Source organism: Pseudopipra pipra, chromosome 14 (genome assembly GCF_036250125.1).
Source record: "Pseudopipra pipra isolate bDixPip1 chromosome 14, bDixPip1.hap1, whole genome shotgun sequence".
NCBI lineage: Eukaryota > Metazoa > Chordata > Aves > Passeriformes > Pipridae > Pseudopipra > Pseudopipra pipra.
The window spans coordinates 16254237-16379621 of NC_087562.1; the positions used below are offsets into that span (position 1 = coordinate 16254237).

The 125385-nt window shown below is 41.2% G+C and overlaps 6 protein-coding genes across 12 annotated transcripts; 4 read left to right on the forward strand and 2 right to left on the reverse strand.

Annotated features, from left to right (window-relative positions):
• The first annotated feature begins 9721 nt into the window (after positions 1 to 9721).
• On the forward strand, positions 9722 to 14650 carry PDCD5 (programmed cell death 5). Of its 2 annotated transcripts, none has more exons than XM_064671251.1 (6): positions 9722 to 9845; positions 11537 to 11577; positions 12446 to 12507; positions 12948 to 13039; positions 13285 to 13356; positions 13661 to 14650. In XM_064671251.1, exons 1-6 carry the CDS (start codon positions 9780 to 9782, stop codon positions 13706 to 13708), a joined length of 381 nt encoding a protein of 126 aa, XP_064527321.1. In that variant the 5' UTR covers positions 9722 to 9779; the 3' UTR covers positions 13709 to 14650. The 2 variants fall into 2 exon arrangements, with proteins under 2 accessions (XP_064527321.1, XP_064527322.1); XM_064671252.1 differs by lacking the exon at positions 9722 to 9845 and adding an exon at positions 10058 to 10099.
• Positions 14651 to 15178: 528 nt separating this feature from the next.
• ANKRD27 (ankyrin repeat domain 27) lies at positions 15179 to 68943 on the reverse strand. Of its 4 annotated transcripts, none has more exons than XM_064671246.1 (29): positions 68811 to 68943; positions 48177 to 48307; positions 47123 to 47233; positions 45955 to 46111; positions 44319 to 44473; positions 43941 to 44000; positions 43792 to 43845; positions 43640 to 43705; positions 43485 to 43561; positions 42995 to 43116; positions 42002 to 42080; positions 41159 to 41291; positions 36446 to 36538; positions 35507 to 35634; positions 34995 to 35077; positions 34154 to 34269; positions 33332 to 33424; positions 32758 to 32955; positions 32389 to 32448; positions 32155 to 32274; positions 28593 to 28637; positions 24950 to 25072; positions 23236 to 23433; positions 22034 to 22153; positions 21325 to 21486; positions 20351 to 20459; positions 19040 to 19121; positions 18450 to 18522; positions 15179 to 16831 (listed from the first exon to the last, which is right to left on the reverse strand). In XM_064671246.1, exons 2-29 carry the CDS (start codon positions 48276 to 48278, stop codon positions 16556 to 16558), a joined length of 3195 nt encoding a protein of 1064 aa, XP_064527316.1. In that variant the 5' UTR covers positions 48279 to 48307; positions 68811 to 68943; the 3' UTR covers positions 15179 to 16555. The 4 variants fall into 4 exon arrangements, with proteins under 4 accessions (XP_064527316.1, XP_064527314.1, XP_064527315.1 ...); XM_064671244.1 differs by lacking the exon at positions 68811 to 68943 and adding an exon at positions 58569 to 58664; XM_064671245.1 differs by lacking the exon at positions 68811 to 68943 and adding an exon at positions 57914 to 58031.
• On the forward strand, positions 58738 to 63014 carry RGS9BP (regulator of G protein signaling 9 binding protein). Its single transcript, XM_064671250.1, has one exon. The coding sequence runs from the start codon at positions 59156 to 59158 to the stop codon at positions 59867 to 59869; it is 714 nt and encodes a 237-aa protein (XP_064527320.1). The 5' UTR covers positions 58738 to 59155; the 3' UTR covers positions 59870 to 63014.
• Positions 68912 to 73912, forward strand: NUDT19 (nudix hydrolase 19). The gene is made up of 3 exons (XM_064671249.1): positions 68912 to 69643; positions 71452 to 71659; positions 72688 to 73912. Exons 1-3 carry the CDS (start codon positions 68972 to 68974, stop codon positions 72912 to 72914), a joined length of 1107 nt encoding a protein of 368 aa, XP_064527319.1. The 5' UTR covers positions 68912 to 68971; the 3' UTR covers positions 72915 to 73912.
• A 946-nt stretch (positions 73913 to 74858) lies between these two features.
• TDRD12 (tudor domain containing 12) lies at positions 74859 to 101172 on the forward strand. Of its 3 annotated transcripts, none has more exons than XM_064671241.1 (31): positions 74859 to 75145; positions 76493 to 76542; positions 78069 to 78227; positions 78501 to 78634; positions 80000 to 80119; positions 80852 to 80907; positions 82324 to 82409; positions 83335 to 83536; positions 84026 to 84102; positions 84261 to 84319; positions 85029 to 85107; positions 85846 to 85956; positions 86334 to 86519; positions 87158 to 87311; positions 88429 to 88556; positions 89278 to 89466; positions 90796 to 90924; positions 91302 to 91419; positions 92190 to 92323; positions 92416 to 92636; positions 92830 to 92929; positions 94464 to 94651; positions 94968 to 95178; positions 95719 to 95811; positions 96925 to 97094; positions 98541 to 98653; positions 99443 to 99497; positions 100024 to 100137; positions 100225 to 100378; positions 100472 to 100538; positions 100886 to 101172. In XM_064671241.1, the coding sequence occupies exons 1-31, from the start codon at positions 75013 to 75015 to the stop codon at positions 100969 to 100971; spliced, it is 3876 nt and encodes a 1291-aa protein (XP_064527311.1). In that variant the 5' UTR covers positions 74859 to 75012; the 3' UTR covers positions 100972 to 101172. The 3 variants fall into 3 exon arrangements, with proteins under 3 accessions (XP_064527311.1, XP_064527312.1, XP_064527313.1); XM_064671242.1 differs by having other exon boundaries at positions 85047 to 85107; XM_064671243.1 differs by lacking the exon at positions 74859 to 75145 and adding an exon at positions 75263 to 75322.
• A 12447-nt stretch (positions 101173 to 113619) lies between these two features.
• On the reverse strand, positions 113620 to 118196 carry CLEC3A (C-type lectin domain family 3 member A). The gene is made up of 3 exons (XM_064671254.1): positions 118000 to 118196; positions 116759 to 116839; positions 113620 to 114099 (listed from the first exon to the last, which is right to left on the reverse strand). The coding sequence occupies exons 1-3, from the start codon at positions 118112 to 118114 to the stop codon at positions 113708 to 113710; spliced, it is 588 nt and encodes a 195-aa protein (XP_064527324.1). The 5' UTR covers positions 118115 to 118196; the 3' UTR covers positions 113620 to 113707.
• Between the last annotated feature and the right edge of the window lie 7189 nt (positions 118197 to 125385).

Genomic DNA, 125385 nt, shown 5'->3' on the forward strand with positions numbered 1-125385 from the left:
GTCACAATTAATCAGCTCTCTAATGCCTCCCGATTTACGAAGGAAAAAAAATTCTAGGTGAAATGTAGCTTAGCTAGAGAATGTTTCTGGTTATATAAATAGCAAGAAACATAATCCAACATTTATTCAACTCTGTTGGATTTTCAACATAAGCAAAACTAAAAAAACAGTAAAGCTAAATTTCACCATTAAAGTTAACTGGCTACATAAATCAGCTCTGTTGCAGAAAAAGTTACTAGATTCTAGATTTGATACTAGATACTAGATTTGAAGTTCCTCTTCAAAACAAAACTGTGCTTTCAAGAATAAAGTCAAACACAGTATAAAATGGAATTAGTTATTTTTATGTAGTACACGAATAATTTAAGATTAGGAATAATTCTGAGATAAAAGAACGGCAAAAAAAATTTAAAAATACTCCATATTCATCACATTACTCAAATTTCATGAGACTGAATAATGTTTAGTTTTCTTATGAACCAAACAGTGCATCTTCCTTATTCACAGTCCCACCCAAGACTGTGAAAAAGTTCATAAACACAGTATTGTACCTTTCTGTAAGTCTTTTAGAGAATCTGGTTGCCTTTTTGGGGATGTGACAGTCCAGTATCAAGTAGGAAGACTATGGGAGACTCAGAATTAAAAGTCCAAGTGCTCCACTATTGCCAGTGGGGAGTGACCTTCTCTATTTCATCCTGCAAGTAATTAAGGAGATACCAATCATCAGCTTCACACATTAATATATTCTCTCCATTTATGCCTCATATTGAAATCCGTGTATAAAAGCAGCCTCCAATAAGGGATATCATCTTCAGGGCTTTTGTGGAGGCTTTTTTTTGGTCTGAAAACAGAAAACTTGTGACATCTGTGGATTGTGTACAGAACAAAGGGCAACAAAGATTGGAACGGAATGGGAAGAACTCATAACTTGGTCACAAAGATTTACATGGCTCCAAGAACTTTCCCAAGAGCTTCCTAACTAGTAGGATACTACGAAGAACCTACAACTAGTATTTGATCAAAATTTGATCAAACTATTTTGTGAGATCATTTTAATGAGTTCTGTTTTCTACATCCAGGAGGATTTCTCTCTGTAAAAAACTGTGAAAATATACCAGGAAAGGAACTACATTGTGAATGGTCTTTCACTTCTGCATCAAAAATTCAACAGATAATTAATTTAGAAACCAATGTGGTTCTAACAGATTTCAAAGATGAGCCTCATTCATAATTTCAAATGCAGAATTCAAACCTACATTTAAAAAAATGATGATTTAAATCAACATATAGACAGGAAACTGGGAGATTTCATAAAGATTTTTTAGGAAAAAAAATAGAGACTTTATACCATTGTTTGTTAAAAAAATAAAAGGATGGTGATTTTTATAGTTCACTGCCCTATGGTAATCATAGACAAATACTTGAGGCTCTGTAATCCTATTACCAACTCTGCAACTTAGTGGGAATCTAAATTGGTGCCCTGGATATTGTATAGTCAGACTCCTTCTGACTTCAGCCCATCTCCAGAAATCCTGACCACATGGCTTCAGGTTTTTCACTTCACGAGTTTATGGAGATCTAGAGAGTATAATAAACTTTACACATCATTTACTTCTTTTTCCTGACTGGAACAACACTCTCTGAGATTCCACCAGGGTTCTCTGAATGTCCCAGACCATTCTCCCACTTACAGCAACTTCCTCAATTTCTGTGCTCTAACTTTGGATTTGACAAGATGCACCAGTTCTTGTACTAATGTGCAAATTCTTGTACTAATCCAAGAATTCTTTTCTTGCTCCTGACTTGAATTACCTGTGTGCATCTCTTGAAGTTTCCCTTTTTTTGTTCTGTAAAAGCCAGGACTTACAACCCTCAGGGTCTCGTGCCCAGGCTGCACAGATCCCTGCAAGGCTGGAGTGCAGGTGAGCATCAATTCCAGAGATCTCACACGAGCACAGATATCTCCTGGTCACACACAGCACCAAGTACAAGCAACCTGCTGGTTACTGAGTTTCACCTGTGGGATCAGATGATGGCAAGGCCAAGACAAAATCATTATCTCTGCCAATACTGATGAATTCATATTTGGAAACTACAGAATTACAGTCTTTGTAACTCACTGATTTATACATTAATTTAAATTTATATATAAATGTAAATGATAAGTATTTGATGCAGAATTTGCAGCTTACAAATTAGAATGCTTTTAAAATATGAACAGGAAACATTCTGAGGAAAATCTTGCCTTAACCATATGGAACTGCACTGTCAATATTGAGGCAGGAGAGAACAGTGCAAGGCATTTTTCCTGGTTTACATATACCTTGTAGCTGAAGGGCAGGATGGCTTAGGGAAAAGTGGGACAATCAACTTTGCTTTTGATCAAAAGGCAGATATGCCTGAAGCAGTGAATGCTCTTGACTGCCACATACTTTCCAGGAGAAGAATGGGGCTGGAAGTCCCCTAGGATTTTTTACTATAAATAACTATAAATATATAACAATAACGGAATTAATCAACCCCTCTGGAGCAAGCTGCTGTGTATGTCATCTGGTGCACCTGACAGACATTACTCTCAAGCACTACTTTAAACTCTCAGGAAGGGCTCTACTCTGCTGCATATCTAGACAAAGGAAGCTCTTCCCACACTATTTACTCCCCACTCATGATTCTACAAGTGTCTTGGCTCACAGCTCTGCAGGATCCAGCCCAAAGCGACACAACAGCCCCCGTGTGATTTTAGATGGTTTGTACATTGTCACTTTTTATAACAACACTTGTAGCTCCACTTCCTCAAATGCAAGTACAAGTGATAATCCTTTCCTGTATAATTTTGCAAATTAAACCTAAATTATTCAAAAGTACAGCTGCTGTTGTCTAATCCTTGCTAGTTCTTTATGCAGCTTTCTCTATATAAGTCACAATTTTTTCTTGGAATCCAGCACTTGAATGAGTGCAAGAAATACCTTCTGTCATGCTAAAAGCAGAAACCTTCCTCCAAAAGGGGAAAACCAATGACATTTTCAATATCTTTCAGTATTTTATAACAATTACTTTCCAGTTTATTTCAGGCAGCTGGAAGACCCTTTCTGCTGTTAAGCACAGTGTGCTCTATACAAGTCCAAGGAGATGTAGAACAAATTATTTAAATACAATAATGTTCCTAAAAAGACATACTTATGCAGCCAGAAACACCTCCTACGTGACTTACAATCAAATTAAATGAGCTATACGTGCATATCAAAAAGTGAAACTGGGGGTGTGTTGAAATCATTCAACACTGTCATGATAAATTGTCACTCAATAACATTCTAATGGTATGCTCTGTTTTCCCTGGTTGATGCCTTCCCGCTTCCCAATTTAAATACATTATTAATAATGTCAATAAACAGTTAGAAAAATCTTTCCAGAAAAGCTTTTCATAAACATCCTAAGTTTCACATGATAAAGTTTTTCTATTTCCCAGAATTTTGATATATGTGATGACACAGAAAGAGTAATTTCCCTTTTTTTAAAAAATGACCTTTGCATATGACTTTATCCAACTCTGTAAGCATTCGTTTTTCTCAAAACTATCTACTTCCCTATAACTGCCTTAATAAAATGTCTGTGTGAGAAGCAGATTGCTGTTTTCACATTCAGTACCTAAACCACAACAAATGTATGTGCTCAACACTAAATCTTAGAGAACCTTCCTGAGAGTATTTTTCAGTTATTTGTATACATGAAAGAAACATAAAGAATCCATTCGTTCTTGCTTGTCTTTCCTATTTATAAGCATAATTCTCCAAAACTTCAATATCTTTTGTTTTGGTCATCACATTTCTCTGTGTTTCAGAATCCCAAACTATCTTCACCTCACCAGAACTAATCAGAAGAATTTACACTGTCAGAATTTGCAGATTTGGCAAAGAAAATGTAGCTGATTCCATCCTGCCCAGCTTCCAGCAGAAGCCAGGCAGGCTTCTGGTGAGGTGCTCAGCATCCAGCCCAAAGGGCTGCTGAGAAGCCTGATCTCCCAGATTCCACCGTTCTGGGAAGCACATCATTGGACTGCAGCCCTATGGCTTGGGATGTGAAGGCTTCCAGGGTCTGGAGCAGACAACTGCCACAAAATCAGGGAGCCCAAATCTGCCAGCCAGGAGATCTGAAAGCCACAGATGGACTGACCTAGATCCAGTGTAACACTCTTCCATAGAGACTTGCTGGAGTTGAGAGGGGTTTGCTCCTAGGTGGAAGGAACCAAATTTTTAAATATCACAAATCAGCACATTTAACAGAAAGGTACTTAAAACAGCCTTATACAGACAATCCTCTGAAGAGAAAATTTGTTTAAGTAACTACAAACATTGTGACAGTACCACACCCTGGTGTCTGTGCTCATTTGAGGTGTCTTGCACTGCACATCTCAATTAGCATGTGTCAGTCAGATCAGCAGTTATTATAAGAAATATTCTGGTTTAGTTGGTAATAAAGAATAGTATACTACCCACAAAGGCAGAAAGCCCCTTAAAATTTTAAAGTAATTAGCTCATCTTCATCTTTGAGAATTAAAGAAGCTCTTGAGTGATACAAATATTTTAATTTGTTTGACTTATGCTTCGAGCTCTTACATGTTAAAAATACTTTATCTTATTAATGCTGGAAATTTGGAAACCAAAGGTTATGGCTGCAATTAGGGCATATAGGAAACTTATAGAAGAGGATACAGAAAAGAGACAGTGGGTTAAAGTGAGTAACTTCAACATTTTTAATATGCATCTTCTATTGCATGGGCTCTTAATTAAATAAATAATTAGAACCAATAGTGTTCCATACCATTTAAAGTAGATTCTTTTCCACAGGCTACAGCAAAATTTAATAGTTGAAAAGCAAGAAATATTTCTCTTAACAATGAAAAAAAAAAATCTACTGCATCTCTTACACCAGTGTCATTTCCAAAAATAAGTAAAAAACCAGCAGTAGTTCATGTTTGTTACTAAAGCAAGCAGACACTCACTACACAGGAGAGAACTGCTGGGTTAGTGCATTTCATTTTTACACAGTAGTATCTTTTAATGGAGCCATGCTTCAAATTTATGAAGTTCAAATAATATGGAAGGGTTTATTTGAGGTTGTTTTGGGGTTTTTTAAAGCAAAAAATAATTCTGGTGGACAACAAGGGTAAACTTCCAGACCTAAGTTTAGCAACAGTTTTTAAACTCCTAATTTTTTTTTAAAGTGAGACTACCTGATTTAATTAAATAAAACAATACTACTGGCAACTGCAATATCTTTCCTTCTAACTTACAGAGATATTTATAAATTGCCTACTCCCCGTTATTCATGGTCCAGATATTTATTTGGAATCTGGGGAACATGTGTTTCAGGAGAAGCAACGTTCATATTCAGCTGCAGAGAGAGCTAAGAAAGGAGGACAATCCTGACCTTATCTTACAGAAAGTGCTTAACCTGCTCAGCTGGTCTTCACATGGGCACAAACACAAAACCCAAAAAGAGAACAAACAATCCCGTGTATAAGATTTTAGCCAAAAAAAACCCCCAAAGGCATTCATGCTCTAATTCTTGATAAAGCACAAGAAAAAACACTTAACACAGATGTTTAAAAAAATTAAGGCATGAAAGCACACATAGCAACAAAAATCCCATTAATGGCTTCAGCCAGGTTAAAGTAACTATTGACACTTCTGTAGCAGAGCAAATCCATGAGTGATGGCAATCTTAAAAAAGGAAATACATACATACATATATAAATGTATAAATATACATATATAAAAATATACACACACGCACACACAAATTTAATGGATTTTCCCATGAACTGAAAGCTACACATGAACTCAAGTACTTTGCAGGTGTTGGACTTAAGCTGTGATTAATTTCCTACTGAAATCTGTAAGATACTTATTATCAACTTCACAGCTTCAGTATCCCACTTTTTATAAATATATATATATATATATATAAATATATATAAAGGAACATCTGAGTGTGCTCCTCAGAGCTGATGGCACTACACAGATTATATTTTCTGTTTACCCTTTGAAATAAAATGTAATTAAAAAGCCTATCTATAAAATTGTAATGAATAATCTTTTCCTTGTTTTACTCCTGTCTTTTACAATCTAAGATCTCCTCCCACATCATCATTCCATTTCCAGATCTATTCTACTGTACTTTGATATCATTGCATACAAATCTTTGCAGACCCATGACCCAGCCTGGGCAGGGTTTCTTCAGGCTGTATTTATTCATTTAGTGCCCACTGCTGAGGCACCTGTTCAGAGTGTTGCATTGCAAACAATCCTCGTTAGCATTGGTATGTTTGTTACAGAAAAATTGAAATTAAAGCGGAAATTTTCTATGGCTTCAGTAAGCTTTGGAATAAACACAATATCATTGTGTAATAACTAATTAGATGCTTAAAATTCACTGTTAATTATTGAAGATTATATATTTGGGTTCTACTGCTGATGTAAATTTTTATTAATTTCTCTCATATCAAATACTGAATTCAGTTTTTTTCTTTAAATATTATTTTTTTTTAAATGTCCTAGTTTCTGCAAGGTGGAAAAATCTTGCAGTGCTTATTTTGAAAGCACTGCAATGTTTGCCAAATTTTTTTTAAAGGCCAAGAGCAAATTTTATGTGGCTAAATTGTACTAAAATTTTAATTTAGGCCAGAGATGACTAAGCAAGGATTTCATCAAGCAAGGATTTTGTCAAGCAAGGATTTTGTCAAGCAGGGATTTCCAGTGTATCTTCCAATCAGAAGCACTAAACATGGAGTTTGCAGAGTGTTGTCACAAGTGTAGGTACTTTGTTTTATTTGCAATTGCTTGAGGAAGGAGATGTTTTCTTCATTAGCTTATTCATGCATTGCCATTCTTCTGTTATGGCTGTAATATGGTGTCATTCCAAGGATGATTATAAGGTCAATGTGAGCATTACTGAGAGAGACACACCATTTATAGTGATTAAAACCTTGTGGAAGAAATCAGAAGCATTTCTTGAGCCCTCTAGTGTCTGAGATGGAGTCTCAAAGGGCTCAGGAAGGATCCTGCTTATTGACATTGATACCTTTGAGATTTTTACAGATCTTTTACAGTATTTTTCCTGTCACTCTACTGATCTACTAATGTATATATAGTGCATTATTCCTTGCAATTATCCCAGCTGATACTTAGCACCTTTCACAGCTGACATTCTTAAAAAATACAAAATATTACTTTAAAAAAATGGGGGGAAAAAAGACTTTTTAAAGCATCTCTTTTCTGGTTACCATTTTTCATCAATATAAATGATAGGCAGAATTCCGTGGATATATCAAATGTGTTTAAAACTTTCGGGAATCCACCATTTCTGCATCACATTTAAAGGTCCTGAATGCTATAAAGCAACTCTGCTGATACTGAAAAACCTGTCTGTCCTTCCATGCTTTCACATTGAGCCGCCCAGTTTGCAGAGGAAATGATATGTACCTCCAAGCTGAAAAAGAAACTAGCCAAAAATCATACACAGCCTAAAGCACTGTGCTGCATGACTCCAGATTCCTTTAATGAACTAAACTCTTCCTTCTTGCTTCCCGAACCTCACACTGTAATGGACAATAACTATGACAACACCTTCTCAATACATGAAAGCTCATCAGCTGCCAGCTCACTGCTAATAAACTCATCCAAAACACCTTATAAAGTCATCACCTCTAAGTGTGTGAGCAAACAATGTGCAATCAAAACTCACAACACAAATGTCTATAAAGCGAGATGAAGTATTAGGATTACTGCGGCTTTCTCTGAGCGAAGCCAAGCATATGGTGGTAAAATGGAGCATGAATTTACAGCAGCAGAGATGCACGATATAGATTAAAGCTTCATCTGTGAGAACATACTGCACGGAAAAAAACAAAACAAAACAAAACAAAAACCTTTTTGTGTTTTCTGGTTTATGGCACGACGAGCACCAAATGCTGTTGCGTGGACCGAGGGCTCCCTCTGCTGCCAGCGGGGAAGGGAAAATGAACTAAAACCAAACCCTGCCTCCAAAGCCACTAAAAACGCGCTCCCGAAGTAGATTTTCAATTTATCAAGGACTAAACAGGCTATGCGAATGGATGAAAAGTTTTCAGGTAGGAGGGACAGGCTCCTCTGATCCAATTAAAGCATGCAACGTGGAAAGAGCCAAAGAAAATTAGTTTTATCCAGCAATTCTGTCAAGCACTTGACACATTTTGTTACATTTTAAAACTAGACCAGAAATATTTGGTAATTTATCCTTACAGAAACCTGTGGTTTTAGGAAGTTGTGGATTATTCATCCTGGTAGAACAGGTTTCTGTGTTCAAGTTGTTGCTTTGGTTAAATTAAATCTCAAAGCACAAGTGAAAGACCTACAGCCTCTAATGAGAATATGTGAGTGACCAGCACTGAAAGCTGAAATTTGAGATGTCAAAGTTACTTATTTAACATGACTGCAGCTATTAAATGACTGTGACAACAATAGCTGCTTTGAGTTGCTATTAAGGTGACTTTGTACACAGCCTGATCAAGGCCAGTACCTTTGTCAGTTTTGTTTGGGTTTGGGGTTTTTGTGGGTTTGTTTTTTGTTGTTTTTACGGGGTTTTTTTGTTGGTTGGTTGGTTGGTTTTTTGTTTGTTTGTTTTGGTTTTTGTTGGGGGTGAGTTTTTTTGGTGGGGGTTTGTTTGGTTTTGTGGGTTTGTTTGGTTTTGTTTTCTTTTGGGTTTTTTTGCTTGGGTTTTTTGTTTTTATTTGATTCCAGGGACAGGGCCATGGCTGAGGGGCAGGATGTCTTTCAGTCCCTGTTGCTGACTGGGATGCAGTGGGTACAGCATAGTGGGGTGCTTTTGGGGAGTCACCGCCGAGCAGAGCTTGGGGAAGGACGAATCCATATTGCCCCTGTGGGATGCTTGGCCAAATCCTGCCCCTCTGCCTGGATTTTAGAGGCAATCAGAGGGCCTGTGGCAGACCCAGAGCCCAGAGCCACGAGTCCAAGGACAGCAGTGACGGTGTGGAGTCACTGGTACCAATGGACACAGCAAACCCTTGGTGTTCTGGGAGCCTGGGAGCAGCTCCCTGGGATCACACACACAATGGACACACCCTGTGTGTGAGCACACAGGGCACTCACGGGGCTGACCCCATCCCATTCCGACTCCCACACCCTGTGTGCTCACACACAGGGCACTCACGGGTTTGACCCCATCCCATTCCTACTCCCACACCCTGTGTGCTCACACACAGGGCACTCACAGGTCTGACCCCATCCCATTCCGACTCCCGACACCAGCAGCTCCCAAAAGAGGGGCAGCTCAGGAAAGACCAGGACCTGCTGGAGAGGGTCCAGCAGGGGCCACGGAGATGATTTGGGGTCTGGATAATCTCTCAGACAGGGAGAGACTGTGTTTAGTTTGGAGAAGAGAAGACAGAGAGGGGATCCCATCAACCCAATGTCCAAGGGGTGTCAGGGGAATCCCAGACTCTCAGCGGTGCCCAGTGACAGGACGAGGAGCGATGGCCATGAATGAAACCATAACGAGTTCCACCTCAACATGAGGAAGAACTTCTTTCCATGTAGGGTGGCAGAGCACTGGAACAGCCGCCCAGGGAGGGCGTGGAGACATCCCAAAGCCAGCGGGACCCGTCCCCGTGTCCCCTGCTCCGGGCGGCCCTGCCTGCACCATCGGCGCTCGATTGGCCGCGCCTGGCGCGGGCGCCGCGCTCGGCGGGGGATTGCTCGGGCCTGGGCGGGCCTGGCTCAGCAATGGCGGACGAGGAGCTGGAGGCGCTGAGGGCCCGGAGGATGGGAGAGATCAGAGCTGAGCACGGGGTGAGAGATGGGGGAGATCAGAGCTGAGCACGGGGTGAGAGATGGGGGAGATCAGAGCTGAGCACGGGGTGAGAGATGGGGGAGATCAGAGCTGGGCACGGCGTGAGAGATGGGGGAGATCAGAGCTGGGCACGGCGTGAGAGATCAGAGCTGGGCACGGGGCGAGAGATCAGAGCTGGGCACGGGGCGAGAGATGGGGGAGATCAGAGCTGAGCACGGGGCGAGAGATGGGGGAGATCAGAGCTGAGCACGGGGTGAGAGATGGGGGAGATCAGAGCTGGGCACGGGGCGAGAGATGGGCGAGATCAGAGCTGGGACCGGGTGAGGCACCGCCCGTGCCCCCGCCCGGGCCGCTCTCGGCGGGTGCGGCGAACGCCCCTGGGAGGCTGGAGGGGAGCGGGGACAGGAGAGGCCTCTGGTGAGTGAGGGGGCGCGGCCCGGCCGTACCGGGGGCCTTGGCTACGATCGGCACTGCCCGGGACCCGCGGTCACCTCCCCTCAGCAGCCTTCCTGCCCTGGAAGGTTCCGCACACGAGCGGTCCCTCCCCCGACCTTGCTCCACACCACTCACTACTCCATGGATTACCTTCCAGCCATCTCGGTTTTCAGAGCTGAAGAGTCACGGCATGGTTCAGGTTGGAAGGGGCCCCTGGGGATCACCCAGTCCAACCCCACTGCCCAGGCAGGGTCACCCGGGGCAGGGCACACAGGAACGCATCCAGGTGGGTTTGGAATGTCTCCAGAGAGGGACACTCCATGCCCTCCCTGGGCAGCTCTTCCAGTGCTCTGCCACCTTCAAGGCGAAGAAGTTTTTCCTCCTTTTGAGGTAGAACTTCTTGTGGTTTAGTTTATGTCCATTTCTCCTTGTCCTGTTGCTGGGCACCACTAGAAAGAGTCTGGCACCATCCTCTGACACCCCTGGGAGATCTTTGTATGGATTTATATGAACTGGCAGTTTTGTTGTCCCTGTGAAGGCTCTCCCAGACCTCTGAGCAGCCCTGTTCTCTTCCTGTACAGTTTCCCATCCTGCTTCCACCCTTTTAAGTGTTACCTGTAAAATCTGAGGTGCAGATTCTACATAAAATTCAGGTTTTTCCTCTTTGTTGCTTGCTTCTGAATAGTCATCACTAATAGTGACTTGGAAGTTTGTCCCCTTTTATTTTTCATATGTATTAGTATTTAATGCAGGACCAACTCTTGCAGAACCCCCCTCAATGACTTTTCATTGGCTCCAGGAGTTAGACTTGATGATCCTTGTGGGTCCCTTCCAACTCAGAATATTCCATGATTCTGTGATTCTCTGATCTCAGCTGGGATTGGGTTTTCTTTTGTTTTGATAAATACAAAGCGTTAAATTTAATTTCACTTAACTTACCTTAATGGGTTTATAATGCTTTTGTCAGTTTTCTGGGCTTTGGGGAAGTTTATTAACCTACACCTAAGGGGAAGGCAGTCTGTGGATAGATCCAGGAGCAGCACTCACCCCACTGTTGGCATCGCTGCGTTGTGAGGAAAGCAGAGGGTGGCATTTTTATTTGCTGGGGCAGCAGATTCCCATTTCCAGGATCTCATCCATGGCCAGGCGGGTTCAGGCAGGTTTATGTTCCATGGATGCTGCTGGAATATCTAAATGGACTGTCCTGTGTGAAATGTTCCTGGACTGTGGTATTTACTCCGCTCTCATTCCTTAGGAGCCTCCTGGTGATCCATCGCAACAGGAGGCAAAACAGAGGTACCAATGAGACTATTGAATTTTGGTCTTGCATCTAATAATATTTTTTAACCATTTACTCTGGGGGTTTTTGAGTATTTAATTTCTTTGGAAAACTCCCCCTCATTTGTTTTGTTGTTGGAAAAAACACCTTGGCTCTTCAAGGTTGGGAAGAGTTCGTGGTACAAACCTTGAAGGCTGGCACAGCTCCTCTCAAACTGCTGCTTTGTCCGAGTGACCACTTGGGGTTTGGCTCTGTTACTGCAGCAGGAACAGCCTTTCCTAGCTGGTTTGGTTTTTCTGGGATAGCTGTTGCAGTTAAAACTATGAAATAAAATGCTTTGTGTGGGAATAGTGTTTAGTATTTGTGCTCAGGGGAACACTGAAAACAAATGTTTAAAGAGCTGACTTGGCACACAGTCCAAGTTTGTATTGACTGAAATGCATAAACTACAATTGCAGATAGTCAAATATTGCAAATATATGAAGACTTAGTGAAAAATGCCAGATACATAATGAGGTTTGGGTTTGTCTTGCCATTGCAAGGACTATTCCTTGTGCCTGCTTTACCATACACTGCCTTGGGATGAATTCCACATGGAACTGAACACAGGATCCAAAGTGGGTAGTCTCTGAGATGTAATCATAAGCAGTAAGAAGGTGTAAGTATTAAATTCCATCTTGATTTCTTGGAAGACATTGCCAGCTGTGTAACTTCAATGTACATAGAAGTGCCCCTGAGGGGAAAAGCTGTAAAAGAAATCATGTAACTATAAGGTTTGAAGTGATCTTCCATGAATCAAAAGCGTTCTGTAGTTTGCTGTTCTGTACATGCTATTTTAGGTATTTGAAATCCCACTTTTAATGTGTGGTCCATTTTCCCTTACAGGGAAGCAGAGATAAGAAATACTATTTTAGCCCAAGTTCTTGATCAAGCAGCCCGTGCAAGATGTGAGTATCCAAGTAACTTTCTAATCAAAATTTCTCACCTAGTGGACTCCAGTGCTGCTCAAATCCAGCAGGTGCTTGTATGGAGGCCAGACTAGAAAAATACTGTTGTTGCTGAGAAGGTAAAACTTGCAGCAATATCAGTGATTGGAGGGGAGGGTTTAACTGACATCTGAATAATGTTAATCAATTATTTTTTTTTAATTAATAATAGGAATTTTAGGGAAAGTAAAAATTGGTTAATCTAATAATGAACAAATACTTTAAAGTAAGAAATGTAACTGCCTTGTGTCTGGCATAAGTGAAAATGCTTTTTTCAATTTATTCATAACCCTGGCATGGAGGAGACGATTTCAAAGAGACATTTGTCACTTTTTAGTTATTTGGTGAAGGTATTTGAGAATGTTTTAAACCCAAATGAGCAGAGCCTGTTTTTGTTGCAGTAAGCAATTTAGCACTTGTGAAACCAGACAAAGCAAAAGCAGTAGAGAATTATCTTATACAGATGGCAAGATTTGGACAGCTAGCTGGAAAGGTGAGTATCTTTTCCCAGTTCTTTCTCACATATATTCATTTTCAAACCCAATTCACTCTAAAAAGAAAAAAGGATGTTTCTCATAGCTGTAAATTAAATAACTGAAAAGGCAATTGAGAGCCTTTAAATATTATTATATAATTCCATCAAAAACCTTTCATAAGAAAGGAAATTGCGATTCATTGTTTTTTGATACTAAGCATTTCTCAGAATGTGTTTGTACAGCTGGTCTTTCACTCTCCTAGGTATCAGAACAAGGTTTGATAGAAATACTTGAAAAAGTGAGTCAGCAAACAGAAAAGAAAACAACAGTGAAGGTAAGCTCTCTTTCCTAAATATGATGTTGTTACAAACCAGCAGAAAAATAACAGATATTGGACCAGTTTGGTTCAGGGCAGAACTTGGTATTTCCACCTCTCAGCCCTGCACTGGTGAGTGCTGGGATGGAATCAGAGCAGGAACATCTGCAGCTGGGGTGTGACACTGGCAGCCCCACTGGGAGAGGAGGGATGGGGGATGTTCTGCTCCAGGTAGTGCACTGTCAATGCAGAGTGGGAAAGGCTCGTGCCAGCCTGGAATTACTGTGACCCCTCAATTTTCACCTTATCTGTTTCATTTTAGTTCAACAGAAGGAGAGTACTGGATTCTGATGAGGAGGACGATTATTGATACCACTGTAAGGCTGCCAAACAAACGCCTGGAGAAAGGCAACTTGCTGTTATCGGGCAGAACGCAAGACCTGAACATGTTTACGCTTCTTCACTTTTTTTTTTATTATTATTATTATTATAAAAGGCCAACAAATGAACTTGTAAAATAAATTTGAGAAGGGGGATTTTATAACTTACATTTTTGTAGTCTCAGAGTCCCGAGCAGTGCGAGGTTCCCCACGGCTTCATGAGCATGAATGTTTTGTTGCCCCTTTCTCAGTGTGTAAGCTCTGCTTTCAGCCACTGCACACACTTAACTTGCTGCTGGTGGAGATACCAAACATAGCAGGAGCCAAGTGAGAAGCTGGGAACAGCCACTCTCCAGGAGTTTAAAATCTTGCCTCCAAGTCCCTGAAGTGTTAGAAAGGAGATTTCCTGAGCCCCTGAAGGACCCCTGTCGAGCCATTCCATGGCTCTCAACTCCTTAGTAGAAATTTAAAAATAAAGTGAAGGCATCAAATAGTGTTTGGATCAGGGGACTCCATATCAGGCAGTCTGTGTAAAGAAATGGTAACAGCAAACAGCTGAACCACTGCTCCCTGAAGTTATTGGGCTATCTCCAAAAAAGCAAGTTAACTGTGTAACAGCACTGTTCAGACACTTGGTATCGTAGGTTCTTAAAACTACCTCCACTTTTATCAAATGGCTGGAGTGTTTCTTACTGGAAAAAAAAAAAAAAAAGACCATTTTCCTAAACTTTCTGCAACTCCTGCATGCATAAATTAAAACTGAACTTGTGCTACACTTTTATTCAAAAATATGGTTATGGAGGTTAGTAGGATAAATACTGTAATGTGTTGATAAACACTCTTCCACCACAGACCCCTTATCTGACATAACAGGATCATGTATGATTCCACCTGCAGTGTTTTTTGGAACAGAATAAAATTATTTCAAGTGAGCACTAGTGGGTGTTTTTCATCTTGTGCGAATGTGGTTAAAAAAGTATTAAGCAGTTGTTATTTTTGTTTCATTTGGACTAGATCTGGAATTTTTCTTGAATATCGAGGTTATTCTTACAGGTAAGGACAAGTGACTTACTCTGGGTCATCTGCAGTGTCACAAGGGGGAAGAAAACCTGGTTTGTCTCTTTCCTTTCGGGTCTTTTGGCTTGTAAGAGCTGAACATCCATCCTTTTTTTTTTTTTTTTAATGTGAATGTAGAGCTGGAAAAGGAGGTTATATGAAAATGTTCAATCTCACTAACAATTATATTTTGTACACCTGTGCCTTAAATCCAAAACCACACAACCTAATAATCTGTGAATGTGGGAGGGAAGAAAATCATATTGAACTGAAGAATAAATTCCAGGAGATCCTTTAATTTACAACTGGATACAAGGTGAAGTCTTCAAATGCCTAAAAAAACCAAGCAAGGAAATCTGCACAACAGATCAATGCTTGGACAAAAGGACTCAAAGAAAACAGCATTTTTCAAGAGTTATTTTACTAGTTTTTGCTTTCTATCATTTGGCACAAATCCAAGGCACATCAGAAAATCATATGAACTCATAAATTATTAGAAAAATAAACACATTACCATCAAATCCAAATGTCATTTGACATTTTAACTCTTAGATTAAAAAGTTATTTGAAAAACCCATCAGTCTGTCTCCCAGCTTTGTACTTTGCCAGGCAGGTTACTAATACCACAGTTAAAAGAAAATTATCCATACAAATAGTTTGGAAATAGAAATAAAAGGCAAGCTGGATGTGATGAGCCAAGAATAAAAAATCCTGCACTGTCAAACCTGGCTTGTGCTATTTACACATAACTGAACAGTGGAAAATGAAGCTGAAATCTAAGCAGCCACCTCGTAGTTCCCTGTGATCTTTCAGAGATCACCCCAGGGAATGGGGTGGGATTTGGCCTATTCCAACCAAAGCTCACTGATGAGAGAAGTACCTTTCATATGGGAATGTCACCTTTTTAAGAGCAGTCCGGAGCAGGCTCCTAAAGCAGTTCTGTCTGCAGATGTTGCCCAGGTTCAGAATCATGAACAGTGGTGCATTTTGGCATTACTTGCTTTAGAGGAAGGGAAAACCCAACTATTTTGTGTGTCCCTACACGCTTCTGCATTGTTTTTTATTAGGCTGTGAACAGCCAAGTCCAAAGTTCAGCTTTGTCAAGGGCTCTCTACTTTTTCCCCAGTATTTTGGCTCCTGTGTAGGAACTTGATGCTGCAGCTCTAATACAGGGGAGCATTGCCAAGGAATCAGCAAGGATTGCATCCCTTCACATCAATAATGCAGTGCTGCAGATGTTATGCACTATTGTCTGCCCAGCTACTGAACTATACAGAAATATATACTATAATGGTTTGTAACATTACAATAAAAATAGAGACATTTCAGTTATCTCTGGCAATAAATACCTTGTTATCCAATATATCTTTTTATATATATATATAAATATATTCTCAATGTAGTGATAAAAACTGAAAAATGCAAAAATTATTCAAAGACTTTTAAAACAAAGTGGGTGGCTGAAAAATACAATACAGGGTTTCATTTGGTTTACTGTTACATAGAATTTTTTAATAAGTGCTAAGTAGGATAGGAAAGTAATTCTGCTGTCTACATCTTGGTATGTCCCTGTTTGTGAGATCAGTAATGATCTGGCTGTTAGTTACCTCCACCATAAACAGGAGTCAGTCTTCAAAGTGCTAAAACATTCAGTTTGTGCTGCAGATCTGTCCTGTCCTCTGCTCTGAGCACAGGCCTGCGAGTGGCACTGACGTCTTTGACACACAGTGAAAGGTTAACAGAACTCACACCACCAAGTTCCTCAGCTTTTGGCATCAAATTCAGTGATCTGAAATGGAGTCCTCACAGCAGTCTTGTGACTGTGAAACACCCAGACTTGCAGGGCTGGATGGACCACTGTCACTGCCATCCTCTGCTGGAAGGGGCACGTTAACTGTGTGTCTCCGCTGCATTAACTTGCTCCTGGGAGGAACTTCCATCGTGTCATCGTGTTCCACAAACTCACCACTGCTTCCCGTGTCCACACCCTCAACTCTGCTCTGGGCCAGCGTTCCCACAGACTTTAATTTGGTTTTATCAAAGCTTTTAATAGCCATCTGTGAGGAGAGAGGAAGGGGATGTTAAGAGCATTACCTACTTTCTCCATTACAAAGAAGTAAAATGAATATGGTGTTATAATTATCACATCAATTGCATGGTATTCTTTATACTGAGAATGCAGCAAAGGATTAAAAATGGCAGACTTTGTAGGAGAGTAATTACACTTTGGCCATATATGAAAAAATAAGAAGAGGCCACATCAGTACCAGAACTGAAAACAGAACAGGCATTCCAAAACTTATTTTCACTGCGGTATCCCAACATCATCCTAACTCTTCTAAACACCTTTTGTAATGCAAGTCTCAAGGTACCTGAAATTAACAGCCCCTTCTTTTACTATTAAGAAACATGGAAGTAGCAATACAGACACAGTCAACCAGGCACTGCTGAAGGTAAAGGCAAAATTTCCCTGCTCCCAGTTGTTACTGGTGAGGGAAGAGACACCCACCCTTCCCCCTCCTCCCTTAATGCCTCTTTTTGGTCATTCCAACTATTGTATCTTCCATTTCCACACCTGCTCCTGATTTTTCCTTTACAGAGGGGGTGGCTCTCCTTGATTACTGGCACAACTGAGAGCTGTGTGGCTCGTGAATTCATTGTACAGCCACAGCTGTATGAACTCACCACAGCACATGGCTGAAGAGCCGTGTTTCATGGTCACATATTAGTTTTTTGACACCTGTGTAATGACATGACACACTGCATTCAGTGAGCCACAGTTATAAAATCTAAATCCCATGTTTAATTAAGTAGCGGAATATTATCATTAATACAAGAAGTAAAAAATATTACAGCTTTATAGCATTAATTTGGCGTTCTTGAGGCTCTCTGAAAATGTTCAATCTGCTAGGAGCTCTATGAAATAGAACAGTATCCCATTTTCTAGATGGACATAAGCAGCAGAGCCTGCATTTCCAAGGCTGTGTCAATCTAATGATGGGCAGCTGCTGGACTAACCTGGTCAAACCTGCTTTGTTTTGGACAGGTTAGTTTTTCTCTTGATTTAAGCGTGCTGACATGGTTCAGCAGAAGGTGCAACAAGAGCCAAAGGCAGTGTAAGGAGGAAGAGGGAGCACATGCTCTTGGGTGAAGGGCAGCATCCAGCAGTCAGGTTGGTGTGGGGTGCCACCACACCCTCCAGCAGAGATGGATCTATCACATATATTTGTGTCACAGCTGACAATGCAACATGCACTTTGCTGTCACCCTTGCAAGCAGTCTCCTCCTCTTACAAGCAGATTTATGCAAGCCCTGATTTTAATCTACTGAAAAATGTGTCTCCTGCCAAAAGCATCCCTGCTTGGCTACAGCTCCTACAACCTGCACAGTTTTTCAGTCCTAGGTTTTGCTGTAATGACACAGAAAACAAGAGATGAAGCCTGCAATAAGAGGCTTAGGAGGTTTAAAAGTAAGAATAAGGTGTTTAAGAGGTGTTATTGAAGAGCACCACTGAAGTTTGAACAACGATGAACCAGCAGCAATTTGCCAAACAGGTCAAGTGACTCAGCACCCATCACTAGTAAAGAAACTTTCCTCTTATATGTACCCACAGTAACAGAAAACAAACATCTTTGCTATATCATACAAATAATTCAAGCAAGTATTTCCACCTACCTGGTGCAGTAACTGATAGTCAAAATTAGGGACACTTTTATCTCTTGTTATTGTTCTCCGTAAATGTTTTTCTCTAAAGAAAATTTTAAAGAAATGAAAGAGATTAAATGTCTTTACATAAGCCTTTCATAAAAGCCTCTATCACAGAAGCTCCACAAGGTGGAACTCTCTCACCAGAGACAGGCTGCTCCCTTACACTACCTTCCCTGTATTTTACTACAGAATAAATATTAACATTAAAAAATATAATAGGCAAACCCCAACCAACGAGTGAACACTAACATTACATTTTTAAAGCTGTCTGGCTCTGAAACCCTTAAATGATGGTACACCAAGTATTAGTGCAAACCCAATTTTAAATACATTTTAAATACACTTGCAAGTGCTCCTTCAACTCCCAGTGAGCATTTCGTGCCCAGAACATCTGCCTGGGGATGTGAACGTGCAAGCCTTGGGGGATTAACATCCACTGTCACACCAGCATGTGATGTGTAACCATGACTGGCCCTCTCTGGGCTTTATTAGCAGCTGTATTTCTTGTTCATGTATGGGAAACAACAAACATACTCTGAGGAAGCTCCTCTGCTTACTTGTTAAATCTGTTAATTGATTGGACCAGTTGAAGTTGTCTGCTTATGGGATCATCGGCTTTCTCACAGGGCTTAGAATGCACTGGGGGTTTAAAAGAACAGGCAGCTAAAATTACAACTGAGTCACGCTTAGGAATTAAAAAAACACAGTTCTGAATGAAAAGTGGTCTCTTCTGACATTAGATTTTAAATTTTACAGTAAAACTGTAACAGTACTAACTTGAATCAGAGTGGCAGTTTGACTTTGGAAATTTTAAAGCATTTTAATTCACAGGAGTAAACATTCTTCATCAGATTAGCATGACTGGCCAAGCTTCTGCAGAGACTGTGAATTTTTACAAACCTGAATTAACACACAGATGCCAAACATATCTTCAATTGTTCTTTTAGAACTATTCTCATAATATTTGAAAGAACTATCTCAATTTTAGGCATCAGCACACTGTGATTAACTGTGGCTTTCCATTAACCAGACATTCACAATCTTTCCAAGGGTGGAATGCAAGAGTTATTTTGAAAACTCATGGCCGCTGAAATGGGCACTCCTGCTCCTCATCTTCCTAATTCCTGCTCTGCAGCCTCCCTGCCTGGCTCAGCACAAAACTTATGTCCCTTGCCCCAGGTTAGTGAACTCTACCAGCTTCAAAATGCACCTGAAACACTTGTGAGCCAGCACAAGGGGAGCAGTGGATAACCCAGATCAGAGGGTGAGAGGGGAGGAGGGATGGTAACCCCTCTCTCCCGTGGCCAGAAGGCACTGCAGCAGCTCAGCTGCACTGTCACTCTGTGCCACATGTCTCTGCACACTGACTGAGGCTGTGCCACATCCTGCCACTGCTCAAAGTCCTCTGCAAACTGTGCTGAAAGGTTCAGACAGTTCCCTCTCTAGCTCTTATTTCTGTCCCAAAATATGAGAGACAGCAATGAATGAAGAGTCACTCCCTGACCTGTTTCAGGGCAAATTAAATGACAAAGTCATTTAAACATGTTTTACTTTGCACTGAAATGCACAGTTAATACACGGTTAATTATATAATCTCAAATGTGGTGTGTTTTTTAACTTTAAATGCTTCTGTATGTGAAATTTGCACAGATACCCCAAAAAAGTGAAAACTAAGTTTGCAGCAATGTCATGAATATAACACTAAGTTTGCTGCAGTTACAGTATTCTAGGTGCTACCTATTATAAATACGCAAAATAATTGACAGTTCTTTAATCATATGTAAATCAATTACATTAAATATTTGATGTATTTGCATATGAATTCCTAAATCCCTTTTTATTCATACCAGTGGAAACATGACAGGTACCTTTTTTCCTTATCTTGACAGTAGCATGCTGCTCACTCTCCTTCTCTCCTTCTGCTGATGTGGGTACAGAGCTTGGTGCTGCTTCCAGCAACTTCATGATACTTGAGTTCTTCATTTTAAGAGTTTCCATATTTTTCACCATTATTAAAGAAAAACATCAGTACAATTTAGGATTTTAGTCTGTGTAGAGTGTGTCAATTAATTGCTGCCAAAATGAATGTAACACACATGAAAATATCTCATTATAAACATAAACCTGAAGTTGTATCATTTTGAGTAGGGGAAAAATCAGTGTTCCACCAGTTGCACTGTACCAGAGTGATGATTTAGTAGCCTTGACCTCTTATTTTAAACTATATAACTTATGGTTAAGCTAATTTCAGTTCAAACGGTAATACACATACTAAAATTGATTCAGTACAGAACTTAGTGGTCATTATGCTACATCTCAGGCTATTTAAGCATATAAAGAGAGGGACCATGCATCAAATCCCTTAAGGATGAAAAAATTCTGTATCATTTAATATTAGACAGAATGAGAATGTTATTGCTATTAATAAAGGGGAAGCTCACAGTTATCTATTGCAAGCTAAAAGGTATGAAAAGGTTTGAAGGGCAGGAGGTGGTGGGTGGAAAAAGGAAGATTGCTGGCAGTGCAACTGATCAGTGAAAGGTGTTCATTTGCCAGCATTTCTTCTGCTCTCTGCCATTACATAATTTAATGTCATTTTTATTTACATATGTGCTTTCAATCTTTCCAGACTCATCCTTTTTGCCTAGGATAACTTATTTTAGAAAGAGGTTTCCTATAATCATTTGTACGTTGTACAATAAACAGGCATCTGAAGTCTTTGTACCGCACGTGATTGTTCAATACAGAAGTCTGGCAAACATTGTCCTGGCAAACACTTCTATTTGCTGCCTTTCCCACGTTGTGCACGGGGAACTTTGGGAATGGAGGTGCCTGCACTCACGGGCTCAGCACAGTCTGCAGGGGTGCAGCTCCTGTCGTTCCTCAGGTGCGTCAGGGCCCCGTTCTGCAGGAGCAGATCCACCAGGGCCTCGTGCCTCCCCACCACGGCCTCGTGCAGGGCTGTGTTGCCCTTGGCATTGGAGAGGTTCACAGAGGCTCCACGCTGGATGGACAGCAAAAGGAAATCCCACTTATAAAGGCAGGGTAGCACGGACTGGAGATGGCACATTATTCTGTTTTCCTCTCCTTTCCCATGTAGGAACAAGGACAAGGCAGCAGAGTCCTCTGCAGTCACCATAAGCCATCTGATCATATTATTTCCTCCTCCCTCATAGCCACAATTTCCTGGATCAGCTCACTTCATTTTTGCATATATCTACTATATAGTCCAAGTTTAGGAGATACTTAAAACCCCCAAAACCACAATAAAAACTCCTATGGGATAGAATCATAAGCCAGAAAAACCAACACCTGCCACATAAAAGTTCCATAAAAACAGCTAACTGTACAATAGTAAGGTAATATTTATGTAATTAAAATCTGTGAAGGGAAGGCATTGAAAAGAGTGAGTTAACAAACCCTCTTTCTTTTTTCTCTGAGTAGTTTTGACAGAAAAAGGTCAAACTAAAAATACTGATCCCGAGTACTGGGTAAGCACAGATACCACATGAGAAATACCACTCTGAACATTCTGTTTTCAGTGATCTTACCTGTAACAACAGGGCAGTAGTCTCATAGTGGCCATTCAAGCATGCATAAATTAAAGGAGTATTTCCATATATATCCTTTTTGTTTTGTTTAGCATTGTAATCCATCAGACACTTTACCACCTATGGAAAGAAAAAACTTTTTAATTTAAGATACCAGCTAACCACAATCATGCAGTGAAAGCCCCCCCGTACTTTTTTAAACCATTTTTCTGGAAATCTAGATTGAGAAAGGGATGGAAGAAAAAAGGATGGAGAAAACAAGTGTCACATTTGCCAAAGAGATGACAACCACAAACAACTCTTCCTATCAGATTAATTTTAACACACACTTTTAAAAAAACCCAAAACTTAAGCAACTTCAAGAAAGGCCAAAAAATAAAACTCGAGTTATGTGGAAAATATACATAACCAATAACTAACCCAAAGATCAAAAACCAAACTACCACAGCAGCAGTACCCATCAGACTTCTCCCAACTCATAAGAACGCTTGGAAGGAGTTCTTTATGTTGTAAATATCCCATGAACTAACCTTCATTAACCTACAAGTGCAAGTTGTATTCTTGTTTTTTCTTGCTTCCCTAGTGCTTCTGTCTTCCCATCATCTTCACAGTTCTTTTTTCCTCCTGCAGTCCTCAGCTCCTTATTCTTATAACCCTAGTTTTCCACTTTTCTGCATCTTCCCATTTGCTTGTCTGCCCCTGCTTTTTCATGACTGTTATTCTTCCCCTCTCACTTACTCTTCTTCCTGTGTTAAAACCCTACCCTCAGTGAGGGACGAGGTTATCTGCTACCCTCAGAGCTCAAACTGGCTCATGAGTCGAAAACACAGCAAATATTTAATACTGTGGCTACTATGATACCAAGAGGTGCACATAACCTCCTTGAAGAGAAGGTACAGAGGAACATACACAGGAAGATTCAGCTGCACAAGGCATTTTTAAAGTGTTTGAAGTATGACAGTAGCTTTTGGCAGCACTTGCATTAAACCAGTATTTCAGATCATTTAGTAAGAAAAGGTGTCTACTGCAACAGTTTCAGCTGAAAGATCCCCTTTCCACCTGGAGATTTTAGACACTGAAAGAAAAAGCAGAATCCCGAACTAATTTTCTCTGTTACTGGTTTAGTCTTGTTGATAATTTCCCACAGCAGCTTTTTTGTTGGTGACTAAGCGTCAAACAGCTTTATCTAGAGGACGAGCTACCTGGAAGTGCCCTTTCTGGCAGGCCAGGTGAAGAGGAGCTGCGTGTTTTGCATTCTTGGCACTGACACTGGCCCCGTGTTTCAGCAGGAGCAAGACAAGCTCGGAGCGCCCGTGCAGCGCTGCCATGTGCAGCGGAGTAAAACCATCCTGGTTTGAAACGTTCACTCCCAGCCCATTGGCAGAGATCCTGGAAAATTTCTGTTGAGGAAAAGACACCACGAAACTATAAAAACAATCATGCTACTTTCTGTTAACCAAAGAGCAGCCAAATACCTGCTAAGCTTATACAAACCAGGGAGATGGATGTTACAAGAACTTCTGCTACAGAGCCTAACTTGAGGACTCCAGGAAAAGTCAGCAAACCAGAGCAGCTGGGTGGTATTTTTGAACAGAACAATGTTATTGTTCTCTCTTTTCTTCCAACATGATAACTTCATAGACAGAACCTCCAGGAAAAGTATTCATGATATTAAAAAGAGACTAAAGCAGCACAGGTTGAGAAGAAGTAAAACTCACAGGTTTTAATACAGCTGTTAGGATGCTCATACTGGATATTAGTTAGTTTTAATGAGTTACTTTCATTTATACAGACATTTATGCTATTCAAGACAGACACTACACACCTGTTTTACTGCTACATGGAGCTTGAGGTAATAAGGATAAAAACTAAAATTAATTTTATTCATCTGGAAGCAATACTGGCCCAGAGAGCAGATTCCCACAGGAAGTCAAGATAAGGAAACTATCTACAAGACAGCTTACACAGCAGTACAGAACACCTTCTTTCACTCCTCTCACAAACTGTGGGTGCCTGACATTACAGTGCTGGACAGTCATTCTGCCTGTCCTCAGTGTGCTTTTCAGTGTGTGCTGCCCAACACAGGGGGTTAAGATTAGTTAACAAGTTCCTTCTTCTCATTCAGCAGGCAAGTAAGTTGCACAGCAGATGCCATTCCTTCCCCTGTTAGCAATAAGATGAGCTTTATGGTCTCAAGCTCTGGCATCTTTAGCACATGATCTCTGTACTGAGGGCACATGGACACCCGTTACCAGAGACTAAAGCACAGTGGGAATGTGAAGCAAGTAATTGGTTTTCTATTTCCAAGAAACTGGGATCATTCCTTGTGTAAAAAAAAAAAGAAAAGACAAGAGTGTATTGTAAAGCCTGATTCTCTTCTACAGTCCATGATAAATAAGAGGGAAGGAAGTCTTTGCAACTGAAAACAAAGTCTTTGTAATTATATATAATCTCTGAAGAGGTTTTAGATGTAGCCTGTAGGAAAGATGTCATGCAATTAAAAAAAGACTTTATCAGCATTACATTGATTACAGGATTAGCAGGTATTCCTTGCTAAACTCATTACTAAGGTAAGTAGTGTGACAGTTAGCAATGTAAACTACAAAAACGAACTAGAGGCTTAGAAAAGTATTATTATTCAAAGTTGCCTACATATTCTAAAAGCAAACTGTTAAGCTTTCTCACTCCATTAGGTATTGAGCAAGTCTTTGAGTACTGTTCCTGTATCCAAAATTTTCAACAGTGCAATTGAAAAAAGGAACAATTTCATGACACCAGATGAACTGTGAAGATCTGTATAGTTCCTTTTTAAACAGAGATACAGAGGTGCTGGGCCATAGGAATGCTACTTCCCTGAAGCTAAAACTTACATTAAAAGAATATAAATTAATCTTTTTACTGAATGAATATTCCAACCTTTTGTGCTGGCCCACATTTGGAGCACTGGCATAATGGATGGCAGAATTCTGGTTTTGATGTACTGACTGCATCATCCTCATCTTCCAAGTCTTCTTCCACCCATTCCAAGAGATAACGTACCTGGCATAAAAAGCAAGTCCTTCTTTATAGAGTCCAAAGATTCCATGTCCTAATAAATCTGCATATGTAGAAAAGTAAGATTTCACAAACATACACTTGTGAATCTCTCAGGGAGATATACAGCCACCTCCTGGCATCAGCTGCCCACAGGCCAAATTAAATCAAATGTTACTGTTGACAAAGCAGTTAGAAAGTTCTCCAAGTACAGCAGTGAAGTGAATTATAAATGACTTCCTGCTGCCTAATCACAATTTTGGTGTTCACCCATTCTCAAACCCTCCAAATCCTTTTAGCTCAGATGATTTGTGCCATCTCATATCAACGTGAATTTTGTTTCATCTTTTGCTTTAAAGAACATAAGAAACAACAAGGATGATGACATTTAACTGACACCCAAAACTTTGCAGGGGCATTAACTTTTTCCTGTGAATTCCCAGGAGCTGGACACTTTTTCTTCCATGTACGATGCCTCATGTTTGAGGGAAAGGCCCTTCAGTGAAGACAGTCTCAGGACCCAGAGCATTCATGTCCAATTTGCAAACAGTGATGATTACTGCATGTTAATTTTACATTACATTTTAGGCAACAAAAAAAAGCTGTTTATGAAATACATTTTTACCTTGAAATGCATTCATCTACTGTTCACTAAAGACATCTCAGAATTAGCAGTGACTGTATTAAGTCTCTTTATTACACCACCCAGCAACGTTAAGCCTGACACCTACCCGGTGTATCATTCTGAGTTTGTAAGCTCGATGGGACAAATGTTTCAGGAACTCAAGACAGAAGTGGGAATTAAATTGGCCTCATAATGCAATGGATAGTCCATCAGCAGTCACTTTGCAAAGCTGCATGCCAAGGACTAACATCACGGGACAAGAAAGACCAGGGCACTCCTGTGTTTTGGTGAGATCTCCCAGAGCTCCTGCAGATCCTCTGGGAAGTTCCCAGACACAGCAAGTTACAGGATTACAGAGTGGGTGTGAAGCATGTCATCTTGTGAAGGGTTTTCCTTCTACTCTTTTTTTTTTTAGCAGCTTTTAAGAGAGCTGTGAAAAGATGTATCATTGCCTTGTTACGGTGAAGGAAGATTGGCCCTTTGCCTCCCCACTGAACAGCGGCAGCAAAATTGAGGAACCCCTTCCTGCTGGAACTGAGACAGAGGCATCTTTGCTGGAGCTGTGGGCTGGGCTTGGTGTCACAGACCTGGGCCAAGCCAAGAGCTCTACAGTTCATAGTCAAGAAGAGAATGGGGACAACAGAATTTCCTGCAGGTTCCTCCCACTCTATTTACTCTCACACTTGTCAGCAGGTTCTGCTCCAACACATTTAACAATCTATCCAATTAAACACATGCAGCTAGAACAAATCCTAGGAGAACCAGTAAGGGCCAAATACCTGATTCTGAATGACAACAAAATTGAGACAGAAAAAGGATCTGTTTCCACAGAGAATATTGTTTTCCCTGCAAATTCCATGTTGTCTTCTGGAGTAAAAAATAACCTCCTCTCAAGCTTGCCCGCTTATGGAAGGCCAGCTCAGTGAAGCTTTACTACTTCTAAAATAAATAGTGCTGTCACTTCACTTCCCCCTTTCCCTGCACACTGACCAAGACCCTCACAACCAACTTCCTCCTCCTCCTGTCACAGCTCAATACTGCTGCTCTCACCCTTCAATACCCAGCTCTCAACATACTGATACCAGCAGCTCACAAAAATCTGAACTTTGAACTCCCATGCACACCTCTGTATAACTACAGTGGAACAGCTCTTAGTTTGTTTAAAGGGTTTTTTTGCCAAAATATTAACTGTACTTTCAAGCAGACACACACTGAACCACCTCAGGAAGTTGTCCATAATCTCCATTTCCCAAGCAATTTGTCATCTGAAGCATCCTTTCCATTGCAGAGTAACACACTGCCTGGAACCCCCAGCTGAGCATTCCAGGGGCTCTGTGCCCTGTATGCCAGCCTTTGAGCTGCTCCACAACATTTATGTTAGACAAGATATTTGCCTTTTTTTTGTGGTGGATTTGCACATACCCCTTCCACTGGATATGCTGGGTAGAAGGAATTTCAGAAGAGCATTAAATCCAGTATCTACGCTGAGACAATGTCAATTCTTCCCTAATATCATTGACAGAAGTTTGAGCAATCTCTGCTCAGATACTTCCGACAGAACAGGCTCTGTAACCTCCCAGGTCTGTTCTACTGTTATCCCACCCTAATAATAAAAGGGGCTTTTTTATTTAAACCTAAGTATCTCTGTGGAAAGCTGAACAGTTCACGCATCACTACAGAGCCATGGTACACACCTGACCACCACATCAATCACTGAGAAGGAAGGACTGAAAATTCATGTTAAGCAGGATCAACCACTTCTGCACCACACTTCACTGACAGAGCCACAGGTCCCTGCCTACAGCAGGGGTTGGAACAGGATCATCTTTAAGGTCCCTTCCAACCCAAACCATTCTCCAATCCAAAGCATACTTGCTTTTCAAGTTTGCAGGCTCTATGGTGATGACAAAGGTTGTCTTCTGGCTTCCTGAACAATCAAATTGTAATAGTTTTTTTTAATCTTCCAGTTTCATAGCACTTCTTTTAATTCCTCCTCTTGCAAAGCTCAACTGGCTGTCACAGCAAAAACCTACAACACTTATGACCCTGCTGCTGGGTCTGTTCCTGCGGAGACAGACCTCCACAAACAAAATAAGAGCCCATTTCTCATTTACAGTCCCTATCCACCATTATTACAGGCAGTAAACATACCATAAAGAGTAGGTAATATTTAAAGCATTAGAGAACCTGGAAATTTATGAATCAAAAAGCATTTGTGGATCTAAAGGCACTGTATTACTGGAATGCTTCCTAAGTCAAACACAAACTGTAAATCCCCAACATTCAATATCCAGAACTGGCACAGAAACAAGCAACTGGGAATAACATTATCTATTGGATTTGCTGTCAAAATTAGGTTTACCTGAAAGCTCATCTTTCTGCCTTTTGTTTTGTTTGACTGCATATCCAGTCCAACACTGACCTCAGCACACATATCTCATTAGTGCCCTGCAGTGCCCCACACCCCCACCTACAATGGCATTTGACAGAGCACCTTGAGCACCTGCAAGCAGACAAATTGATCTTTCCCACAGTATTTCTTTTCAACATGACTGCCCTGAGTGTTGTTCTTCTCAAGTTCTTTACATCTCCTAGAGGTAACAATACATACATTTTTAAATGACAGGCTTGCACAAAGGAATGATTCAATTTAAAGTAATTTCTTTAGTGCATGAGGTCATGGAAATGTCAAAATAATGAGCCTTAAGGCACTGTAGGTAAAATAATTTGGGGACTTGGAATGAATTTTTTTTCTAGAAAATGAGCTGAATTTGTCAGTTGTTGCTGAAGGAAGGTATTACCCAAAGCATTCTTCACTTGATATTATATAAAAATAGCTTCCTCAATTGGAATGAGATAAATTGGAATTCAATAATATTCAACAGCCATGCTAAGACTCACCATTTCCAGATCTCCATCAGCAACTGCTCTCAGGAGTTTTTCCACCTATGTATGAAGAAAATAATTTATTTGTTTTGTTAGTATTGACATTAAGCAGTACACAGAAAATCCTGTGTCCTTTGCTAACCTCCTAAGCTCATGTAGTAGGATTACTGCTGGGCCATTTCATATTTATTGATAAAGTTTTAAAGGAAAAACCTTCTTCCTTTATGAAGCACAAAAGCTGTACAAGGCCTGTGGCCATTTGATGATCTCTGACTTGCTTAGTTAAAGATAAACAGTACTTATGTAAATTGAGGATATGTGACCCACACATAAACAAAGCCATGTAAGCTGATATATATTATTATGCTGCTTCAGCAGCAGCTGCCCCATACATTTCTGCAGTGAACCTAACATTAAAAACCCCTAGTCAAGACAAATTTCTACCCTAATAAACACTAATACTCTTTTGGACTCTTGCTGACCTACTATAAGCTACCAGAAGCACAAAGGATGGCAGGGTTTATTGTGCTATTTGAGCAACAACAGTTTAAGTTGAAAAAGATTCTTTCCAATTGTTCCCTTCACATGTGCAGATTGCTGGTTTATTCCTGTGCTAAAAACCAAACACGTACAAACCTAACTTGACTTGTAAGCATGAAATTTGTTTTCTTACTTAAAATCTGAAAAGATATAAACATCAAAGGCTGTGCATTAGCAAAAGCCAGGGCACCAACTCAGAGAGTTGTTGCAGGGGACCAGCATTACATCAGTTAAATATGTGTATGCTCAAGCCAGATAATGCCTGAGCAGAGCTGCTTGGGGAACATGCTCTCCTGCTCAGGAGCCCTGCAGAGACAGAAGAGACACATGAGGGAAGAAGAGATGGAAGTGCTCTGCAGTGCACTGATGCCATTCCCCTGAGCCCTTGGACTGCTTGTGAAAGCAGGACAAGGAGATGCACTTGTCTGGCCACTTCTCTGACTGCCTACTCCCACATGAAGGAGTGCAGATCTGACCTGATAGCAATGGGACAGGTGCCAGCAAGAGGGCAGGGAGAGTCCATTAGTCCTGGGTAGCTCACCCAGCCCCTGCAGATTGTTGAAGAATCATTTAATAAGCTTTGTGAAAGTCTGTTTCAGCATTATAGGAAATTATTCCAGCACTGTGCTCGAATCACCAAAGATGGTGCTGCGCAAACAAAGTTGTTTCAATATTAAGAAACACCTCAAGTGGAAAATGCCACGGAGTGACAGCTATAGTCACATTTCAACCTTTATCTAGAAATGACCACCTTGCTGAGTTTGACAGAGGTGTCTGGTAAGGCAAAAAAGGAAGAATGAGGCTGAAGTTTGTGTTTGACTGGTCTGATCTCAGACACAAACAGCTCAAAGATCAGAGGCTAGATGAAATTTCTCCATTTCATCTCCTTTTAGGAAAGCTGCAAGGTTTTATTTTATTACTATCTTTCTAATACAGGATGAAGGTCCTTGAAATCGTGCACCAGTCACTCAAGGCAGAATCTATGATTCTTTGATTTTCCTTTCCTACCTCTGAATGTCTAAATCTAAGCCAGTCATTTAAACTCCCCCTCTGGTACCTACAGAACAGAATGCAGTTGACAAAGAACACTTGACTGCAATTCAGGTCAAACTAAGCATGTCTGAGGTTAATTCCTCTCTGGAGGCATCAATTTCTTTCCACTGACTAAGGAGGGAAAATAGATGTCTGAAGTTAAGACAACCATCTTTCAGATATCTGAAGGTGGGTGAGCTGAATCCCAATCTAAAATGGACTATATATACTAGGGAGATCTGTGCCTCCCATAAATTTCCCCATAACATACAGGGTTATGGAGAATAAAGACTTTTCAGGAGTCAGTTTTATCACATACAAGATGCCAAACAGTAACTGCCAGTGACCCACAAGCTCTGATAATTTCTTTCCAGAAATAACAACTTCCTTACAGTTCTAAAAACTGCCTCAGGCCCCAGCAGTGGTACAACATCTGTTATGCAGCTTATAGATAATTTAATAAGAGTACTTGGGGTAAAATGTCTGCTACATGCATTTCCCCATCTTTCCAGTTTGTTTTCTCATTCCTCCATGGAACAGAAGTACCTTCCTTTAAATGTAAAAATAGATGAAACAAATCTACTACAATTCACTTGAATGCCCAGTTTTTCAGCTGCTGAACAAAAATTGTACAAGGACTTATTAGTTCCAACAGAGCAAGTCCCAGTTTACAGTCCTGGTTCTTTTACTCTCTCTTTTCTAAGTCATAAGCAAACCACCACGACTGGCTCATTTAAGTGAATAGTTTAATTCAGTATTGATAACAAAGGTCTAACTGGATTCCCTTAATCCCTGGTGTGAACCTTGAAATCTGGAAAACTGACCACATCAGCTTTCCATCACTTCCAGTGGCATTCCCTTCATGGAGCTCTCCCAGGATCAGGTTCCTGTCTCTTTGGGTACTAAGAATAAGAGCAGTGAGCCCACGTAAAACTTGGCAAACAGAAATGAGCTAAAGCTGGATTACAGGAGAAGGTCATTAACCCCAAGGACCTCAGGTGTAAGCTGCTTGTAATCTTTTTCCCTGGTTTGAACTACAGTCTTAGCTCTTGGGTGTCATAAATTTGTTCCTTCAAGGAAAAATAAATCTTCAGTCTACCTACTTAAAGTCATTGACTCTGTACAAACAGGGAGGTACATTCCTACACTGAGCCTCTCATAGAGCAACTGAAGTGGGAAGTAATATTGTCCAGTCAAAATTTACATCCTTGTGTTTCTTCAATGCTTTTAGCAAATGGAAGCTTTTGGCAAGAGAAGAGCCTTTTAATAGCAGGAAAGAAAGAATCTGAATGTAGAGGTGACATGAAGAGAAACAAACATACTAAGGAGGTCAATTTGGAAAAAATTGCATAGGAGGACTATGGAAAAAATAAAGAGAAGCAACAGAATGAGTGGTGATACGACTGTCTTAGGAGGGGATAAATGGGAAATATGGACCTGAGATCCCACATGAGAAGATTCAGAGGATGGCATCTTGGTTGGTGTGGACAGAGCAAAATCAGCAAACACATACATGCAAGATATTTAATATATAGTCTGTATTCTTCACTTGTTGCAAAATTGATTCCCACACCTATTTTGAAAGCTTGTCTTAACATTCCAGTTTGTTGTTTGCCAGCATGTCTGTACTAGTCTCTTTTCCCTGACAGATTTTGTAAGCTAACAATAGCATCTATTTCCTGGAAAGGACAGTCAGGTCCTTGGGGCACTGTACTTTTGTAAACCTGAACAAATTCTCCAATTACACAGTTAACTTCAGTAAATCTGAACAATTACTTCAAATATGCTTTCAATTTTTCCCCAGAAATAACCAACAGATCAGCTGATACCATACAAAAATAAGTGCTCAGGTACTGAGATGAGAAGCCCCTGAGGTCAGCAGCATGTAATTTTCCAAATGAGACAGAAGGCTATTCCTGAAAAAGCAGCTTAAAACTGTGGCAAAATATCACTCTTCTAGCTTCCTTCACTTTGCTTATTGTCAAAATTTACACCTCAGTCTTACCTCTTTATAACTATTTTTTACTTCTTCTTGCCTTATATCAGTTGATGCTGACGACAGGCTTGAGACAGATGATCCTCTGCTGAAAGTTTCTGTTGAGAGCTGAGGAGACCTAAGTGGTGACTTATGGTTGGAAAAAACAAACAAAATTCAAACAAACAAACAAAGTTACATATCAAATTACAGAGGTTAAGAACAGGCAAAAAAAAAAGTTTAGCAACTTGCTTTGGTTGTTACCTCAGAAGCACTTTGTCCTCTTTCAAACGTTAGATAGTTTAATTCCATCAGTGACAAAATCTGCATAAAAATATTAAAGCAAATCAGTGTAACTCCATTTGAAGAAGAATCCACTGACTGAAACACAAGTTAGGCGACAACCTAATATTAGTAACAGATTATGACTGAGCAGATTAAAAGTACCCATTTACAAGTTCATGTTCTATCCCACAGACTGTATTCCTGCTACTACAGTTAAAATGTGACCCTTCTTCTTCCAAGTGAAACACACATTTTCACTTTAATGGCAAAACCCTATCAGCAGGTGAGCATCTACACTCTGTGGCTTTGCATCAGGCAGGATTCAGGCTAGAAGATAAAGAGGAATACCTTGGAATTTAATGCACACTGTAGGGAAGTCTCCTTCATCCGGTTTTGAATTTCTGGATTTGCCCCATTCTGCAAAAGCACTTCTATGATCCCTTGATAGCCCCAGCGAGCAGCAATATGGAGAGGAGTGTCTCCCTTCTCATTGCCAATGTCTAGTTTGCAGGAATGCACATCATAGTAGACTAAAGCTTTGACACACTGGAAAGAAAAGGAAAGCTATCAATAAATTATGGTGGTGTCTCTCAATTCAGATAACATGTACTATTCTAAAAAGCTTTTTTTCATTGCTGCTCATATAATTCACTGCCTAAAGAGGAGGCTTAAATGGTTCAGTGTCATTAAATAAAGAGTTAAATAACTCAACTAAATTTGCACTGTATTATCTTTAATGTGAATTCATAATAAAAATTGCTATGAGCGACAAAATAAAGTCCTGATCTAGAGCATTAAATAGTTTAGCCTCCAAATCTTTTTATTTACTTTTGAAATATGTAAGTTTAGTGCAAATTTGCATCACAGTTTAATTCCATTCCATTAGAATGTCCATTTAGTTTGTTACCAAACAATTACTTACATCCTCATGACCGTAAGTGCAGGCTAAATGAAGTGGAGTATTTCCATTATTGTCCTGAACATCAGTACTTCCCTTATAGTGCAATAAGAGCAGCTTAAAAGGAAAACAGAAGTAGACATTTAAGTAACTAAAAAATTAATGGGCAAACAATTATGGCTCTGCAGATTCCTTCAGGGTTCTAGCATGATGAAGCACTTCATGAACCACTACGCCTCCTGTTTCAGACACCACCCTCTTGGCACTGCAGTACTGTTTGTGCCCCACCCTGAGAACCAAATAAAAGCCATTTCTTACATCTTCAGAGTTGCCATTGAAAAAAATGAATTTTCTACTGCAGCAAGCACTGCAATACATATACTATTATATTTTAAGAGCCTATGCAAGTGAAGACACAGCTTAATTTACACGATGCTAATTGAAGACTATCACATATGCAAAATTCAAGTAGACAATAATTACTGTAGTTGCACAGTCTATCCTAAACACAATGTGAAGTCATTTTGCTCATTCCAGTGACTGCAATGGTTCTTCTGTCTCAATCAAGAGCTCTCCATTTGTACCATGTATTGGACATTTGTATTAATAAAATGGATAAATTACCAGGCATGCACAGCTGTCAATTGCTTGGTTATTACCAATGGCTGAAAACCTTGCAGTATAAGAAAAAAATAAAATATCTTGCAAACTACAATGATAAAAGATCCTCAATTCTGACACTACACAGTTCTGGTAAAAGCTTCTCAGAAGACCTAAATGACAGTAACAGTAAAACAGCTCACTAAGAGCCATATATTTATTATTTAGTTAGGTGTTGGTGCTTACTGTAACATTTTGATATCCCTTCTGACAGGCCAGGTGAAGTGGAGTAGAACCGTGGTAATCTGTAGCATTGACAATGGCTCCTTTGGCTACCAGTAAATCCACTAGTGATGTTTGCCCTTGGAAAACAAGAAGACATTAAAAAAAAGTAAGTAAACTTTGCAAAAGAACATTGCTACTTTTCAAATTCAAGCAGGAACTATAAACAAAAATACCCTGCATTTCTGCATACTATGTTTCTATAGACTGTATATTCACTTCCCTGGTATTTTTTGTTGCAGATTACTCAAGGTCATAAAAAGAACATCTAGCTAAAAACAAGCTATATTTTTACCCTATCAGTAACAAAATATTTGGATTCAATATAATAACAATAGAGGATATTATTTATAAAAAAAACACCCACTAAGAAAATAATACATCTTTTAGTAAAAGATCAATGATATAACGAACTTTAAAATCCAGGCATTACAGATCTACAATGCATAGCCAGCTGCAGGAGAGAGAAAAGATTAATTTCTCAACCTGCCAGTTCTTTAAAAGAAGACTGGTTTCTGATTTCACATTTATACTTTTTTCAGAGCTGAAGAAAGCACTTCTGTGGTAACCACTACAGCAAAAGTAAACAGCCAGCAAATAAAAAATAAATTAGTCATAAGAAACTGAGCTTAGAAGAATATACAATAACTTCAGTCTGTGCCCAGATAACAGTTTCAGTAGAAAAGAAGGAAAAAAAACCAATTTAATGCAATATTCCAATTTTAATTGTAAAGTTGGAAAACATGCTGACATAAAGAAACATAAGGAATAGTGAATACTAGTGGGGAAAACTAACACCACTCACCACAAATAGCAGCTATGTGAAGTGGTGTGTATCCCCGGTCATCCCGGGAAAACGGAGTGATAATGGAGGGATCATTCAGTTTCCTGTAAAACACAATGGTTTGGAAGCAGCCCAGTTACCCACGTGGCAGTGGTGAGGAGAGAGAAAGAGAAAAATGGCCAAGGCCAACAAAAACTGATTCTGGAACCTTTTATCCTTTCACATGGACAAGTTATTCTATAGAGATCTTTACATTTCTTTAAGAGATGTGGTTTTGCCCAAGATGTGTAAGTTTGGTTCAAGAGATGAAACATCACATTTACCAAAGGGCACAGAGCCTCCATCACAGAAGTGGTGGGTTCCAAGGTATTCTGTAACATAATATTTCCTCTGCTATTTCAAACCACACAGGCACACTCTCTCTACTCCATCCTGAAGTGCTACCAAATTCCTCTTTAACCAAAAGCAGCTTACTTTCTGAAGTAAAGATAAAGGCTTTCACACAGCTATTTGTGGAGATGAAGAGTGCTCACCCAGAAACCAGCCTCTCGCATTTGTCACAGTAACAGAGCGGGTGGCACATTTTCTGCACAGTGTCCTTATCACTGTCACCTTGACTCAGCAATCGCTCCACTTCCTCCTGGTTACCTGAAGCAATATGCTACCAAAAAAAAAAACAGAAAAAAGAGAATGAGGAACCAATACAAAAGGCCTCCTTTTAAGGAAAAAAAACAAGAGTAATTTACTGAAGCACAAAATGAAAGGAACCCATTATAAAAGACGTATTCAAGCATCAGAAAGCAGAAATGAACAATGTCACAGCACAAAACCCCCTAATGGGCACTCAGTATTAAAAAGAATCTGTTCTTGGCTTACTTCACTTTCTATAAAAAATTAAAACAATTCCCATTGTTCTCTTTAGACTCAATCATGAAATTGAGCTCCCTCTGTGCAAAAACATTTCTATAAAATTACTAAGTCTCTAGCCATAAGCTGTGAACATATATAATTAGAATCCCTGCTTTGTGTCCTTGTAGAGGCAAAATTCTTTCAGAATGTCAGTATGAGATTAACATACAATAGGGAGTAGTTGTCAGGTGACCACATTTAAATTATTTCAGAAAACTCGTTCAATTTCAAGCACCAAAAGCTGTGACAGACAACCAGATACTAATATCACATCTGTGCATTAAATGGGCCAAACAATACCAGCAGCAGTAGCATTTCATCCTTATTTGCTTCCATATTTCGTGTAACATGCTGAAATCCCTAAGATTATATTAAGTTAGATTGTATTAAGTTTTGGCACAGAAATGTGCTAGACCTAAAAGACACTTTTAGCATCTACTAAAGCACATTTAGCAGCACTAATGTAATTAACACTTCATAACATTCCAGAAAATTGCAGAAAGGGAAGGATATAAACACGCAATACATAGGTACATATGTATTTTACCATAAAAGTTATTAACCTTAAACAAGCAGTCTATTGGTGTAGCAGACATCTGGGACAACAAGTTCATCCTTTGTCTTAAAAGCAGCTTGTCACACAGACTCTCAGACTCCTGAAAATAAAATATATAGATAATCTATTCATTTACAAGCATAAGTAAAGTATCTTAACAGTGGAATTAAGTTTTAAAAATATAAACACTCTATTTACCGTGCATGAATTATGAGACACAGTGAAGCTTAAATCAGTTTCACATTTAAGATTCTGAGACTCAAAAGACTGTGCACCTGCTGTTCAAAGAAATAGTAAAGAGATGTTCATCAGAATATTCCCTTATTGCAACTTGCTGTGAACTAATTGAACATTAACAAAATTATGGCTGTGCCACCCTAAAAAGAAAACTAGAAAAGACATATCACAGACAGCAAGAACTGTAAGAGCTGCAACACACCTTTCTCACCAGGAGAAGGTAAAACAACTTCATGTAAGAGATGACTACGGGTGGCTAGTAAAAAAGATGACTCAAAGACTTTGCTGAACTCTCTGCTAGCTGCTGAAAAAGATTGCACCAGGCAAAGCATTCTGCAGCAGATTCATTCATGCAGTGTTTCCTACTGGGCACTTCTTGAAAACTGGAGTTTGAGCCGAGCACACGTAGTGCAATTGCATTGGTACTTCTCATTTTCTGAGATATCTGAAGATAAACTCCTGGATGCACTAAAGAACATAAATGCCTCCCAAACCAGGTGAAAATTGAGTCAGATTTTGAAATGGGAACATTGAGCCTCCCATGAAATAAAACATCTACCTAAGGAAAATGTTTTCTAAGAACATAGATGGAAACACTTGCCCACAGTTGATTGTGATCAAGAGCTGCATATGGTTGGCAGTGAATATCATTTCTTTGGATGCTGTTTGGGTAATGACTATCTCTCTAGAAATGGAAAGACTTCAGCCTCCATAAACCATAAGACCACTGTCCTTAAAATACACCCCCATGTATGAGGTAAACTTGATGGTTTAGGACCTGGGCTATGGCTTCTGCAATTATGTCTATGAAGACCAGATATAAATGATTAAACCCAGTGTGACTCCAGTCTCAACATCAGTATGAAGTTTAAGAACCTCATGAACTGCAAATATACAAAAGAAGTTGAATACTAAAAATACAGAGTTCAGATTTTCTAGAAATTAAATCATTCCTGTTTCAAAATCAACACAGATGCTTCTCATAAAGCTGTCTAAAAACCCCCTAAACCGTATCATAAATAATGGCATTAAAAACATGTTTGTGAGGTCTAGAGATAAATGTTTGTATCTCTACTTCACAGGACATTGTATTTAGATACCCAAAGATGACACGTATTCACAAATCTTTTCAAATCTAAGTACTTTAGTTACAGATACCCAAACATATCTTTTCAGCATTAAAAGGCACGAACTACTATTTTCCTTGGATAAATTTTTCAGTGTGACCAGGAATAACTTCCCTAAGAAACATGCAATCAAAAGTTTAACTGATACAAGTTTCTGATGTCTAATCAGAATTTCTAGTGCGGATGCTCACAGACAGCTTTATACTTTGACTATTAAGAATCTAAGTAATCACCAGCAAGAACTACTGTAGTTTTAGTACAGTTCCTTCCACAGTGTATGTTTTCAAAGAGAGGTGACTCTTAAATAATTATTCCATTTGGGGAACACTTAAGACAGTAACCCTAATAAAGCAGTATTATATATTTATTACTTAAGTCAGAAAAAAAGAGGTCACCCGAGGTGATATGATCCCACATATCTTCAAAAGTGAAACACAGAATGACAAAAGAATCAGATATTGGTTGAAGCATTAGGCAAGTTTGGGCCTCTAAAGTCAAAAGTCACTTGTAACAGCCTTACTTGCAGCCCAGAATTATTTTTTTTTTAAAGAAAGTGCTTTTAGTGGGACTGTCAGGTATTTTAAGTGTATGTTGTCTAGAAAATACACATCCAAACATTAATGATCTTTTTTATTGAACACTACTCTCAGTGTAGAGAAATGAAATATTTGTACCTATGAAGGTGTACCTGTGTAATGATCTATCCAAAGTGATTTTCACAGATCTCAACTGCTGACCTGGTGGCAGAAACCAGGAAAGGAAGTCTCAAACACAAATTGAGGCTAATAAAGTGGTTGGAAGGGAGACAGAGTGGGGATAATTTCAAACAAAATGCTGCCTATCCCATCATGGCTGGCTCTAATTCCCTATTTTATACCGGACTTCAACACTTTGAATAGAGTCTTACTACACAATAGTTGGGCATAGGAATGTAACTAGCATCAAACACTCATTGACTGGAATTCTAATTTAACAATGTTGACAACTCCCAGAAAATAAAACTGATTTTTTTTGAGCTATCAGTTACAGGCTCCTCTCCTCCCCACAACCAAAATGTCTCACCACAACTTGCATGACCTTAGTGAAGGGATTTGGCAAGAATGTCCTAAGTGCAATCCACTTACTGATGCGAGGGTGATAATATGCCCATTATCCCACAGGGTACATTAGTTCCCTGCTGAGTTTTCTTTCTGTAGTGGCTTCATTAGGGATTGGACAGCAGCATCACTCAGCTGCCAGAAGTTCCATCTGAAGCCAGCTATAAAATTAAGCATAGCCACATAAAGAGCTGTAATGAAGCCCCAGGGCACAGCAATGCTCCTGCTCGCTTAAATCCCACAACCCCTTCCACCACAATCTGGAAAACCATGGGGCATCAACATGACAGCTGCTGCTGCTTTAAACAGAAAGTTCATCTCCTTTACCAGAGAATGAAGGAAATAACTCAAGTTCCTGAAGGGAGAGCAGTGCTTCTCCCTCTCCCCACTACCTTTTTTCCATTCCTGTCAGAGGGGTATTTACCACCTCATAGTGTACCACATTCTCCCTTCTCCTACACTGGAGAAAAGGGTGGTCTAGCTCTTTTATTTTCTGCTGCACTGAGGGCAAGCCATCACCCACTTCCTCATCCTCGAGGTTCTGCTGCTTTCCCCCTCATCTTGGGGTGCTGCCTTCAAGCCATGAAAGCAAAGCAGAAGGATTTCATGTTGCACACTCAGTGTACACACCCTGAAGTGAGAAAGTGCTCCAGGTCTGGAGCTGTTCCAGCTGAAGTATGGGCAGGAACACTCACTGCTTGCTCTTCTATTGGTGCAGACACTCATGTCCTCTTTCAGACTTCTCAAATACACAGTGCATCTTTCAAGGCAGGTGCCTCCCAAAGAAACAAATACAGCACCTTAGTGGCAGTGGCACTTAAGTTATAATCACAGGAGGGCAATCCCAGTATAAAAACCTGCTATGCTTAGCTACATAAGGAGGGATAGGATCAGGTATTTAGTAGGAAACAGTCTTTATTCTAGAAATTTAAGAGCAATATATTTTCTAGCTTGCTGGTAGTGTTGTGGAAGACAATTCTACCGTGGTTTCAGTTCTCCATTCAGGCCCTGGTATTTGTATACTGATTGCAGGAAGCAAAATTGTAGGGCAAGTTGTTTTTCTTTTAAACTAATGTTTTTATTTTTTTAAACACAATTCAATACAGCATTACAGACAAGAAATACCACCACAGTCTGTTTAAACAATATGAAAGTGTTGAGTTTGATTTTTTTTTTGAGTGTACAAAACAAACCTGCACAACAGGTTTGTGGAAAGACCCCAGACAAGAACAAACCCAAAAATAACAAGAGGCTAAAATGTTATTTTGAGTCCTGCTTTTTTAAGATTGTGCCCCAGGCTGTCCCACCCCAAGCCCTGCACACTGAGCCATTATTCTGGCCCCTGCAGTTAAGATTCCAGTGCTTTGCAGTTGGGCAGACTGAGACACATTCAATTCACGCTGGTTCCAAGTCCACCCCTTTTGATTTCCATATCAGATCAGGACGACCTAGTTTTACAACAGTAGAAAAATTTACAGGAATGGTAAGACTGGATTCCTTTACTAAATAAGCTACAAAGTTCTTAATCACAGAAGTTTCTAAAGTCACACCAATATCACCTTGACTGGCCTGCAGGGATTTGAACAGATTGACAGAAGGTCTAGCTGCCCAGTAGGAAATAACTCATGCATCCATAAACTTCCTGCCCCTGCTAGGTTAGAGATCCCAAGAGCCAAATTCAACCTTCAAATACCACCTTCTCATAGCCCTGCAGTCCCACTAATGTATCAACCTGGTGCAGCACAGGAACCTGCACTGCAAACACACTGAATTTTCAGAGCATGAAGATTTACTGAATAATTCTACATTACACTGCACTCTCCACTCTGTTAGCACAGTTAAGCTTTTTAAAATGACACGAGAATTTGTTTAAGCCATGCCTACTATCAAGTACTGCACTGCTTTCACACCCATGATGGAGTACAAACAGGAGGCACTGGACTTACTGAAGACTCAGCTGTAGAAAATAGTGTTGTCATTTTTCCCCTAATCACATTAAGATTCAAGACTTCACATTTACCTTCTTCCTCAAGGAGTATACAACAAGCAACAAGTATTGGTACAGGGTTAGGACTTCATTGTAATCATTAGATACTTTCAGCATTTGCTTCAGGTAGTCACCTCAACTCATTTCTTTAGCAAAAAAAAGGGAATTGTTATGTTAGCTATTTGTATCCTGTGTCTGGATTTACCCCTGCAGTGGTACTCAGTCCTACAAGATATCAGACAGACATTTGACAGGGTTTAACAGTGGCTTACTGCGGGTCTGTCAGACAGGTTGCCTTGTCGTATGTATTCTATTGCAGCCTCAACTGAGGTTAGACAGTATCCCAGCTCATCCTTCACTGAGCTGCAGAGCCTGAAGTTCTTGATGTAACTCAAGTTGGCCATCCTGAAATAGAAAGTTAAAGCCATGAACCACTAAATATAAGACACCAGCATGACATATTGCAACTTATCTTAGGCTGTTCCGAGCTTTGTAGGTTGATCAAAACTCTGCTATCTCAAATATTCAATGAAATGTTTTTAACTGGAGATAAGAAATATGAAGGACAAGATAAGAACAAGCACAGTGCACAGTGCTGGCTGCAAGTAAAATGCTGATCCCCAACGTACAGGACACAGCAACACTGAAATTCAGTTCAGGTATAAGTGGAAGGTTTAGGTAGACTTATACTGAAGATAAGGAGAGATAAGTACAATGGCATAGACCAGCAGGAAGCATTTACACATTCACATCTGGTTTCTCTATAAGAAATGTATCAAACATTAGAAGATGCATAAAGGCTTTGCAGCTCCCACCACTGATGAGAGAGAACCACTGAAGTCCATGCTGACATGTAGATTTGGTAGAGATGGCCCCTCCCATTGCAACTTTTTTCTAGGCTGGGAATCAAAACAAAGATGCATTCCTGACAGGTCCTTAATTTAGTCACACCTGTAACATATCTTTGCTCTTTGTCCTAGTAATAAATAGTTTTCTGCATTACTGGAAGTGTAAGAGGGCCTGTTGTAAGTTATTACTGCATACTCAGAAACATTTGCCCCTCCAGAAGCACTACATAAGATATGGAGTTCTGCACAGCCAAAGTAGTTACATACCAGTTTGGGATTTCTGTTTTTACAAGCAAATACAGCAAAACAGAGAGAAGATCATCTGCACACATGGTTTCCATGTTAACTAAAAAAGAAAAAAAAAAATTCACATCTGATGTTACTCATGTCATGGTTCAAAGCAAGAACAGAAACCCTAAATGGGAGTTCTACCTCCTAAAACTAAGGGCCAGCTCTACTAGTAGGGAATACATTAAGTAACCAAGGTAGCCTCCAGATGTTCTCAATCTCTCACTAAAATAACCTGACAGAAGCCAACACACAAATGCAGTTTGTACTGTACAAACTGCAATATTTGATTAGCATCTCTCTCTTCCTACACAGAAGGAAAATCGAGCTCTGGCTCTGAAATTCTTGAGGGCAAAGACTACACTCAAAGTTGATACAGTTTTCTACAACCTAGTAGACTTAGTGGAGAAAGCAAGAGATGAAATAAGGAAAGCATCAATTCACTGAGCTACTCTATTTGCTTAGTAGAAGTATCTTCTCTTTCCAAGCTAGAAAAAATTAATACCAGGTTAAGAGGTTCATGCTTTCCTATCACAGAATCATCTCTGCAATCCACAGTAGCACTTCCAAAGCAGCACATAGGTTTGTTTGTCCCCCAACAACACTGCATTTTGAAAAAGATGCATCTTAAGAGTATCAATTTCAAGATATCAAGGAGCATGAACCAACAGACAAAAACAATCTAGGAGCATTTAAAGGGAATCACCCCCAATTCTGCTGCATGAGGAAGTGTCCTGGCAGATGAAGCTTCCCACATGCCCCAGCTAATACATACATAAGCTAACCCAGGACCCCACCTTACCCCACAAGAACCAGTGCTGAAATGTCTACCCTGCCTCCATCGTGCTCGGTTTGGGGACCTCAGAGACCTCCAACTCAAGTGCTGTTCAAACAGTGGGTTATATACTGAAGTGTTTTGTGTGTGCTGGTTAAGAAAAAAAGTTGAAAATGATTGATTCACTAATTACTGACCTCTTTGGCTAGGAGACTGCATAATAATTTGTACAACTTTACGCAGACAAAGTAGCTTCTGTTGAGGAGAAGTACATTTGTTCAACTGACCCAGTTCCCGCTTTGCACGTGGTATATTAAAACTACAAAATAATTTGAAAGGAATGATTAGCATACACAGTTCATGTGCAGGATGTCCAAAGCCCAAGTTTTAACTTATTCAGAGCTGAACTGAAGCATGGTTTTAAAGTGTTTCCATTTCTACTCCAAGCACACCTCCATTTCTGTACCTTGCAGATGAAGAGGGAAGCATAAAACTATAAAAGCAAAGCAAACCACCACCAGTGCAACAGTTGCAAAGCTTTGTTTTTCTATCTCAAAGAAATGAAGATAAACTCACTAATGTCTGAAGGAAGACACTTTTTAGCTGACCTGATCCTATTTAAGATAGAATCTCATTGATTCCTCAAAGGAATCATTCCTCAAAGGAATCCACAATCATCTCTCTCACCTGAACTCAGGTTTCACTCCAATGTCTTTTTGCTGCAGGTCTTGAAGGCTCCTGGTGATTTTATTAAAAGCAGCATCCTATCAACAGAAAGGCAACAGTTTTTTTAAAATGCTTTAGATTCATGTACCCAGCATTTAGCAACCAAAGAAACTTACCTCACTTGCCTCAATAGTCCCCACGTATTTGAAGACTAGATCATAAATAGCATGGTGGATATACATCTGTAGAAAAAAACCCAGTACTTTAGGCATGAAAGGGAGAGTCAAAAATAGCTTGCTAATTATTTTCCTTCATTTCAGATTCTTACTTCAACTGCTTGTTTGATCAGATTCATCTGCTCTTCTTGCTTTGCAAGCATCTTCTGGAAAAGGAAAGCCACAAAAACAGCATGAGAAAGTCAGATAATCTATTGCTTAAGTACCACTGTACTATGTATTTAGGGGAGTAAGCATTTACCAAGTGCGAATCTCTCAAAAGATGCTGGAGACATTTGGTATAAAGTGCATTGACAGAATCCTGGGGGGAGAAAAGGTAAAAAAAAGCCATCAGATTCAGGTTAATGTGACTTGAAGGAACAAAGCTTAAATAAGCAAAGAAAGGAAGGCTTCTCTTCCTCAGAAGTGTGCATTATGTTAAGAGTTTTAGCAAGAATAATTACATTTATCAAAACATTAGGATGTGCTAATTCACATTTAAGAATTTCACTTTCTCCCTTCCCCCCCTTACTCAACTCTAGGCTACTCTGACAGAAAAGCTCAGAACACTCAGACAACAAGAGCAGTGAAACAAATTATATCTAGCAGCAAATTAGACATGGAGAAGGAAGATACTGACTATATAGTGGCGGAGGCTTTTCCTTTCATGTTCTTTAAATGTTCTGTAGAAAGATCCTATGTATTTATCAAATCTCTCACAGTGCCTTCCCAAGAACTCTCTAACATCTTCAATATTTTTAAGAGAATAGGAGTTTGAAGAAGCTGCAGATTCAGCTGAAATGAAAGTCAAGAATTAACACACAGGGTTAATATGTATGCATGAGAAAATACATTTTGTCCCTACACACACAGCCAGCTTATGTGGAATAAAACATTAATGCAGCTTATTGCACTTTTAACTTGAGGTATTGCTTTTAATTAAAATAATTTAATGCATCACATTTGAGAAGTCTCTCTTGCTTTTTAAGTCAAGTATTTATTTGGAATAGCTGAAACAGATTTCACTTTTTTTTTTCCACTGGGGTAATTTACTGCCACATGCACTCAGCTTATGAGTTGTGTAAGTCAAGCTTGAAAGTAGAAGAAAAGCACATTACAGCGTGGACTGAGTGCACATGCAGGAAGTCAGGGTGCTTTAAGTGAGCTGTAGAAATCCCATCTTGGATTTTTACATAACGTATTCTTTATTTAGACACGCTTTCTCTGAATGGGAGGGCAAAGTTGCTTCATGTAAACACTAAACTTAATCCACTTTCCTTCTGAATAAGACAACTGAATGCCTCACTTAGAATTCATATTGCTTTTCCAAAGTTTTTTTTCTAGGCGAATCTTTCATTTGCAATCAAAGCCAGCCAACTAATAAAAGGCTTAAATCATTCATTTCAAATTACTTTTGAAATTAGAAACTACTTCTTCTCTGAAAGGCTGCTATAAACTATATTAAGTAATGGATAAAAAAATGCCACAAGCATTTGATATATAGATTAATATTTATAGAATTTAAGACTATATGTATGCCAGCTATTTTTTTCAGAGCAACTTCCATACTTCCCTCTCAGTACTATTTTCACACTATCCCAGTATTATTTCACGTTGTCATCACTTGTTTCAAATATTATTTATTTAGGAAGACTTATGTTTTTATTTCAGAAAAAGCTGAAGCTTCTTAGCTTCTTAAGGAGCTTCTATTCCTCTTAATGAGTAAACACATAAAAGTTCACATGGAAATCCTGTTACATTCACAGCATTAACAGTAGTCTTGAAAATAATGTTCCAGCCTTAAAGGGCACTTTCAGTACAGGAAAGAAATTAAGACATTCAACCAGGAGAGCTGCTACACAACTATGCCAGTCAACCTCTACCCACTGACAAAGTGATCATGAAAGAGTTTACCCCTCCAGCTTTTTGTGCATCCACCTTTCATCTCAAGACACACGTCACATTTAAGACTACATCCCTGTTTTAAGGAGTCAGCACTAAACTGAGCACTGCTAAAAAAATCACGATGGATTAAGTACTCCACTGATGATTCTTAGTGCTGAGACTTGGGGAGAAATTCAACAGAAGTTTGCCTGGCAGCAACTTCATATTTCTCTCCAGCAGCACAGCAACATGTGCCCCAGGAAGTTAAGGAATGCTGAGGGCTTTCGACCAAGCCAACACTTTCCAGAATGAACAAATGTATTAAGCACATCAAACACATTAATTTGCTCACTGTGTAAAGGCAGCCACCAAGTTAACAGTTTGATACATACTTGAGCTTTCTGTTTTTTCCAGGGGATGAGCTATACACAATATACTAAAGCTTTCTTCCTTTTCATTGTAAAATGTTTCCTCAAAGAGAACAGGTACTGAGAGATGGTAATTAAAACCAGCTCCTAAAATGATGAGGTTTCCTTGTATGAAGATCTCCTGAAACAAAACAAAGACCAGATCAAGTGTGAAACTCTGCTAGAAGAAAGTTATTCTTTCGCTTCTGCACTGCATAGTTAAATTTCAAGGGAAGGAAGAGAAACTTGCAAGACAAGAAAGCCACAGATCAAAAAGATTTCACATTGTCATCTGTGTAGACACTGAAACCTCCTTCAGTCTACAATGGCTGGTTAAACCTTAGTTACAGGCACTGTCTTTACAAGTCTTCTACTAGAGGACATTTCAGAAGTTTCAGACAATCACCAAGATCTGACTATTTGCAGATTTTAGGGCACTTTTAGTAGAAGGGAAATTGAAAAAAAAACCAACTTAAAATTAGAACCTAAGCTCAGCTCAGAAAAACACCACTCGTCTATGTTTCTGACACTTAACTTTATCTTCCCAAGTAACTCCAGTGAGGACATCTGCAACAGGAAGATCTAGGTGACAGCCTGCAAACTACAGGTGCAAGTTCTCAGACTGTACTGCAAAATTACAAGTGAAAAAACTGGGATTCTAAGCAGTGTCAGCCTTTTTTGGCATGGCCTGCTGCTACAGCAGTCACTTTGTACTCCCTGAACTAAGACAGACTTCAAATACAATTCAATATCATCATAATTTTGTCTTAAGCCTTGGTGAACTTGCATCTGCATATAATACAGGCAGGCTACTACTTGCCTGAAAGCTGAAGAGACAGTTCTTAGCTAAGTGATAAAGGCACTTCTGCCACTCAACAAAACTCCTATGAGTAAAAAAACAGATAAATTGACAAATTTGCTTTGCCACAGTAAGGAAGTCAGAGGCTGTGTTACCATCTGAACAGGACATCTATTGTTGTGGGCATGCCAAAACACAGCTTTTTCTGGAAAGCAGTATAACCCCAAGAAAGCAGTATAACTCCTGGTTACCTCTCCTGTAACCATAAGTTCACACTATCAGTCATCAGCTGCAATGAATCACTTACTGGAGTGTCCCCAAGCTACAGTCAGACATCAAAAGGGAAATAAATACCTTTCCATTTAAGGTTTGAAAGTTTTCTTCTAGTGGCTTCAGAACATAAGATTCAAACTGGCAGGTAGAAAGACTGTTGCTTGAAAGGCTTCCTTTGCATGGAACTAGCACCTGAAAGAGTTAAATCATGCTTTAGAGAAATGCCAGGTATTGCCAGCTAAACAGCAATAGCTTTTGTCCTTTAGAGGCAAGCACTTAAATCTGGTTTATAAATATTTACTACTAAACATGTAGCCACTATAGGTGCTTTGGTTTAAACAAAAGGAAAGGCTATTGCTAAACACAGTCCAGTAATTACCCCAGGGTTTCATTTAGTGACTTATCTGAAAAAGGATGACATGCAACTGAAGAAACAATACTAAGAGAAGGAGATGAAATCTTCAGTTACTTGGCACCAGTCACACAAATGACTTAAAATTAAGCAGCTAATAAAAAAAGTTAAGTATGTTTTCAAACTAAAATGAAAATCCATCAGAAAGAAGAAAAAAATTTAAGATGAGAAGCATCTTGGATCTACACCAACAGATTGGCAGTTTGGGACTAATGCTTAATTAAAAAGCAACAAATTTTATCATCAGATAACAATAACCTCCACGTTTAATGGAATCTCCACACACTTAATCTGGAATGATTAATTGCAGAACACCCAGATTAGAAATCTCAAGGACTGGAGTTTTTATTCCAGCTCAGTTTAATAGCTCTATTTTGCTATGCAAAATGCTGTTAGAAATAAGTGACTGTCTGTCCACCAGGAACTCAAAAGGTCAATCCCATTTTCAGTTACAAGCATGTGAGAGAATATATAACTTCAGTTCATAGCAAAGAAAATAAATTTCCTGTAAAGTTTAGAAACAACACCAATTTTAACCTTTTACTACCTTAATATATCAAGAGGTCCATATCAATAAATAACAAGCAGAAAACTAAAAGTTGTTCTGCTTCACTTCCAAGTTTTGCAGGCTTGATCTTCACATGTTTCATAGCAGACATATGACTTAAACTCAAATACCTAGTATTTAATAATCAGCTTTTAAATTTACCTATTTATACTTACAATTCCATGGAGTTCTGCAACTTTGCTGCACAGATCAGGACGTCGCTTCTGAATGGCCAAATAAAAGGGATTTTTCAAGATATCTTCATCATACATAGCCATATGGACTTGAGATATTCCAAGGAGATTCTCTAAAATACATATGGAGAACGGCTGATGTATCACACACAATATATCTGTTAAAATACACTATTTGGGAATACCTAGGGGATAGTTTCATTCTCCTTCTCTGAAAGGACAAAGCAGTTTCAGGTTTTGATGTAAGCAGACAATGGCATACTAAGCTATAACTATGGTTACTCAGAAGTTATTCAGACATTACTTTTCATTAATATACATTTCCAATTCCACACTTATCCTCATAATGTTTCCTTAGGCCTTCCAGGTGTTGGAGGCTAACAATGAGTATAGAAGAGGAGGAGAGAAGTTAAGATCAGAATTATTACCACTTTGACATACAAGCTAACTTCTGCTGAAATCTAAAACAAGCCACGAGACAAATCAGCAGCTCATTTACAGCAGATTCTACTGCCCCAAAGGACATTGATGCTTTTGCATTATGCTCATGTAAGTCTTAAAACTCACCTGCATAAGGATTACTGACACACAACAATGAGACACCCAGATAGGGTAACACACACCCTTGTGTAAGGTAATCCTCAACTTTCCAGGGACAGTTACAGAGGTACACCAAGGAGATATGAAAACCCACGTCATAATTAAAAAGTCACCATGAAATTGATAATTTCTGGTCATCTCTATGCCTGGGGAAAAAGCCTCAATGACTTGTGGTCAGGTTGATGTACAACATTTGGCAAAATAGTGAGCAAAAAAGGGACTGGAGTCAGAAAACCCAATCTGTAAGCACTGGAAAAAGCTGTCACTTGGTGTGTCACAGTGCCCTGGAGAAAATGATCCCTAAGGCACTAGACTCTCAACTGATTGCTTCCTCAATTCTATTTGTCCACGACATTCTAGAATACAAGGATACAAAAAAACCTTACCAGGAGAATGGCTGGAATAACTGGAATAACTTCAGAGTTATTTTTTAAACAAGAATTGAGATTAACAGGCTTACAAATGCTTACAAGCTTGCTTTACATCTTTGCCCCTCATCCAGCTTCCCTTAGGAATCAACAACTTGCAGGATTTCCTCACACAGTTTCAGTTGCACATCCTGGAAAAGGGTGAGCTACAAACCTTAGTTTGAGCAAGCCACCCTTATACAATCAGTATCCCTCTGTTTCCTAACATGGAGAATTATACCTAGCACATTATTTACTCAATGTGAGCTCATTGTATGGCAGTTTAAGAGAGTGGAAAAACACACCCATTGATTTTAGATAGCCTTTGGGTTTCAGCCCTGCTGTTAACTGATCTACAGCCTGTTAACTGAGCTGGGCTCTGGTCCTCCTAATTAGGCACGAGAAGAGCTGCCTTGGAGAGCTAAACACAACCATGATCAGTTAGAGCTGAAAGCCATTTCCATTATAAAGTTATCACCACTGACTTACAGCTTGGACAACCTCAGTCTGAACAACTGAAGTTTGGCAGTGGCAGGTAAATGCCTCAAGCAGAGTTTTCCTGTGCAGTTCCAGACAAAATGGTCCATCCACTCTCAAAGCATACAATAAGACCAAGAGCTTCTATGAAAGAATACTTATTCAGAGCTCCCAAATCAGCATTCCTTGGAGCACAGCTCTGGAGTTTGCCAACATAATGGGGAAGAAGGTGTATGCTCACTGACACTTAAAAAAGACCAACCAAGTTCAGTAATTACAAGACCACAAATCTAGAAAAAGTACAGCTTCACACAAGTGCCAAGTGACCCAGCAATCTGCATTTGCAGCCCAGAAAGCCAACCAGGTCCTGGACTCATCCCACAGCGTGGGCAGCAGGGGAGGGGGGAATTCTGCTCCTCTACCCTGCTCAGGTGAGACTCCACCTGCAGAGCTGCCTCCAGCCCTGGGATCCCAGCACAGAAGGACATGGAGCTGCTGGAGTGAGTCCAGTGGAAGGTGTTCCTGCCCATGGCAGGGCGGTAGAATGAAGTGATCTTTCATGTCCCTTCTAACATCAATCACTCCATGATCTGTCCCACTACAGTGTCTGGGTAAACAGGATTACCACCAGTAATTCCACCACTGATGATGACTAGAAGCATTTCTTGGCAGGCAGCTGCAATCCAAGTTCAAGCTGGAGGATTCTCCCTCAGCCAGTGGCAGGGGAAGGAGAAAAGGCAACACAAGCCCAGGGGCAGGTCTGCTGCAGGAACATAGGTGTCTCATCACTGACCTTAATAAGCACACCTAGTTAGCCACAAAACACAACCTGCCTGCTGAACACCTGGATAGGGCACAATTCCAAGTGAGATCTTAAATGACTGTAGCTTACAGTCCAAACATGACTCAGACAATTCAGTATATATAAGTAAATACAATTTAGTACATATAAGTCAAGGACCAAGCACAGCTGTATGTACACACGTGGGCAGTCTGCAAAATAGTTTGCCACAGCAAGATGTATTTGGGAGTACCACATGCTTTTTTTGGATGCTCTGATGGCCTCATCACAAGAGATGAAGTGACTGGAGAAGAATCTGATGTGAGAAAGGCAAAAAGGCCCTGTAAGCAGAATCCAGTCCAGAAAGGCAGTGATGTTTATGCTGAAGCAACTGAGTGAAACAGGTAAGAATTTTTTTCCCCAGGTGTATTAAAACTTTCAGTGAAGGCAGAAATAGGACTTAACTAAAGAAAAACAGGCTCAGATTACAGATCAGGAACACCTTTGGAAAGAGAAGATAAGCACGTGGTTTAGATTGCTTGCAAAGGTATCAAGTCTCACATAGTAAATCTCTAAGAACGTGTTAGACAAACCTCTCCCAGAGGTGATAATGGACACAGTGAAGCCAGGAGGCTGGATTATATGGTCTCTCCAGGCAGTTTATAAATCAAGCTTTCATTAATAGAGTTGGCCCACTGAGGAAGCTTCATCTGCCTTTTGTTTGGTAAATTCATGTATCTGGTCAAGCAGCAGAAGATGAGGTTGGTGTGTTCTCCCAAGACAGTGACACAGAAGGTATTAAATCACAAACTGTGCTGGGGAAAAAAAAAAAGCACATTGACACAAGAAGGCAACCAAGCATGAGACTGCAGAGTAAAACTGCAGCGCACAAATGTCTCCAATTGCTACAACTACACTGCCACTTCTTCAGCTTAACACATCTTCAAGTCTGAAGAGTTCTTCTCATAAAAGGAGGGGAGGAGAACAACACATTCCACACATCCTCCTCATCTAGAAACCTGTACCTCACCATCAAAAACACCCAACTGATAAGCTCTGGCCAGAAAGAAATTGAAAAGAATGTTTCATTCCCCAGCAAAACAGGGGGAAGGGATTTAGGGGAGGAGGGAAGCTCCCACAGGTTTTCTACCTGAGCTTATGAAGGCTGTAGGACTGACCTAGCTCTTCAATCACTGCCTGCAACTTAAAAAAACCCCCCAAAACCAAAAACACAAGCAACTGGAGTACTTTAAGAATCACTGTTGACAGACTATCACAGGAAGAGCTTGAAATTATAATCTTCAATTCGTGGTGTGTGTTACACACCACAAATAACTAGTTTTAAAACACTTAGTTGGAGCCATAGAAATTCTTTCACTACAGAACTACTGGGTTGACAGGGTTGAATCACCCTGGAGAGCTCCAGCAAGAAGTGAAAACATACTCAAACACCGAATTCCAGCATTTCGGCTACTGTAATTCAACTAAGGTGCCATCAACATGCTGTACCTCAAGAAGGGAGCCAAAACTTTTAGTTCACATGGATATTTGTCACCCACCTCGAGCAGAGCAGATTGCAAACTCCAGGCTGGTCCCCACACAGCAGAAAACCCCCACCAGCCACGTTAGTACCGTTTTGAGAATCACAATTCTGAATTTCCTTCCCTTTTCTCTCTTCTTTACACCTGCAGCTGCTCAGTGCCCCATTAGTGGATACCTATCATACTTGATTAAAATGCAAGTATGAAGAACAGGTAGAATACTTATTACTTAAAACAGTTTAGTTACTATATTCACTTGGGTCTCCATCACCTACCCACAGCATTCTTCAGAGGGCCAGAAGCATGGATGTAGAAACCATTTACCATGTAAGTAATTAAAAAAACCAAAAGGCATTTAGTCTACAGATTCAAGAGAATACATTAAAGCTTCCCCAAAGCTCAGGCATTTTTGAGATTAAGTCAATTTCTTTCCACCTCAAAAGTTAAATGCATCTGAAAATACTGGCTAATGCATTGCTGTAATTATTGGAATGCATTAGAATCCTCCAGTGAGGGTTTGTTGGCAGAATACAACATCCAACTTCAACCTACTTTAACTTGGGGGTGACACAGACCTACTCTTCCCAGTTGCACCTTGGACAGCTTTAGATTTACTAACACTGAGAAAGCAGAAAATGAACAAAGCCTTATATACATTACTAGAACTGTTTAATGCTTAACAGAAAGCTTGTTAAAAACTGTCAAACTATACTCACTCTTAAGTTTACTAAATTCTATCATGCTGAGCTATAAAGCAATACTCAAGTACTAATGTTATATAAAAGGTTTAAATGGAATCATTAAGTGTGTGGCTTCATGCCTGTAAACACAGAAATAGCTCAAATTGCTGGAAGAACAGAAGCTGGCTGGATCAGACAATCTAATAAGTATTATGTTACAGCTTAAAAAACCCACAATCATAATCTTAAAACAGCCAAATCCTTTCTAGATCAAAAGCAGAGTGATAATTCTAATGACAGAACTATGGTACAAGGGATAGTTCAAGTGAAAAACATGAAATCTAAGCTTACCACTGTTTTCTCCAAAACACCACAAATTAAGCCTTATTACCTTTGGTACTGAAAACAGTGAACAGGAATTAACTCTGACAGTTCATTTTGTCATTAATGGTGTTTTCCTTTAGAGATCATCAAGTGAGGTACCTTTTCTAGACCTTGAAGGTTTCAGTTCCTTTTAAGAAGCACTTTGAAATTTAGACAAACAGCCACTAAAGCAGATGATGTCATTTTATTGGCATTGTTACTTGGCAGTTAAATCATGTCCACGTTCAAGTTATACAACTATTCACACTAGTTTTAGGCACATCATCTTCTGAACATCCTGCTATACCCCTACTAAAGACTTAACAAAACACACTGGAGAAAATGCCCTTCATAATGGAGTTAGGGATTGTGTATACAAACACTTCAATGCTGAACAGCATAATATTTTAATATTGCTACAGCAGAACAAAATAAAACAGCTACTAAAGTTAGCAAAAAGTATCAGCCTAGTTCAACAACCTGAAATGTCTCCAGGAGAGCAAGTTAGGATATAACACTGGAACGTGAACATCAAGTACCTCAGAGCCCTCTCCACACAAGCCCAGCTTTAAAGAAGCAGAATGCCATGTTCTCCAAAACCTTTAACACCAGATCCATTAGCATGGCATGTTCAAGAAGCATCAATTCACTCAATTTTACTTGCATGGCAATACTGAAGTTTCACATGACAGTATCAATTCGATCTTACCTTGAAAACTCTACAACAGGAACAACTAAGGCTTAGTAAACCAGTAACTAGAATATCATTTGCTGAAATGCTCAAAATAATGAGCAAATCAGAACAAGCAGCAACTTATTATTAGACTAGGAGACTTAGAGTAGCAGACATCTCTAACAGTTTTTATCATGCTAGCAAACTGCACAGCCCCACAGAAAAAAAAGAGGAAGCAGTTGTTCCCCAGTTGTAAGTTAAATTCTTTTTTTAACCAAAGTGCTTCCCCCACACACTTCAAGAGCACGACTTGTTCACAGGAACAACCAAAGCTAGGCAGATCTTAAAGTACTAAGCAAGTAAACAGTGAATTTTAAATAGTCTCAGACCAAATACAATCCTAGTTATTTCTGTAGCCACTGCTTTACCTGCACTATTAGTCCTCATTTACTCTGCTTCTGGGCAAAGGTTATAATATGAACTTGAGCCCTAAATCAGCATTCACATCAAAACAAAAACAAGTAAAAACAGAAAAAAAAAATCTGTTTCTGAGCACTTAAGAAACTTTACTCCCCTTCCTGAAGGACAAACACTGAGCATCCTATGAAAAACACCTCCATGACACATTCCAGTGCACCTTGCTCACCACGAGGGAGCAAAGAAGGAAACAAGCTATTCCTACCTCTTCTAGATTCAGGTTCAGCTTCTATTTGTTTCTGTGAAACTGAAGTATGTCAGAATAACACCTCTGAATTATCAAATTAGAGAGTGGTCAATTTGCATCAGTCAGCTCAAGGCTCACTAGCAACCAAACTAAGTTTTATGACCCCAGAACATCAGCCTGACAGTGATGGAACAGCATCTGGAAAGGAGAGGTCAGCAGCATTCCAGGAAGATGCTCATTCCTCTCAGCATCTCCCTTCCAGGCACACAGTTTTTGCACTGAAGAGCTGGTACAAGATATCTTGATTTTGGTTTTGCCTCCACCCAACACTCCCCAGGCCTTTTTAGCCCTAACACCTCTGGCCCTCCTATAACTGCTCCCACCCTGCTCAGACAGGCCTCCTCCAAACCCTGCAGCACCTGGGCAGCACCACGAGATGGGCTTGTACCAGTTCCTCCTGAAGCTTCTCATCACCAACCCCACCTTGTAAGCTTGAAGACTGAGCTCCCCCCTGAAAAGTAAGAAAGTTCACCCTTTGTATTTTAACAGTGCATTTATTTGCACCACAGTTTGATCTGGACACATTCTTACTTGCCCAAGACTTGAGGGCAGAGAAAATATTGGCTTGACTCTCCATGGTCACCTGTTCCTTTCCCCCAGAGGAAGGACATTTCAATATGTGGATCATCCTTCAACAGGCAAACCTCCCACTTCCAGTCACTCCCATATATTTGAGAGCATCTTACTTGTCATTAGCCAAGTATTAGGAACAAGCTGCATTATCCTCTTCACAACAGGATAGAGACTAGATTCCCAATTCTCAATTCTTGCAGGCTTAGAAATCCACTAGAGTAGCTGCCAAAAAACTTTCTTGGCTTACCAGTATTGAAGCTGCACTTAATTCTCAGGTGGGGAAGCCTGAACTACTCCCAACTAAGCCCTAGACCAAAGTGCATGTGGTGGTCAGTGAACCACAAACAGTTACAATGAACATTTAGAGGAAGAACATTAACAGAAAATACAAAGTTCCCAAAACAGTTTCTCAAACAAAGATGATTTCCCCAAATATTAGTGAGCTGTAAGGCCACCTCCTCAGGTTCACAGAGGTGCCAACACTGGTACTTCTTTGGAGGGGGAAGAAAAACAGTGGAGTTGAAACGCATGGATAAACAGAGATTTAATTAAGCCAAATATTTTCATTCTTTAGTTACTGAAGGAAAACAGTGGTATATTTCCCCAGGCTGTGAACAGGTCACAGAAAGTAATCTCTTGCCTAGTTACAAACCACCACCACTCACAGCAGCCTGCTATCAACTCCAACACTAGGGACAAGTCTGTAAGGACACCAAGTCTGCAGGGCCAGACCCAGCACAGAAATACAAAGGAGCTAAAGCCAGCAACCCCATAGCCATTCACCTCAGTTCCAATGGTCCTTAGACAGACAACTGGGCAGGAATTTAATTCCTTCCCTGCGCATCTCAATAGAAAAACCAAGTCCTTGCAGGCCAGCACTAAGTCTTACCTCATTGCTGCAAGAAACTTAAACATCAGATAATTACAAGAACAACTAATTATGAAATACACTGTAGAATTACACTAGATCTGTCCTTTAGGCAGCAGAGCAAGGGGCAGGAAGGCTGGAAAACAATTCAGCAGGTAAGTTCTAACTAGCAAAACAAATTACTTCAACCACCACTAGTGTTTTGATGCTACACAACGCACCATAAACAGCCTGAGCTAATTAAGAGCTTCCTGACAGTAAACATCAGGACAGAGATATCAGTCAACATTCTCCCATGATATAAATGAGGATTCTTGCTAAGGATGAAGTCCCAAGCCACTTGACCAGGAAAATGCTTAGCCAAAAGCAAATCAGAGAATAGTTATTTAAGGAAGTGCATAGTTTATCAGTCATCAGGGAGAGGGAGGGGGTTGATGTCGCATTTTATTTTCACTGTATTTCACCCTTATTTTCCTTCTTTGTGTCAGAGTGGCTTCAAGCTTTCCCAGGCCACAGCAGCCTACAGACAAAACTCAGTATAATGAGCTTATTCAAAAAGCAAGGCCCTCAGACAAGACTTACCAACCATGTAAACAAAATAAACTTGCATTTACCTAAGTTTCTACTCTATTGAAATGAAGACATAATACTTAATTAGTGATGCATCAAGAAACATCACAGAATATTTTGCAGACATTTTTACGGGTACTTCATGTGAAGAATATGTTCATTTATGTCTATTGCAAGAAAGCCTTGGTGCAGAACAAGGAAATACATTTCTCCTACTACTCATTATGCTGCTTCCTAAGTCAGTTCTAAAGATTTTCACACTCCATTCTAAAAGTTTTCTCAGGACGGTATTTTGGCTAGTCAGCATCTTGTCTGATAGCAGTATCAAGATTTGGATTTTCAGAATATCATAACTAACAAACTACAACTGAATTTTAAGGTTTGCCACAATCTAAACAAATCCTATAACTGCACACAGCTCAACTTAACTTAGAAGTAATGCAAATGACAGGCTCTTCTTCCACATGACACACTTAAAGATGTATTTAAGCATTACCTTACCTGCACCTGATACAGATTATAACTACTGCTACCTTCAAGTTTAAGTAGTCACATGCTTCTGAACCAATACTCCCTCCCTCCCCTTCCCAGACACTTTCAGAGAAGCAGCTTCGGGATTCTCACGTGCCACTTCAGTGCCATGTGGCAAACTTTAAACACAGCTACTACACACACACAAATATGCACAGTTTAGTCAGCAATAAGCTTAACACTTATGTCACACAGGACTCCAGATTCAAACCCAGAGCTAATCCTTTTTCCACCTGACAATGATTAAGCAATTATAAAACTTCACTTACAATCAGGTCAAAATCATCCCATGTTTCTTTATGCCTACAAGGAAACAGGCATGACTGATCTGCTTCTTCGAGGCTTCCAACATACAAATTGGTAGGGTGCTACTCAGTTTAGGCAGTAGCAATTAGGCAATCTACAGAAGTTAAAAGGTGGTTTCTTCCACAGGTAACAACCTGCAGCAGAAGCTACACAGGGCTTGGAACTAGGGCCAAAATTAAAGCAGGAGAAAATATTAAAAAAAAAAAAAAGTAAAATAAAAAAGTCAGTGGAGCCCAAGCTGCCATGATATAGAAGGAGGAATATAGTCTAGACAAGACTCTTCAGGTTGTGCTCGGCCACAGAAAGTCAGTCTGCCTGGACTCTGCTCCTAACATCCTAAATTATCTTGCTCATAACACACACACACTGCACTGCAAGGCTAGTGATAAGGGAAAAGATAAGGGAGAGGGTCAAGCTCCCCTCTGTGGGAGTATGGCTTCACAGCTTTGTCAGGCTACTAAAGCATCAGAAAACCACTGTGCTACCCATAAACACTGAGGTATGTGTAGTAGCTTCTCTTATGACAAGTCCACTCCAGCAGGTACATCGCATGCTAGAGACAACACAGTTTAGTTCACCAAGTGGCACTCAACACCATCAACTCCATTCCTGCAGACGCACATACAGGCACGGCCTAGCGCCCATCGCCGCTCCCCGAGCTGCACCGCAGCGCTGCCAAGGGCAGCAGCCGGAGCATCACTTCTGCCGCCGAGAACCGCTGCGTTTCCTGCGCTTTCTGATGCGCTTCACTTGAGCCGAGCGCGGGCGCCGCGGGGCGCACACCGGCCCTTCCCGCCCCGCTCACGGGGGGCGGCTCCGTCCGCAGCCGGGCCCCGGAGCTCCCGCGGGACACGGGGGGCCCGGCGGGACCGACCTGCCCTGCACAGCGCACACAGCCGGGCTTGGGGCTTAACACGGCAGCGCCCGACCCCGCCGCGGGAGCGGGGGGCACTGACCAGGGAGACACGCGTGTGTCCTCCCGCACGGCCCGACCCCGCCGGCGCTCCGGGCAAAGGCCGGGCCGGCACCGCCCCGCCCGCCGCGGTGCCCAGGCCGGGGCCGAGCGGCTCCCGGAGCGCAGCACGGCGGGCCAGGAGCGCTCCGATGGTCCCACCCCGGCGGGCGGGTCCCCGGAGCGGATCCCGCAGCCCCGCGCTCGCTGGGGGCAGCCCCGGGGCAGGAGCGCCGCTCGCACCGGCACCGCCGCCTCTCTCCGCCCCGGCCGCGCAGCCCCCGCCGCCCGCCTCCCCCCGCCGCCCCGCGCCCCGGCAGAGCCCTACCGGGGTCCAGGGCGGGCCCGGCGCGGCCGCACGAAGCCAATGGCCGGGCGGCGGCGGGAGGGAGCGAGCGAGGAGCCGGGAACGCCGCGGGGTCGCTGCCTGGGGAGGCGGAGCCTGCGAGGGCTTATAGGGCCGGGCCGGGCGCTCCCCGCCATGTGACCGCGGGGCGCCCAGCTGGGGCTAGTTAAGTGGCGGCGGCGGGGACCGCCAGCTGCTCGGCTGTCGCTCCCCGGAGCTTTGGCCTCCGCTTTTTTCAATTTTTATACATTTTTTTGTCTCCCGTCCCTCCCGTGCGCTTGGCACTTTTCAAAGAGCAGCGCCCCGCTCCAGCGCGGTGCGGGACGCGCGGCCCCGGGGGCGCTGCGGGGGCGATGCCGCCCGCCCGGCGGGGCTCCCCCCGGCCCGACCGCGCTCCCGCCGCCGCCACCGCCTGACCGGCCCGGGGAGAGGGCGCTGGATGCAGGAACGACCCGAAAGCACCGCTTGCCATGAGCGCTGGTAGCGCCCGGCTCGGGCAGCGCCCGCGGCCCGGCACAGGGTAGTCGGGCAGGCAGGCGGGCGGGGGCGGCTCCGGGCGCACCGCGACCATGGTGAAGGAGGAGTGCAAGGCGCTGCTGGACGCGCTCAACAAGGTGACCGCCTGCTACCGGCACATGGTGCTGACCATCGGCGGCACCTCGGACTCCCAGAACCTGCGGGAGGAGCTCAAGAAAACCCGGCAGAAAGCCCAGGAGCTGGCGGTGGCCAATAGGAACAAGCTGACCACGGTCCTGAAGGACAAAACCGTGAGTAAGGAAGATAAAGCCGAGTTCGAGAGGCTATGGGTGATTTTCTCCACGTGCCTAGAGATCCTGGAGATCGACATGAGGAGAGCCCTGGAGCTGGGCCACGAGTTCCCGCTAAACGTCCCCAAAAAGCACCTCATCCAGACGGGAATGAGCGGGGGAACCTCTGGCGTGGCCGCCAGAGCCATGAGCGTCCAGAACATGAAATACGAGGCCGAGCGCAACATAGACGTGATGGATTTGAAAGACCTCGAGAACGAAATCAACCAGGTAGGAGAGATGATGTACGAGATGGAAATGAAGGTCAATGTCCCCCAGTGGACAGTGGAGGCTAAGCAAGACCCGGGGGCTGAACTAAAATCCACCATCAGCGTGGGCGCTTCTTCTATTGGCATGATCTCTGTGGAGGAAAATAAATCCTTCTGCGATATCAGCAAGGTTCTAGCTGGGATTGTGTTCTCTGCTGTGCTCATTATCGCCATTGTCCTGGCAGTGTGTGTGGTTAAACTGTCTTAGGGTGGTGCGAGCTCTGACATGAGCGACCCCCTCCAGGTCTGCTTGGAGTGTTTCATGCCTCACCTTTAATTTCAAAATGTGTCACTTGGATGAGGTGAGAATTTAAACGGAGCACTTGAAAGAACAAGGCAGAACTTTTCACCTCTCAGTATCCTAAAATGCACGATTTGCTTCTTCATGCTTTTTGAAGAAAAGGGATGCAAATCAGCCTGCAGAGTAGGATGTCTTCATTTGCTGGACTTGTAACAGTTAACTGAAGTATCAGGGTATTATCACTACTGGCTGTAACAGGGATTTGTCTGCTATTAATAGATCACTATTCTCAGAAGCCTGTATTTTTTGTTGTTTCACTAGGCTCTGGTGTTTGCTGCTGGTCACTGTTTACAGTATTGGAGAGTAACACAAACTTGGAGGTTAACACGGGTGTTTTGTCTGACCAAGTGGATAGAATACTTTTTTTTCCCCCCATCAAATACACAAAATATTGTTTCAGTGGAAGAAAGGGGTAAGGATGAAAACCCCAATACAAGATTGTGACCAACCGCTGTTCTTGATAAGTGAATGGTTGGGGAGAAGGGAGAAAACAGAACAAGCAATGTTTGTTGATTTAGACTGGATTGTACAGAACCCAGTTGCATGAATTGGCACAGCCCATGTGAATGACTAATCGCTTTCCAAATCCAGAGAGAAAAACGGGAGAGCTGCGTGTTCAGAAAAATACTAGCAAGCCTTGTGGTTCTCATTCACATTTACCACAATTTTATCTTTCCCTGCAGAAAGGCTGATTCTTGCCACTGGTTCGAATTTTTCTTTCTGTGGCAGCAGTTTGCACTTTACAATTAATTAACTATGAAAACAGGAGAAATGAATGTACCCACAGCAGACAAAGTAACATTTAAAAATAGATTTTAGCAAACAAAAATCAGATTCACTTAAAGCAGACCTTTCCAACAGGATCCCCTCTCCTGTTGCAAGGCAGGGACTGATGCTGTATGGGTACTGTCACATTTCTGCAAGCTCCCACATTCTTTGCAGAATGTGTCTCTTTGCTAAAAATGTGTCTCACTTTCATATCTCATTCATGTCTGATTAATCATCTGGGAAACAGGAAGCCTCTAGGATCCATTTGACACCCTGCAATTTTGGGAAGTAAATGCAACAGCATAAAACTTCCCAGCACTTCCCTATAAAATTGTAAACGTTTAAATGTAAAGTTGGGGGGACAGACACTAACTTTGTAGAGAAGCTTCATAATGTTTTGTAGAAGGACTATGTGTTATGGTTATTTATTAGATAACTTATGGAAGTATCTTCTATTACTGTGAACACACACTATCCGTTCAGGAATGCTTGGTACATGCACTACAGTGCCATAGGTGTATGAGGCACTCCACAGCCAAATATAAAGATCCCATAATATTGGGGGTTTAATAAGTCATTCTTCGTTGTTTATTATGGACATATTATCAAAATAATAATCAGACATGCTTTGTGAAGTTACTAGACAACAGTCTTCATGCTTGTTAAATAAAACTGACAACACCTAATATTTTTAAGTTAAGAACGAAACATACTTTGAAAAACTGCAGCAAACAGTTTATTCTTTAAAACTTAGGACAACTGGATTTGGGAGAAAATAGTGTATTTGAATCTGGTCACTTGTAGGTGAGAAAAAAATAGTAAGCAGAGGCCTGAATTAAAAGCTATAGACTATCCTTACATTGAAGGATAATGTGAATTCTGCACACTTATCCACTCTAACTCCATTCTCTTGGGAATTCACAGTATTACAAGACAACTCCACATTCCTTTCTGTCGTGTTTCACTCATTCCATAGGATATGTTAATCTGTGTTCATAGAGATCCCTGACAGCTTTCTAACAAAGTCAAGTCTGTATTGGTGCTACAGCTCCAGCCTGCCTAGACAAGGTGTAATTCCTGCGTGTTCATTTAAATGAGATGATCTCCTTCACAATCACAGTGAGTAAACATATTTAAGGAAAATGCAGCAAAAGCTGCAAGGGAATGTACAGATTTGGATTGCCACCACTAGTCACTCTTTTACTTAGTTCACAGGAAGGTGGATAAGCAGTTGCACTCTATTCTGTGCTGCTTCAAAACTCCATGTACCTTGTGAAATCAGATCGTTTAACCACATGTTTTCAAAGCCCAAGTAATGCAAGTGTGGTTTCTGGTGGATAAATAAATGGTAACACTGACAGCATTCATTATCTTGTATCTCGGTATCTCCTACACACTTAACCATAGATAAACAGTTTATCCATGGTTAGTTGTGCAGAAGAATTTTTAAGAATAGGCAATGTCATCTTGTAAAGCAAGCCTCAGTGAGTTGATAAATTGGAAGTTTTCAGTCCATTGCATTTTTTCAATTTCAACTTTTTGCTACAGGACTCGAATTCATATAAGTGGTCTATAAATATATATCTTGCTTTATTATGAATAGGCACACAATTAGAACTTAAAGGACAGGCCTTGGAAAATGAATTTTCAAATCACAAGACAAAACACAGATGCAGATTTATTCATCATTAGTGTGTTCCTAAAAATCTCTATCATATTTAGGCTATCTGAATAGAATTCTAAGAGAAAATTGGCACTGCTGACATCGATAATGTTCCTGCCACTCATCTCCTACACTTGATACAAATGTTCGTTCCATGTGACAGAGTTCTGGCACAACAGTGCACAAACTCAAAACAAATGAAACCACCATTGCCCAAAAGTACTGAGGCTTCTTTTAAATTAAGAAATAGAGATGTAGATTTGCAGTCTTAATTTTTTCCTCCTACCGGAATGCAACAGAAAGGAGACTGAAAATGCTATTTTGTATTTGAAAAATGGGAATTGATACTTCAAAATACTCTATATTTATAAACAGCATGATGAAAAAGCACATACTCTCATGCTGATCAGTGAGAATGTAATTGTAGTACAAAAGAAGATGGTTAGTCCTTAACTTCAGTGTTGATCTACACACATTAAATTTGCTGTATACTGAAATCTTATTCCTGACTTGAATTCTACTGGTTTTGCCTGTGCATGGGTGGTATTTTCTACACTTTGAATAATGCAAACCTGTTACTGTCACTATTTATTTAAAAATAAAGTACCTCCTTATAACTTACTGGTTGGCTTGCAGCAGTAATTCAAACCAAACCAAACCGGTTGGACTGAGTCCAGAGGATCAGAGGGATCCCAAGATCAGAGGAATGGAGCAGCTCTGCTATGAGGAAAGCTGAGAGGATTGGGATTGTTCAGCCTGGAAAAGGGAAGGCTCCGGGGTGACCTAATTGTGGCTTTTCAGTGCCTGAAGGGAGCCTGCAAGGAAGATGGAGAGACACTATTGACAAAGGCCTGGAGTGAAAGGACAAGAGGGAATGGCTTCAAACTGACAGAGAGCAAGGTTAGACTGGATATTAGGAAAAAATTTTTCCCTGTGAAGGTGGTGAGGCCCTGGCACAGGTTGCCCAGAGAAGCTGTGGCTGCCCCATCCCTGGAAGTGTCCAAGGTCAGGTTGGATGGGGCTTAGAATCATAGAATCAACTGGGTTGGAAAAGACCTCCGAGATCATCACATCCAACCCTTGATCCAGCACCACCATGGTTACATGACCATGGCTTGGAGCAACCTGGGATAGTGGAAGGTGTCCCTGCCCATGGCAGGGGGTAGAATGAGATCTTTAAGGTCCCTTCCAACCCAAACTGTTCTGTGTTTCTATGAAAACCTGGAATATTAGAACAGCTTGTCAGTAAGCTCTTAGAAACTAAAGTTCCTATTTCAGCCACAGTAATAAAACAGTACTAAACCCTCTCATTAACAGTTTTCTTAACATAAACACACCCTTCTCAAGCTCATAAAGTTGAATATAGTGATGTAGCTTGATTTATACTGCAAGGGTGAAAAGTCAGGAAATCTCTGCCTTAGGAAACAGCTACAATAACATTCAGGCTAACAGATGACACTGCCTTCAGCTCTGCTTGCTCAGTGGTAAGTACAGAACCACTGGCTTGGACAACTGAAAACCAGGGAACATATTAGACCAGAACAACGGATTAAATTCTCCTGGTGTTAGGATCCAAATTGCCCCTTTCAGCCAGCAAAGCTGGCATTTACTTTAGCAAAAAATACACACAACCTAAGGAGCGTGAAATTTGGTCCTGCGGTATTGACAGCAACAACGATCAACAGTTGTGTCACACTATCAGAACTGAGTCTGTTAAATGCAAAAAACTGTAATTTCATTCCGGGATTTCCAGTCTATCACCATAAAAACTCTTTACATTGTTTTTCAGTTTACTAACCAAAGGAAGACAGAACCATAATTAAAGTGGTTCTCCTTATGTGGGAAACAATGTAACATCAAACTTCTGCACTATGAAAATAAAATTAGATTCACAATTCTTCACGTAAATATGACAGTATTTTTTACAGTAATGCAATTATTTAAAACTGGACTAAATGACTGATGTAATTATCTTTCAGATTAAAAATTAAACACGTGCTTATTGCTTATACTCCAAGAGGGCTGGTTATGGGCTTGCTTTTCCTTCTCTTGGAAGGTTTCTATTGTTTATGTCCACCTTCCAGAAATACCTTCTATTTAAGTGCTAATGGAACTCCTAGTCAACATATTTACCCTTCACAGATTTTCATTATGTAAAAAGTCATCCAGTAAGACCAGTGGATTACAGATCTCTAAGTGCTTTCTCTCAATACGATTATATAAGTCTTTTAATGCAGGAAGAGATCTGGACAAAATAGTAGTCTACACGTGAGCAGCATTCGCTATGGTAAATGTACAATAAAAGTGGGATTACAAAAGAATGTCTTTCACATAAAATTATCTGCATGTGTTTATGGAAGGACAAAAAAAAGGAAGGAGATGGATGTATGTAGTAAATATGTTAGCGAAGTTTGCTCTCTGTTAAATCCAACAGCACCCCAACGTTAAGCTACAGCTTCTCTACAAAAAGAGGGAGTCTCTTATGTCCAGTGGGACAAAGAATATAAAATATCCCTGAGTGGAACTGACCATCTATTCTTTGATTAACTCGGTACAGAGTAAGAGTAAAATTATTTTTATTTGATACACATTGATACCAATTTTACAAAAGACAAGCCTTTTTTTTCTCTCGGTTTCACACTACAAGGGACTTTTTTTCTGGAAAAAGGCAGTCCCACAAGGCTGGATTCCATCATCCATCCTGACAGCTTTCTGCTGGAATGCAGCTTCATTAGCTACCACTGATGGAACCTGTGGAAAGGTGAAAAGTCACATGGCATTTAACCAGCGTCAGGGCTCCTGTGGATCTCCTCAGCCAGCCAAGCACAAAGGGTTCATGCTGGAAGCAATGTGACTGAAAGCCACGTTGGCAAACACAAATTCCATCACAGCACCTCCGAAATTCTGCCACCCACAGAGGCCAGTGAGCAAATGCAACTGTTTATTGCTCTGTTCCAGCAATTTGTCAGAATATCTACTATGGCTTTTTCAAAGTGACAGAAATTGACTTTTTGAGCCACCACAGGGTCAGGTGGGTTTGTTTGTTTGTTTTCTTTGTTTGAGTTGTATGTTTTATTTACATTATATTGCCTGGCATTGTTTATCATGTACTTAATAATAACATCTCCACCAAATCAAACAAACAAACAAATCCTCTCAAAGCTAGTTCTAAGTCAACCGCACAGAAATGGAAGTCACAATCATAATATAAATATGGTCTGTCATTTTGATAATTTTTCCACTGTGCTTTAAATTAACACTGGAGTCTACACTCACTCAGGTCTGTCTCACACACATGTTCAATGAACATACACAGTTGAACCCATTGATGTGTCACAGCACTAAGGAATTACATAGCCAAAAACATGGCTTTAAAAATCATGGGGTTTTTTGTAAGAACAGTAAACATCAGATCTTACAGCCATCTATAACTGTCTTAGGGAAAGAAAAGTCAAATGCAATCTCTTTGTATGATCCAGAAGACTCTATACATAAACAGCATACACGGTGGGGGGAAAAAACAAGAAAGGGGGCAATGAGAAAAGACAAAAGAAAATATTTAACTATTTATACTGCATAAAGTGACTGAGGACTACCAGAGACACCAAACATGATACTCCCTTAGCAACTTAATCTAATATGCTAATTGCAGGTGTAACTTGAGTTATAAATACACATTTGAATTCGGGGTCCTAGAGGCAGTGCTCCAAATCATTCCTCATATAAGGCATCACTAGTCAGTCTGGCGAGAAATTATATTTGTGAAAACTATTCATGTAATTAAAAGCTGCAGAATTAGAACCATAATTTCTGTTTCCATAAGACACGTAATCCATTGTGCGTCTGTTGCAAATAGAACATTTCCAGTTGTTAATACTATCTGTAACCTAGTTTTCTCATCTGCTTTATTTGTTGGAATATAACTTTGTATGAAGGTAGCTGTATTTTTTATTTTCTTTGTAGTCAGTCTTTATAATGGTAGTATAATCATAAACCTGCATTTCCTAGATTTGACATTTATTCACAATTTGTACAGAAGTAACTGGAGTAGGGAAGAATGTCTGCCTTAACTTGCACTTGGCCATCTTTGAGCCCAAAGGACTGCTTCAGATGCTGAGCACAGTTCTGAACAATGCAGTAAGCACAGCACTGCAGCTCTGCTGACAGCCCTGGTGTTCTCTCTGTGTCTGAGGTTGCAAACAGCAGCCTACGTGCAGCCACACATTCCACTTCCACTCCCCTGCACGAATGCCTATGAAATCAGACCTGCTTGATTTAATACCAGTGGATACCAATAAAACCAGAGGAATGGGCCACCACATTCATCAGAAGGATGGAGCACCTCTCCTACAAGGAAAGGCTGAGAGAATTGGGATTGTTCAGCCTGGAGAAGAGAAGCTTTGGGGTGACCTAATTGCAGCCTTCCAGTGCCTGAAGGGAGCCTGCAAGGAAGATGGAGAGACACTATTGACAAAGGCCTGGAGTGAAAGGACAAGAGGGAATGGCTTCAAACAGACAGAGAGCAAGGTTAGATTGGATATTAGGAAGAAATTCTCAGCTGTGAGGGTGGGGAGGCCCTGGCACAGGTTGCCCAGAGAAGCTGTGGCTGCCCCATCCCTGGAAGTGTCCAAGGCCAGGTTGGAGGGGGCTTGGAGCAACCTGGGCTAGTGGAAGGTGTCCCTGTCCAGGGCAAGGGGGTGGAATGAGATGGTCTTTACGGTCCCTTCCAACCCAAACCATTCTATGATTCTATGACTTGTTTGCCAGGATATTCCTGCTTTGCATACTAGGACTTGTGAGACCTTAGACTGTCCTAGATAAGGAAAAAAAAAATCACAAAAAAACCATTCCACTTAGAAACTTAACATTGCTATTCTCTAGTACCAGATTTTCCTAGATATATTCCAGAGCTATCAGATATTGCATTTTTGCCATAGTAAGACAGTTTTGTGTATGTTCTGGTATTACAGCTGATTTGAAAGTGACACTGTTCATTACTGGTACATGACTACTTCCTACTTAAAATGCCTTTACGCTGAAATGATCAGACTTAATGGACCCTAAATCTTTTTGATCAGCCATCAAGCTCATTGGACATTAAATCTTGAAAACCCTCAGTAGTTTATTGATATTTCTCTAGTAAAGCAGCTTTTAGGCAAAGCACATCCATAACAAGATGTATACTTAACACAGTGAAATAGTTAACTACACTAGGAGTGAAAAAGGCAAACAAATACAAGGAGAACATCATGATTTTAGGTTCAAAATACCCTCTAGTAGGAAACAGGCACACTAGTGGGCCTTGTGATTCCATTGCTAAGACGGTAATCACAGATGAGCAATAAGGATTAAGTTAGTATGAAAAAGGGACACGCAAGTTACAAGATGTCATTGGTTTTGTCTGTATATTCAGTGATGAACACACGAAGGAGAGGGAGGGCAGGCTTGTATATTGTTGGGCCACATGTTTTAGCAACATCAGCAGACTGGCAGCAGGGTGAACTTATGGCCCAGATGTGTCTGGGTACACCTCGAGTTCAGTTCTGGGTTTGTCAACTGACATATTCCAGCATCCCACTGATTCAGTTCCAGTGACACACATCTCACAGGCATCAAGTACATGCTCACAGTCAAAATCAAATGGAGAAGTTGTCAGAAGCATGTACAGGTATGTGCGTATTTGCCAAACACAACCTGGCAAGAGAAGGATTATGGACAGGAGGAGGATTCTCCATGTTACATGCAAACACCATTCTTACATTTCTCAACCTGTGTCATCAGCTTTCTTCTGCTTAAACTCCTTACAAATTCAGAAAAAATGTTAAATTAACAAAAATAAAATATTTCCTAAAGGTTCAAAGGACTTTTTCCTGGCTTTGCTATCTTGCGTGAATAAATGTTTTTTTTTCAGGTAACAAGGTACTTAAAAACCTCAAAACAGAAGACCTCTGTATAATCGTTAACTAAAACTCTACACACTCCTCCCCCTTGAAGCCTACTAGAACACATTCAAACAACTTAGCGCATGCTACGTTTAATTACAGACCTAAAATGACTTTTGTTATCAGCATGGCTTGCTATGGAATTGAGATAAGGAGATTTCTGCGAGGCCAGCTGGCGGGTCAGCAGCGGTATTACGATTACAAATCCGAGTCCTTGGTTTCTGACCCGGGGCTGACTCCTGGGGCTGCAACTACAGCCCCTCCAGCGGTACTCGGGAAGGCTCTGGGCTCCGAGGAAGCTCAGCATTTACACGTCGTCGCGCTGTAAATACACTCAGGAAGCGGGAGATACCCCAAGCCGTATTTCCCAAGCGAACCCAAAGCCATCGATACCGCCTCGTTCCTCTCGGCCGTTCTGCCTTAAACCCCCTGCGTTTCCTTAAGCTTTCGCCCTCGGAGGACACACGCTACTTACCGGCTTAGGGCTGACGCGGGCTGGGGCATCCCGGCCGCCGGCCCGCCTCCTCCATCCCTCCCTCCGCGCGGTCCCGCCCCGCTCCCGCGGCTGCAGTGGCTCCTCCGGGAGCGCAGGCGGCGGTGCCGCCCGGCCGCCCCCGCGCCCTCGGCCCGGCCAAGATGAACCCGCGGCTGCGGCACTGGCGGGAGGCGGCCACGCTGCTGCTGGCGGCGGGCTCGCCGGGCCGCCCGCCGCGCTGCCCGCTCGGCCCCTTCGACTACGAGCTGCTGCTGCTGCGGCGGAGCTCCCGCAGCGGCTTCATGCCCGGCGCCCACGTGTTCCCGGGCGGGCTGGTGGAGGCGGCGGATTTCTCGGCCGAGTGGCTGGCGGTGCTGCCCGCCGCGCCGCGCTGCGGGATGGGCGCCGTGAAGCCGCCGCCGCCCGGCGCGGTCCGCGCCCCGCTGTTCGCCACCGACCGGGAGCGCCTGGGCTCGCCGCTGCCGGGGGAAGTCGCCTTCCGCATCTGCGCTCTCCGGGAGACCTTCGAGGAGGCGGGGATCCTGCTGCTGGTGCCGGGCCGCGGGCCGGCCCCGCCGCTGCCCGCCGAGCGCCTGCCGCCCGCCGCAGAGCTCGGGCGGTGGCGGCGCCGGGTGCAGGAGGACCCGTCCTGCTTCCTGCAGCTGTGCCGGCACCTGGGCTGCGCCCCCAACATCTGGGCGCTGCACGAGTGGAGCAACTGGCTGACGCCCGTGGGCCGCGGCCGCCGCTATGATACGGCGTTCTACCTGTGCTGCCTGGAGGAGCGGCCGCCCCACGCCTCGCAGGACGACCAGGAGGTGACGGCCGTGCTGGTAAGAGGGTCCCCCGCGCCGCGGGGATGGGGATGCCTGGGATGCTTGCACGGTCCGGATGCCTGGGATGCCGCACGGACCGGCCGGGCGGTAGTTCCGATGGGCACGGGCGCTCCTGCCCCCAGAATCACAGTCAGTTAAGGCTGGAAAAGATCTCTGAGATCGAGTCCAACCTTTGACCGAACGCCGCCGTGTCAACTAGATCTTGGCACTAAGTGCTACATCTGATCTTCCTGAACATCTCCAGGGACGGCGACTCCGCTGCTCCCTGGGCAGCTCATTCCAATGTTTAATCACCCTTTCTGTGAAGAAATTTTTCCTAATGGCCACTCCAAATTTCCCCTGCTGCAGCTTAAGACTCTTGTCCTATTGCTTCCAGTTCCCTGGGAGCAGAGCCCGCCCCCCACCTGGCTCCGCTCCCCCCTCCTGTCAGGGAGTTGCGGAGATCGAGGAGGTCCCCCCTGAGCTTCCTTTTCTCCAGGCTGAGCCCCCCCAGCTCCCTCAGGGCTCCTCACAGGACAGATCGAACAGTCCATCAAAGCCATCCTGATAACGCGCCCTTAAGACGTGAGGAAAGGGAAGGGAGGGGACCCTCTCCCCTGCACCCCTGGAGCTGCCACTGCCCCCTCACCAGAGGTGCAGCTGGAGCAGCTGCTGGGAGAGGGTGTTCTGTGAAGGTCGTTTTACCTGACGTGTTATGGCACAGGATCCGTGTCCTGTCACATCACTTTCACCTTGAATTACCGTCTCTTTCAAAGGCAGATGACAAGTATCACTTTTTACACGTTCATTCGTGCAGAGCAGGGAAGGGTTCTCACATGCCCTTAACACAGTATGCTGGGAGAGATCCATGGGGGATGTACAGGTATACTCCAGGGCTGCAAAAGATGCTAGTAATTTTAGTTTTCCAGAGTTAGTTGGAATATTTTAAGTAACATACAAACTTGCTGAAATAGTCTATTAAAAATTTTGAAGCTTTGGGGTTTTTTACCTTTTTTTTTTAAATTAAGTGAGCAAAAGTAACAAAATTTACAAAGAAACTTCTTTTATGGTCAGTTACATTGGGGTCCTTAAGTTTTTCTAGAATTCTGAAAAGTTCAATAGCAAGTTAGAAGTAGATGAGAAACCAGACAGTTCTGTAAAAGCTTACCTAACAATTTTGGTATCGCTGATGCTGCGATATGTAATTTTTTTAACAGATTTTCTACAGAAATTCAAAAGTACCTGAGATCTCATCTTCAAAAGAGTTCATGTTTGTTCTAATTTTGCTAATAACAGCATAAATGCACTGCAAATGCTTATGCACACATTTATATTACCAAATTCACCATGTGAGACGAAATCAAGATCACCAATAGTTTAAACATGCAGAATAAGCTTGAATAGCTGGGTGTTCACGCTCTGAAAACAATGCATGTAAGAAGCAGATGTTTACAGGTACTTTTAAATCTCAAAGCATCAGTAGCAGCCTCTGGTGGCGCTGAGTTTAATGTTTTCTGTTGGTTTCAGTAGACTTTTAGTCAGTTCCCTAAAACAAATGTTGGTTTCTAAACCTGGCATGTCTAGGTGTAAAAAAACCCCTTATTTTTATTGGAAAGAAAGGAGTAACTTTTATAGATGGCTTACGTTTTTCAATTTTCAAAATTTCTTTGTTGTTATTTTGGTATAGTTTATACACGGGGTTTTTTGTGTTCAGATGTTGCAAGCTCTTTTTCTGTAAAGGCTTCCTTGCTAATGATTTTTCAGGTTACTCAGACTTTCTATCTGCTGATGAAACTACTGTTTCAAGGCTTGTTTTCATCTTACAGTGGTCGTCACCTCCAGAAGCCATTGAACGCTTTAAGTCTCAAGAAATATGGTTTCCTCCGCCGCAGTTCTATGAATTTTGTAGGCTCTGCAACTTCTCTTCCCTCAGTGAGTTACACAAGTTCAGCTCTGAGCGAGCTCTGGAGGGCTGTGAGCACTGGATGCCGGTGATGCTGACTGCTTCCGATGGCTCCATCCAGCTGCTGCCAGGTAAGGGAACACCTGGAGGTTCCCTTAAATATACAGCATCTCAAGCCACATGACATAAACCATCTGTAAGGAAAATACTCTTTTAAGTTGCGTTTGTACCGCGTGGTTCCTTGTTTGCTCCAGTTCTGACAGTGGCTGCTGTCAGAGACGAGCCAGGGGGTCACAGACAGCACACTTGTTTCTTACTTATAATGTCATCATCTCACCATTGTCATAATGTTTATTTATGAAGAAACTCGAGCATTTTGGCTTTTTTTAATCTGAAGGATGTATTTAGAACTCCTCCTGTTTAGTCCTTTTCAGTGGGAATTCTCATTTACTTCAGTTATCCGTTTGTCTTTGTAAGGACAAGGGACTCGAGCACAGCTGCATTATCAGTCCTCACAACTGCAGTGACAGGGCACTGCACTAAAACAAGACATTAAGTCGCCTTCCTCCTGCCCTCTCTCCTACTTAAGTCTCTCTCATTTCATAATCATGTACAAGCAGCGTTAAGAAAAGCTGCACATACTTTTTATTATTTTCTGCTTTTTCTGATTGCTTTTCATTAGGCTTTCTCTTTTTTTTTTGTCACAATAGACCTCTAGGATTTCTGTATTTGGGGTCTATTAGGAGTCTTGCACAAAAGTAGTTTGCCTTGATATGGCAAAACACTGTTTTCATCAACAAAACAAAGCTTCTGTTCTTAGTACACTTGAAAAAGCATTTGTCCTGTTCTCCACCTGTTATATAAACTCCTATCTCCCCAGGCTGCAATTATAGCATATTAACACTATCAGGAGCTCTGGAACATTTAAGTCAACACCTCAAATGTGCACTGCAGTTTCACTGATAGATGCTTCTGGAAATTTATGGCTCTATTTTTAAATCCAAAGATGTTTAGAGGCAATTTACTTTTGCATTGCAAAATACATTTCCAGTGAGTTTCATGTCCTGATAAATATTAAAAATTGCAGTGTCACTCAGTGAAAAAGCTGAAAAATAAAGTTGGCCATCTATAACTAAAACTTTTTTTTTTCCACCCCCAGGAGATGAGTTATATCCAGAAGATCCAGATTATACAGGAGAAAAAAAAACAATTATGTCAACAGATAAGAAGATTGAAGAGCTCATGAAAGAGGGCAGTATATTTCACAGGATAGTAATAAAAACCATCCACAATTATGCTGTCTATGTTAATATTCAAGCAAAATATAAGCATATCAATCCACTGATGATAAACTGTGATAGTTCAGATTACAACAGCAAATTGTAGTATGTGTTTGGTTTAAATCTAGAACAATACATATTCAGTGTGGTTTTGGTGCTTTCTGACTGTTGCCAAGTAGTCAGGAAAACATTTCTCTGTCCTGCCAAAGCATTTTGTCTGTGTGTGTGTTTGTGTTGTCTGATTTATGTGTACCTAATTCTCTGAGTCTTTGAAACAGCTGTGCCACTGATAAGTCACAAAGGTCCTTTTCTCACTGAAAATTTTAAGTATATATTTTGTTCAGAACAAGCATGTTTTGAGTTGAAGAATTCTTTTACTATGCTTCCCAAAGTTACCTATTAGATAAGTGCAATGTGTGTCTACAAATGAATGAAATCTCTCATTCCATATTTGTTGACATCTCCCAGTCTAGTCTCTCTTTCATTTTTGGGAAAAGCAGTGTGTGTATGTATATAGAGAGAGATTTATTAGCTAAAATACAATTTTTAAAAGAATATTATAAAGTCCATTTTTATATTTGATACACCTAAATTCTTTTTACTAGTGGTAATTATACAAAACTTTACAATTTCCAAAGGTAGAGATAATTTAAACAAAGTCCTCTATCAGATCAAGTGCATTATTTTTATTGTTATATTTTTTTATCTTCAAGTTGCTAGCAATTTAAAAAAATAGAAACATTTAATTTTTTAGCTCCAAAAAGATACCCACAACTTAAGGGAATAATGTTCCTCCTTGGAAACACTCACTTCCATATTCCAGCATCCCACATTTTGCTTCTTAACTACTTTACTAAATATATTTGAGATTTAAGAACTTCAGAGGAAAGACTGCTGCTTAATTTTTTGGTTTGGATTTTTGATTTGTTGGATTTATCTTTTTTTCATGCAATAAGTGGAGTCAGTGGAGCAGTGATGCAAATTCTTTATCTGGAAGAAGAATGAGTGATGACTTGAGATTAGTCAATAAAGTTGTTCAGAAAGCTTTGTTCCAGCTTTTTGTTCTGTGTTTCAATTAAAACTTGCTGCAACATCTTCATTAAATCGGTTTGTAGTATTCATTTGGACTGGAAAAAAAAGTGTGTCTTCTGTCTCAGAACATGCCCAGATTGTTGTTCATTTTGCAGACCTCGTTGAGGTTTGTAAACCTCTGCTGAACACGGAGCATGGGAAGCAGAGCACTGTGTATAATGTACATTATGCAGTACAGTATCTCCTTCCAAATATTCTGGCCAGGTGGGATATTCCCTGTTCTCCAGTCACTGCCATGACTGTTCGAATACAGTGGGGAGGGAGTGCTTTAGCACCCAGGCTTGCCATTTCCCTCAGAATCCTGGGATGCATCTCATCACGTTCCAAGGACTTGTCTATATTCAGGTTTCTCAGAAGGTTTTGAACTTGGTCTTCTCCAACTAGGGAAGGTACTTTTTTCACCCCCCCTGAGGTTCTGGGACTTGAGAGATGTGGGAAGAGTGACTGCCAGCAGAAACTGAGGGGAAAAAAAAATTGTCAAATGTCAAAGAAACCCTGTGAGCCTTTTCCATGTGGGTTCCACTGGATCTCCTGTCTGATGGATTGGGGGTGAGGGGTGTACATTTGCTTAAGTCCTCCTTTTGTAATCAACACACCTCTAGGAGCTATTACTATTATTATTCACATCCCTTGCCACATTCAGCTCCAGCTGTGCCTTAGCTCTCCTGATCCCACTCCTAAACACCCAAGCACCATCCCTATATTCTCCCTTATGGATACATATTCCTGCTTCCAGTGCTACAGCTGGTCTTTTTTTTTTCTTCTTTTTTTTCCTGTTGTCCCCGCATTAGTTAAAAGAACTACCAGCATTTTCAAAGAATTACCATTATCTCACAAGTGTCTCCGCTACAAAGGAGACTTTAAGTCTCAAATAATTCCCAAACTCTAAAAATTTATTAATTTCCCACAGGTTCCAGTAGAACTTTCTTTTTCAAGTTGTTTGCCATCAAAAGGATTTCGTTTTCCAATTTGTATACATCGAAAAGCCAAAAGCTGGACTTCCACCTGCTCTGTGGGGTGGAGCTGCGAGCGTTCCTGCAGCATCTCGAGCGTGTCCTGTCTCACTTCCGTCAAGTGCCATTTTCCCCTCCAAAGCCTTTAAGGAGCCGGGAATGCGCCATTTGGGAGCTCAGAGCCCGCCCCCGCGCGGGGGTGGCTCTGGAGGCGGGAGGCTCCGGAGGGAAGAGGTTTCTGGAAGGTTCCCGTGGAAGGTTCCTTTGGAGCGCCGGGAGCGCCGGCAGGGCGGTGCGTGCGAGCCTGGGCACTGAGGCTCAGCGGGATCGTTCCCGCGGGGAAAACCACGGAACTGTGGCAGGATAGGGTGGAAAGGGGGGGTCGGGGCGGGGGGTCGACGGAATAAAGAGGAAAAGCTCGGGTTTTAGCAGTCACATGTTCCCCTGCTCCTCGTGTTAGTGCCTCCCGGTGAGCGGTGTTCAGACGGAGCAGAGGGATAGCGGGTGGTTCGTGTTTTCCAGGAGGGTCTGCGAGCACCGGGGTTGCCGGAGAGGCTCTTTCTGCCTCTCGGGGGGTGGTGGGGAGTTAAGTGGTTCTTGCATTTTTACAGGGTAACTTGCTGTCCGCGGTGGGTGGGGGGTCGAGTAAATAGTTGTGTTCTTGCTCAGTTCCTAACAAAGCGGGAATGTTGCTGGGAGTGTGTTGGGAGCGCTCGCCTTTTCTGTGTGTGTGCTTCGTCCCCGCTGCTTTGTTGGGCCGTTTTCTGTGCTTGCACGAATCCACCTGAGACATTAGCTGAGGTTATTTATGCCCCTCTCATTTTATTGCTGGAAAAAAAAAGGGGGTCTATTTTAAATGTCTTAGGGCAGCACAGTGTATCTCACTGTTGGAGTGTGTGATAGCGCAGTGCTAAGACACCTCTGTGGGACTCAGGAGCTTGCCTTGTGTCGAATGACCTTAAGTAAAGCCTCCCAAAGAGTTTGGGCTGTTCCATTGTCATGTTAAACTGGGAATAATTAGTGCTCAGTCTTAGCAGAGCCTGTTGCTCGCTGTGACCGCGGGGCAGCTGTGTTGCTGCTTGCTTAGTGTGACTTGTTCAGCAATAGCTTTGGAAGGCCGATGTCTTGATTTTCCTTCTTGAAACATTTTATTAGGTACTTATTTCCAGGGGGAATTAGGTCGTAAGGTAGGCACTGCGGGGATGATACCACAGTATGTTGGTCTGTGCCAAAACGAAATGCAAGTTACTTCAGTCTGCAGGTAGTTTAATTATTCCGTTGTAATCCCTAGGTTTGGGACTCCTCTTTTGTGTTAGGCTGTGGGTTGTTTTTTTTTTTTTAAAACACGTACATATTTCCCTCTGGTGTCCATTTGGTCATGTAAGTAGCTTGTAGCAGCCCTATGTCTGTTGGCCTTTGAATGGAAGAGATGGCAAATCTTAATTATACTTTAGCATACTACCTCATTAAGAAGGCTGGTTGAACCCTTTGAAATATGTTAACAAGTTGCCTAGATTAATACTCCTGACATAGGTAGTAAAAATCCATAGGTGCTTTTAGGTGTCTCCTCTTTAGATACACTTCCAAACAAATGGTGGCTCTAAAAACTGTTAATCAGATGTTTGCCGTTCTTTTACAGAAGTGATGAATGTGCCACACGGGAAAAACGTGGATGTTGTGGTATTAAAGGTATGTTGGTGTTTTTAAAGTGTGGAGGACTGATGTTTATTTCCATGTGACTTTATGGAAGTGAGATTTACAAACAAGGTGCTTGTGTATGTCCATTCACCCGTACTCCTTGTATGTATGGGGTCAAATATGGGTTATAAACGTTTTGTCATTTGTTTTAGGTTTTGTTTTCTTATTTTCCTCACAAAATAACTGTGTGCATATCATTTACCACCATGCCATGATCTACCCTGTGCTTTTCATGATTTCTGAGCTGTGATCTCTCTCCCTAAACAGGGAGCTCAACATATCCCTGACAGTGCCTCCAAGTGTTCCCAAACACCTACGTTGTCTCTACACAGAAATTGTACTTCTCAAAACAGAGGATAAACTTAAGGGAATAATGTTCCTCCTTGGAAACACTCACTTCCATATTCCAGCATGGGTTTCCCACACTGTTATTCTTCAGGCCTTGGTATTCCCAGCTGCAAGGTCACTTGAGCAAACCTACCATCCTCCTCACCATTCTTCCACTTTTTAACCTTTCTTTCCAAAAAAAGGAATGCAGCTAAAATCTAAGATAGTTGTGCAACACAGTCTTAAATAGTATGTAGTGTAGTCTAGATTATACTGAATTTCACAGGAGGTTGTGGAAAACACAGAATACAGTCAGGACAGCTGACCCCAGGGATATTTCCTGCCACAGGATGTCGTGCTCAGCAATAAAAGCTGCAGGGAAGGAGGAGGAAAGGGGGATGTCTGTGGTCATCAAATTTGCCTTTCCAAGTCAGCACTGTGAGTGATGAAGCCCTGTTTTCCTGGAAATGGCCAAGCAACTGATTGCCCATGGGAAACAGTGAACACAGCCCTTATTTTGCTTTTCTTGTACGTGCAGCTCTTGCTTTGCCTTGTCAGCTGTTACTATATCAACCTGTGAGTTTTTCACTTTTATCCTCTTAATTGGCTGCCCATCCTGCCACAGGGATGTGAGTGAGGGAGCAGCTGTGTGGGGTTTTGTTGTCTGCTGAGATTAACCCACAACAACTGTGGACCCAGATCAGCTGGAACACTGGACTATGAGGGTTTACAGAGGCTGGGCAGGAAGCTGTCACCCCATTTTAAAGAAACTGGCCATCATGCAGACTCTGAGTACGAAAAAGTACCCACTGGTGGGGTTTATCACATATTTTGAGGTTTTTATATGAACTCTTGAAGACTTCATAAGGAAGTAAAAAGCTTTGTCTTTGCACTTTGCCCAGTGTTTGGTTTAACCAGCTTTTAGAAAGTGCTGCTCTCTTGCAGACTTCATGTGGCATTTGTTGCAGTGCTAAAGAAACTTGGAAGCTGAGAATTAATCTCATGAACTAACAGTGTGAAAGATGGTTTGTTTGGTAACATTCTGTATGCTCAGTATCAGTCACCATGATTTTGAAGATGCCTCACAAGAGATGAAGTTTTGTTCATACATTTGCTGCTCAGATGTTCTTAAAAGCACCTTATCATTTTAGCAGGAGTTAATAGTACTTGTTCTCTACCCCTTGCCCCAGATTGAAGATCCAAGTTGCTTTTGGCTTGCTGTGAAAGAATGTGTGCCAGGCCAAATCTATGAAGTGGCATACAGCAACCTGAATGCTCAAATGACTGAGTTCTATGACAAACATAAAGATGTGAAGAAATTAAAACCAGAGGCGATAGAAAGCGGCCAGGTAAAGTCATTGCTGTATCGTGCACGTAGAAATAGTCTGTTCTTTGCATTGGTTTGAGGTGAAGTGACAGATGCTTGCTTTTTTGGGGATAATGGGATCTCTGTGGGTTTTGTGTTCTCATTCTCATCTGTAAGCTTCATAATTGGACACGCTGCAATGCTTGCATTTTACGAAGAAAATGTAGGGCTGTGTAATAAATGTTCTTGCCTCTGAAAGACCTTTGAGTGTAATTCAGGCCGTTTGCAGGAATCTGTTGTCCTCTTTCTTCCTCAGGTTTATGTGGTTTTCAGTGAGGAGCTCAACTGCTGGTGCAGGGCAGTCTTTCAGTCAGCCCAGGTTGCGGTTCATGACCAGCTCAGATGTTTCCTTGTGGATTATGCCAGATACAGTTTGGTTGAATCAGACAAGTATGTGTCAGAGTTTTTTATCCCTGTAAGATACTTGTTAGTTAATGGATACAGATGCTATTAACACTTACTCAGGTTCAGGGTGACAAGGCTTTGAATTGAGGTGTGGGTTGGGTCCACAGAAGCTGCTAGCCGGGTGATAGGCTCTTGCAAGTGTGGGTGCAAACCAGTCCTTATTTTGTGAACTTTTAAAGATGCTTTCCATCTTAGGCTTTGTTTTTTTAAAGATTCAAAATAGAAATAATGTCAGTTTGTTATGGCTGAAATGTAAGACTGCTGGTTAACACTATTTATATATTCTTTCCTCCCTTAGTAAGTGGGTCTATACTAAAAAAAAATTTAAAGTTATGGTCAGTGAAAATCAGTTACAAACCATATATGGAAGCAGGGGTTCACTTTCTATAACAGCTTTTGACATCTGAACAGAAATCTGTGGGGGTTTTCCCACTGCAGTTTACTGATTGTTTACTGAGAGTTTCCACAGGTTCCAGGTTTTTGACAAAGCCATTAGGAAACCTTCTATTCCTAAAATCTTGAAAAATCTGTTCTAGAGAAAGCTATTCCAGCTCTTAGTTTTAAAGTTTAGAGTACAAGAAACTTAAACAAATTGGTTTTCGTAGTAGTCCACAGAATTAAAGCTTATATAAAATACTTAAAAATAATTCTTAAGTTAAATAGTGTTTTTAAATTGACTGTTGCTGAGTTGGGAAACAACATGACAATGCCCCAAGTTTAAAATACATTCAGTTAGAAATAAATGTGTAATTTACTGCTTTTTTCATAACACACTAAAAGATTAACAAAAGTGATAAATACATGCACCTTAAAAGCTTGCTGCATGCAATGTCTTGCTGATTATTAAAAATCTCCAACCAAACCGAGTGTAAAGGGTAAGATTAACTCCCTGGTGATACATTTGTAAAGAATAAATGCTTTTTTAGGAAAATGAGTACAAATGCAAATTTGTGTGTGTATTAAATTTTCTTGTTAAGCATACCTGGTTTCTCGCACAGAATTAAAATCTGCAAACTGGAATATGCGGTGCCAGGTGGTGTATGTGGTAGTGGGAGGGTTAAAAAGGAAGATATTTATAAGATAAATATCAAGAAGACTTGAAACTGCAGTGACAAAAGATCAGAAAGATTCCAAGTAAATAGGATGTGCGTTCCTATCCAAAATAAATCCCTTCCCCAGTCCTGATGGCGCTTCTCTTAGGGAAGACAGGGGTTCCAGGGTGGGAGCCAAATTCCTGGAAGAACTGTGTTGTCAGATACAGGGTAACGGGAAGATGTGTCTGAGACCAGTGACTTCTGGAGAACAAAATCTGCCCTGTAAAGTGAGGTAATTTCCCCTTCTGTTTTTCAGCATTCGAGTTCCAGTGGGAGTATTTTCAAAGCTCCCATACAGAGCAAAGAAGTGTAGCCTGTATTGCACGAAGCCAGTGACGTTGCATCTTGACTTCTGTGAAAACACTGCAAAATTAGGGTAAGTAGAGTTTAATAAATACATTCTATTCATACATTTTTAAGGAAAGGTTTCTAGGAGGAGTTTTTAGTGCAGAATTTTTTTTAGGAAGGATTACATTTCAAGAAGAACACAGGAAATCAGACTTGGAAAACTCTCTACAACTCCCTGACAAGAGGGTGGAGCCAGGTGGGGGTCGGGCTCTGCTTTTGAGTAACAAGCGATAGGACAAGAGGAAATGGCCTCAGGTTGCACCAGTGAAGGTTTAGCTTGGGTTTAGGAAAAACTTCAGCACTGAAAGGATTGTTAAATGTTGGATGGGACTGCCCAGGGCAGTGTCAAATTCACCATCCCTGGAGGGATTTCAAAGATGTGTAGATGTGGTACCTGAGGACATAAGTTAGTGCTGGACTTGGCAGTACTGAGTTAATGGTTGGACTCAATGATCTTGGTGTTTTTTACCAATCTAAATGATTCTGTGATTCCATTATATTTTATGTTGGATGTAGGCCATCTTACCTGGACCAAGCAATATCCTGTAATTTTGCTCAGTTCCTTTTATTGGTGAGCTGAAACAATATTACCAAGACTGAAGTAATGTTCTAAGTAGTAAGATTCTGCTTATGTGTAGTTGGTGCACTTTGTAAATTTGGCATGACTTAAAATAATTTCTTTACAAGCACAGAGTTCTTTCTGAAATGACCATTTTCATGTTTGGTGATGTGGGACAACTTGTTGTGTTTATTTTCCTAGACCAGCCAGAAGATGGGATGCTGCTGCTGTCCAGTATTTTCAAGACCTTCTCGAAGGTAAAAAATGCTTCTATTTTGGGGGAAAAAAAGTGTTAGAGAAATATAGTACTTGTGTATAGACACAAGTTTATTATACTTATGTATACTTGATTATATTTAAGAATGTTGTATGTTAAACATAAAGAGAAAGGAGCTGCATAAGTTTTTTTGTATAGACTAAGGCACAGATGTTTGTGGAACTGCATTTTGAGTACTGTGGGCTTCCAGGCTGCATAAATTTTAGTGGTTGACTAGATGGTATCTGGCCCTCTGGCAGGCTAAATAAGGGGGCATTCATGTAATGTTTGCTTTGGACATTGGAGCCTTTCTGTGTATTTAGTGTGAGTCTCTGAATCAGCATCACATGTGGTGGTTTGTACAGAGGTGGCAACACCTGGCTTAGGAGTTCACCCATTCCATTGTTTTTTGGCAAGGATGTAAACACCAGCTCAGGAGAGGAATATCTTTGTAACAGTTGTTAACAAATAGATTGAGCTCCACATATTGTTATCCAGTTTGTTCTTGTCCATTGCCATGTTTGGTGTTGCAGTTGGCTGTCCTGTTTTTTTTTTTCATATCAAGCTTTCCCTTCTGATATGAGACAGCTTTTGGTCTTAGTAAAAAAGCAGCTGTTTCCTGGGGCTTTGTGCTGGCTTACTTGCTTCTACCTGAAAAATTGCCTCCCTCCTTACTTACCAATATACCAAACTCCACACAGAAGGTATTTGGGAAGGAGGGGATGAGTTATGAAAGCAAGAAAAGGTCTTTAGGCTGATAATTTCACACACCGAGGCATAGCACTTCTTGCTATTTCCTTCCCCTCCCCCTTTACACACATCAAAATATCACTGTGCAAAGTAAAGGTTAGTAGGGAGCAATAACAAAATAGATATTCCTAGACTTCCCATAAGTAGTAATCCATACTTGTTTCAGTTGCTAGTCCATCATTAGTGTAGGTGCAACTGCTTCAGGATTTGGGAATGGACTTTTATCGTCTGTGTTTGCTTGAATGAAATGCTTAACAAAGCTGTACAGATGTGCACAGACAGCTTCTTTCACAAAAAGTAAATGTCACTGTTGGAAAGCACACACTGGTGCTCCAGATTGTCAGAGTCTAAAAGATCAACCAAGACTTTAGTGTAGAACTAAGAGCAGTTTGTCTCAAGAGGTCATTAATCTGTTGCAGCTCTCAATCCTCATTCAAAGAGTAAGGGCAACTTCCTTTTTGGAACTTTTTAAAGTTTTTATTGTTAACTTTCTTGTTTATTTCACATAAAGCAAACATTATTAGGTTTGTTTTAGCTTCTCTGCAGGAATAAGTTACACATTGAATTGTGATTTCTGGTTTTATCTGTCTTGGACAGTACAAATAAAGATAGTTTGATTAAGGGTTTAATCTTTTTTTCTTGTTCTTGTGTTCACTACTACATTTAGAGGCTACTGAGGTTAAAGCCAAGGTGCAGGCACTAGAAGATGATGTGTTTGAGGTCTTCCTTTTCGTGACTGTAAAAGATGAAAAAGTAAGATGCTTTTATATATTCAAACCTATTGATGCACTTTGCTATTAGTTTAAGACTGAAAAGCACGACTTGTGGGTTTTGCAGTTTCTATCAGATACAGTAGATGCTAAATCATCAACTTATTAGAGGTTTATTATAGTTCTGTTTGATGTAGACTTCTGGAGAAATTCCAAGAGGCAGAAATTGCATTTTCCTGTATGTGAACCGTTTTTTGGAAGTTACTGACAAGTGAAATCCAGCCAGTACTTCAAGTGGACAACTGTGTGAATTATTTGGTGCACGTCTTGTGATGTCACCTTTTTGTGGTATCATATTTGAAGATGTTTCAGTAGGGCAGCTGTGTAATATTCTAAAAATACCTGGAAGTTCATGCTTTTGTATACAACTGAGTCCTCAAGGATTTGGAAAAACAAACCCCAATCTAGTTCCACTTGCTAAAATGTGCAACTTGTGCCAAATCTCTGCTGCAGCTACTGCCAGACTTAAGCAGCTGTATGGTAGATACAGGAAGTTGTAGCTTGATATTACTTTATTTCTGCTAGATTTTGATGTGTGCTAAGTCCAACAGAAATAAACCAGCTAGACTGAATTAGGGAGTTCTTTTAGATTTGAAGGGCTCATAGAAAAAGTTAATTCAGTACAGAATTTTGGCCAGAAGCATGAAACTCACAACTAATTAACACCCATTGAAAAAACATACAGGAAGATAGGACTGACTTTCCTTTTCTGGAGTTAATATTCTTTAGAAAGCATTCACTGGTATTGCTTGTGTCTGGGGTTCTGGTTGGTTGGTTGGTTTGAGTTGTTTTATAATTTATAAAATCACTGCTGTTATTTAAAGCTTCAGATAAATTCTAATCAAGTATGTAGGGGTGTAGCTTATTGCTTGCTGACAGTGATCAGTAAAGAGTTTGTTGTTTTACAGATATGTGTTAATGATGATCTGGTCGCAAAGTACTTTGCTCGTTATGAGGAACCTAAAGGGAATGCAGAGAGTCCTGCAGGTGATTCAGACATCAGAGCATCACTAAATGCTGAGTGGGTTCCAGTGGAGTTTGTGGGTCCTACATTTGTTCCTAGGCCAAAACTGCCGTTTGGGGAGAAGATATCACCACATCCTGAAACAGGTGGGAACTGTGTGTGGGGAAGCAATACAGCCATGAACCTTGTGCCTCAGTCTGAGTCCCTTTTTGTGCTGTATAGGCAAAGGGAGGCTGAGATGATCACACAAGTGCTTGTTGATATGGTAGTAGCATTAGGTGTTACTGATACTACTTGTGGCATTGATCAGTGATGCATTACTGGGTTGTTTGGAATTTGGGGGGATTTATTTGAGCTGAGTTACTTCTGAAAGGAATGTTTACAATGACTTGTGTCATTGTGATTCATGCCTTTCTTTATAAAAGTATGGAACCTTCCATCCCCTCCCCTTCTTCACTCAGTTCACCTGTGTAGTTATCTTCACATAAAGACAACTATTTGTTGTTTTTGCCATTAGGAAATGATACAAGCAACTAAACAAGTCGGTGGCAACCCACTGTAAATAAAAATACTGGCTTTTTATGTGTTCAGATAATCAAAAATGTGCATCTGCATTTTTTACTCTACCTTTCTAGGTCTTGCTGGTTTTACTTCTGCTCTTGAAGAGACATCCCAAAGGTCAAGCAGAGCTGTAAATGAAAATACTGTGCCCGTAAGTATTACATTTTGTATTAAATCGTGAAATACAAACTAAATTAAACATACGTGGGTCGGATTAGGAAGACCGTAGTCATCCAGTATAACACGGATCTGTATTTTAAATGTTGCTTTTGGACAGTATTTTAGTGTTCAAATGTGTTTCCTTGCTAGATGGGCAAAGCAACTCGAGGTTTGCCTTTGAAGGAAAGTAAAGCACTTCAAATGGACAGGTATGGTGCAGCATGTTAAATATTTTAAGTGATTATGTAATCAGATAATTGGGAGCTGTAGTCTGTTTCCAGTTACTGCTCTTAGGCAGCTAAAGGGCGGGGGTGTAAGGGAAGGTGCATACACATCTTGTGGGGAAGGAGGGAGTTTGAGGCTGCTGATGGTTACCCAGACTACAAGAAAAATAGCAGTTCTTTCTAATCAGTAGCTTAACAACAAGGATATGATGGGGAAGTATTTTTCTGCACACTGAATGTGTTAACTTGCTTTATTTTGTTCTTAGTGTGAGTTATAAAGTTTTAAAACTTAATGAAATATGACTATGAACTTACTTGTGCAATACTTTTAATGTGCTGTATGTCAGTTGATGCATATGTGATAAGCCCCAGGAGTGTTTTCTATCTCAGTTTCTAACTGATGTAAAGATCAGTTGTTTCATGTTTTGAAACTTTTAAGAAACCTTTTTCCTGCAGTCCAGTTTATTTTTCTTCTAAAGTCAAGGAACCTACCGATTATCTTTGTTCAAAGTTCTGTAGGATTATTTTCACTTTTTTTTTTTTCAAAGGGGTGATTTTTGATTTCTTCCATGTTCAAGGGTTTTTCTCATTGGCGTAGATAATACATCAGAAATACTTTGTGTTGCTTCGTGACATTTTGGAAATGGTGGTATTTATAAATGACGTTTTGCTTTTGCATTTATGTTGGATTTAGTGCTCGTGTGTTTCTCAGGCTTCCGCAGTTGTTAAGTTCCAATTCCCTTCAGACACACAGGGGTGAAAATGGCCAGCAGGTATTTCAAGCATCATCTTTCATTTAACTTCTCTTGTGCAGATGTTTTGGTTTTGGTAGTGTTGGGTGGAGGGGTGGGAGGGGTGCTGCAGGGGTGGGAGGAGGTCAGGGGCTGGTGGCAGCTGCGTTGGTAACAAAACCCAGGGCAGGCCAAAGCTGAGCCAGCCAGCCAGGCTGGGGACCCTCTGTGAATGAAGGACAGGGCAAAAAAAACACAGGGGAGGGAACAAGAGAAGAGAAAGATGAGAAACAGAGGTAATGCCAAGGTCAGAGGAGTAGGGGGAGCTCCATGCAGGTGATCCTGAAGGGACTGCAGTCTGTAGAGGACCCACACTGGAGCAAAGAAGTGGGAAGGGAACAAAGGGAAAGAGCAACAGAGAGAAATTTCCATCTGTGTTGTGCCTGCAGTCCCTGCCTGGTGCTGCTCGTTGCCTCAGGGGTGGAGCCTCCTGCCAACTGTACACAGAACATCTACTGCTGCTCTTGAGGGGTTTAACATGGTTGTGTTAAGACCTTCTTGAAAAACCTTTCTTTAAGTGCTAGTAATAATGAGTATTTGTCTTGTCATTGGTCTGTGTAACGTATCAATATGCATGAATCATATTTAAGGTGTATTTACAATTTTATGTGACTCATTTTCATCAAAATACTGTTTCTTAAATACAGAGAGTGCTTTTGAGTTGAATGTAAGCTAAACCCCTTTTGTTAAGTATTGCCTTTGTCATCTATTTGTCATTAGTTTCAGAGTTTTCAAAATCTTGGGGAAGAAAAAAACTTCGTATTCCTTAACAAGAGAATTGAGCCATCATCAGTTTTGAAAACAGCACCACTTTCTGATGGTCTGAAAAAGGTAATGCTAATGTCATGATGTTACACTGATTATCTTTTTAAGACAAGCATCATACCTTAACTTTATATACAAAATACTACAGTAATACCCCAGATTGTTTGAGGAGGTTGTTCATGTGGTTGAAGCTTCAGAGAGATGCTGTAAGAATTGTACACATTTCTTCTGGTATATCAACCACTGGTACAAGTCCTGGGATTTGAATTTTAATGAATTTAACAACTCAGCCCAGAAGAACTTTTTTCGTGTTACCTGCTAAGGACATGTAGTCTGTAGTGGGTCAAAAGCTTTTAAGTCACTTGGTGTTATGTTTTGTCATGTTTTGTTGGTGTTTAAGCACACGGTTTTCATGTGGAACTCTTTAATTTCTTTTTCTGCAGGAACTTGCTCAGAACAAATTTTCAGGCCCTAACTTCACAGAGTCTTACTGTTGGCCGCCAGCAGCCTGGGGATATGATGTTGTTGCCATCTCCCACCAGGGAAATGATCCTCTGTTATATATTCCACCAGTTCTTACATTTTTGCAGATTAAAAGTCCCTACCAAGCCTCGCCACACAGGAGTGGAGTATGTATATACTAGAACAGAAACCTGTTACTCCTGGAAAGTGCAACTGTAGAACAGTGATCAGAAAACCAGTGAATGTTTGGAATGTGATCTCAGTGTATCTTCATGATACCTGCCAGTGTCCATAAGGCCTCTGCTTAGAGGCTTACAGAGCTGGGCTGTGTGAATGGGGGAGTCCCAGACTTATTTATCAAGTAATCCCTAACAAGTGGTTCATGTCCTGGCACTTCAGTTTGTGATGAAGCTTTGTTTCTACAGGAGTGGTATGTAATCATTAAATTAAAATGGGTATTAGCTGTTTTAAATACTATAATTAATTTTCTAACTTGATTAAATCACAGAAACGGAATTGTTGAGTTTGTAAGGGACCTCTGAAAGTGGCCCAGTAAAACAAGTAGGACAAGATGCTCCTGCTTCTGTTAAATTTTTGGACCTTTTACTGTTGCATGCATCCCTTTGGGTCTGTAACATGTGCATTGAGGAGGTGCTATAGTACTGAAAGCCTCAGTTTTGAAGTACTTAAAGGCTGTGTTGTAGATTGTGGCTTTGCCCTAAATCCTGAAATAGTACAGTTCTTAAAGGTTCTTTACTTTTGTCTAGTACTGTGGTGTCAAATTTTTTTGTACCTGTGTATTTAGCCATTAGCACTTATTGTATGTCCTGGATGGAAGAAGGCACAACTTGTTTTTGACCTACTGAAAACGTACCAGAAAGGCTGCAGAGACCTTCATCCAATGTTGATAATCCTTGGGCAGAACAAGGAAGCAGCCAGCCACGTGGAAACCCGAGGCTGTAAGAATACTTTCTGTCATCCTAGTTGTGCTTGGAAGGCAGTGTGGGCTGCCTTAATTGCAGGAACATGTGAAAGAAGCAGTTTCTGCTTCTTAAGTTTTTGGTTCCGTAAAGTGAAGGGGGTTTTGTTTGTTTGTTTGTTTAAATAGTGGTTTACAACTTGTAATGCAATAAATGCTCAGTACTTTGTGCATATATCTCAGTAGTATGCAGAGGGTGCTCCGTGGAGAAACAGCACAGAAGTAATAAAAAAGCTGAAGGGAGACTTGCCCTGCTTAAGTGTATGTAGTTAGAACAATTCAGTTTATTAATCTAGTTTGGTCCCTTTGTTAAGCCTTGGTTGTTAATTGCATTTTCAAAAGTGGCTTTTTTTGCCAAGGGAACAAGAACCATGGATAAAACTATATGTAAGACTTTCCATTTCAGCAGTTTGTGTTCTTTCATCCATCATTCAAGTTTGAGCCTGCTGGATGAATCCAGATCTTTTAGTAGTAGAGCTGTTGGTGTATTTGCACTGATGAGGATTGGTGTGGTTTTATTTATATATATATATATAGGTACCCATGCACACATATGCGTGTAGATACCTAAGCTACAGTGTGTGCTTTATTCCACTTTTCAAACTGAACTTTTCTAAAGTTGTCCTTGCACATATTTCATTATTTCCCTTCTGACTGTTTGGTTCTGAAGTTGTTATATCTACTTTCAGTACCTTATTGGAAAAAAAATGGCATCCTGCTTTGTGAACTTGTTAACCTTCAGACATTTCACTGGATTCCAAAATCTCAGAGCTTTGCCCGCTCAGGTCTTGGAAGACATGCAGGGGTAGAAAAATACAAGGAAACTTAAAAGAACTGTTGACCAGAAGTCAGAAAATGGAATTGAGTATTCTCTATTTAAAAAACAACAACAGAAAAACAAAAAACAAACAAACAAACAAAACAAACAAACAAACAAAAAACAAAACCCCAAACCAAACAACAGAAAACTCCTTAGCTTCAAGATGTTGCATCTGAAATTCAAATGTGGCCTTTTTAAGAAAGCTGCTGTGTTCTTTGGTGTCTTAATATTATTTCAAGATGTAAGTTAATGTTCAGTCTTTTTTTCTGACTGGTAGGTGAAGTAATAGTGACTACACCAGACAGCCTTCTGAGACTGATGGAACACAAGAGCTGGTTATTGTGTAGACTTTGCCATCTTGTTCTTGATGAGATTGAGGTGCTGTTCTCTGACACTACTGAACAGGTAATGTTGTAATACAGTAAGCTGGTAAAATGCTGTTCCAGTTGTGCACGTCTGAAACAGTGGCACATACTGAGGGGGGAAAAAACACTGGAAGATGTGAGCTCTGATATATTAAATCTGACTTTCCCTGTTAGGTGGGTTTTTGTTTGGTTGGGTTTTTTTACTTGAATCAAAGCTCTTGGTCATCCTGATGTTCCACAGCTGGACTGCTTGCATTTATTTAAGGTAGTGTCATCAGGAACAGATTCATTCTGTCTTAATGATTTTTGGTTTTTTTTATAAATGATTTTATGGTGCACCCCTTCTTTTTTCTTTTTATTTGTAAATTACTGTATTGGCAGGTTGGGTTTGTCTTCTGGTTACCTCCTAGTTTTTGCTGACTGCCTCTGGGCTTTTTGTCTAGCCTTAGTACTTTGCAGATTTGAACAGATCCTTTTCCTGAGGTTTCCGTCTTTGGACAGAATCCTGCATTACAGTCCTGTATACGTGCACATGCTGTTACTTCATGCTGTCATGTCACTTGTCTTCCTTCAGAAGTCATTTGAAGAATAGGGTAAAAGTGTACATAGCAAACAATTCCTTTTGGGATGTGAAATTTGTGGTTTGCTGTGGTAGTGGTTTTGTGGCTGGAAAATCCAGTGTGCTCGGTGTTGCTTTTCCATGCTGTCACATGCTCCCTGGAATAGGATGAGAGGAGAGAAAGCCCCTTTTTTCTTTGTAGGTGTTTACTATATTGGATCGTTACAAGAAGGCCGCTGCTCGAGCGCGGGGGAATCCAGCACATCAGATCATTGCTGTGGGAACTCAGTGGAACAAACACATCCCAGCCCTGGTGGAGGAGTTCATGAACGATCCTTACGTTATGATAACAGCTGTCGAAGAAGCTGCCATCTGTGGGAATGTGCAACAGGTAAAAATTGGGGAATGATGTCCCTGCTTGTCCGTGTGGCTGCGGATGGTTTGTCAGAAGCAGGTGGTGCTGTGGGTGCACCTCCCACGTGTGAACTGTTCAAGTCCTGTGTGAGGGACTCACTGAATGAGCTGAAGGTCTCTTACCTTCCTTGTAGGACTAAGGTGAAGATAGTCCCTTGAATATTTCATGGTTAGTGCAAATGAGTCTGAATTTGATGAGAAGTATTTGCAAACAGTATAATTTGTGACCAGAGTGTTATCAGAATGTTTTTGCAGTTGTTAACTGTGAGTGGCAGAACTACCAGGTAAGCTGTGCCAAGGCAGACATAGTAAAATACTTGTGTTGTTGCTCTGTGCCACACAGTACTGAACTTCTGACCTGAAATTTCCAGAAAGCCTATTATATGTTCTTAGGTGTCTTCTCACCTAATTTCCAGTCAGTGTGGTGTAGCCCTTAAGGATAACACAAAATAGTTTAAGTGTAATTTGAATTTTTCTGTGTCTTAAAATGGAATAGTTTGGGGATTTAAAATGTTGGGAAATCTCCAAGACTAGACATTCTCGAGCGTGACAGGAAACTGAAACACCATGGGGTTTTGTGTGAAGTCTTAATGATTCAGCAGAACAAAATATGTTGGTGTGTGGATGCATTAGTTATTCTGCACCACTGCAATACTCTTAATGCTTTGGGAGTGTGAAGCTTTTTGTAGAATCATAGAAGGATTTGAGTTGGGACTTTGAAGATCATCTCATTCCACCCCCTGCCATGGGCAGGGACACCTTCCACCAGCCCAGGTTGCTCCAAGCCCTGTCCAACCTGACCTTGGACACTTCCAGGGATGGGGCACCCGCAGCTTCTCTGGGCAACCTGTGCCAGGGCCTCACTACCCTCACAGGGAAGAGTTTCTCCCTAATATCCAATCTAACCCTATTCTCTTTCAATTTGAAGCCATTCCCCCTTGTCCTGTCACTGCTCTAGTAAATAATCTTGCCCCATCTTTCCCTCCTTTTCTGTTTGTAGTGGTGCTTGAAAATTCCAAACTCAAATTAGTAAATCAGTTCAAATTGATGTAAAACCTTAGTGTGGGATTTTGATGATGTGATGGATTTTAATTATGCTTCTGGAAGCTGTCCTGAGTGCATGCATTCTGAGAGTTGTATCTCCTGTAGGCTCAACAGAAGACCTCCCAGTTACCAGAGCTGCCATGTACTACATTCTCTTTAGCATTATAGAGTAAAGCTTAGTGGTTATTAAAAAGAAGAATTATATAGTAAAATATGTATGGGTTACATGAATTACCAGCCCTCTGTTTTATTCTGTCTCTAGGTCGTGCAGCCTTGCATGAACAGCAGCAAAATTGCTGAATCACTCAAAATACTGGATTTTACCCACGAAAATCTTCAGAAGGTGCTGATATTCACTGACTCAGTAAATGAAGTAGAGATGATTTATAAGGTAAGAAGGTATTTAAACTTAAATAGATAAGTAGGGGGTTTTTTTAATAGTGAAGTTAAACAAAAATACCTTGACTTCTGAGAATAAAGGAGGAGTGTGAATTTGGAATTTAATTATTCCTGCTAAAAATCTGTCTAATCTATTAATCCATGGGAACCTGAGATTTTCGTTTTCTTTTTATATGTAAATTAAGGAGCTTAATTGCCGTATTATATTTTTTTTTCATATAAGGAACCTAAATTTCATTAATTCTTTCCATGTGTGTCTTTGCAGTATCTGAAGTGTGCTGGATTCTAGTAAGAGACAGTACTTTATATTAGAGTTGATTAGAGACTGCTGCATTGGAGAAATGTGTAACTTTTCACTTTGTCATCCAGGCACTGAAGAGCAACTCAATAGTTACCTTGAAGAAACATAAAGAGAGCAAGTGTAATGTCAGTTGTGTTTCAGAGAAGTGGAGAAAAATGCGCAGTTCTGGCACTCCTGTTGTGTTGGGTGAGGATTCTCTCTCTGTCTAGTTGGGGTTATGTCTTCATGCTGAGTTAAGATCTACACTAAGTACTTACACTGGGTTCTCTCATCACTTCCACAGGAGCAGATCCCTGTGAACTCTTTCCAATTGTCCGTTTACTTCTTAGTGCTACAGCTGGTGTTTCTTGTTTTCTTTTTCCCTGTTACTGTTGTCCCTGCATTAGTTAATAATTTCCAGTGTTTTCAAAGAATTACCATTATTTCACAGTTGTCTCTGCCACAGAGGAGATTTTAAGTCTGAAAAAAAGACATATTGTAATAATTTTCCGTAAGTTTCAGTAGAATTTTCTTTGCAGTTTTTTTGCAGTAACAAAGGCTTTTATCCATTTTCAAACTGAATTTTTTTCCATTTTATACACTGAAAGCAAGAAAATGGACTTCTCTTTACTTTGTAGGTTCATACTGAGCTGTAGGCATTCCTACAGTATTTCAAGTGTGTTGTGTCTCACTCCTGTGAAGTACTTGGCTGTTCTCAGTTCTGTGTATTCTGTGATGCTGACAGGAGATGCAGAATTATGCCAGATTACTAGAGCTTGGCAAGAAATGGTGTGTCTGCCATATGCTGATGGAATTTATTGACTGGAGAAATATAAAGCCTTATGGAAGTATATTGGGAAAAGACCTTTTTCTTCATTTTCCAGTCAGTGGAAGGGGAGAAGGAAATCAGCCATTATTCACGTGATGTGGTACTTCTCATATCTGAAGTTTACATGTCTGTGTGAAATGTGTTTTAGTTTTAACAGATGACTACCTGGAGCCCTTGGGAATTACAGATGCAACTTGTGTGATCCATTTCAGTTTCCCTTCTCTAAGAATCTTTAGCCAGCGTCTACAGAGCATGAGTGACAACTTCTGCACTGTGAGAAAGGTTTGAGTAAACCTTTAGTGGGTTAATGCCACATTGGATTATTAGTGGTGGATACACAAAAGCTTTCAAAAACATTTTTTTATGGTTTTTAGGGTTCTTCTGTATATCAGGAACACACAAATGCCAAATCAGTCATTCTGCTGACAGAGAACAGTCCACGTCATGCACCTGAGATTCTGAGCTATTTGAAACGTGCAGAAGCTGAAATTCCACAACAGCTGCATGATTTGGCTGCCAGGGTGATGGAATCTGAAGAAGATGAAAAATTTTCAAGGCCCCTGTGTGCCTCTCTTAAAACATTTGGGATTTGCAAGTAAGGAGATGTCAGGTTTTTGTGCCCTGAATGATGACTGCTTCTGATTCCTTGATGAATTTATCTGAAACAGGCTTTGCTCATGATTTATTTTTTTTTTTTCCCATGTTGCCTGTTGCAAGTCAAGTAAAAATGGTTTACAACTGAAAACAAAGAGCTTTTTTTTCTAAACCTGTGGTGTTTTTTAATGTAGGAATAGAACAGCATGTCCAGATCGGCATCAAATTAATGTATCAATAGACATGGCCCAGAATATCCCAGATGAAATGATAAAAACACCTGAACGTGTGATGGTAAGTTAGAGTTTTCCTTGGTTTTGGGTACCAAGAGGACAAGTCTTAAACAGCTACTTAGCATGTTACTTCTTTTTTTTTTTTTTTGTATTCCATTAATTTTATTGCAGTATGTACACCATTTGTCTTGGCTGTTTGTTGTTTTTTAGTTTTTCCCCCCTCTCCTTTGCCTAAATATGTGTGCCAGATTTTCCTTGTGTCCTTAGCTTGAACTTGAAACTGTTTTGCAGGTGATTGAGTTTACCTTAGATTTTTCTTCTGCTTTGAAGATTCACATTCCATGGGAAGAGGACTTGTACTCTGTTTATTCTTTCCCTTTATAATTTAAGACCTTATACTAAAATTAACAAAGATGAAGGCTTACAGAAACTTAAGTTACAGTTCTTGTAGAGGAAACACTAAGTAATCTTTGGGAGTGAAGGGGAGTTGAAGTGGAGGGTGACAGATGTGTTGTTGGAAGTGAGGATTTTTTCTTAACTGACGTGCTCATGCGAACTTGATGAAAACTAAGCATTTTCTGGCCTTGGAATTTGAAACTTGTGTACTCATTTGCAGTACCCACAGGAAGGGTATACAGCTCCTCTCTTCTAAATAGAACTGTTCAGTTATTTCCTACTAAATGTCAGTGCTTTGGTGCTTTTTGCTGCAGAGTGCTTTCACTACAGTGTTGTTCTTTTTTTTTTTTTTAATAGTTCCACATTCAGGAAACCTTCATGGCTATTGGGGTGACTTTGCTATGGTGGTTCTTCACATCCCAGCAGCAGTTTGTGTCTCCAGCTCCCTTAGAAACTTTACCTGAGGTGCTCTCACAGCAGCACTTGTGGCCACCTCCATTTCCTCTTTCAGTTCTGCTGGTTGTGGCCCCAGAGCCTGGGTGTCTGTCTCACAAATGGGTCATCCATTTTTTTCTTTGGAGTCTGGTGTAATGTTTCCTTCCTTTAGGAAGGAAAAAAAAAAAAAGGCACCTGGTACTTTTTTTAGGGTTTCTGGTAAGGGGGAATTGCCTCTGGCCCCTGCCATCCTTCCTGTCTGGCCTCACATACCCACTTGCATCTCAGCACTCCTGCCTGGCATGGCCTTTTGGATGGAATCACCCAGCACTTTATGCATAGGTGTTGACAGCTACAGACCTGTAGTCTTTCATTTAAGTCATTTTAGTGCAAAAAGAGCAGTCAGTTCTTCTAAAACTCCCTGTCAGGCTGGAGAGCACTTAGAGTTGAGTTGGAATGGTGTGGAATGCCCTAGTGGTGAGTAACCTTGGCAGGGTTCACTGGTGTTCACTGAAGTGGAATATCATCAGCTGAGACCTAACAGTTCTTGCTCCTTAAATCCCTGTCCACTGGACTACAGGCACTTAGGATTAAGAATAATAAGATTAACAATAACTCATCTTCTGAAATGTGTGTGTACAGCAGCATCTGGCACCTTTTGGGGCTGGAAAGAGGTAGGTGATCTTGGGTATAAAGACTTACATTCCATTGATTTAAGGAATCCTCCAGCCCTCCTTTCTGCTTAATGTGTTTGATCCTTTCAGATTGTGCCTCTCCACATTGTACATGCAACAAACTACTTTGGCCGAATAGTGGAGAAAGAAAAGGACCAATACACAATTCTTGCTGAAGAAATGCAGAATTATTTTAAGGTACCAGGACAAAGGATTTCTGTAACCACCGTGGAGAAGTCAGCATTTTATGGGTTATGTGAGGGAGCCCTTTGCCACAGGTAAAATTTTGTTGACTTTTTACTTTATTCATGTGCATGTTTTTATACAAAGCTTTTTAAAAATTTGACTGCTCTGTTAAAAAAAAGTCAATCCATCCCCAAAAGGAGCAAAAAACCCACTGCTGTTCAAATCATGCTTATCAAAAGCTCTCACGTACTCTCTAACTTGCTGAATGGCAAACAGGATGACATCCTTCCCCCCCTTCCCTAGTTACAGTGCTGTGAAAATGCCATTTTTAAAAGGAGAGATTAAAAAATCCTTTCGCGACTGGTTACGTGACTAATAATTCTGTGTTTCTTTTCCTACTAAACGAAGGGTTCAGGTGGTAGACATTCCAGCAAAAGAGGAAGAAAATTTTGTCCCTAAGGTCACAATTAAATATATAGATGAAGGCAGAACAAGTCAAGTCAATAGTGATCGGCTGCTTCACTTACCTGCAAGGTTTCAGAGTCTGCCACCTCAGGCTGTGGAATTTGTAGTTTGTAGAGTGAAACCCATTGATAATGAAACTGAATGGAACCCAAAGGTAATATTGAGCAGGTTTTGCATGCTATTTCCTTTATGTTCTTTGCCTTCTCTCTCTGTGTTACTTTCTACAAGGAAACAGTTACAGACTGTAAACTTAGGTACCTGCTTCATTAGTATTACCACTAAATATCTGCCAATGGGCCAGATTCCAGGAAGTCAGTTTCCGTTTTTGTTTTCCTACAAAATAATACAGTGAAATTCATGGGATTTTCTTCTCTGCGATTTAAATGGTTTCTACCAGAACAGGTTACTGCTGCTTTTGAATCTGGGGGAGGAACAGCAGAAGGGTAGCTTCTGTAAACTGACTTGTGTTTGAGTGCTCTTTCATTGAGGAAGCTCATTCTTTAAAGGCTAATACTATTCTAACCTACAATTAAGGTGGAGTATTCCACTGGTTTATTCAAAATTTATTGAATACCCTTTTCATTGTTAAGCTCAGAAGATTGTTTCATTATAGTGAGTTTTATAGTTAAAGTAACTGTAAAGCTGTGTCGATATTGATACATCCCAAGTGCAATGACACCTTGTTTTTTCTTAGGTGACTGATGCCATTTGTCGCAAAATTAAAGGAAGACTACATCATGCAAAAGTAGTCCATACCTTGGGAAAGACAGTTTGGCTTGACCCAGTGGTAGGTATAGAATGACAGCACTATGAAATCTTGGTATCTTAACTCCATTACAAGAGCACCCATTATTCTCTCTCCTTGTGTCTGTTCCTGTAGTGATTTTATCCTGTGTGGTACTCACATAGTGATGCTGGTTAATTTGCTGTGATGGTGTCAGAGCACTGGAACAGGTTGCTCAGGGGTTGTAGAGTCTCCATCCCTGGAGGTGCTTAGAAGCAATTTGGACATGGTCCAAGACTACTCCACAAAGTTAGTAACAAAAGTGTATTTTGGCAGTACTAGTTTTCAGGAGTTTGTCGTGTAAAATCAGTTCTGCAGTTCATCACACATCCCCCTGGAAGAATGAAACTTGGATGCTCCAAGATGGTTTCCTGATACCCAAGAGCTCTTGAACTAGATTTAATTTATTCTGTTTACATTTCTGAGTCTGCTGTCTCTTACAGTGCTTGCACTACTTTGCTGTCTAGTGTAAATTTTTTTGCAAATTAAAAAATACTGAAGCTTTTCTCCTTCATTTTCTTGTCCAAAATAGGAAGAATGGCTGCTCTTCTTCTTGAATTTTTCTTGTTTTACAGTTTCACATATGTTAACATCCAGCAGGTGACTTGGTCTTGTGGAGTGAGTCAGCTGAAAAATTGAGTGGAAGAAGATCTGGAAGCCATTCTTTTTAGTAGCTTCTTTTCATATGGTGTTTCTCAACCTTTCACCAATTTCGAGGCTTTGGTTTTTCTTCACAGTTTTTCTTACTGTGCCCCTCACCCTCCTTTCCCCAGCAGTTTCCTCTTTGGGACTCACAGTTACTCTAACTATGTGATGTGTATTTTTGCTGTCACTTACATGATCAGGGCTGGGACTGTTTACTTCATTGCCCCTCTGGTTCTGTTAGACAGGACACACTGCCAGGTACTTGAGCCATAGTCACAATGAAAAAGATGATGATACTTGAAAAACAGTTAAACACGGGTGGGTTCCTGTGTGAAAATCAGAGAAAACAAATTGCTTACAGGTGTAAGTCAGTAGGGCCATACTTGAAGTTTGACTTAAAGGGCATCTTTGAGTTGGAGTTGAGACCATTTAAGAACTGTGGTTTCTGTTTGTTGTGTTGTGTAATTCAAGGTCAGGGTTTCCAACCTTTCCAGTGTCAAGGTGTGGATCAATGAGTACAACATTCGATCTGAGATTCTGTCCACCGGTCTGGGAACTGACAATCCAGAACATCTGGCAGAAATTCAGAAGCTGTGCAGGCACGTGCAAGTGTCAGATTATGCAGAGAACTTGGAGGACTTGTAAGTGTCCACAAACTTTTTTTTCAGCATATCTTTTTCTGAGGAAAAAATACTATTTCATTTTAACTGAACATTTTTGTTACTAATACTGTGATTTTCATTTAAACATAGAAACAATTGTGTTTGTGATGTGTCTGCTTCCCTTTAACTGTTCTTTAGCCACATAACCACAAGAGAAAGAAAATTCCAGCTCTAGAAAACGCTAGACTAGAATTTGATGCAGACAGTTGAGTTAATGATGAAAATAATGGATTCTGTTCTAACTCACTATGGTCAGTGGCTGGTTTGAATGCTTACCAGTCAGTACCTAGTACGAGTCAGAGCAGTTGAGCATGTTGTCTGTGTGTGTGTTCAACTGCAGAGTGCAAGCTGGAAAATGTAACCAGTTTCCTTTGAAATTATTAGAGCTGTACATTTAAGGAGTGTGGCTGCAGGGTGGGTTCTGCAGAAGCAACACTGAACTTTTTTTCCCTTGCCCTGTAAACTTCTAGAACTGAGTAAATACAGTGTGTGGTGGGAGGGCACATCTCACTCTGCTCTACTGCAGATTCTTAGGCCCTTGATGTAAAATGTTTATGAGCAAGATATCTGTAGCCTTTTTGTTCTGGCCCCTGCATGGCCCCCACTGCAGCCACTTAATCTTCAGTCTGGGGGACCGTCATTGAAAATAAATTTCAGTACTTCTGTCTGACCAGCCAAGGGTTTTAAAGTACTTATAAGGAAGAAAGAAATCTCAGTTACTTTCTTCCAGAGTAGCTATTGCTGGGTAAACAAGAAAGGTCCTGTAATACCAGCACAGGCTGTGCTCTCTCAGGGTTGAGCAAGTTCATTTAGGCTGTTGTTTCTGTGACTTTACTGATCAGCAAGAGGAGGAACCCTGACCCCAGTCATACTCCATTTCCATCTTAGATTGAGGCTCTTGAATTCCTCTCTAGAACTGTGCCGGATTTTAATCTTAACCAAAGGATTTGACTTTTCCCATTCTTGTTCAGACTTGGTGTATGAGAACAGTGTTTGCACTGCTGATGCTTGGAAGGCTTTTTTTTTCAGGTTTTATTCCTTACAGAGGACTCTCAGGCTGTGAGATTTTTGCTACCTCCAGGCACAACCTTTTTGCATTCATTTCTCCTTTCATGCTGTTAGTGAACAGGAGAGGAAGGTTGGGAACCTCCACATGGTCACCTAAGCATGTAATGCCAGAGACCAGCCAACTTTACTGTGGTGCTGTGTGCCATGGCTCCATCTCAGATATGTTTAATGCAACTGCTTGGATCACTTTTTACAGATTCACTAAGCTGATACTACTGTTGAAACGTTCAGAACTTATTGCAGGCTTTGTTAGTAAGCTACAAGTAAAGTAAGGGGGACTCAGAGAGCTTCTCTAAGGTGAAGTTCACTGGGTATCATTTGTGGTTTTCTTTTAAAACATTGTTTTCCTATGTTCAGAAGCATAAAGGAGGGCACAGCTTATGTAGAAGAGAAGGCATCCAGTCCACAGGATATGTCAATAGAAGAAGCTTCTCCTGAAAACTGTAATCCTTCTGGGAGTTATCCACATGGTAAACCTTCTCATAATTTCCTGTGGTTTTCAAACTTGAATTCAAACTTGGTGCTTAAAATCTGTGGAAATATCAGCTTGAATAACAGTGTTGTTCTCTAGGAGGTTTTTTTTTTTTTTCCTGAGATTTGAGGTGGCAGAAAATAGCTCTTCCCTCCTCCCCCCATTTCTTTTTAATCTAATCTGAAGGATGTGGTATTCAGTCACTAGAGGCTTAGAAGTGTTTAGGCATAGCAGGGGGACACAGGATTACCTGCCAGCAGCTGGCACATGAGTCTGGAGCAGGGAAAGCTGAGAGATGAAAAAGTTGCAGCAGACAAAGTCAAGTGAGATCCGAGACTGCTTATCATAGAAGGCTTTTTTCCCCTGGTGTGGTAGAGTCACATTAATGCTGTGTTTACAACTGTGGTGGTGACACCACTGTGAGTTGTTTCATCCCTGAAAGTCCCCATCAGTTCCCAAAATGGCATGTTTCAGGTTTCAAGTAAACAATGTCTTGAAACTGCAATAAACTTTTACCTGACCTGGAAAACTGTGTGTTTGGTGGGGTTTTTTTTATTTTTATTTTCTTACAGCAGCTATAATAATCTTGTTAGTTAAAATTTTCAGTTAATTATTAACTTTATGAAATCATTCAGGATAGGAAGTACCCAATATAAAGGCCACAAACAGTCTTGCAGTAGTAATTTCATTGCTAGCAAGTTATTTTTATGATGGTACTGGGGTATTCTGCAAATACATGTTTCTATAGTATAGGTATAAGAGATGTTTCTGGATGTTGTCTTTTCAGATGATGTAGCTCAAACAGAGGAAGCAGAAGACTCTATGCTTCGTCAGCATAAATGGTAAGAAAATAGTGATTTGTTCCCATTTTGCTTTTATATGAACTGCCAGACAGGGTTGTATTTGTGTCTGTAGTCAGCTGAGAAGTTTCTTTTGTGTGTCAGAGATTGGTCTTGCTAGCACATACCACAGTATTTGCTGCAGAACACATGAGAAGAACTCTTCAGTAAGCTACAAGAACCACAGTTAGCTTTTCCTTTGGCGTTTCAAGACCAGACCGTGATGTCATCCTGAAGTGAGCAGGTGTGATCCTTTTAGACTCAAACAACAGTGTGTCTCCCCACTTGAATTAGTCAGTTTGCTCTTCCAAAGACTTGGGACTGTGGTGCTTCTGTAGGAAGCTTGAGTGGTACCCTGTCACCTGCTTGCCTGGCACTGCTGCTGGTGTCAGTGCCCCTGCAGATGGGGACACTTGGCTGAGTTTGTGGGACTTCATGGGAAAACTCTGGCTGTGTGTGAGACAGCCTGGTTGGACCTCAGTGGTTTTCTGTTTTGAAAAATAATCCCAGTGAACTACCTTTCTTTCAGCTATCATCCAGAAATCAAGTGGTTTCAAGATAACAAGACTGTTACACTGAAGGTAAAAATACCAAATGCAGCTGACACTAAATGTGAGTTCTCTAAAGAGAAGGTGGTTTTCAGGTAGGTTTCAGGAACTTAAGTATAACCAACAAAGTGTTTTATGATCACTTTTTGCATTTAATTTTTTAAACTTTTTGTATATCGCAGTGCTAGGTCAGGAGAAAAACTTTATTTGGCTGATCTGGAGTTGCAAGAGTCTGTATTTGCAGAGAAGTCCACATGTGTGATTAAGGATACAGAGGCTGTGATTGTTCTGGCAAAAGAAAAACAAGGAGCATGGTGCAAATTACTGAAGAAAAAGGTGAAGTGAAAATTCATTTGTGAGTTATTGAATGTTTTGAACACATTTGTTGTGCCTCAGAGCAGGTATTTCAAACAGTGTTTTTATCAACAGAATATTCACGTGTCTTTAGATTTTGAACATTTGGAGGAGTCTGAAGAGGAAAGCCCTTTTTCAGCTGGTAAGGACTGAATGAGTCTGTGTTTAAAATATATAAAATGATGAGCATCCTCGGTTTTGCATCAGCTTTTTCTGAAGTACTCATTTATTTCAGAGATGTGACACTTGTCACATTGCTCAGATTCTCTGAAAAGAGGTGAGAGGCTCTCTGACAGCAACCTCGAGGCAGCAGAGCATTTTTCTGTCACACAGACAAAAAGCAGTTGGAAGTAGTTTTGAGTATTTTGGTCTAGTTTCTAGTCTAAAGTGTGTTTTGCTAGGTTAGGATCATTTAATACTACCACATATTTGTTCTGAAGTTTGTTTTTTCTTGGTTTATGAATGTTGCACTTTGTTAATTACTTTTAGGTACTGGAAAACAGACTTTCCCTCCTGCTGGAAGTGAGGAATGGTTTGACTCATCAGAATACAGTGATACAGAAAGTGATGATTAGTTGGAAGGAGAAGTTCCTTTCTCCTCTGATGAGAATTATATTGTTAATTTTTAATTAAACAGTTAATGTAATTGGTAATTGTTGATTTGATTGTTAATGTAATTGTTGATGTGATTGTTAATTAAAAATATTGTTGATGTGATTGTTAATTAAAAATATTGTTGATGTGACTGTTAATTAAAAATATTAATGCACTCAGAACCTGACTATGGCTGTGCTTTAATTCTGTCACCTGAGAACAGGTATTTGCAGAGCTGTACCTGTTGCAGCAGTACTTAAAAGCTGATGTACCTGTGTTTTGGTCTTCCTCTGTACTGTGATGCAAACAAAAAACTGTCAGATCACCTACTTGAAAAAAGAGCCCTGCAGCTGATGTTTTCTTTTGCCTGTTTTGTTCTTCTTTGACATGTCCAGTATCTAAATACAAGGTGATTATTTGGTTTTTGCTGGTATGTTAATCCACTGGGTTATTTGAGGGACGTAAATTACCTCTAGTTTTTGTTACATGAAGTGGAAGCCAAAGCTGGGTTTAGCCATACATTATTAAACAGCTGAAAGTGCCAGTCTATAAAGAACGGTGTAAAAAATACAGCAGTATATTCCAGTAATATTGTTCTGGCCTCAAGCCCAGGCTTGGTCAGTGTCTGTGACAGTCGAGGCAGCATCTTGAGGGGTTGTGAGATCCGAAAGAGGTCCTGCTCCGAGGGAGGTGCTGGTGCTGCAACCCTGGAGAGCTTAAAGACCCCCCAGGTCCGCTGTTCGTATGGTCACAAGATGATTGACTTTGGCCATCAGCAAGTTTCCATCCTGGCCATAGCCAACGGCGGGAGCTGCAGGGCTTTTTCCCCAAGGCGCGGTAACGCTGGTACCAGTTCCGCGCTGGTCAGTGGTTGACCAGGGCTGCACGGGATAATGGTTAATCCCGTGCTGGGTGGGAGCTGCTGTGTTGGGCTGTTCCCTGTTCCCCGTTCCCTGTTCCCGCTGTCCTTCACACACCGAGCGCCAGGGTTCGGCTCGGGCCGCTGCCGCCGCCCTGTGGCACCGCCCGGTGCCGCAGCCCCCTGGGCGGACCCGGAGCCGCGTCCCGGGCCCCGCTGCCGCCCCTCGGGCCCGGCCGAGCCCGTCCTGCCGGGCGGGCCCCCTGGGCCGCTCCCTGTGCCGCTGTCCCTGTGCCAGAGGCCGGGATGAGGACGCGGGCGGCCGCTCCTCCCGGGGGATGCTCCGCCTGCACCCGCCTCGGCTGCCGGCGGTGGTCAGTGCCCGGCCTGGCCAGCAGTAATTCCAGCAGTAATTCCAGAGGGACCGCGCGCTGCTTTGCGCTGGAACGCGCGGTCACAAAGAGCTATAAAATTTGGGGAAATAAGGCTGGTTCGTTGTGCTTTTGAAAGCATTTGTTTTGTAGCTCTCACTGATCTTTTCCACCTGCACGGAGGTTCTCGTGGTTCACAGGAAAACGTGCGTTTTCCCTTAAAAGTCCTGGGTCAGATCGCAGCCCTGAGGGTGATCCCCATCGGATCCCACCCAACTGGGCAACCACTGCAGGTGTTCTACAGGGTGGGGAAAACTGCCGGAGACCACCGGCAGCGACCTGGAGTCAGCAGAGGCACCGGGGCCAAGGGATCTCTGCCCACAGAACTTCCTCAGGACACCACCAGCACGGGGCTGGTGCTGGCTGTACCCTCTGGCTTGCTCAGGAGCTGTGGAAGGGGGAACTGAGGAATGAGTCCATGTGCTTTGAATACCGGGGTGGAATTTGAGTCCCCCTACTCCACCTTCTTGGCACAGCAGGCAGCAAAAGAGATGGCACCCTGTGCCCAGCAGTGCCCGTGTCCCAGGCTGTCCTGGTCTAATCCCAGTGGGCAGCTGAGTCCCTCGCAGCCACTCACACACTCTCCTCCACACTGAGAGAGGGGGCAGGATCAGAAAGGTAAAAATGCCAAACCTCATGGGCTAAGACAGTTTAATACGGAAAACAAAGCAGAACCAACAAGTGATGCAAAAAGAGTGGCTCACGACAAGCCACACAGCGCCTTGCTGGTCTGGGAGCAGCATTTGTGGGGCTGAGCAGACATCATGAGGTGTGGGATAATCCCTTGGGTTAAGGGAGTCTGCTGTCCCAGCTGCGTCCCCTCCCAGTGTCTGGTGCCCAGCCTGCTCACTGGTGCTGGGCTGAGGAGCTGAAAAGGCCTCAGCACTGTGCACTCCCTGCTCAGCGTGGCTCGGGCGGTGCTGTGTCACCCACACTGCTTTGGTCACAAATCCCAAAGCAATGCACATTCTCAGCATTGTCACCAACTCCATGCTCAGTGAGGTCCCCATCTCTGGGCTTGGTGCTGTCCCTGTCACACACTTGCACATCCCCAACCCGCAGACTTTTCCAGGTCCCCACCCCCTTGTTTGGTGCATCCTGGTCCCCGCTCTCAGTGCTCTCCACATCCCCACAGAGCTGGCCCCACTCCCGTTCCCATGCTTTCCATTACAGGCGTGCCTGCCATCAACAGGGAGCCTATCAACACACAGGAGGCCTCCTTCCCCAAATCAGGGGAGGGGGACGCACACAGATGGGTGGTGGTGATGTCATGGCAGCCACTGTGACATCATCACCAAGGCCAGCATCAAAGGATACTGGGCATCAGTGTTATCTACAGAAGTTAGGAAAGGGGTGTGGAGAAGGAGCTTGCCCTGGGCTTCTCAGGGGGGAGGGTAGTTGGAGGGGCTCTGGGCCCTCACACGCATCCCTCTGTTCCCTCTGCGTTGGTGGAGGAGCGTCAGGAAACCAAAACTCCAGCACTGCTGGGGCAGAGTCTCTCCCAGTGCTCACCATAACATGTTCCATTTCACAGTGGTGCAGCACAACCTCAGCTCGGGAGGCTCTCACGACACCACGGCCATCAAGAGAGACAACTGCTCCCAGTTTGGGCCCATACGGATCCGGCACCTCCTCCGGCAGGAACGGCGGGCGAAAAAGCCCTACAGCCGTCCGGGAATGCAGCGCAGGGCCAGCCGTGTGCCAGCCCCCCGTGCTGAACCCCCTCACCCGGCACATTAAAGTCTGCTGGTCTGCACTGGGAGAGCCCACACTCGTTTGTCACTCATCCTCCTCTGCCTTTCTCGAGGGAACTGTTAAGGGGGGGGGTTGTCTTCTCCCTCGGGGTTGGCAGCACCTTCCATGCTTCGGCCTCCGTTCCCTGTCCTGGCTGAGCTGGGGGGTCATGGCACAGCCTCAGCCCACCGGGGCTGGGTAGTGCTGCCAGCTTTTGGGAGGTGCTGCCAGTTTTGGGGGGGCTGCCTGGCCTGGGGGAAGATGCCTAGTTCAGGGGTATATCTGGAGGTTCTTTCTGGACTTGTGGGACTGTTGGCAGGTTTAAGATGTGTCCATGGGCTTCGGAGAGTTTGTTGGGTTTGGAGGTTGCCAGCAGGTTTTGGGGGTGTGCCTGAGTGTGGTGTCTGCTGCCAGTTTGGGGGGAAACTCCAGGGTTTGGGAGGGTTACCATGTGTGTCAGGTGTGTGCTGCCAGATTTGGGGAGTGCTGCCAGGTGTGGGGTGCATCTGGATTTAGGGTTTGTTCCTGGATTTGGGTAATACCACCAAGGTTTAAGGGATATTTCTGGTTTGGGGGTGCCAGTGGGTTGAAAGCTGTTAAAAGCAAGTGACATAGTGACATTTCATTTGTGAGGGATTTGAATCCAGCTTATATTTTAAAGGAAATTCAGTGTATGATCCATTTGCAGAAAGAAGTATCATAAGTCCTATACTCCCCTCTCATTTCCCTTTAGGTGACTGTGCACTGTTTATCTTGCCTTTGTTTCACTCTCTCTCTGAATCTCTGTCATCCCAGTGAAGCACATCATATCTGGTTTGCAGTCATAACTCTATTTCCTTGGCAAGACTGGGAATTCTCCCCCTGTGCACGTTAAGTACAACTCAGTGGACTATTTTATGGACTTTCAGCTAATTTTTGTTCTGCCTGAAAATCAATTTGAATTCAGTAGGAAGCTAGCATTACATTCCTTTACATCCTGACATCTACTGATCCTGTAATTGAGTAGCAAAAAAAAAGCACCCACAGTTGCCTAATCTACTAAGTTAGTGTTAAGATGATCTAATGAGGAAAAAAAGCATTTATGGAAGTGCAAATTAATGGACATATTGGATTTCACTTCAACCTGGAAAAACCAGTGTATTGGTATGTCCCTATCAGAGGAGAAATCTCCAAAGGCTAGAATTTCATGTTGGCACCAAGTAGCTGGATTTTCAAAAGGTCTTAATTACTGAGTGTTGAATGCTGTTGGACCTTGGGTCTCAATGTCTTCCTTAAAACCTGGTCATGAATTCTCCTGAAAGTCATGCATAAGATGTTTGATTTAAGGTATTCACCTTTCCCTACTGAATGAGAATATATATATTCTGTGGTTTTGAAGAGGGACCAAAGGGAGACTTACCTCCAAAAATAGTCTGTGGCTTGTACAGACTTTAAAAATGAAAAATAGATCTTTAAAGAGTAATGGTTAACAATATGCCCTCATTACTCATTTTTAAATTGCTTTTCTTGGCACAAAACACTTCTGTGGTGGAGCCTCTATTCCACAGTTGGAGAGAATCCAGCATTTTAACTCTTGATACAACTCACAAAACTCTTCACAATTATTCTGTCTTCAGTGGTAATATGGAACTCTCAAAATAGGTTAATAAAAATCTCCAAACACACTTTTGTAGGCCTAAGACTCTAATGGGGCTATCCTCTGCTACAAATATTCAACAAGTGATTGGAGTAGTCAAATGTAACATATAACAGTGTTAAAAAGCAGATCTCAGTCCTCTCAGCTAAAGATCATATTCCTGAATGTTTTTCACATGATTCATTAGCTTCTAACAGCTAGTGTCATCCCTTTGGCAGGAGAGCTTGATAAGGTACTATTTAACTTTTTCCTCAATAAAAGTCAACTGTATCTTGATCTTACAGAGGAATGTGAAGACCCAAACTATTCCCTGACACAAGAGGGGAGCAGAGATGCCTGTGTAGTGTATATAGCACTGTCAAGCAGGAAGGTGGGAAGAAGCATAGGTAAGAGAAGTTCTTAACCTACCAAGATATTTCCAGCAAAGTTTACTGTATCATGACAAAAAGAAAGAATTAAAATCACCTTTTAATAGTACCTGGTTGACACAGCAGCTAAGGAAGACTTATGAAACATTTTGTGTGTTCTTGCTTTCTCAGGTTTGAGTTTAAAGACAAAAGGTGCACCCATAGCATCTGGGTCAGACAGTTGCCAGCAAAGCTTTTCTGCTCCATGACTAGTGACTACATAGCTTCCAAAGAGGAAACTCATGTCTAGCTGTCTCAGGATGTGTAACTTAAAGGATTTGACACTGTAGACATACCCTAATCATTCAATCCTGAAAATTATCTGCTCTCATCAGCTGTTCTGGAGAGGATAGCTTGTACAGTTGCTACCAGGTAAAGCTGATTAGAGATCAGAGATCAGCTTTTCCTTTTTTTTTTTTTCTCCTTCCTTTCTCCCTAACCCCCTTCTCTGCATCTAATCTCTCTTTCTTCTTCCCCCCAAGAAAAGAAAACTAAAAAAACCCCAAACCCTCAAAAATTTTCTGCTTTGCTTGATCATTTTTCTCCTGCTTTTTTTTTTTGCTTGACCACAAAACCAGACAACCCATTATTCACCCAACTCTACTGATGAGTTTCTTTCTCAGATTTTATGTACCCTGCATAATGAAGAACATCTGTACCTTGAGTAAAGCTTGACATTTCCCTCCCTATTGACCAATGGCCTTTTTTCTTTCAATGCAATACTACTAAATGCAATGCCTGGGGAAGAAAACTGGCAGAGTCTCCAGAACATTCTATTCTGATCACCTTCCTTCAATATTTCAGTAGAATGACCCAATTCATATGGTAATCATTTCCTTCTAATCAGTGTTTCATATGTGACCTTGCTTATTCACTCCTACTTATTCCCACTTGCCAAGAAAGCCAAATGAGACTATTGGGGGCATATGTCTTTCATGATACTAAAAACAGATTGATCATGCTGACAGCATGCTAAGAAAAAGATGTTTTTCATTAATTAACACTTATAAATAATTTGTCAAAGGTTACACAGTGCTTGATGTATTCCTTAATAAGCTGTTATTACACGGACCAGCCAACCAATAAATTGCTTATAACTACAAAAGCTCTTCTGTTGTGGTCAGAGTGCTTCTCAACCTTTCTGAAAACCAAAGGGCACCTACTATCTCATGGAAATATGCTTCATATGAGTTTATTATATTTTTATTACTCATATTAATGTATTTTGTCTTGATGGTTTGGTCATCTGCGTGAGATTGATTTTCTGAAAGGAGAGAGACCATTTTTCAGGCTACCTTGTGATGTCTGGCAGACCATCAGTGTTCCAGGCTGAGGTATAGTGATGGATGGTACACACTGCTCAGAGAAGGTGCTATTAGCAGCTTCTTCATTAACTCTTTCTAGAAGTGTACTTATGAACTTAGATTCTATTCGTTAACTTATTGAACAGCTGCAAACACACACACACACACATACATGTCAGCAGGTACAGTTTATATTTCCTAAGAAACCTTCTGATTTTATTTTAACACTAGTACAGCACCAAGTTTCAGTAGGGCAGCTAATGAAGACCAAAAAACCTGGATTTAAAATTCTGAAAAAAGACAGAAAAGCTTGTCTCTGGGGGACAGGGACTGCATCCAGTCTCCTAGTGCCCCTGATATGTTTGCGAGATCCAGTGGATGCTACTTAAATGCCATATATTGGCAAATATATTGCAGGAAAATTTATAGTGCCGTGCAGGCCAAAGTCTGGGAAGATTCACATGCTAATAAAATCCCCTTGAGCCCGTTGTCTTCCATTTTTCCAGTGTCTCCATAGCAGAGTGTACAAGGGAAAACTGAAGGTGTTTTCTTTGGTACCTGCCTCTGATCTCAAAAGCTGCATTCGCTTCATACGCATTCCAGGATTCCACAATGTAATCTGGGCTGATCCCAAGAACTCAGCTGGATTCTTCACAAGAATCATCCACTATCACAGGGGTTCCTTTGGCCAGTCTCAAGATAAATGCTTTCTTACAGGATCATCTGAAAAGGGCCTTTTAAAGACGATATTCACATGTGATTTCCTTACTAGGGAATCCGCATGAAGTGGTTCACCTTCTTTATATTGAGAACACCAGCAAAGCAGCCCATGAGAATGTAGTCCTGTGTCAGTTTAACTCAGGAATAAATTACAAGAAAACATAAACAAAAACATTACACCTCACTGAAAGATCCCTTGTCCAGATTAAACACACATCTTTAGGAAGATCTCAAAGTACTGCAGCATATTAGTAAAATTTTGCACCTGTTACCATTTTGAACCAGCTATATGTGTTCCATCTTAAGGACATGGGAAGCAGCCTGGGAGGTCAGGCAGTTAGAATTTAACTTCATTTAAAGCAGTGGAGAAATTCCACTGAGATTTTTGCATTAGTAAATACAAAAGAGAATTAGTACCAAAGATTTTATAAACTGGAGACTAAGCAATATTCATAACATTGTCTTCACACAACAGATTTTATGAAATGTAGGAGTAAGAGAGGACAAAGGGCTTCTTAGCAATGCCTTTCAACTATCTTTTATAATGTTCCAAAATGGTCTCAGTGGTTCTTGGTAAGCAACATTCTCAGCAAATGTTGTGTTTTAATCAGCAAAAGAGCATGCTAGATGGTAGCAGGTCATACATATGATGATTAATAATAAGAATGGGTTGATAATGCCAATAACTCCAGAGCCAAGAGAAAGTTAGGCATGAGAAAACATCTTTGAAGACAATGTTTGAACCTCTGACCTTGGTGCTTGGAACGGAGGAAGCTGTTTCTCACCTAGTGGACCTAATTATGCCTCAACACTACAGACTACAGAGTCTTAAATCTTTGTGTCAGCCATATTTTTATAGGAAATAGTTTAACTTTGTGTAGCATGTATGAAATATATTTGCAATAGGAACAGATGTAGCTTTCATTTCTCTAACAAATTAAAATCGTAACATTATAAATATAACATACATATTTGAACCAAGACAAATATGTCAGTCTTCATCAGGCTACAGTGAAAATATCTGAAATAGTGCCTTCTCAAACTTGGACAGGTTTCCTAAAACACATTTGCCTCCAGCATCCATGTTTGCACTTCAGCATATTGTTCTGTGCTTAATTAGATACAAGCACAGTTTGTTTCATCCTTATAATCTTGATATTTTTCACTTTGCTGTATTTAGCTTAGACTGATTGCTCAGCTAAATATGTAGAATGGTAATTAGTTTAAGAGCATGGTAGATTTACAGAGCAGTTCTACAGTAACTCATTATTGGCTACACTGATCACATGGTGTGCAGTAACAGAATTAGTCTGGACGTACTGGGGTAAATATGAAAGATAGCATTTGTCAATTGAATGTTTAAAACAGCATTACCTGACCCAGGAATCAAAAATAAAGTTAATTTGATATGGGCTTTTTTTTTTTATAGAAGGGAAATTCATGGTCCCTGTCAGAGGACAGAGTAGTTGTGGCAGGAACAACCCTTGCCCTCCTCTCTCTCCCAGCTGACATCTTTGTTATCTGGCACCTGGATCCTCCCGCCTGGTCAGTCCCTGTGCTGTTCCCACACACACATTCCCACTCAGCTGTTCCCACATTCCCACTCAGCTGTTCCCACATTCCCACCCAGACACTGCACTCAGGATGGAGGGATATGTCTGTGCTCCAGACAGTGGGATATTCATCACATGCCCTCTTGGAAAAGAAAGACACCCTAGTGGCTGAGGTACTGGTTCCAGAAGAATTCATTTTCCTTTCCTTGCTCAAAATTGTTATATTTCAATTCTTAATTTCTTAATGCTTCAGCTATCCCTTTGTAAAATGGGGATAAAATCTTCCTTTTGTCTATCTAGACTGTAAGCATTTTGCAACAGGCACTTGGTTTTGCCTGAACACAGGGCATGCTCATATTTTAAGTTAGAATAAGGAACTTTGGCAACATATAAGAAAAAAATTAAATCAGTTGTCTTTGCAAAGGGCTAATTCTGCTAGTTCTTCTTGACCTGATGTCTGCATTTGCTAGTTTAAACATCTCCAGGAATGAAACCAGGGTGATAGTCAGTAAAAATAGAAGAGGGATGACAAGTCTTGTTTTGGCCCAAAGTCTGTTGAAGTAAATTGAAAAACAGTCCTTTTGCTTCAATACTTCGTAGATCAGGCATTTTCACTTGGAATGGACTGAAGGATTTCACAAGTGAAAGGTTTCCACAAGACCTAGTTCTGCTCCTGTGCTTTCTTCGCTGGGAAGGAAAATCTCACTGCTACTGAAGGAGGAGAATGAGTCTTTTCATTTACACTGGATTTTCTGAAAAAGTAAAAGGTCCTGGCAACTCTGCCTTTTGAACAAATATTTTCTGCAGGAGCACTTGAGAATGCTTGTCTTAAAGCAGATTGTACTTCAACATTTGTGTACCAAGAGTTTGGGATATTCTGGTTGAGACCCCCTTGATTTCAACAGGAATCTTTCCATTCACTTTGAAGAACTTTGGGTCATGCCCTAATAGTGCAACTCTAGAAGGTTTCTATTCCATTTTCACTAAAGATGTACGTTTTATTTTTGCAAAACGATTATCATCACATGGAAAAATAGTGTAGTACTTTAGTAGATTTACAAAGATAAATGCCACTGTGCCTCTGAGGAGGTTAAGTATCCCTGGAAAAGCTATTTTTCATTATATTTGTTTAAATTAGGGAGGGGGAGATTAATTTTGAAGGGTTTAGTAATTACTAGCAGCTCTCATAGCTGTGATACAATATAAAGGCAGCTCATTTAAAAGTACATCCTTTACTTTACAACTAAACCCTCTGTAGAGTCTTGTCCCTGTTGTGCTGCTGCTGCTTTTCTTTTTAATTACACCTGTATTCATCTCTGATTATCCTGACAGAGGTGATATATGTCTGTGGAATTTTCCACATTTCTTCTGCATAAGCATAGAACAATAAATCGTGGTGCTTTAGTATGTGTATCATGTTCCCATGTTTTAGGTCTGAATATCTCTAGCTTATAAGCAGCCTGTCTATTTAAATGTGCAATCCACAGGTGCCTGGCCCTAATGTATCAGTAAAAGGCTTTATTCATTATCACAAAAAGTTTTTAAAATCTTTTCTTCCCTATCCAGGGTTCAAATGGGAATCACTGTGTGAGTGCCCACGCCATGACACAGCACCCCTCTGCAAAGCAGGATGCCCCAGCTGCGTGCAGAACTCCAGCTCTTCCAGCCCTTCAGCAGCTGGACACAGGTGTACTGGGGAGCAGGTGGCCCTGGGGCACATCTTGGTGGGACTTCTGCAGGGATGGGAACCCAGAGTTGGAACTGGAATGGGAAATGTCACTGGGAGAGCCCAGATGGTTTCAGAGAATGATAGCGGGAGACCAGTGTAGAGAAGGGGGCCTGATGGGCTCGAATGGAAAAGATGGGAAATGCCTCATGTTTATCAGGAGAGGAGAAAGGTAGGAGTGATGGTCTGGGGGAGAGAACTGGTGCAGCAGTGGGGCAGAGCAGGCCCAGCAGGCAGCAAACACTCCCCCTCACCCTGAGCTCATTCCTCATGGGCACATTTGGCCTTTGAGAGGAAAGGCAGTGGCAGTTACTTTGACAGGACAAAGTTTGTCTCCCTGCTGTGTTTTCACTTTGTTTTCTTTCTTGCTCCCACTACAGGTATTTCTCGAGGAAATCTCCCACCATCTCCTCTCCAATTCTATCCACATGAATTTTCCACCATCATTTTCCCTGTTGTTTTATGTCCCTTCGTTATTTCTTAACTAATCATCCTGTTGGGAAGCTTCAAATTGATTTGTGTAAGGTGGATTTTGTCTTCATGTACTAAATCACTGCTGAACAAAGTTTGGTATCTGTGTCTGCTGGCTGATAAACATCCACCAAAAATACCCATAAACATTCCTGCATACAACTCAGAAGCTTGGCTGAAATAGATTGAATGGGACATAAATGTATAAACTCCTCAAAGGTAAACAAATTCTGGAATTGCTGGTGAGTTTTCAGTTTGACTGCAGCTGTAGGGATATGCTGAGATACTGACTTATTTCAGACAAGCCAGAGGTAAAGAAGCCATACAAAATTACTTCAGGCTTTTAATCATGTAAAAATGTAGGTAAAAGGAATACTGACCCCAACCTTAGCAAAGGCTAGATTTTTAAAGAAAATTGTATATAAATGGGGACTTTTTGCTTCTCTATTTCAACTCAGGAGCTAAGTGAGAGAATTCAAAATCAGGCCAAATACATAAGTGCAGGATGAATGAAAATGGATTGAAATGAGTTGAAAATTAATTTAATTACAACATATTACAGTGATGCATTCAATAGTTGCATCTCATACAGCAATTGGCAAGTAGGAATCCAAATTTTGTCCTGAGGCCTGTAAAAACAACAGTAAAAAAAAAGTTCCCTTTTTGAATCCTCAAGAAAAGTCTTAGGAAAGAATGGCCTTCGCATGGATGCATAAGCTGTCAAAAATAGTACAACAATTAAATACCAGTAATTGCAAATTTATTGCATAATTTAAGTAAATCTTGCACATTTAAATGGTAAGAAGTAGGACTGAGCCTCCAAGCAGCAATATATTTAAATCTTTAAATGAAATTCCTATCCACAAGAGAGAAACTGCTATTTATGACATGAAGGCAAATCTCTGTTGTGAGGATAAGAACAGCAAAGAGCAACCAGAGCATTTTACTTCGTTTCCAAATGTCAGGCGTTAAGTTGGGAAAATTTGCATGTGGCCACGGTTTGAGCTGTGCTTTGGCCCCACTCTTTTGTGCCACTCATCCTGCCTTTCCCACAGGGAGACGTGGGATGTTGTGTCCAGAAAGGGGATCCTCCCTCCCTCCCTCCTTCCCTCCCTGTGCTTTCAGGCAGTGTGACTCTCTGGGTGATAAAGCCTGTCTGATGCTGCAGGAGAGAAGGATTATTAAGGCTTTACACAGTAGAGGTGTGATCTTGTTCCAGGTTGGTTTCTTCTATGGGAATGTTCCAAATGACATCTGATATTTAACCATAATTGAGACATTTAGAAGCAAACTGATATTTTAGAACAGCCACTCCCCCGTTTTCTAGCATTGTATTGTTGTGAGCTGCATGTAGCATAAAAATTACCATGAGATTTTTCTGTTTCATTCTCCGTTCTTAACCCATAGGTAAAACTCTCGGTCACAGATACATCCTATTAAGCTCTATCATGATAATGGCTGTTTTTCACAGGAGCTCACATAATGCCAAAGTCCCTCTTAAGCTCTGGAACTGAGAGGATCCCTACACCTTATATTGGGAAGGGTCATCATGCAGCAATCTTTTGTAAATAAAGTACAGAAATAGGAGGTGAAATCCAGCAACCCAAGCATCAGGTTGAAATAATATGCCAAAATATGATACAATGTGGGTTAAAACATAATATATATCTCTGTACATAATGAGAGCACTCAGAAAACATAATATTTTTGGCATCTGAATAAAAAATAATTTAACAGAGCAAACTTGTGTTTCAGGAAAGAGTGAGTACGATGCAGGAGATGGATACTTTTAACTCACCGCACTCTGAGTGGGAGGGGTTCCTAAGCAAAACTGCATGTTAACCTGAAACATGGCTATGGTCTTTTGTATCTGTAATTATGGGATCAGGAATTCACAAATGTATCTTTTGGCGGTACGACACACCTCATCCACCCACTTGCCTTGGGACGAAAGAGAAAAAAACACACAGTTCTCACGTTTGCCCCCATTGGGCTGGGCACGATCCCAGTTGAAGTACTGCAGAACCATGCCATTGACATCAACAAATTTCCCTTCATTGATCATGTCAGTGACCCCCAGCCAGAACTCGGATGCTCTGGGTGTACTTCTCTTGCCGTAATCTCGAAGAATGTTTGTTTCCTCGTTATTCCTTGGGATAGCCAGTGTCCCTCCCTTGGTTATGCAGTCTTCATTGGCTTCATGGAAATGCTTGGTGCCTTCTGACATGAGGTAGCACTTCTTATGGGCCTTTGTCCCACGGAGACACACTGGGAATAGAAATGAGTTTGTACGTTCAGTACAAGTGTGGGCAAGAGCTTTCAATAATGGTTCTTCTAAAGATAATTTTCTAAAGGTAAGTTGAAAATGGAGCAGACAAGTCCCTCAGCAAGTGAAAGGCTTTGACTTCACAGAGTGGAGTTTCTTCTTTTACTGAATAATCCTGCTTTCACACATTTTTTGCCTTATTTCATCAGTCTTGAATGGATAAGTTATGGATGTTCGTATTGCTGGCAGATGTGAATTGGTCATCAGGAAACCTTTATAGTAGAGACAGATCTTCATAGTAGAGACCGATCTAAATGTCTTTTAATATTTATGCTATTTAAGTGCTAAAGTAAAGTAAATTTTTATACCTTAACTAAGCTCAGTTTCCAGCAAGCAAAGGCAGAAGTGAAAAGTGCTGTATTAAATGTGTCCTGCTTACCAGAAAAAAGATTGATCTGAAATTTATAATGCAAATCTTTGAATGATTGATAAAAGTGTATTTCCACTTGCAGAATTCATATTCACCTCTTTAGGTGTTAATTTCTTTCCAACAAAGTCCCCCCCTTCAAACTCTAAATTCAAATGAAGTAAAGTAACTTACATCTATAAACACTTTTAAAAAGTGCACACTTATTACTGAGCTTGCAGGACAATCTGGACCAAATCTTCTAAATATTTGCATTTATAAATCTGTTTGCTTTTACTTCTAGTGGAAAATATAAGGGAAGTCTTGATGTAAAGTCCAAATGCACTAGAACATTAATTTGGCATATGCTCTGTAACTGGAATTGCCTTGCAGAGCTGCTGTCGGAGTCCTTCCAGCCCAAGGTCTGTGAGGGAATCCTTAAACTTTGCTTTCCAACTCTCCTAATGCAGATATGTGAAAAACTGATTCTCCCAAGAAAAATACTTACAGCAAGAGAACCCTCCTTGATGGAGTGTTCCTTCTGAGCTGAGGAAGGTAGCAAAGGCCTTGAATAAACTCCTGTGACAATTATTTTTAGAATCCTACATGTGGCTACTTGCAGATTATTTCATTTATTGCTTAACCCCATCTTGTATTTACAACATCTTCTGCCCTGATGTTTTCTATAATCTGTTTCTAATTCCTGTCATCTGTTCTTGTAAGAAAGTAATTATGTCTCTGATCAACAGGATATGGAAATCCACTTTGGACCATATCCTATGTCTCAGTTTTTAGTATTTCCAGTTGTAGTATTCACTGCATTCCTTAGCTGCATTTCATGGTCATAATTTTATATTAGGGCTTAAAGTTCAAATTTTAACCCTTCCAACTGCTAGTGGCCAAAGAGGAGTAATGAACATATTTGTTAAATGTGGAATGCTTTAACAAATTTATATTTGTGGGAAAGATCAGAGAGACTTTATCTACTTCAGCAATGCTGCATCAATGATAAAGACAGGCCATCTTTAGGGAGAAAGTGATGTGTGGCAGCATTTCACATTTCACGCCATGTAAAAAGGAGACCTAGGAAACTCAAGCAAAAGAAGATTTTTAATGTGTATTTTAGAAATGTCCATAAGCTAAAAAAGCAGCTCCTTTTTCAGTTATCATAAGGACATTAACAAATACAGTCGGAGCTGGGGTGGTGATAGGTCTCTTTTTGTCAGATTTGGAATCCAGTTGAACAGTGTGGGTTATGAATTTAGAATAAAGTTCAAAATAAGTTTTGAGGATAAAAAAATCTCCTGGCTCTGGTTTCATTTCTAAGCCACTGCGTGCTTACTCTCAAGCTCCTTCTGGAAGCAACACAAGAGTTACTTTTAAACAAGAGTTACTTGTCTAGCACAGGCTCCCTCTTTTAAGAAACTTCTAAAGCCTTATTATAAGACATTTGAAATAAAAATATTTTGTAAAGCTCAAAAAGCTCTGTTTAACCCAAGGCATAGAACCGGACAACCCAGATATTACCATCCCTAAGGAAAATATGTTCTGTTTCATGGGAATGATGTAATTTCCTCTGTAGTGCCTTCTTGTACAAGATTAAATGCCAAATTTTATGTCAACAGCTGTGAAAAAGCACAACTGTCTAGTAGGTGCATGTGTATTTATCCCTCTGATTTTGTTTGGAAATTTCCATCTGGTTATTTAAATACTTAAAGGACTCTGCACATTGATGCAGGGCATTTCTGAACTCACAGAGTTCATAAAACTTCGAAGTTTTATGGCAACATTCAAATTTGAATGTTGCAAACCGCACATTTTAAATAGGCTCAGTCCTTTTAGCTTCCTTTTTGGGGTATTCTCAGCCTTTTCCATGAATGCTTTTGCCTTTCTGGTTAGCCCATGTTCATATCAAAGCCGGGCACCTCACTCTGACCATTTAAACCCTCAAACCCAGAAACCCTCATTGTGTTGCCTTTGATGATATCAAAACTCACAGCTCTAAGTTGTGCAAAGACAAACGTAGTTTTTGTTCCAGATTGACTCTTGCTCTCAGACTTGATTTTATTTGTTCAGACTTGATTTTATTTGAATCCTTGCTTCCTTCTCTCACTGGTACAGCTGTGGCACACCATGCTCTTAAGCAGTTGTATACCTTGGTCACAAAATCCCATGAAAGAAAGGGATGGGAGTGAAGGGGAGAGGAGAGGCACTGAGAACTTCTGGAAACCATTGACCAGTGTAAGCTGCTTTACCTGTCTGGAGTGCTTGCATTTCTTTCAGAGCATTTACTTCTCGCCACAGTTTGTCAATCTGGGTCTTCAGGTCATCTTTTTCTTAAATAAAATCAATATACATAAAATAACAGATATGCACACACACACACAAATTAAAAAATTATATATTAAAAGCTGTTTCAAAATATCATGGGTTGCTGCATTGCTGAGATGTGTTTTGATTGTTTTTAAAGATTTGTCCTTAATGAAAGAATTCCTGCAGGATTCCTACAGACCTGTGTTACCTCCCCAGTCCTCCAGCTGCACCCTGGAAAGCTCCTCGCCACATTCCCTGCTGCCTGTGGGTATAAACCTCGCTGTCCTTCATGGCTTCCCCAAGGCAGGACTTCAGGTTCTCCAATCTGTGCTACTCTGTGCTGGCACAAAAGGTGTATAAGCAGTCTGTCCTTAGGATCCCAAACTTAAAACCCTGGACATTCCAACATCTATAACTGCATGGCTCCAGAGCAGTGCAATCTTCTTGTACAATGGCTTTATCAAAGCGTTTTTTTCATTAGCCAGGAGCTCAAATATTTGCCACCAGTGTAACCTCCATCATACCCTCTTTTATTAGAAATAAGTCTTTAAATTAAATACACAGACATCTCCAAACAGCGTTCTGTGGTTTTGTATTTGCTCTGTAAGCTTTGCTGTGGGAATTGATCCTTTATCTTTTCCTGCTAATCCTTTTTCATTGGTTTGACTTGCCATTTCACAGTACTTTTCACACAAGTGGAGTAATATTCCACAAGTATTAGACAGATATTCTGTTAAAATTAGAAAATGGAGCAAAAATCCGAACAATAATCCTTGGAGACTGAATACTTTATTCTGCTTCCCCCCCCACCCCCAACATGAATTTCCATTTTTCTGATTTTAATCAATATAACTGTGTAACTAAGAATGACTGGCCAGAGTCCTCTCTCAGCTGTACCTGTGAGTTCTAAATAATGTTGACAGAGGTAAACAGACATAACAGAGCAATATATTTACAGCTTCTATACTGCTCTATTTCCATAACTCATACTGGCACCTTATTCTTGGCTTTGCTAACTCACATATAAATGTTTTAAAGACAAATATAGTACAGACTCAAATGTCCTTTGTTATTAAGCATTTGTATAATGTAAGTTTCTGGTTCATGCAATGCTATTTAAAGTACACAGTAAATTTGCATAGACTATAAGCTTCTATCCCTCCTCCCAGTTAAGACCCAGTACCTTTCACTCTACGTTTGCTGTGCCTCCTGGCTTTGAATTTGGAAGCCTGGCTGATGGTCTGATCCACCAGTAGTAAACTTATGAGTAGGAAAATCATAAGTCCAGTTTGTGCCATGTCTCTTTGAAAGACCTTAACAAGGACCTTCAAGAGATTCTCTTCAGCAGCTCTGAGAGCAAGTCACACAGACACATCTCAGTGGGGAGTGCCTGAGGTCAGGTTTATAAAGTGTGGTGGTAGGGTTGGCTGTGCTCCTTGCTTACGAACTGTGTGTAATACTTAAGCTGGCTGTAGCATAAGACACCCCCTTGTTCTCATATCCCATCTGAAATTCCTATTTCCATTTTGAGCTCAGCTGTACCAGCACTGAACAGTGCACTGATTGCCTCACTTGTAAGCGCCGTATCTCCTGTTTTAACACTGAAGCCAAAATGTATGGAAGGTCAGATGAATGCCCAAAACCATGCTGTGCAATGCCAGCCCCAAAGAGGGGGAGCCAGAAGATTTCTACAAATGTCACAGGCTCACCCAGAATGGCTCTGTGCCAAGCTGGTTAAGTCATGACAGTGACCATCCTCTTACACTGAAACAAAACCAGAACATCCCTCCCTGAGTAAATGCAAACACTGCAACTACAGACCCACATGGAGTATATATACAGTAAGATCACATTATGTGAGGGGTGCATTTACTGCTTTATGAAGAGTTAATAAATGCCTGATAGATATGACTGCATTTCTGAGTGAGTTAGAACAGTCCATGCAACCAGCAGGGTCTAGTCAGGGGAACAAAAGGTAGTAATGCTCTTCCAAAGGTTCCCAAGTCCTGTCCGTAGGGTCCGAGGAAGAGTAAAACACAACATGCTTGATGCAGGACAGTGTCTCTCTGGATTCTTGAGAACTCTCTGCATTTGGATTTCTTTCATTTACTCTTGGGCTCTGTGGACTTTTGTGGGGCTGCCTTTAACGGCGGTTGCTATGGGAAGTAGAACCTCCTACTGATTTTGGTGGACAAACGAAATTGTCACAAAAATGTGCCCATCCATCACATTTCTCCTTTTTTTGTTGTTTTGTTTTGTTTAGTTGTTTGTTTGTTTGCATTTGTTTGTTTGCGTTTTTTTTTTTTTCTTTTTTCCCCAGTGAGAGAGAGTTTGTCTAAAATGTTGACACCAAAGCCATTGCTAGGTGCTGGGTGCTGACAGGTGTAGTTCATGCCCTTCAGAGCTGTTCTTCCAGACATCCCTTTGCTATTTCTGCTTTGACTACATTCTGCTGCCTTTTTTTCAGAACTGCAACAGCAAGAGACTTATTGCTTTATTAAATGAAAGCTGAGATTTAGGAACATGCTGGTGTACTACATAAATGCATACTGGCTTTTTCCAACCCCCACATAGAGTCTAAAAGCACTTCATGACTTATAATGCACACCTACCCCATGTGTCCTGGACACCTTTAAACAACTTGCTGTACTCTCATAGTTGGTAACTAGTAATTATCTCCTAATCATTAGTTAAGAAACTCTCCATAAATGCATCCTGATGTAATAAAACTTAGTTCCAGTGGTCCTGCTCCAAAATATTTAAGTATTAACATACATTTGGTAGGGAAACCTCTGAATTTTTGTGGTTGCTCAGTTCTCAGTGCTATTACAGGGCACAGCACACTGGAAATGGCTGTTGTGGGTCCCACCCATCCAGAACTGCCCAAAACATCCCGCAGAGCTGCACATTTCAGTCCATGGTAAACGTGGAATGGGCTGGCATTCCAACCAGCACACCAGGAGCTGAAACATTAGCTGGTGGGGAGGAAAACAAGGAGCTTTGCAAGGGTCTAGTTCAAGATTTGATCTTTCATTTAGAACAAGCCCTAAGTTCAGGCTTGATCCATATTTTATTCCAGTGATATTAGGGCATCAATAGAAGTTAATTAAGGGCAGATGGCTGAATCAATAACTGCCTCCAGTTAGTTTTTCACTTGGTGCCTTCTCAGATCTTGTGGAATTGCACCCAAAGCTGATCCTGAACCACTGGAGCTTACAACCTGACTAATTAAACTAGTGCTAATTCTGGGTTACCTTGATAAGGGAGCTTTAAACCCCTGGAGCTGTTTCATGTGGAGCTTAACTGTCCCACAGGCTTTGGGGGAGGCAGGACCAGTAGCTGGAGTCAATAACCCTTTTAGTGTGCGTGTTTAAGGTCTCGGGATCAGAATGGATTTGTTCCTGCCCCAAGGAACTTCAGTTTGCTAACACAGGCTTCTTTTCTTTCTCTGAAATCAGTCTGACAGAGAAAGATTTGTACTCTACTGAGGTAACACACACCTCACTAGGAATGGAAGGATAAAGAAAACACAGATCTGGTATTCTGACAGTTCCTGGCCAAGAGTCTGAGTAAAAAACCTGCTTTTTGGAGTATGCCATGTAATGTCCTTTTAAGAACAGGGCTGAAATTCTGTTTTGAAAGCTTCAATGCCCTCGTTCACTAGTCTCTCTGACCATTTAACCAGTTTGCAAGCAGCTCAGCTGGACTTCACCCCTAAAAAGGGGATATAGGGTCTAGAATTCATCTAGAGTACCTGAGAAATAGCTTTCATACTTATGACTAATCTACAGCAACTGAGGAAGCAAGTTTAACTTCTTGTATATGGTATGTGGGCAGGAGAGCCAGAGAAAAGTCAAAATATGCTGCTGAGAAGATGTAACCTCCCAGTGCTACTGTGAGGAAGCAGGAAATGGAACCACACAGGAGGCCTAGAGCCTCCCTGAAGTGAGTACCTGGTCTTGTATGGGCTTGAAACAAACATTATAATGTCATTTAGAGATGGAATTTTTCTTTTACTAGCATAGTTACAGTAATATAATACAGCCCAGGCAGTGAACATAATTATATATGGATAGAAGTAATTTATTCCTGGAACAAATTATTCCACTTTCCATAACAGAACGTGCTATACAAATATAAATATTCTCATAGTTTTATAGCTGCATCCAGACTAGGATGGAATCATGCTTTTTTTATTTGCACCAGTACAGTAGAACTTGAGCACACAGACAAAATTGTGGTTTCTCTTGAAGTGCTTAGTTCACTTCAAAGCACTCTTGAAGTGCTCTGCCTGGTAAGAAACATCTTGCAAAAGCCGTAGCTGTACTGCACTGGCACCAGGGGTTTTGGCTCCCGTCTCCCCACCTCATTCTGTTTGCTTTCAGACAACTGGACCATTCAGAGCAAAACCATCCTTTGGTAAAAGGTTTATTTCAGTTTCTCCACAGAGAGTCTTGAAGGTAAAACATCTATTTACTTCAGAGACAGTTCTGCCTTTATATGCTCCTGTTAATTGGCTGAGAACTGTTCATTCAGCTGCTTTTTCCTCTTCATTCTCAGCCACCCCTGGGTTTCTGGAAAGAACAGGCAATGGGACAGAGTATGGGAAATCAGTGTGAGATGAGGACTGGATGCTGGGCTGAGCTCCTGAAATAGGTCTGGCTGCAGAAGTACCACAGTACTTATAAAAAGTAAAAATCTTTAAAAAGATTTAGTGCTCCAGTCTGTTGGAAAGTGAACTGCTCACATGTTGCCAGTAGACTGTCTGTGTTTTACTGAGACCTACAGTCCCCTCGTGCTTCAGAGCTAATTGTGCTGGGGGATGTTTGACCAAATGGGAAATGGATGGGCTGCATCTGCTACTGGAGTCAGAGCAAACACTTGTTTTTTGCAGCATTTCAATTCTGGAAAATTCAGCTCAGCTTCAGGATTTGTCAAAAAAAAGCCTTGTATGTGAGTAACCATTTGTCCCTTCTGCTCACTATAAAGAGAAAATGAAAACTGAACAGAGCTGTTGCCAGGCTAAGGAAGTGCAAGTGGGGCAATCTAAAGAGCCAGTATGGCCAACAAAAGTAGGTAACACAAAGATTAGGGAAAGATTTATCACCTCTGACACATCAGTTTTTACCACTGTCTTGGGTGCTAAATGGGATCCACTGGTTGATTTTTATTTGTTTCAATTTAATGTAGCAAATTTTGCAAACTCTCCAAGTCACGGATTATGTCATGTTTGGAAAATTACAGTAAGATCGGTTTCTTTGGCCTTGAAAAGTCTTACAAGTCTTTCTTGAGGATTTGATCTCAGTCTAGTCAGGTATGAGGCAGGATTATGGCTGACATCCCAATACCAAAGCTATTTTGGGGAAATTTGTGCAAACAAACCATGTTTAGAAAAGGGAAGGGCTGGCCTTATGGTATGGGAGGTCTTGTGAAACTTATTAATGATATTTTGGGGGTTTGCCACCAGTTGCAAGTTTTTTCCTGTCATGCTAATTTGGTGTTCTGAAAGAAAATTTGCTGTGTACGAGTCATCTGCTCTGTCTGTCAGCATTAAAGGAGGTCCCAGGTTTATTGCAGAACCAGGCTGCCCACCAGTGACCTGCACTGAATGTCATGGAGGTTTGAAATGAGGGCATTCATGTCTTCTTTAAATATGTGATGCTGCTCTCCCAGGCACGTGCCTCACCTTGGCACTGTGGCACTGATACTGGGATTGATCAATAAATTGGCTTCTCAGGGTGGTATTTTCCTGTTCCAAACCGAGCTGTTATTACCTACAGGTCTGGTGCTTTTCACTTCCCATGCTTTAAACAGAAGCTTCAAAAAAAGAAGAAGTTGAAGATATAAATAATGTATGTGTACTGAAAAGGAATTAGGGCAGTATTTCGAGCTTCTGGAATAAGTGCTCTTTGTATCTCTGATTTTGGGGTCATTGTAACAAAGCACCTCACAGCTCAGTCTCAGCAAGCAGAGAGGAGGTGAAATGGTTTGCAAGAGGCAGCAGAAAGACTTGTCTTACACCTATCACAGATATTTAAGGCAAATAGCATCATCTTGTCTATGTGACCAAACTGTCTCACCTGTATTCCTTTAATTCTCCTGTAATGGCAGTGAGTATGGATTACAGGTTGTAAAGTGGAGAAAATGCAGTTTATCAAAGTCAGAAGAGACTTGGAATTCAGAAGAGATTCACCAAATCTACACAAAGCAACGTGAAAAAAGCCACTGAGCTCTTCTTTTGGTTACCTGTCCACTGCAGTCTGCACTGACATTGTGCCTTTTAAAGATGTTCAGGTGTCTCAAAGTAATCACAGAGTTGCCAATTAATTTTTACTTCAGGCTTTTAGCTGCAAAAATAAGAAGGTGCCTTGTGTTTTTCTGATTGTCACTGTCTAGTTCTTTAAGCAGGAAGGACCCCAAAGAAATGGGTGTTTAGAGATAAATGTTTTGATGGCCATGTGAAATGTGCACAGAGAGCAAACCATGATCCTCCTCAAAAAAGAGACCTTTTACAGGTCAGCTGACTCTGGCATCTCTAAAAGATAAGGGAGTTTAGGAGAAAAATTAAAGCAGTTTCTTTGCAGTCCAGGTGCAAATAGAAGAGTTGAATAGGGTCTTTTAAAATGCTACTCCCATGGACTTGGCAAAGTTACCATGTTGGGAATTCCTGGCAGCAGCTCAGCCCTTTTAGCCCTTGGGATGTGTGTGAGAATGTATCTCTTTCTCTTTTGTAAACACAAATTACCTGTTGTGCTGTTTTTTCTCATGTAATGTGTGCTGCCTTTTTTCCTTCCTGGAAATGACCTAAAAACATCCTGAGCATTTAATTTCTCCCTTTAAGTATTTAATTTTTGATCATCATAGTGTCCCCAATATGAGGTTTTCCAGCTTCACATTAACATGATTTTAATTGGTTCTGCTCATCCTTACATGGGCCAGACAAACTGATCTGGACAAAGCCTTGCTTTAGGCACTGTGAAACTCTCCAGACACTCTGGGTTGCACATCCACAGGTTCACAGCAGGTTTCCAACAGTGCAGCTTTGCACACACTGCCAGGAGGGCTGGGCAGAGTGGGGATTATGTTTTTGGCATGTGTAGGTGTTTGTAGGATTTTCCTAAACAGGATGGAAAATCAGACTTTGTCAGGAGTGTGATCATGTCTGCCTTTGGTGGCTGCACTTTACCAAGGACTTGGAGGTTCTGCTCAAAGGCTGAGGCTTTCTGCTTTGCTAATCCAAAACTCAAGTTCCCTTCTCATGTATGGCCATACATATTGCCTTTGAGCTCCCCAGCTCCTGCACCATGGCCTTTTCCCAGAGGTGCTCCCAGAGATGCTCCTGGTGCTGCTGCTCCCACAGATGTGTGGCTGCCCACTGACAAGGAGATGCTTCGACTGGACTTGATGATCTTAAGGGTCTTTTCCAACCTTAATGATTCTATGCTTCAGCTGGGGCTCCCAGCCTGGCTCAAGGCAAAAAGCCAAACCATGGCTCTGCTGTTCAGGGCTGTCACAGGATCTGCAAACACCTTACCCTGCTTTACTGTGTCTTAGAAGCAGCCCTACTGCCATGCACAGGCATAATCATCTCCTGTGCCAGGCCCTGGGCTTGGAAAACATGGGATGTAGTCAAATAAACCACTGCTCTTTACAATGTAAAGGAAGTTTTCAGCTGCCTAGTCAGGAAGGAAAAATAGTACCTAAATGTAACTGCTTGGGAGATGCCTGCTTGTCTCTGCTGGCAAATTCAAGCAGTGGAAGTGGCCTTGGCTTGCTGGAGGCTGAGAAGGGGCAGCTGGGAGCAGGACAAATCCTGCACCAAGCCTGACCCCCATACACTGTGCATGTCCCTGCCCCATGATGGGAGGGAAGTGCAAACCACAAATCAGCAACTGGATGATGCTCACACAAGGATGCTGAGAGTGCAAAAGAAAAACTAACCTGTGCAATTTTCACTAATGGCCCAATACTTCCAGTCAGAAATAACATTTCTCTCTGGGAGGGCTGCCCACTGGGAAGCTCTAACAGGACCTGGAATCACAACACAATAGAATTTTTAAGCAAGAGGTTTGTAAACAAGATTTGTAAGTAAAGAGGGAAAGAGATTTGTGTGATTCCCTGTTGCTTACAGCCATTCAAAGCCTGAAACCTGTCTGGGACTTCAGTGCCAGCACCTGATGCTACATATTGTCCATGTGTGTCTGTTGCATGACCTCACACATCAGGGATGAAGGGAGTTCAAAGGCTGCATTCACACTTGCAGTTTTTAGAAACTGAAATTTGATTCCTCAGCAGCAACTAGAATGGCAGGAATAAACAGGCTATTCAAATATTTTTGAATACTTTCAAATAGAAAATATTCTAGCATTTTTTGAGCAATTTAGGCACTGTCTCAGTATAAACCTCTCAGAAATATTCATTATTCATTCCATCATGCACATTCTTATTGCAGTTTATACTCATTTCCAGCAGATGTCTTCAGTGCCCTAGGAATGATCAGGAGAGCTGTGATTTTATATTGCTTATCCATCGAATTAAAAGAGAAAATATCAGGCTTTCCTCTGCCTGC

Excerpts from the sequence above, each read along its gene's own strand:
- PDCD5 (XM_064671251.1), top strand. The coding sequence starts at position 9,780 with ATGGCGGACGAGGAGCTGGAGGCGCTGAGGGCCCGGAGGATGGGAGAG. Across the intron at positions 11,578-12,445 it reads CAACAGGAGGCAAAACAGAG|GGAAGCAGAGATAAGAAATA; the intron begins GTACCAATGAGA and ends TTTCCCTTACAG. Across the intron at positions 13,357-13,660 it reads AAAAGAAAACAACAGTGAAG|TTCAACAGAAGGAGAGTACT; the intron begins GTAAGCTCTCTT and ends GTTTCATTTTAG.
- TDRD12 (XM_064671241.1), top strand. The coding sequence starts at position 75,013 with ATGCGCCATTTGGGAGCTCAGAGCCCGCCCCCGCGCGGGGGTGGCTCT. Across the intron at positions 75,146-76,492 it reads CCGGGAGCGCCGGCAGGGCG|AAGTGATGAATGTGCCACAC; the intron begins GTGCGTGCGAGC and ends GTTCTTTTACAG. Across the intron at positions 91,420-92,189 it reads TGGCACTCCTGTTGTGTTGG|TTTTAACAGATGACTACCTG; the intron begins GTGAGGATTCTC and ends AATGTGTTTTAG.
- ANKRD27 (XM_064671246.1), bottom strand. The coding sequence starts at position 48,278 with ATGGCTATGTATGATGAAGATATCTTGAAAAATCCCTTTTATTTGGCC. Across the intron at positions 32,275-32,388 it reads GAGGACAAAGTGCTTCTGAG|TCACCACTTAGGTCTCCTCA; the intron begins GTAACAACCAAA and ends TCCAACCATAAG. Across the intron at positions 22,154-23,235 it reads GCCAGAAAGGGCACTTCCAG|GTGGTAAAGTGTCTGATGGA; the intron begins GTAGCTCGTCCT and ends TTCTTTCCATAG.
- CLEC3A (XM_064671254.1), bottom strand. The coding sequence starts at position 118,114 with ATGGCACAAACTGGACTTATGATTTTCCTACTCATAAGTTTACTACTG. Across the intron at positions 116,840-117,999 it reads CAGCAAACGTAGAGTGAAAG|AAAAAGATGACCTGAAGACC; the intron begins GTACTGGGTCTT and ends ATTTTATTTAAG. Across the intron at positions 114,100-116,758 it reads AATGCAAGCACTCCAGACAG|TGTGTCTCCGTGGGACAAAG; the intron begins GTAAAGCAGCTT and ends TTCTATTCCCAG.
- NUDT19 (XM_064671249.1), top strand. The coding sequence starts at position 68,972 with ATGAACCCGCGGCTGCGGCACTGGCGGGAGGCGGCCACGCTGCTGCTG. Across the intron at positions 69,644-71,451 it reads AGGAGGTGACGGCCGTGCTG|TGGTCGTCACCTCCAGAAGC; the intron begins GTAAGAGGGTCC and ends TTCATCTTACAG. Across the intron at positions 71,660-72,687 it reads CTCCATCCAGCTGCTGCCAG|GAGATGAGTTATATCCAGAA; the intron begins GTAAGGGAACAC and ends TTCCACCCCCAG.
- RGS9BP (XM_064671250.1), top strand. The coding sequence starts at position 59,156 with ATGGTGAAGGAGGAGTGCAAGGCGCTGCTGGACGCGCTCAACAAGGTG.